The following is a 144,179-nucleotide window of genomic DNA, read 5'->3' as shown; positions in this document are numbered from 1 at the left end:
CTAGAAAGAACAGAAGGACTAAGGAAATAAAGAAATCCATGAGATCAGGTCAAGGGCCACCACTTTCTCTGAAATAAAGGCATTCAAGCATATAATCTCCTACCCAACTACCATGGCAATAGCACTTGTTTATCAAACGCTGGGGACAAGAAATTATCCATCCAAGGATGCCATATTTTTTCAAACCAGGGCATCATGTTTGTTTCAAGGGCAATCATTTTAGCATGGGTCATTGTATTGTTCATTCTATTCATTGCTTCATTAATCACCAAATCCGGAGACCTCCACACTTTCTCTAATGTTTGTTTGGCAGCTGTAAAAAGCTGAACCAGCAAGTTAATTTGCTAGTATGTTAGAAACTCAGTTTCAGATTGAGAAGTGCAGTTGCTGGATCAAGAGGGATTATTATTTTAAATAATTTGGACGCAATATGGAATATTTCCTTCCAACAGGCTTGTGCTTTAGGGCATATCCACCAAATATGAAAATATGTGAAACAAATCTGAACAACCACGATAACATTGTGCAGAAAAATTTAGAGTATATTTAGCTTTCCTGCTTGGTACTAGGTACCACCTAGTTAAAACTTTGTAGTTTGCCTCTATTGCTGAAACATTGGGAGAGGCTGATTTCGTTATCGCCCAGATTTGGTTCCAATCATTATTCTCTATTGCACTTTCTAGGTCCCATTTCTGTACATATGAAGGTTTTTCTGAGTCGGGTTGGACGAGTATCTGTGAATATAACAATGAGATTGTACCCTTTGAATGTGGATCATTCCTACAGACAATTTCAAAGCTGGTTAGATGGTTAAGGTGGGCGTCAGAATTTAGGAAACGCGTAAAAAAGTTTTTTATTTGATGAAACCTAAATAACTCAGATTTAGGCAGTCTGTATGATTCACATAGAGTTGGAAAAGAGAGAAAGGATGAAGAATCCACAAATTTGTGTATATTCAAAAGATCTAGGGAAACCCACTCTCTGAATGATTTAGATGAGACTCATGCAGGATAGAACGCTGAATTTTTATAAAATGAAAGAAGAGGATTATGTAATGATAGTAAATTGTTACTACTTCTAGTTCTATCCCAAATAGAAAGAAAGTGTTTAGTGATAGGATTTTGTACATTTCCACGGTCTCTAGGAGAGATCCAAAGAATGTTAGATATTAATAAAGGGTCACACTCCGCTGCTTCGATAAGCACCCACAAAAGAGTTTCATGACTTGCATGATATTTAGTAATGCTGGCTAAATGTGCTGCTTTATAATAATGTGCAAAATTTGGACAACCCAAACCACCTTTGTCTTTGGGAAGGAATAGCGTGTATTGTTGAATACGTGGTTTAGCTGCACCACAAATAAATGTCATTGCTCTTTTCTGTATAATTCTTAAAAAGTAAGCAGGGATTGGAATTGGCAACACTCTGAATAAATATAATAGTTTGGGGAGTATTGTCATTTTAATTGCCTTCATTCTTCCAAACCATGATAACGGTAGATGGGACCAAGATTTCAGCAGATTTGATATGGATTTCAAAATTGAGGGATAATTGAGTAAGAAAAGGTCTGATATAGATGCAGTAAGGTTAATCCCTAAATATGGAATTGATTTTTCATTCCAGGTAAAGGGGGGTCCCTGTTTTGCAGAGGTTAGTTCTAAGATTGAGAGGGATATGTTCAGAGCTAAGCATTTTTAGGGTTAATAGAAAGGCCAGAAAAAGCTGCAAATTCGTTGAGAATTGGATAAGGTTGGGACCCAATACCTGAGGGGAGGAAAGAAATAATAGGATATCATCCACAAATAAACAAAGTGTGTGTTGGTAACCTCCTATTGCAGTGCCTGTTATGGTAGGATCTGATCTAATTAATTGAGCAAGTTCTATTAAGAGGGCAAATAATAGGGGAGAAAGTGGACATCCTTGTCTTGTACCTCTTTCTATGTTAAAGGAGTCAGATTTATACCCAGCATATTTGACATAAGCACTTGGTTTGTTGTATAGAGCCATAATCCAATTAATATAGTTAGGGCCAAAACCCCATTTTTGCAAGGTATAGCGTAAATAAGGCCAAGCAATAGAATCAAGGCCTCTCTTGATGTCTAGCGATAGGAAGCAAGCTGGTATGTGACATGTTTTTGTGATATGAGCTAGAAGAAAAGCTCTATGTACGCTATCTCCAGCTTGTCGTTTAGGCATAAAGCCAACTTGGTCACGATGTATTAATGAGCCAATGATTTTATCAAGGCGAGACGCTAGGATTTTTGCCAAGATTTTGATATCAATATTTAGCATTGAGATTGGACGGTAGTTGGAGCATGAAGTTTCATCTGAGTTAGGTTTTGGAATCATACAGATGATTGCCATTAGGGATTCTTGTCAAAAAGATTTATTTTCCAGTAAATTATTTAATGCATCTGCCAGAGGGGAGAGAATGTCTGCAAAGGTACGATAATATAGTGCTGAGTACCCAGCAGGGCCTGGTCTTTTATTTATTTTTAAATCCCTAATGGCATCCATTACATCCTCCGTAGTCATAAGTTCATTTAGTTGTGTTTTATGAGATGAAGATAATTTAGGTAAGTTGATATGGGAGAAAAAAGCATCAGCTTCATTGTGGTTAAAATTATTTGTTTCTGAATAAAGGAAAGACAAGACTGAACCAAATTTTTTGACAATTTTTAGAGGGTTACTAGTGTAAGTATTTCTGGCCCATTTAAGTTTAATTGGTTTATAAGTTTTATTAATAAATGTTAGTACTCGTGCCAAATAGGTGCCAGTTTTATTGGATTTTAAGTAGAATGCATGTTTAGTGTGTTGCAATGCTTTATCAGCAGTGTTTGTGAGAAATAAGTCATATTCCAATCTAGCCTTCTCTAACCTAGTTTTTGCTATTGGGGTGGGATTGTTTAGGAAAGCTGTATAAGAGGAGTTAAATTCAGTTTCTAATTTTCGTTCCATATTAATACGTTCCCGTTTGAGTTTCCCCAATTGTTGCTGAAATACTCCTCTTAGAACGGGTTTATGTGTTTCCCATAAGGTCGATGGGGAGATATTTAGACTTATGTTATTTTAAAGGTAATCTTTGAGAGCCTGTTCAATTAATAACCTGTGAGAAGGATGTTTTAATAATATATCTTGGAGATACCATGTATGATCATAAGCTTTAGGTATGACTGAACCAATGGAGGTGAAGACTGCATTATGATCAGACCATGGTATAGGAATTATGGTAGAGGAGAGAATTTCTGGGACCATTCCTATAGAAAAGAAAATATGGTAAATTCTGCTGAAAGTTTGGTGCGGGTGTGAGTAATATGTATATTTCCGTTTAGTTGGATTATTTTCTCTCCATGAGTCTACTAATTTAAATTTAGAGAGGAGTTGTGAGAAAGTTTGTTTAGAATGGTGTCGGGGAGGAACGAAAGGAGTTTTGTCCAGAAATGGGAGAATGAACTGGTTGGAATCTCTACACACAATCAATGATCCAATTCTATGTGAATTAATCACTTGAAAAAGGTGTGATAAGAAGAGTATAGGACTTTTATTGGGTGCATAGTACGAGACTACAGTTATTGCTGTATCCATAACAAACCCTGTGAGTATCAAGTAATGGCCTTCAGGATCTTTAATTTCTGTTTGTGTTGTAAAAGAGTGGACATGTGAAAAGCAATTAGAGTTCCACGTTGTTTGGTATCTGCTGAAGCTGTGAATACCTGCGGGTATGAAGAATTATAAAATTTGGGCATTGAAATTTTTGTAAAGAGTGTTTCTTGTAAGCACACAATGTGCGCTTTTTTGGCCTGGAATGATCTAAAAGCTTTTAATCTTTTTTGTGGAATGTTTAGACCCTGAACGTTCAGGGATAATATGTTTAATGGTGCCATAGTAGTTGAATCAGTAGATAGCTCTTACCATATCCTTCCAAGTGGTGGCTTCCCGACCCAATACTCACGGAAAAAGAGAGAACTAGGGGAGAAAGAATTCCAGGAAAATCTGGAGTGAGTAAAGAACAAAAAACATGTGAGAGCACATAACAAATAAATAATATACAGTTATTAAAAGATTCACGGTAAACCCGTGACAGAGGAGAAAATCCTCCATCAGGGAAAAAAGGACCAACACCGACTCCCCACATTAAATACATGGGAGCTCGGTGCGAGTGAAGTGGGGCACATGGAACTTTCGTGAGCAGAACACCTGCCTTAAAATTTAAAAATAAACAACACAAAAATGTTAGTTAATAAGCCCTAATAATATTTTGAAAACACCATCTATAAATGAGTGTGTTAATTCATTAATGATAAACTCATATGGAATAAATGTATTTATTAAGAGAATTGTCTTATGAGAATTCTTAAAAGGGGTGCGTAAAGAGGAAAAGAAGTAAACTTTAAAGTTTAAGTTACCCAAAAGATTTGGGTTATTTGGTTAATATTAACCATAAATGATTCATAAACCAATAGATATAACTCGTCATTGGAGACTGGATAACAGTAGAATTATATCGTTTCTCCAGCGAACCTCCAATATATCAACAGGATCTCAGTGGAGAGATAATCCTATATGATGAGGATATAACTGTAATTGAATAGGACATCAATTACTAAGGTCTGTATAGTACAAAAATGGTTATTCGACTCAATAAAGGTGTTATATGTTGTGATACATTATGATCAGAGTCTATTAAAGTTCAAAGAAATGCATTGCAATTGTCCATGGGGTCTTGCCCATGTTTTAAAGATAGTGCATCTTTTTTCTGACCTTTCTACTATAGCAGAAGAATTTGCACATGTCATACTTATATTTTCCCTATGCTGGCTGGAAAATTGTGTCTTTTTTATTAATTACTCAATAAGAAACAGCCAATAGATCATAAGGAACCAATTGGAGAGCAACAATTGAAACAATTGATTTATGTTAAAAAGAGGAGAGGAAAAAAAAAAGAAATTTTTAAAGATATATATGAATTTTGAAAAAGTAACAAAAAATGAAGCACTTTTGACCGTAATCAATATCCTAAATTGAAGGATATGATAGAAATTAACATATATAATGACTCCAAGTACTGAAAGTCAATATAAGAGGTCATTAGATTTAAAGAGGGTCTAATATTCTATTAATAGTTTAACCAGTTTCTGTAAACTTAGAGAAATTAAGTCAGTTTCTTTAAGATATTCAGTCCATAACTTTAAGGAGTATAATTCTTCCTTAATTCTTCCTATAAGCAATTCTTTTAATTGAAGTGTATTAATGAGTTCTGTAGGTTTATCTTATTCCATGCAATCTTCATGTTCTTGAGGTGGAGATGTATGTCGACTCCTCTTGTGTTGATGTAGATTTCCATTTAGTCCATCTATGTTAGGGGTGACCTTTTAAGATGAAGTAGATGCTGATCTTCTTCTCGAAGCATGTGCAGTGTGAGGATTCTCTACCAGGTTTAGGTCTTGTAATACCTGCTGGAGCTCTTCTGGTGATCTGCAGGTATGCCTGGTACCATGATAGGGGAATCGTAGGGAAAATGGGAAACCCCATTGATAGGTGATATTGTTACGTTGAAGTTCCAATAAATGAGGCTTCATTGCTTTTCTTTTGGATATAGTTAATTGGAAGAGGTCTGCAAATAATTGGTAATTGTGTCCCTGGAATACTAAGTTGCTCTTTTCTCTTGCTGATATTAAGAGTTGTTCCTTTGTTTTGTAATAATGGAACTTAGCTATAATGTCCCAAGGAGGTCCTTCTTTTTTTTGGGGTAAAAGAGCCCGGTGCACTCTGTCCATTTCTAAGCATTCCAGGGGTATTCCTGGTAATAGTTCTTGACATAACACTGTGATTGAATATTGTAAATCCAGGACAGATTCTGGTATGCCTCTGATATGCAGGTTTGATCTTCTGGCTCTATTCTCAAAGTCCTCCAATTTGTTCTGTAATGTGAAATTTTCTTCTTTTAATGAATCTATTTCAGACATGTATTCCTGCGGTGCGGTGTCCCAGCTCCCTAATCTCCTTTGTGAGATTATTAGTTATTTGTTCTGAAGTATGCTTTAGCACTTTATGTAGCATTTTCTCAAATTGTTTCAAAATGCTTTGAGGAGAAGTATTTTCCTGTGAGGGAGTATGTATTGGAGTAAATTCTGTATCAGAATCACTTGAGGAATTATGCTGTATCAATGTTTGCTTTGGCTTAGCACAGTGCTCTGAGGTGATTACAGCTGTTTCTGAGATAACCTGCGCCATCTTAGGTGTCCGTGCCTGTGAGCCCCCGGGAGGCTTAGTTTTCACTAGACATGTGCACACTGAAATATTTTGTTTCAGAATTTAGTTTTTGTCTGAAAAATACATTTATTTAGTTACTCCCAAAATTCGTTTTTATTTATTTTGTTTTTCGTTAAAAATTGCATTCGTCCGAGAATCCAAATTAATTAAGGTCGAATCTGTCATTGAAGGCTTATGGTGTCTGTCGATGTTCAAAGAAGATTAGACAGAGCAGCTTAACTGTACAATGCCGCAATCATACATTTCCAGTCAAATTTTCCGCCTACAAGCTAGCTGTAGTAGAATTCTAATGTTGTATGACTAGTAATAATTATATTTATTAATTATTTTACTAGTCAACCAACATTAGAATTTTTCTATAGCCTATGGGCGGATGCATTTGACCAGAAATGTATGATTGCAGCAACGTACAGTTTAGCTGCTCCGTCAAATCTTCTTAGTACTTTCGACAGACACCATAAACCAAAGATTCGACATTTGTATGTTTTTCGTTGCTTTGTGGAATCTTCGTTGTTCATGTTGAATGGTCTATTCTACCCCAACAGTCAGACAACTTTCACATTTGTTTCTCAATCTCCAAGTGCAATGGCGGGCGCGGCATCTGAATTTGTGTCAGATATTGATATGGCATTATAATATAGAATCTATAATAATAAATCCCCCCCTCCCACAACACGGGCAGCCTCTGAGGCTATCACAACACTAGCAACACTAGTATCACTATCAAGTTCACAACACTAACACAATAGCAGCAGATTATTATGAAAAAGTTAAGTTGAACTGTAGCTTGCTTCACTATTGTTCTGCTGCTGTGCTTATGCTTAATTGCTAAATAATTCAGGTTCTCTGACAAACAGACCAGCTAAGATTGACTGTCTTCTGAAATGATTCAGTGTGTGTGTCTCTCTCTACTAGCAAATCGTAAGTGAAAGTAAGTTGGCTGTACGTGTGTACTTAGTTCTAGCTATTTTACTGCCCCTCCTCTTTGGTTATAATCGGCCAATAACATTCATCATCATCATCATTTTAATTTTACTTCCCCCACCCAATTACAGCAGCGATCTTTTCTCTCTATGTCAAATCTTTTCTCTTTATGACAAATCTTTTCTCTCTATGTCGAATCTTTTCTCACCATGTAGAATAATCTTGGACTAATAGAGTTAAGGTTAGGCACATTCGACCACAGGTTCGATAGACACAGATTGTTATTGTCAGCGTCATGTCGAATCTCCTATCTATATCGAACTGTTGTTGCAACAAAAACAAAAATAAAGCATTTGTTTATGTCGGATCTTTCGGTTTTTGTATTCTGCGCTTTCGTTATCGTTTGTTAAAATGAAATACCTGAAATTCGGACGAAAATGATTTCGGACGAAAGCGAATGCACATGTCTAGTTTTTACTTTGTTATGGGCTCCCCCCAGAACCATTGTTGTTTTAAAAGATTCTTCTCACCTCACAGATATTTAGGACAATGTTTGTTTTGTTTAAGCGGGTAATTTTCCTCACAAAGCGGAGCTCTAGCCGAACATGTCAGCTGCGCTAGGCTCCGCCTACCTGCACTCCCAAAATTATTTTTTAAACATGTGTGCAAAAAAATGCAAAAACGGCTCTGGCAGCAAAAAGGTTAAACTCTTTATGTTAAAAATGCCCGTATTGGTGGCACTTCATAAATACCTTTTAAGTATTTTTTTTCGCAGCTGTGTGACATCCATGCCTGACTCTTCTTGTACAAATAAAAAGAGCTGTATTAACTCCATACCCTAAGGATTTACTAACCTTGTGCTGGAGAGATCCCCACAGCTAGAAAATAGCAAAGTAGTTTGTAGTACTTCCTCGGGCAATAGCTGTCAGCCAGCAAAGGGAAAACTATAGTTTCCTGGGAAATTATTCACAGAGAATATGATGTTATCTTTGAAATGGAAATGCCAGTAGCCACCCTGCATGAGCACACCTGCATAAAGTTTTTTGGAAGTACACATGTAATGCACTGTACACACGGTCGGACTTTCCGATGAAATATGTGCGATCGGAGCTTGTTGTCGGAAATTCCGACCGTGTGTGGGCTCCATCTGACTTTTTTCATTGGAATTTCCGACACACAAAGTTTGAGAGAAGGCTATAAAATTTTCCAACAATAAAATCCGTTTGGTAAATTCCGACTGTGTGTGGACAATTCTGATGCACAAAGTGCCACGCATGCTTAGAATAAATTAAGAGACGAAAGCTATTGGCTACTGCCCCGTTTATAGTCCTGACGTACGTGTTTTACGTCACCGCGTTCAGAACGATTGGATTTTGTGACAACTTTGTGCGACTGTGTGTATGCAAGACAAGTTTGAGCCAACATCCGTCGGAAAAAATCCATGGATTTTGTTGTCGGAATGTCCGATCAATGTCCGATCGTGTGTACAGGGCATAAGAGTGACAAAGCTGCCACTGTATTGCATTGCAGAAAATCAGCATTGCCACCCTTAAAGCAGAAGTTAAAGAATCTGGCAGGATCTCTCTCTCTCTTTATATGTATATATATATATATATATATATATATATATATATATATATATACTGTATATATATATATAGGAAGGCCAGTATGGTGCCCTGAAATTATGGGAGGAGCCTGGAGGCTATTTAAGCTCCTTGTCAGTTCCAGTGCATGATACTACACGTCACTAGGCTGACTCCTCCCAGCTTACCTCATGTTCCTTACTATCAAACCGAGTGACAAAGGGGGAAACATTGTCCTAATGGACAATGATCACTATAAGAAAATGTGTTTCAAAATTCTTAAAAATCGGGGTTGGTACCGTCCAGTAGGCATCGATATAGTGGAGGCATTCAATAAGAAATTTTATCTATTTGTAGATGAGGCATTCCAAAACAATATTATCTCAAAACAAACTTGGGAATTTATTCAAACTCCCCACCCAGGAGTACCAACATTTTACGCACTACCCAAGTTACACAAAAATATGAATGATCCCCCAGGGAGACCAATTCTCTCTGGGAATGGATCAATTACGGAAAACATGTCTAGACTCATAGATGAACATATTAGACCTTTTGTCTTGGCCATTCCCTCGTACATCCATGACACGATTCATCTCTTAATCCCGAATCATTGTACTCTTGTAACCATTGATGTAGAGGCCCTCTACAGCTCAATTCCCCACTGTAGAGGGCTGGCCTGCATCCAGAAGGTTTTGTCACAAACCAGTCACCATGAGGCTTCATTTAATGAGTTCATACTTCGTTCTTTAGACTATATACTCAATCACAACATTTTTTCCTTTGATGGAAGATTTTTCCTCCAGGTACAGGGCTTAGCCATGGGCACTTGCTGTGCCCCTGGTTACGCCAATCTGTACCTGGGGGAATGGGAAAAGACCATCTTTGGCGATGAGGGTCTCTCTATGTACCTGTGCCACGCCATCATGTGGCACAGGTACATAGATGACATCTTCATCGTCTGGGATGGCACTCAATCTCTTCTTAATGAGTGTCTAGAAGCATTAAATAAAAATTTGTTCAACCTCAAATTCACCATAACATCTGACAAGGCTACCATCACTTTCTTGGACATTGAAATCTCAATCCAATGTACTATCCTCTAAACTATTCAGGAAAACTAACGTTGGTAATACGGTACTACATTCATCCAGTTTTCACCCCAAACCATTAATTAATTCAATTCCCTATGGTGAATATTTGAGGATAAAACGCAATTGCTCAAATTATTCAGATTTTAAACATGAGGCCAACAAATTAAAAAAACGACTACTGCAGCGCGGCTACAGCCACAAATGTCTCAAAAGGGCCTTTAAACGTGCTAATTTGAAAGACAGACAACAACTATTAATTCCCAAACAAAAATCTACCACTGATGTCAGTTCCAGAATAATCACTACCTATACAAACGATCACAACAAAGTTAGACAGATATGCCCAAAATATTGGCACTTACTGACTTCCGATCCAACTATAGGCCCCTTTGTACCCCCGAGACCTCCAATCACATACAGACGTGCTACTTCCGTGGGAGACTTATTAGTTCAAAGTGAATACAGGGGACAGGAAAGAGGTGATCCATGTACCACAGTGGGCACGTTCCAATGTGGTTCTTGTGCCTACTGTAAGTACATGGACACAAGGAGGAATATATATCTACCAAATGGCAAGCATTTCGTGCCTAAACATTTTTCAAACTGCCAAACAACAGGAGTAGTATATTTATTACTATGCAATTGTAACTGCTTTTACGTGGGGAAAACCCTACAAAAATTATGGCAACGAATTTATCGCCATCTTAGGGCCATGCAGTCAGCTGACCCTGACCTCCCCTTGGGCAGACATGTATCCCAGGTACATGGTGGCATCTGTCCCAAGATTTCTGTACTAGTATTGGATCGTTTGCATCCAAGTTCTCATGGGGGAGATTTTAATAAGATCCTCCCACAGCGGGAACTCCGCTGGATATCAAGACTTGACGCGACAATGCCACCAGGCCTTAACGAAGCTTTTAACTTGAAACCATTTCTTCCAGGTTTCTCTACACGAGGTCATGACAAGAAATTATAGAAAAATTGGAAGTTCCTTGCATTGCTTGCCATTTTTTCTTCCCCCCCCTTTCCTCCATTTTTGTCTTTTTCTGTTACTTGCCTCAGTATTTCATTATGTCATCTATTAGTTTGAAATTGGGTCCAAATGAATGTCCATCCTTGATATAGCAATGTGCTCTTAGACAAAGCGGATATCAAACACTATATTACACTGTTGAATATAAATGATTACTCTGTATTGTGTTTTTTTTTTTTTTATTAGACTAATTTGTCTCTCTCTGTTAGATATAAATGTACATTTGTATTGTAAAATCTATAAGAATCACATATGTTTGTTATTGTCTTCCATTTCAGAGACTATCACTTGCACCCCTACTGTAAAGATGAGATTCCCACGTCCGGACAGTCCAAGATACACTGACCAAGTCTCTTTAATTCTTCTCTAAACTTTTTATACTTTATTATTTTTTAATATAATTTTCTTTTATTACCATACTACAATATTTGGGTTTGCGATTGTGCAGCTTTTGCCGTTGTCCCCACTAGGATGGCTCATCGGTGTTCCTCGACACGGAAAGGCCTCCGATTCCACATCTTGGGGACGGAGGCATCCTTTTAGCAGCACTGCTGCGCATGCGCCCGATCTTGTGTCTCGCACCGGCGCAATGGGAGTTTACCCATTTCCATTCTGTCAGGCTGCTCTCCTTCCGTGTCAGCGGCCTCTGTAGATGTCAGACATCACCGCGCTTGGACGCCACTCTGGCCGAGGAGCCACGATGGGCTGGCTTTATAATGTTTACACACACAGCTGATTGTCTTTAGGAACTTTTTACCTATCTCCAAGTCAAGCCTATTACTTTCACCTGAGCCTTTCCCATCCCCAATGTTATTGATTGGCTTGTCAGCCCATCCACCCTCCAACACACAGGGTATATAATTCCAATCTAACACACATACTCCTCTGCTACATAGCTGAGAGGAGCTTGCTTTCCCTGCAGTGTGTTTCAGCCAAACCAACTATCAAAGGTCAGTTATGGAATTCAAATCCCCCTCACTTTTTTCTAATATCTATGCCTCATTGATACTTGCTTTTTTTGTAAGATGATATACGCCTATATACTTTTTTCTGTCACAAGACAAAAAGAAGGGATCTTTTAAAGCTCAGTGTTCCTGACGAGGCATTTTCCTTTATTACTCTTTTAGACATACGCCAAGTCCACCTATCAGTGGTGGCTCTTGTGATCCCTGGCCTGCCGTCTTTGATGGTGGTAACATGAAAGCTAATTCAGCACAGCACCCATGACTTTCTTTCCATCCCTTTAATAACAACTATTGCCTGTGTCAGTGATTTGTGAAAACCAAATTAACCCCTTGGACTCAAGGAGGTGGGAGCCCATCTCTCAACATTTCTTTTTTTTTTTTTTTTTTTTAATAATCAAAAATTTTATTCATTTATGTAATACATAGTACATTAACATTCATATAACATACTATACCCCTACTTTCAACCCAAAACCCAATAACAAGACACCAATTACCCCATGTATCCCATTTAACCAGGGTAAACAAAACAAAAAAAAATTATTAATTTTCTTTTTTATTAAAATCTCCATCCACCCCTATCCTTATATTAGTTACTCCAGCTCCCTCTCCCCAACATACAAACGTGATTAACAATACTATAAGTTATAAGTGACTTCCCCAAACTATAACACGGAAAAACAAACAAAAAAAAAAAAAAAAGGGGGGGAGATAATTCTCCTTCTTTTTTCCCTTTTTTATCTCCCCCTCTCTTTCCCTTCTCTTTCCCTCCCCCTCCCTCTTTCCCCTTCTTTCCCCCCTTCCCCTTCTTTCCCCCCTTCCCCTTCCCTTCCCTCCCCCCTCCCTTCCCTCTCCTCTTCTCTCTCTTTTATACTACTATCTGTGTTACCCCACCTTAATATAATTTACTCCAGCGCTTCCTCCCAAAACGTGTATTCATATTTAATTGAGATTAAAGTGATTTCCCCCTTATTCTAATTTTTATCGTGAACCCCTAAAATTCATAATTGCATAATTTGTGCATATGTGAAAAAAAAAAAATTCTTTTTTCTCTTTTCTTTCTTTTTCTTCTCTCTCCCCTCCTCCCTTCCCCTTCCCCTCCCTTTCCTTTTCCTTCCCTTCCCTAATCTTCTGTGATTCTTCCCCCCTCATCTTTAATATCACTTTACTCAACTCCTCCCCCCGTATCCAAACGTGCTTAACTAAATTTATAAAGTGAGTTTCCCCTTCATTCAATACGTGTCATAGATCACTATAAACCATAATCAATAAATTGTGCCTTCTTCCCTCCCCCCTTTCTTTAGTATTAATTTACCTCTACTCTTCCCCCCTATGTGCAAACCTAATAGACCAAATTATACAGTGAAATCCCCCTTCGTGTTATAAATCATTGTAATCATTATAACTCCTATTTATATAATAAGGGAGAGAAAAAAAAAAGAAGAAAAAAAAGGGAAAAACAAACCCCCTACCCCACATCACCCTCACCACTCAGTGTTAATTAGGGGAATCAGGGTAAATGGAAGACCCAAAAAAAAAAAAAAAAAAAGAAAACCCCCCTCGGAAAAATGAGACCATATATCCATACATTATCTTACCCCCCACCCCCTTTACTTAATTGGCATTGGAGAAGTCATGTTAATGTTTAACTCTTTCTTTCTGGGCTTATCTTATTTCTTAATGACTATACCATTTCTACTTCCATTATCTATTATTTTTTCCCTCTTCCATTATCTCCCTGGCGCACTGTTCCCATTTTGCCCATATAATTTCGAATTTCTCTTTTTGGTTTTTGACCACATGAACCCACCTCTCCGCTTCCTTTATTATGTTAACCTCATTTCTCCACTCCATGACTGACGGGCTCCGATCCCGCCTCCAGTACTTCGGGATCAGTTTTTTTGCTGCGTTTAATAAATGTGGGGTTATGCTTTCCCTATACTTTTTGACAGATCCAGGGTTCCCATGGAACAAATATTGTATGGGCCCGAATTCCAAGGAATCCACTGTTAGTTTCTCAATCCATGGGGCCACTGATTCCCAAAATGATTTAATTATTGGGCATGTCCACCAAAGATGGAGAAATGTTCCCCTCTGTCCACACCCCCTCCAACATCTATCGCTAGATGCTGAGAAGATTTGTGCTAGTTTTACTGGTGTCCTATACCATCTCGCCAGGAACTTATATGCCATCTCTTGCACTTTTGAGCTTATGGATGTTGTGAATGTTAACGATATCATGCTATTAATTTGTTTATCTGTCCAGACTTGGCCCAGCTCCCTCTCCCACTCTTTTACAAAGTATGGGGGTGTCCTTTCTTTTTCCCTTAAAATCATTCTATACATTCGAGATAGCATATGTCCAGATTCTGATGTCTGTACACACTGCCTCTCAAATGCTGTGAGTGAGTTCATGGGTCTTAATGGTTTAGATTTCTTGAGAAAACTCTTCATTTGGTGGTGTTTCCATTCTGCCATTCGTATCTTACCAAATTTCATGACCATTTCTGTCAGTGATAAAAGGGCTCCATTGGGAGCAAACTTGCCACATCTAGTATTCCCATCCTGGCCCCATGCCCCCAGACTTCCCATCTCCTCCCCTGGGGGGAACCAAGGAAATTCCTCCAGAGGAGCCAGAGGGGAGGTCTGGGGGGCATATCTACCCTTACTATTCATTCTATCCCATACTTCCAATGAATTCAGGGTCATCAGTGATGTCCATTGTGACAGCCCCCTCAATGACCCTTGGATCCATGGTGCTCCTGCCAGGTTTCTCCATGCCATTGACATTTCTGCTTGTACCTATGGTTTCCTCTTTAGGTCCTGGCACCAGTCTATTATTCTTACTAGAGTCGTGGCCTTATAGTAGGAAGATATATCCGGGAGTCCTAAGCCTCCCTCACCTCTGCTTCTCCTTAAAATATCGTAGGCCAATCTAGGCCTCCTATCATTCCATACAAAGGACACAAACAGCTTACGCACTTGCCTAAAAAGAGTCACTGGCAACTTGATTGGCACTGTGCGCAGTACATAAACCATTCTGGGCAGTATACTCATTTTTATGGCACTGATTCTTCCGAACCAGGTCAGAAATTTACCCTTCCATTGCTTTAGCTCTTCTGTTATTTCTTTCAGTAGTGACCCATAGTTACGTTCATACAATAGTTCATGGTCTGCGCTAATTTGTACCCCCAAGTATGTCAGTGACTCCTTATTCCATATAAATGGATACATCTCTTTCAATGACCTCTCCATCTCCGCTGATATATTACTAGGAAAGATGACTGATTTCTCAAAATTAATCTTGAAACCAGACACCCCTCCGAATCTCTATACCTCCGCCATCAGTGCGGCTATAGATGTCTGGGGAGCGGAGAGAAAAAATAACAGGTCATCCGCATATGCTGCTACTTTATGTTCCACATGTCCTGTGTACGTCCCCACTATCTCCTCATTCTTTCTAACTCTGCGTAGAAATGGTTCCATCACTATCGCAAATATCAAAGGGGACAGTGGACACCCTTGCCTAGTACCGTTTTGTATGTTGAAGCATTCAGATACTGTCCCATTGACCTTAATTCTTCCTCTTGGTTTCCCATATAGTGACATGATCCATCCTAGCATTTTTCCCCCTAGACCTATCCTACCCAATACTGCTCTCATAAAGCCCCAGTTCACTCTGTCGAAGGCCTTCTCAGCGTCCATCGACAGAGTGATACCTGGGGCTCTATCCGGACCATGTCGCATCCAATGCAATACATGGAGAGCGAGGATGGTATTGTCCTTGGCTTCTCGTCCTTTTATAAACCCCGTTTGATCTGGATGTACCAGATCACCTACATATTCCTGAAGTCTCGAGGCCAGGATTTTTGCCAGTAGTTTTGTATCGGAGTTCAGCAGAGAGATAGGCCTGTAGTTAGCACACACCTGGGGATCTTTTCCCTCTTTTGGTAATACCGTTATATATGCCAGTAATGCTTCTGGAGAGAGTGGATTCGCAGCATTAATGGAGTTAAAACAACTGCAGAGTGGTTTTACCAGAACTGGGAGAAATTTCTTATAATATGAGTTTGTCAGCCCATCTGGCCCTGGACTTTTCCCGGAGGGCAGGTCTGCTATCACTCTGCTCAACTCTTCAACCGTGATTGGACGCTCCATATCCTCAGATATCTCTTTAGGTATTGTAGGCATGACAGCGCTCTCCATGTATTCAGCTATCTCATTCCTCCTTTGATCCTCGCTTTCCCCTCCCTCAGATGGTTCCGTTTTAGCGATGTTATATAGTGCTTCATAAAATTTACCAAATTCTTTAGCTATAGCTTTTGTGTCCAGTATCTTCTTGCCTTGCACTAATAAGCTATGCACGTGTCTAGAGTCCTGTTGTTTTTTAAGTTGTTTTGCTAACAGCCTTCCACATTTGTTTCCTTGTTCGTATGCTCTGTTAGCAAAAAACCTGATCTTGTTCTTTGCTCTATATTCTAGGCATTGCGGAAAGCTCTACTCGTAAGCTTTCCAAACAACTACCATCTGTTTGGTTGAGATTTTCCTTATGCTTTATCTCTAGGGCCTTAATCTTCTCTAGTAGTTCGTCTATCTCTCTTTTACTTTCCTTTTTCTTATGCGCACCGATGGCGATTAGCTCCCCTCTTACAACTGCCTTATGGGCTTCCCACACCACTTGATCTGACATTCCTTCTGTTTTATCTATTTCAATATATTCCTTTATCTTAATGCTTAGATTCTCCACTGTTTCCTCCTTATCTAACAATGACTCGTTTAGACGCCATATTCGTTTCGCACGGGCCATTTGAGTTGGTCTGATGGTCAGAATTATTGGAGCGTGGTCGGATATAGTTATTGGTTCGATTGTACTTGTGTTAACATTTCCCAAGTGGTATTGATCCACCAGAAAAAGGTCCAGCCGTGAGTACATATAAAGTCCCTAGTCCCTGGATGTAGAGCTCGCCAGCTGTCCACAAGATGTTGTGTGCATTAGGTTTGTTTAACTCGCTTTATGGCTCCAAAAGATAAAGCGGATCTACCCGTGGATGTATCTGTACTTGGATCTAGCACCATATTGAAGTCTCCTCCAACCACTACACATCCCTCCTTAAATTCTTCCAGTTTTTTAAACATTTTAACCAAAAAATTAACAGTCCCTTCATTGGGTGCATATATCGAAGCAAAGGTATATCGTCTCCCCTGTATTACTCCTTTTACAAACAAATACCGACCTTCTGGGTCGCATTGTACGTTCTCCAATATCCAGGGGCATGATTTCTTAAATGCAATTGAGACCCCTCTTGCCCTTGCTACTGGGGATACCGCATGATACCATTGCTTCAATATATTCTGGGGCAGGCCTGAAATCGAGCCGCCCCCAAAGTGGGTCTCCTGCAAGAGAATCACGTCAGCTCCCAGGTGTTGCAACTCCACCCACAGTCTCCCTCTCTTATTTGGTGAGCTCAAACCCCTCACATTGTATGAAAGTATTTTCAATATTGCTGTCATTTCCTTTTATCCCAGGAACCCCCTGCTCCCTTGCCCTTAATCTCTGTCTTCCCCTCTGCCACTCCCACCCCCCCTGTTACCTCCCCATTCCCAACATTCAGTACCCCATTAAACACATACTTATACATAACATAACAAAAAAGAAAAAAATACATCACATTTGTGTTATAAACATAACCCTTACATATTCTTCCCCCATACAAAAAACCTCTCTTTAGGGGTATATCTAAAAATCGGGCGGGGAGCCTGCGCCTATTGACACCTCCCATGCGCATGCTACCCCCCTTCCCTGCATTCCGCAGGATTACTCTCCCCTTTAATTGGGGTTGACCTATTGACCTACACAAGGTCCTCATTTTCCCTCAAGTCCCCCCCTCTATTCCCCCCTCCTCCCGGGCTTCACCCTGTAGAACTCTTCCCAAAAAAAAAAAAAAAGGGAAAAAAGAGTCCTCTAAGTCCTTCTTTGGGCTCCACCCCTGTTAGCCCTTGCCGGTACCTCCTGCCACTTTTCTGTTCGTTGCAGGGGGGGCCTTGAAGAGTTTATTCTCCAGTCCATAAAGTCCACCTTTGGGAGGTATAATTTCTCTATAAATGAATTTAAATCATCCTTTGTTCGCAGGGTTGCAGTTTTCCCGTCCCTAGAAGCTGTTAGGCTAAAGGGGAACCCCCACCGGTATTTGATCTCGGCATTTCGTAGGGTTTCTAGCAGTGGGCGGACCGACCCTCGCTTAAAAAGAGTTCTTTTTGAGATATCTGGATACAGTGCTATGTTTGAGCCTTCAAATGTAATTGTGGGAATATTACGAGCTGTCTTCATTATGTTTTCTTTCACTGTGTATTTGTGAACTTTACAAATTACATCTCTAGGTATGTCAGCTTTTGTGTTCTGGAGAGGGACCCGATGTGCCCGATCTATTTCAATAATGCTTGGGGCTTGATCCCCCAGAATCTGTCCAAAGATTTTTTGCACTGCTGGGGCTAATTCTGTCGCTGTAATTGACTCCTTTAATCCTTTTATACGTATATTTTGTCGCCTGTCCCTATTCTCATACTCGTCCAGCTGATCTCTGTATGAATTTAATATCTCTTCATATTTTTTCATGGACTCTTGTGCATCAACCACTGCCTGTGTGATAGTTTCTTGTTCTTTTTCTGCCCCTTCTACTCTGTATCCCAGATCCCTGACGTCCTCTTTTAAACTTGCCACAGCTTGCATACATGATTGTTCAACTGCTTTTATTAATTGTTGGATGTCATTTTTGGTGGGGAGGGCCTTCAACACCCCCCAGATGTCCCTTTCTGGTTCTACATTTGGTCCATTCCGCCCCTGTGGGTTCCCCTCGCCATCCTGAGCGTTCTCCTGGTCACACTCGTGTCCATGTGGTACCCCGCTTACTCCCAATTCCCACCTTGTTATTTCTATATGTTCCTGTCTGGTGCTTTGGTCCATATCGGGGGTTGGGTCTTCTCCTCCTCTTCCCATCATGGTCTCTGTGTCTATGGGCTGTGCCTCTTCTAGTGACCACCTGCTATCTTCCCATTGCGTCCTAGTATCCCGGCTTTCTACTAGTGGGCTTTGTATGCCCCCTGGTTGATGTCCATTATCAAGTATGTGTTGGCCCTTGTTCTTTTCCCCTATTACCTTGGGGCTCCCATCACTTCCGGGGGGGCTTGGCTCTGGGGTCTTCCTCCCTCTCCCTGCTGTAGGTAATCTCTTGCCGTTTACTACGACACTGTCACTTGTCATTTGGGTCATCTGGGTACTTGCCTGCTTTACCCGTGACTCTCATTCTGTTATTTCTACACAGCCCATGATATTACCTCCGCTTCGCTTCTTTGCATCTGACCTTCCTATTTGCTCAGGTATGCGGGGGGATAGGTACGCTTTAATGCCTTCTATTGATTTTCTGCCTCTCCCTGCTGTTGGTTGCAAGGCTGCTTGTCTGCGTGTTGTCATCCTAAGAAAAAAAATGTTCTTTCCTTTTTTCTTTCCCCTTGTCCTTCTTCCCTCTTCACACTCCACTCAAATAGAATAGAGCAGAGAGTTGGGGGGTGGGGGAGGGGATGCTGCCCGTCAGAGCAGCCACTCTTCTCACTACCTCTCTCACTCTCCCACTCCAGCTAGCCACCCATCTGTTTTCTGAGGAATGCCAGTGTATCTTTGCTTTACTGTACGGAGGGGCTGTGAACCGGCAGACAGCCTACCAGGGACCTCTCTCTCTTACACCGCTTTTTTACACTGTGAAGTTTGCCTGGGTGAGGTAAGGTAATAAAGTGCAGCAGTGGCCGTTTCCCTTTCTCTCCCCACCTCAGCTGTCCACCCATCTGCTATTAGGGAGAATGTCAGCGTGTGGCTGTCTTGTTATACGGAGAGGCTGTAGGCAGGTAACCAGGCTAGCAAAACAAGTGAAGCCCTCTCCACCGTACTCTGCTTTTTCAGCTTCCAGCTTTTATCAGGTTTTGCTTTACCTTGCCGCACCGTTCGTCCGTCCGCTATCAGAAAAGCGCCGGGATGTAGTCACTCTCCTGTACCGCAAAGCCGGGTACAATTAGACACTGATGTGGGTAGAGCAGGTGGGACAGCCAGTGGGTAGATCAGGTGGAACAGCCAGTGGGTAGAACAGCCAATAAAATCCGTTGCCTTTCCTTCCCGAGTGCCAGCGTATCCTTACTGCACTGAGATGACTGAAGACACGTGGCAGACGAGATGAGTTCTTTCATGTGTGCAGCCTCTCAACTTTTGGCCGGATGATTGTCCATTAGCCCGGGATCTTGGAGGAGGGGGGAGGAGCACTCACTTACTCACGTTCACACACTCCCATACCAATCTTCCTCCCTCTACAACATTTCTATGTACAGTATTTACAATGAAGAGACAAATGTTTTGTGAGTATACATATACATATATATTTGTTCAGATTGGGATTCTATGATGTCCTTGTACTTTGTTGGAAGATAACAGTCTCTAAAATTCTCAGTTGAATATTTTTTTTCTTTTATGTTATATGTAGGTGCCAAATATATTTACTTACACACATTTATATATACTTTTCCTTTTTTAGAAATACATCAAACTGCTTCTTTGAAACTCCTGAGGAAGGAAACATACACTATAGAAAGAACTGAATCTTTCTATGTCATTCTGAAACATGTAGAGTGCCTTGTGTTGTTTTATTTCCACTCCAGTCAGTTGACCCTTGAGTCTACTGGGGTGGTCTATCACAACATTATAGCAGTTGGAATATAATCGTTTACTGTCTCTTCCACCCTTTTGATCTTATATTTATTCTATGTTGTATGTATTTTGTAAACAATAAAGACCTTTTGATAATTTTTTAAACAATACTACTGTACTCTATTTTTGCACCTTACAGTATATTTCTTTCCTGGTGATATACTGCCCATAATATCCCCCTTGGGGCACACACCTATTTTGGTCATGTTCATGAGTCTGTGCGTTCGATCACAAGTGTGTTGCGGCTTCTCCGTTCGTGGTCTTCGTTGGCGGTTCTCTCTCGTTGTTGCAGGTAGGATTCAAAACGTTTCATATCATATGCAATGTTGTGATTCATTATGCTTCCTTTCCTGCATCCTTTCGTATAAAGCTGCCTCCTGTTAGGAATTTGTTTCATAGTAGAAATTGAAGAATCCTTAGCAGTACAATACTTCAAGACAAGTTGTTTATTTTCACAAAGCAAAGACAAGACTTACATTGACATCTGGTAACATATGGTATGGTGATGGCTTCAGAAGGAGGAAGAGATATCAGATGTTACATTCTCCATAGTGTAGGGTTCCTTCCCTCTCTTTCTCTAACCACTCAAAATCTTGGGTTCTTATACTTCACGAGAGTAACACCCATTCTTGCATATATGCTTATATGGATTTAGTCTATAGTTAAGTTACATAACTCCTCCTTACTTAGTAACATAAAACTCAGAATAGAAGTTCATACACAGCAAATGACTCTTCTGTCCTCTGTCAGTAACCTTCAAAAACTAACAAAAATTTAAAAGAAGTGACCTGTCGCAACCTTAATGTATCAATGGCATGCTTCCATCGCTGATTATTTTGTAAAAAATTAGAGAATGGAAATGGGACTTTAAATGAAACGTGTAATTGGGGATATGGGTAATGAATGTAAATAAATTAAATTAATTTTGATTTAATTTGATGTCAATAACCCCTAGGGGTGGTCCATGATTTTTAAAACATAAACAAATTAAATAAATTAGAATGCAGATATAATCAAAAAGATTAATATATTATTAATGATAATCAAAAAATTACATCCAAACAAATCAATGGACATAAATTGATTCTTACAACGAAATACATGAATCATAAATTTACCAATCAAAATTACATAAATCATATGATATGAATACAGATTAGGGAAAATAGTATTCATTGAATTCATGATTAAAATAGGCTTAGCTCGGCACCCTTAGTTTAAAACCTGACGCAATTTTTGGCTTTCTGCCAGTCATAAAGGGTGGGACACACGTATTTACTGAAAAATCAATAGAATAGGATGAATATTAATATATGTAAAACCTTCTGAATAGAGAGAAAATGTTGGAAACAACCGCTTAATTGAAAATTACTTACAGATTAGCCCATAAATTAGGCAAAACTCCAGCAATGGGATTTTTTGTGGTCCGCAACAAACTGTCTCACCCGGGGTTGAGGCAGGGTAACACCCACCCCTCCGAATGATCGGAGAGAGGGCCAGGGAAAACGACAGCCACGGACCGACCCAGACACCCTCGAAACCTATGAAATGGGTGTTGTGTATGTATGTATTGCCCAAATCTGTTAAAAAAAAATTAAAAATTCTAAACTTAGAAAAACCTGTGAGTGTCAAAAAAGTAATAAATAAATAAATAAATGTGACTGCTGAAAAATGTGTGTGTTACACAAATAGGGTTTATAAGTGTTTGATGAAATGTCTGGGGAGTATGTGAAGACAAGGTGTATGTTTGGCATATAAAAAATTGAAAGAAGGTCTAAAATCACCCAAAAGAGGGTGTGAAAGTGTATAATCAGTGCACTAAAAACTAACTTGACACTCTTGGTGTCCAATGATGCCACTCGCTGGGCCCGTTTGAACATGATGCTGATGTGCTGAGATCAGGCCCTGCCCCATCTGAGGATTATGATGGAAGGCGGGGAGGGAGCTGAGTGCATCGCAACCTCAGAAAAGAGACTCCTATGTATCCGATCCCACAGCTCATGTGCTGGGCTGGGAAGGAGTTCATGGACCAAGAATTGGTTGCTTCAGCATGACTAGTTCTCTCATATGCCTTTGCTCCGTGAAATCCGTGAGAATAATCCTGATGATTTCAGGAACTTTCTCCGGATGACAGACCCCGTATTTCACCGTTTGTTGGCTTCGCTGACCCCCTATATCAGCAGGCAGGATACCTGCATGAGGCAAGCCATCACTCCGGAGCAGAGGCTGGTCTCTACCCTGTGGTAATTAGCGACAGGGAGAAGTCTGCAGGACCTCAAGTTCTTGACAGGCATCTCCCCCCAGGCTCTGGGGATCATTATCCCAGAGACCTGTTCTGCCATCATCCAGGTCCTGCAGAAGGAGTATATGAAGGTGAGATTTTTATCCTTTAACATCACATTTTATTGTATATAATGTTTGATAAAATATTGTATTTCTTTCCTCATTCCCTAATTACCATGATTGGAATATGCTGTGAATGTCCCCTTTGTCCTCATGCATGCTGGATTTTTATGTAATAAATTGTTTATCTCCTTCATACATATTTGCCTTCACTTACCTCCCCAGCATGCTCTCCTGCCCCTATATTCACCTCATGTAGTCACTTAACAATGTATTTTATCAGCTCCATAGTAGTGCTTTACCCCAAACACCCCCTAAAATGTTTTTACTTGTGATTTGTGCTTTAAATTTAGGCAAAGTGCCAGAGGCATTTTTTTGTAGTGTCCCCAAATCATTTTTATTAACCCTCCCTCCCCCCAACTGCTAAGTCAGCTGATCCCAATTATCTATCTATCCTTAATCATCTATCTGTTGACTTGGCCAAACCCATACACACTATACACATCTCTTTAGTGGTGAGATTTATGGATGAATTCCCCAAAGCATGTAGTAGGGCCTGCCTGTATACTTGCAAATGGTACTGTTTAAAGTTTTTGTATCCTAATATTATCTTGATAGGTAAGAGCAGAATGTCCAAATGTGCTCAAATGTGTACAATGTGTATTTATATCTTTGTATTATGACACTTCTTACCTGTCCAGTGGGCTGCCAATAGTGTAACTAAGGAGGGGCTGTTCAAAGTAATACCCATTATTTAGGCATCCATCTCTCAATGAAGTGAATAGGGTTACCTGTCCAAGATCCCCCCCCATATAATGTTAGAAATGGGCCATGAGAGGGGGGAGGGGGAATATGATAGGTGTACCTTATACTTTGGTGTTGTAAAATTCCCCTTAATAAATGTTTTATCTGGATGTTGGCCAAGAATGTTTGTGTCTAATCTGCTTTCCCTGTTTATGTGCAAAAATACTAATTTTTTTTGGTTTTCCTCAACAGTTTCCGACCACGCCACAGGAATGGCAGACTGTGGCCTCCCACTTTGCCCCCAGCGGTGGGACTTTCCTAACTGCGGAGGTGCAATTGATGGCAAACACGTCCACATTATCCCACCACCCAACTCGGGGTTGTACTATTATAGTTACAAGGGGTTCAATAGCATTGTGATGTTGGTGGTGGTGTCAGCTAATTACGACTTCTTGTATGTGGACGTGGGGAAGAATGGCCGGATGTCCAATGGTGGAGTCATCGCCCAGACGGAGTTTTACAGGCGTCTCCAGAATGGCAGCTTGGACTTGCCACCTCCAGAAGAGAATGTGGAAGGACTCCCATTTGTCTTTGTTGCGGATGAAGCCTTTGCACTGGGGGACCATCTTATGCGGCCATTCCCGATGAGGACCCTCACCCCGGACCAGAGGGTTTTTAATTACCGGCTGGCCAGAGCCAGAAGAGTGGTGGAGAACACGTTTGGAATCATGGCCGCCTATTTCTTACACCCATCCATATGGCGGAGTATAAACTTAATCATATCATCCTGGCGTTATGTGTTCTAGATAACTTTTTACGCCAACATTCTGACAACTATGCTGGCTCAGTTGGGCCTGAGGCCGGAATTCTAAATGAAACAACCCTGACGGCGCTTGAAAGTGGCTGTCCTGGCTTGCCCTTCCTGAGTGCCCATGATGTCCGGTTAAGATACCTTGAGTTCTTTGCGGGTAGGGGGGCCATCAATATGCCAGACAATTTGTGAAGCCTTTATCAAATAAAAACAAAAGAAAAAAATAAATCTTTGGTGACATTTACTGCTTGTGTTTGTTTTAGCTGACCCTGACTGAAATGTGGGTATTCCTGAAAATGGCGTGATTGTGTAACCTTATCCAAAGCACTGTTGGCTGTTATTTATTAAAGGCAAAGACACTTTGCACTACAAGTGCACTTGAAACTGCACTGAAACTGCACTTGTAGTGCAAAGAGGATTTGCCCTTAGGAAATAACCTTTATTTTCACAGAAAGCAGCAATTACATCACCACAAAAGTGTTGTAGCGTTGAAACAATAATCCACACATTCTTGATTCACAATCTTTTTAATACCTGCACAATCACATGTGCATTTAGAAAAGGTTTTTAAAACAAACCAACATGTTTGTTGTCTAACCTTTTTTGGGGTGGCATTATCAAAAATATAAATATCCATTTAAGATAAAACAGGCATGTGTAAAACCAACAAGAAAGACATAAATCTTGAACTTAGAAAGTTCACATTTGGTAGAACTTGAAGGCAATATCATACATGAGTATTTAGGAAGTGTGATTGATATTGCGTTCAGATGGGGTGAAGTCACCCCAGGAAAAGCCAAATTTGCCAGATGCACACAATTTTGCCAATGTCAACATGTGCTAGCTGCCATCACGGGGGATCAAGGGACGTGTTTTGGGGGAGAAACCCCTTCCTCTCAGCTACTTTATTATTGAGGAAGGGGTTGCACCCCCAAAACACGTCCATTGATCTCCCGTGATGGCAGATAGCACATGTTGGCACGCTGTGTGCATCCTCCAAATTTGGCTTTTCTAAAAATCACTCAAACATTTTTGAGATTGTAGCACACAAAAAACAAAGGGATTTGGAGTGGTTTTAAACTCGCCCCAAAACATCAATGATGTTTTTAGTTTTTTGAATAACATCATTGATGTTTTTTTCCAATTCTAAATTACACCCCATGATCTCCCCGATCAGGATCTGGGCACTTTCTGATGTGAAAGGATCTGGATCCACAACAGCACGATCACCTAAAAAGAGAGAAACCAAACAAAAACAGGTATCAAAAATATGCCGGCATCCATCTCTTTCCTGAGCCTGTGGTCGCAGACACTCACCTGTTGTGGTGACAATTTCCACCACATCTTCTTCCTCCTCCTGCTCTGCTTGGGTTGGGGGTATTTCCCCTTCTTCCCGAGGTGGGAGGTCTCTGGTCTCCTTGGATGAGGGGTGTCCTCTGAGTCTTTTCTCCCCTATGTAAAATAAAAATGGTATACTTAGCACACAGATATTTGATGGCAGGAAACATTGCTTGGAAGTGGGGTACAATTGTCTATTTTGGCCGAGTTCCAAAATGTAGCATTTTCAGTGTCCTTTGTCAAGCTGCAATACTTTTTACCTGTTTTAAACAAGCTTCACAGATGGAGACCCCCCCTATAGTATACACTGGAGCACCTGTGTGGGCCCCCTAATAAAAAGGGTGTTCTTATGTCCCACGCTAGTGCTCCAGTGTCCAGATGTGAAAACAGCTGCTGAGTGTCCTCTCCTTACACAGAATCTAGTTTGCATTTCATTCTAGTAACAAACACATCTACACAACCAAATTAGTTTCATACAAATAGGGCATCAAAAATGTGGCCAAATGCATATGGCCAAAACAATGGTGTTTTATAGTCCGAAATAAAAATGTTTGATACGAACGAATAATGTGCCCATGAACATGAAAGTTGCCATTTTAAAATGTACACTTTTAAGAAAAGCACATGGAGCAGCACGAACGTAATAAACAGAAAAAAGATTAGGAACACAGGACAACTACTTACTTTTTTGCAGCACTCTCCGGATCTTTCTGTACTGCTCGTGTTCTAGTAATTTCAGGTCCGACCACCGCTTCCTGAGCTGATCTTTCGATCGTCGTACCCTGAAATTCAGGTGCAGACTCCTGACCACTTTCGCCATGATCTTGGCCTTTCTGACATTGGGGTTGGGGTAAGGTCCACACTTCCCGTCATAGTCGGCCCTCTTCAGGATGTCGACCATCTCCAACATCTCCCCAAAGGACATATTTGAGGCCTTAAATCCTTCTGGATCCAGACGTTTCAGGCTCTGGCCTTTCCTCCTCCTCCTCGTTCCTGTAATTAGCACGCACCTGCTGTGTATCCGCCATGTGCTCTCCCCCACTGCGCAGAACGAAAAGGGGCGGGGAATAGACTAGAAAGAACATCAGGGGCGGGCAGAGTTAGACGCATGCACAGTGTGTATAAAGCGTAACACGTGTGCGTATTACGTACGATCAGTAAACGGAGGAAGGAGCATCGGAGGCGCCGATCGAGATAAGGAAGGTAAGATCTAAACTTGGGCCTATACTGCTTCGGAATTGAAGCCTATATTGTAACAAGATTAGGAGAGTTTGTCCTGACCTTAGGGTTTGTCTCGTGTTGTGTCTTGCAGAGAAAATGGATGGCTTCAATGACCACAACTTCCTCCCCCTGTTCATAGACAAGTACAGGGTGCTGCCCTGTCTGTGGCAGGTGAGACACCCCCATTATAATCATAAACAAAAGAGGCAGACAGCGCTGTAGAAACTGCTGGAGTTGGTGAAGCCGGTGGTCCCCACAGCAACCATCCCCTATTTAAAAACCAAAATTGGTGGCCTGAGGAGCACTTATCTTAGGGAGCGCAAGAAGGTCACGGATTCCCAGAGATCCAGAGCTGCAGCAGATGATGTTTATGTCCCCAGACTGTGGTACTATGAGAGACTGCGATTTCTGTCAGACCAGACTGAAGTCAGGGAATCCCTCTCCACTCTTCCTTCCACTCTTCCTTCCACCCCAGCTGAGGCTTCTGATGTCCAACCTGGGCCTTCCAGCCAGGAAGAAGTGGAGGAGCCCAGCTGGAGTCAGGTATAGCATTCTTCTACAGATTTCTGGTCAATAAATAAATGATCTTTACTAGATGTTATTATTGATCACTACTTGTTGATTTAATAAAGTGTTTGACATATCAATAGAGTAGTAGTGGGCACCCAAAATTGGGACAAGAATGAAAAATGCTGGGCTCAGAATGATAGTCTGTTATATTTGTTCACATTCTATTTGCAACAGTCAGGAGGTGAAAATTGTGTGTGATTGATGAAACAAATACTAAAACTTTGTCCCTTTTTCATACACAGGAAGACCTCAGCCAGGAGGATGCTGTGGAATGTGGCAGCTAGGAGGAGGCGGGGGTGGTGGTAGCCAGGAGGAGGCGGGGCTAAGTGTCAGCCAGGAGAAGCCTGGGACAAGTGAAGCCTGACCGAATCGCAGGTTCCTCCCCTCCGCCTTCCATACAAAAGACCCAGGAAGGGGAGTCACGTTCAGGATTCTGCACTCAGGCTCATTCAGGAGGCTTCTGCGTCCCTCAGAGCCTTACCCACTCCTGAAGAGGCCTTTGCCCGCATGGCTGCCACAAAACTGCAGGGCATGCAGGAGGGTCAACGCCTCATGTGTGAGCAACTTTATAAAGTCCTAACTAAGGGGGTGAGTGGCAAAATAACACCCAAGACCGACGTGATTGAGTTGGACCATCCTCCTCCTCCTCCTCCTGCTGCCACAACTCCACCACCACAGCCACAGCATGGAAGGAAGCATGGAAAGAAGACCAGAGAGTAATGGCCCTGGGTTCAGTCTGGTCTGACAAAAGCTGCAGTTTCTTGTATGACCACAGCCTGGGGACACAGATGTCATCTGTTGCTTTCCGGATCTCTGGGACTTCTGGACCAGACTGCACTCCCTTATAATGCTGGAGAAACAGCAGAAATGGGTGAAGCCTTGGACCCCCAGGGCAGACATCAACTATTTTCAATCAAAATTGGTGGACTCCTCAGGCCACCAATTTTGATTGAAAATAGTTGATGTCTGCCCTGGGGGTCCAAGGCTTCACCCATTTCTGCTGTTTCTCCAGCATTGCATCCCTCTTTGTTTAGTTGTGAGCCCTTAATAAATGAAATTTTTTGGAAAATTAGGTTCTCCTATGTGTGTTTTCATCCAAAAAGGACAGTTGGTTGGTGAGGATTCAGGTACATTTCCAAACACAATGTGAAATTAACAAGAGACAACAACACCAAACAATCTCCTACAGATTAAATAGAACACCATATCAATGGTGTTGTGGTAACTTGACACACAAAACACACACAAAAATATTCTGGAGTAAAAATTTAAATAAAATAAAACAAAGATGAAAAAAAGACAAACCAAAAAAAAAAATCTGCCTTAAAACCAAAAAAAAAAAAAAAATAATGTTGTCAGATGTGACAAATCCAAATATATTGAGGGAATCCCGATAAATAGTAAAGAAATAAGTTTGTGAGAAGTCTGTGTGAATATGAGCAGCAAAACTATTTAATTCTTCTCACATTATAAAGAAGAAGAGAGTGCACTGTATTAAACCATTTTTAAAATTGCAGCCTGACGAAAGTGCTGTATCCATTCCGAACGCTAATTTTACCCGACTGAGCTGTTCCGTCTCGGAATTTCTTCTGAGCATGCGTGGCACTTTGTGCGTCGGAACAGGCCACACACGGTCGGAACTGACGCAATCGGATTTTGTTGTCAGAAAATTTTATAGCCTGCTCTCAAATTTTGTGTGTCGGAAAATCCGATGGAAAATGTCCGATGGAGCCCACACGGTCGGAATTTCCGACAACACGCTCCGATCGGACATTGTCCATCGGAAAATCCGACCGTGTGTACGGGGCATTAGAATTGCATCAATTTATGTCCATTGATTTGTTTGCATGTCATTTTTTGATTATCATTAATAATAATATTAATCTTTTTGATTATATCTGCATTCTAATTTATTTCATTTGTTTATGCTTTCAAAATCATGGATCACCCCTAGGGGTTAATGACATTGAATTACATCAAAATTAATTTAATTTATTTACATTCATTATCCATATCCCCAATGACATGTTTCATATAAACCCCTTTCACACCGAGCCGCCTATAGTGTCAGCGGTGAAACGCCGCTATTTTTCGTGAAGTTTTACCGTCGGATTTGCGGCGCATTTTGGCCGCTAGCGGGGCTCTTTTACCCCCCACTAGCGGCCGAGAAAGGGTTAAAACTGCCCGCAATGCGCCGCAATAGCGGCATTTTGCCGGCGGCATCCCAACGCTGCCCCATTGATTTCAATGGGGAGCAGCGGTGGAGGATCGGTAAACACACCGTTCCTTCACCGCTCCATAGAAGCTGCTGGCAGGACTTTTCCTGATGTCCTGACAGCGCCCAGGGCTTTCACTGGAAACAATGGAGCAGCTGTTTGAGGGCGGCTTGCAGGCGCTGTTTTTAACACTATAGCGCCTGCAAAACGCCCTCGGTGTGAAAGGGGTCTTAAAGTGCCATTTCCGTTCTCTAATTTTTTCTTCAAAAACTATCATTATTATTACATTATAACATTCATATGTTTCATATATATTTCAGAAACTTTTATCACTTAAGATACTAATAAACTCAAAATCTTTAACAATTCCCCCTCAATGCACTATAATCAACAAACAATGTGCATTCATCTTAAATAATAACTGTCTCTGATCATTTCTTACAATACAAACAATACAATAAACAATAACATAATTTAGTGTCAGATATTGTACATAAGCATTTTTTCCAAAACTCTGAGATATTCCTGTGAAAAATGTAACTGCTTCATTCCATCAAAAAACTATAAATTATTATATTATTTAAATTTTATTTAATTCTCCACCTAAATGATGTAATATCATCAAACATTTTCTTCCTTCAACTTCATAAATTTATTTAACTTCTTGTAAAACTCTTATAACTTTACCATATCATATAGCTACTTTAATATTAGGAACAAATAAATAAGATCTTTGATATGTCAAATTATATTGCTCTATAATATAAATGATTAATTAATAAATAAAATCTCTTTCATTCCAGGAAATTTCAATAACTAAATAATTTCTACAATATAAGCTTTTATACATTATCTTCGACACTAAACAATTATAAATATAATAAGTAATCTACTCATCTGTAGATACATAAAAACATAACTTTCCCATTATTCAACTGTCATATTATTTTTGTATATTCTATCTATCTATCTATCTATCTATCTATCTATCTATCTATCTATCTATCTATCTATCTATCTATCTATCTATCTATCTATCTATCTATCTATCTATCTATCTATCTATCTATCTATCTATCTATCTATCATTCCTAAATCTATTTATTAGATTAAGATTAGATTGTAATCTAACTAATATTAATACTCCAAATGTACACTTTATTGTACATCCTTGTAATAACAAACTATCCATCCAACTTTCCCAAGTTATATGTTCTATAAAAATTAATAAAAATAAATTCTATGTGTACAAGTCTGTATTAATATGTGTTCCTATAAAAGAATTAAGAAACCAAAATACATCAACTATCATGTAAACTAAGCTGGTATCAAAAAAATTATATATGACTAGAAAACTGGGGGGAGGGTGAAAGAATGAATAGAATAGGGAATTGAAGAGGAAGGAAGGACTGAATGGGGAAGTAGAGAGTGAGAGATAGCGAGAATGAGAATGAGCGGACAATGTTGCTTAGAATAAGGGAGGAAAAGGGGGGGGGGGTGGCCCGGGTCGGAGGTTATGAATAGTGACCAATAATAATTGTTTTTTCCCTCCCTCTTTTTCCTTACATTAGACACTGAAATATAACAAATTTGGAAGGGGAGGGAGGAGGAGAAATTTGATTGAGATTATTAATTTAGATGAGATGAGAGGCCAGGGAGGGAAGGGGGGGAGAGGAGGGGAGAAGAGGGGAAACGGAGGGGAAAAAAGAAAAAGAGATTGCACTCAGAATACGCGAATACATTTCACACAATCCCTAAACTGTTTTTATTTTTTGCCACTTACACATTCCTCCCTTAATTCCATTTTTTTTTTCCATTCAACACTGGAACAAGACTAAAATTTATTGTTTTATTATTACATCTATGGGAGATATGAAGCACAAAAAAGGGAATACACGTAGAATATACAAATAATTTTCACATAATACCCATTAACCACTTCCCTACCCGCCCATAGACATATGACGTCCGCAGATGGGATCTCCTATCCTGTGGCATCATTGAGGAGCCGATGCATGTGCCCAGCGGCCGCGATGATCGCCAGGCACTCACAATCACTCGTTACAGAGCAACACGACTGTGGATCTGTGTGTGTAAACACACAGATCCATGTCCTGTCAGGGGAGAGGAGACTGATCGTGTGTTCCTTGTTGAGTGCTTAAAGTAGAGTAGAGTTGCTTTAGGGACTCTCAGGGGGCCGTTATTGAGTGACCGACTTGATAGTCCATAGGTAAATAGTTTTTTTTTTCCTTTCTCCTCTTTATGTCGTTCTCCCTACCTCCCGCCTGGACGTTTTTTCCTCCTCCGGGAATTTTGTGTCCATCCCCTTGTACACACTCTCGACCCAGGGGCAGGGTATACAAAAGGCAAAGATTTTTTCCTCTTATGGGACTTTAAAAGGCAGGAGTCTTCGAACAATAATTAAAAAATATAAATTTATTACAAAAAGTTAAAACATGACAGTGATAAAAGAGATGGATGCAAATAGGGTCAGATATTATCAAACAAGGTGTATATATAAATCTGATACAACAATACTAAAGAAGCACCACACACAGCTGTCCAAGCAGTGGGCTGGGACAGAAAGGCCCGACGCGTTTCAAGGTTGTAAGTAGTTAAACCTCTGCTTCAGGGTATGATGGTGAGGTGTACATTTATCGTATCACTTTTGAGCCAACATCAAGGTAGCATCCAGCTTCAGGAAAAATGGGGATGAACAGTTTGCCGCCAGGGATCGGGTCCCTGGGCCAGAGCTTCACATCAGGGGACGCACAGAACCAACACCAGGACTGAACACAAAGGGCGTCCTACCACTGAGGAATATCACCATGGGTTCAAGAGGCCCCTTGCCCTTTGGCCATCTGGGGAGTGAACGACCACACGACTAGTCCGATGCCTGAGCCGGCATGGGGCAGGGTATAGGAAGATGGACACCCTCTCTATAATGTCCCTTAGTGTAAAGGGGTTAAATATCCCCGAAAAGCAATGTATGTTGCTACAAGATTTAAAGAGATTACAGATAGATATTGCATTTATCCAAAAAACAAATTTTAAAGAAAATAGCCTGCCTCTGCTTAGAAATAGAAACTATCCATTGGTGTACCATGCGTCTAAGCCCTACACTAAAGCTAGGGGAGTATCTATTATGATTTCAAATAAAGTACCGTGGACTTGTACAGACACCTGGGTAGATATAAAAGGAAGGTATTTATTTCTTAAGGGAACAATTGGAGGGACTAGGGTAACTTTGGCTTCCTATTATGCCACTAATATGCAGCAGGACCTCTTTCTAAAAAGTACACTAGATAAACTCATAGAGTTCACACAAGGACAGCTGATTACGGGAGGGGGGATCTTAACGTTCCTTTGATACCCAAGGTGTATACCTCATTATGTGTGTCGTTAGTTTCACAGAGTATAAGAAAGAGGATCTCCAAAGCAATTTCAGGAGCGAGAATAGTGGATATATGGCATCTTTTTCACCCAGGAGAAAAAGACTATACTTTCTTTTCCAACCCACATAGTAGATTCACGCATTTATTTCTTTTTTATTCCTCAGAAACAATTACACTTAGTAGTGGAGGTCTCTATTGGGTCGATCACTTGGTCGGACCATGTGCCAATCTTTTTAACCACTTAAGGACCGAGCTTCTTTCTGAGATTTGTTGTTTACAAGTTAAAAACATTTTCTTGACTTCCGGTTCCGGCGCCGCATGGAGTAGCTGCACCCTTTATCAGCTCCCGCTCTGAGGACGCCCAAACCAGCCTACAAAACCGGCCCAGAAGCCAGAAACCCCCCTCAACCACCTCGGGCACCTGTACCCACTCTATGGACCGATTCGTGGAGGTCCGCGGCTCCCGCTCCAACACGGCCCTGACGGCGCCGCCGGCCCTGCCGCAAATCGAGGCCCCGGCTTCGGCCTGCACGGAAGTCTACACAGGCGCGCAGCAGCAGCATCAGCACACGGCGGAGATGGAAGTAAGTGGAAGCACAGCTCCACACACATCCCTACAGGCATCCCCTGCCCAGCCACATTCTCAGGCCTCCTCTCCTCAAGTACTCTCTCCACAAGCCTTCTCCATGCCAGCTACATCCCCACAGCTCGCCGGGGACCACAAAACTGAACGCATTGCACAGGCAGTGGCAGCACTTCTGTCCCCCATGATATCTGCCTCGGTAGAAAAGGCTGTTAATGCGGGGATGAAACAGATAAAGGCCCAGCTAGGAGAACACAACACTAGGCTAAACGAACTAGAACATCGCCAATCAAGCATAGAAGAAGAGTTGTATCAAGCTCAAGCCACGGAACAAGCACAAGACAAAACCAACCAATACATTATCCAAAAACTCGACGATTTGGAGAATAGGTCCAGAAGGAGCAACCTGCGATTCGTGGGGATTCCCGAATCTCTCCAAGCATCTGCCCTAATGGACTTTTGCTCCCAACGCATACCTGAGGCGCTAGGCCTAACAGGCCCTTGCACGGTGGAACGCGCTCACAGGATGGGGTCATATAGTGAAGAACGCAAGAACCCCCGGCCCATCATAGCCAAATATCTGAACTACTCTGACAAGGCTCTAATTCTTCAAAAATTCCGACAATCCCGCTCGCTTCAAATCGACGGGGTGAGGGTCCTGATTTTTGCTGACTACTCCATCGAAGTCTCAAAAAAGCGCAAGGCCTTCCAACAGATATGCTCTGAACTCTTTAAACAACAGATCAAATTTACTCTGGCATTCCCGGCTATCCTACGCCTCAAGACACCCAACGGGGACCAGCTATCTTTCCAGGAACCCTCAGAAGCAGAAGCCTACATGCGGTCTTTGCTCCCCAACGCCCAACAACACACCCCGTCGAAAGGCACTTCAATCAACCGCTCCCTGGATCAACGCAGCCCGCGCAAAGACTCCCCCAAGCGATTCAGACCCTCGGTTCCGGACCAGCATCGCCACACCCACCGCTGAACAGAAACCAGAAACCTACCTTCACCTGGTTTCCACCATCTTCTTTTTTGGACAGTAAATTTTCTGTCCCCCCACAGGTTCCACATATCCTCTGTTCCTCACCAACACGTAATGTATAATGTCTCTTATACATATGTTTGTTCTTCCATTTTAAACGTTTTTCTCCTTTTAGGATTCATCCTAGCAAGTTACAATTTTTAAGTGTTTTTCTCTACATCCTCCTGGCTTCACTGTGTGCGGACAACCACTCCCCTCTCCCCCTCCCCCATGTATGCGACCCCTTGGTGTCCACATAAACATCTGTCTCACGGCCAAGGGCTCTCTGGGGCTTTATCATTACCGTCCCGAAATGGGAGTTGACCCTCACAGTGACTCCATGCGGAAAAAAGCGAAGTTTCCATGTTCATTTGTTTTATTGGTGATACTCTCCCCTATGTTGACTCTCCTACAGATTAACCCCTCTCCCCATCTCCCCTCTCTCCCACACAGCCCTAGCCAACTCAAATCCACCTCCTTTTTTCTATCCCTCCCATACAACAACATCAAGCCCCTGGACACAACTGGCACTCTATCATACCTACCTCACAATAGTAAACCATACTTAACAGCACATACCCCCTTTCGACCCCCCTGATATGAAAATAACTTCATGGAATGTAAAGGGTCTAAGATCCCCCCAAAAGAGAATGAAAATCCTAAGGCATCTCAAACGTCTCAAAACTGATATAGCACTAATACAAGAATCCCACCTACCAGCTTCAGATTTTCATCGCATGCAGAAACTATGGGTAGGCACTGTGCTAGGCTCAGAGGCAGCAGGACGCAAAGCTGGCGTTCTCCTGCTCATACACAAGAACCTCCCGTGCACAGTCCTGTCTGTGAAAAACGACGCTCAGGGGCGTCTGATCACGGTCCACATCAAAATAGGCTCCAAAGAACTACTCATAACTAATGTATATGCACCCAATAACCCAGGCAGACAATTTTACACTGAATTATCCAGTTGGATACTAAATAACCCACATCTCCCTCATCTAATCGGAGGAGACTTCAATGACATCATCCATCAGATAGACGACAGATCTTCACAAAAACGTCCAAAACAGGACACTAACCCACCACCCCCTTCCCTCCTGGCCAGCACCATGGAATCCACACATTTCCAAGATCTTTGGCGTCTTTCCCACCCAACAGACAGGGAGTTCACTTTCTACTCCAACCCTCACAAAACATTCACCAGGATAGACTACCTCTTTGGCTCTGACAACATTCTCCCCTACCTCCAGAACTCCACCATCCACGACATAACTATCTCAGACCATGCCCCTATTGAGGTGACACTGGACAATCTAGACCTACCCCCACACCCCAACTTATGGCGGTTCCCATCTTATCTACACAACAACACTGACTTCCAAAACTACATCTCTGACGCATGGGCTGAATATTCCTCCAATAACGCCCCACACATACACAACCCCAACCTATTCTGGGACGCTGGTAAAGCTTTCTTAAGGGGCCGTATCATATCGTATGCAACCTCTTTTAAACGTAACACCCTAACTAAATACAAAGAGGCCAGCTCACGCTTACACCAAGCACAACGAGAAATGTACATTAATGACTCCCCAACAACACGCTCTGAATGGCAGACAGCGAAGAGGGAATTTGACACTTGGGTAAACACCTTAGAAAACACCAAGAAGGCCCTTTTAGATGCCACATTCCATAAATTTGGAAACAAAGCAGGAAAACTCCTATCTAGATTATGCAAAGGTCCATATCGCCCCACTCACATCACGTCCCTACGTGACAAATCAGGCGCCCTACACGCCACTCCACTTTCGATTAACAAAGTCATGCAAAAATTCTACTCCACTCTTTATGCCCCAGACCCCATAGACAAACCTACTGCGCACGCTTTTCTAGATAAAATAACCTTACCCAAACTATCCCCAACACAATTAGAAACCTTAAACGCACCTATCACCATCCCTGAAATATCGACAACCATTCGCAACTTAACCCTGTCCAAAGCCCCAGGCCCAGATGGATTCACCAGCGAATTCTTCAAAACCCTACAACCCCTACTAGAACCTACTCTCCTCCAAGTATATCAACATATATGGGCAGGGGGTGCATACCTACATTCGGGGAACCAAGCCATCATAAAACTACTGGCAAAAAAGGGTAAAGACCCCCTAGAACCGGGTTCATACAGACCCATATCACTTCTTAACCTAGATGTGAAAATCCTCTCAAAAATCGTTGCCACTAGACTAGCAGATATTATGCCCTCCCTTATCCACCCCGCCCAGTCAGGTTTTATTAAAGGACGTACGGCCACCCTTAACATCCGCAAAGTCATGCTGGCCCTAGAACATGCAATGCATTACCCGAACACCGATCATGCCATTATCACGCTAGACGCGGAAAAAGCTTTCGATAACGTCAGTTTCGATTGGTTATCCATGACAATGACGGCAATAGGATTCACTGGCCCCTTCAAACATCTAATTACTGCCATGTACACAGCTCCGACAGCAAGGTTAGTGGCAGCAGGCCTGCTATCAGAAGAAATTCACCTCCATAAGGGCACTCGCCAGGGCTGCCCCCTATCGCCACTCCTCTTCAATATAGCACTAGAACCACTCTCCAGATATCTAACGACAGTAGCCCCACTACATGGCTTAAAGATAGGCCCACATAACCTACACACCTCACTTTTTGCAGATGACGTCCTTATATTTTCAGCCAACCCTACATCAGATATGCTAACCATAAAAAACGTATTCGATGAATTTCGCTTATGCTCGGGCCTCCGTATCAATTACAGCAAAAGCGAAATTCTTCCCATCGGCACTCACTCCACACCAAAATGGACCCAGCAATCAATCTTCCCTGTTGCTAAATCTCACATCACCTACTTAGGAATAAAAATAGGAAAACTCCCTTCTTCACTATACCACCTCAATTACCCTCCTTTATTGTCAAAAATAACTCAGGAACTAAATACCTGGATGGATCTGCCCCTTTCGCTTTTGGGAAGATGTCATTTAGTGAAAATGGTCAGTTTTGCAAGATTACTCTACCCAATGCAAACCATCCCATTACTCCTCCACCATAAAGATGTGACCTCCCTTAACAACGCTATATCTAAATTTCTATGGCAGAACAAAAGACCACGCATTGCTTTTAAAAAATTTTATCTTCCCAGACGCGAAGGGGGCATTAGTCTCCCTCATGTTAGAATGTATAATCTTGCATGTTTGCTAAGAACAAGTCTAGACTGGATAACCCAGTCCTCTCGTTACTCAAACTTCTCTCTGGAATCTGCCATGGCCCATCCCTACTCACTAGTAGCCCTCCTACACTGCAGATGGAAGTCGGTCCCCCATCCCCACCAACATAATCTCCTATTAAGAGATACAGCAATAGCCTGGAGAGAAACACGAAAGATCCTCAAGCTATCCCCTTTTGTGTCAATACACCTCCCGATCCAAGGAAATCCAGCATTCCCGCCGAGTTTAGAACATAAATCTTTCAAAACATGGGAACAAAAAGGTTTAACGAAATTCTCCCTCCTCTGCAACACCCAGACGGGTCAACCATTACCCTTTGCTGATATCGCTGAATCCTTCACTCTACCCTCCACACATATCTTCCACTATGGGCAATGTATCAGCTTCCTAAAGGAGGCGTGCAATCACAACGAAAAAAGGTTCCAACCAAACGTCACGGATCTAATGATAATGAGCAATGCTTACAAAATCTCAGACATATACAAACCACTCCTCAACAAGTCCTCTCCACCTCTCTCTTCATCCTCAATCAAAAACTGGAACAAAGACTTCCCCGATCCAAACCTAGTAGAAAAAATCATCCAAGGGCTCAACGCTGTACAAAAGCTAACACCCAATGAAATATGGAGAGAAACACAACTGAAAATAGCCCACAGAGCATACATGCCTTTCTCAACCTCGAAAACTGACAAAAACAAAGCTCTTTGCCCACATTGCAACCATCAGAAACCATCCCTAGCTCATCGTTTCTGGCACTGCTCCTACATTTCCGCCTTCTGGGACCAAGTTCTTGCCTACATATTTGAAGTGACCCTAATCAAACTACCCAAGGATCCTTTGCTTCTTATCTTCGGCCACTGGGACTCAATTCTACTACCCTGGTCCAAAACCGCCACCACCAGGGACGGCTCCCCAAAAAACCCGAAAGAAATCACATCACATAAAGGGTGGTCCTTGACTTGCCTATTAATCGCAAGGAGAACCATTTTGAAAAACTGGATTACACCAATAAGCCCCAATATCTCTCAAGTCAAACGGGACCTCATGCATCTTCTATACAAGGACCGCCTAAACACGGACTTCAAGCACAAAAAATCTTCAGAACATTTCTACTTCAAATGGCTCGCCTTCATGCGATCATCTCTCTCACAAGCGGAAATAGCAAACATCTCCTCGTCCTCCTTTTCCTACTACGATCCCTCCCATCCGCTGCCATCTCAAGACCACAACCGATGCCACACTCCTATCCCTGGCACCAACCGACCCTTTGCCAATGCAAATGTAAATGGGATTACTGGATAATTCTGCATGGCTTTACAACTTACCATAACAACTCTTTTACTCTTTCCAGGGCTCCCCCCCCCCTACACTCAACCAACCAACCCCCCCCCCCCCCAGTTTTCGTATTTTCTTTATTATTTTTCAAGTTCAATTATAATATGTACTCAGGGTTTTCAAACAGATCCATCCAGGTATCCAGGTACCCACTAACTGTTATCATTTATTGAAATGCTATGTTCAGGTACACACGCTCCAAGCAGCCTCCCTACATGGGTATATATACCGGAAACCCTCCCACGTCTTAAAAATTTAGTTTACAAATAAGTAACCCTTTTATTTTGTTACTTCCGTATATGTCACAATTACATACTGTACACTATACTGTATATTTTTTTTTGTATTCTCTGAAAATTCAAATAAAAACTTTTTGAAAAAAAAAAAACATTTTCTTTTGCTAGAAAATTACTTAGAACCCACAAACATTATAAATTTTTTTTCTAACACCCTAGAAAATAAAATGGCGGTCGTTGCAATACTTTCTGTCAAACCGTATTTGCGCAGCGGTCTTACAAGTGCACTTTTTTTGGAAAAAATAAGACAACAGTAAAGTTAGCCCAATTTTTTTTTATATTGTGAAAGATGAGTAAACTGATACCCAACATGTCATGCTTCAAAACTGAGCCCGCTTGTGGAATGGCAACAAACATTTACCCTTAAAAATCTCCATAGGCGATGTTTAAAAAATTCTACAGGTTGCATGAGTTACAGAGGAGGCCTAGGGCTAGAATTATTGCTCTCGCTCTACTGATAAAATGCTTAAATGGATTGCAAGTATCTATAATGGGTCCACGGCACATGTCAAGGTAAATGGGGCTTTATCCCCCTCTTTTGCGGTCACAAATGGGACTAGACAGGGATGCCCACTGTCTCCTCTACTATTTGCGCTATCTCTTGAGCCTTTTCTGTGTAGGGTCAGGCTGAATTTGGATATTCAGGGAATAATGGTGCAAGGAACACAATACAAAGTGTCAGGACATGCGGACGATATGCTTTTTTAAATGACCAACCCAATGATTTCCCTCCCAAATCTCTTCAGGGAAATAGAGCTCTACAGTGCATTATCCTAGTTTAAGATAAACTTTTCTAAATCCGAGGCCTTGGGGGTAGCGGTTCCCAGTGATACAATGAAGTTAATGAAGGATGGATCAGTCCCTGATTAGGATGCCTCCATTCCCACAGATCTCTCACGTATATATGAGCTAAATTTTCTGCCATTGTTATGTAGGGTGCGAGATCTGCTGGAGGGATGGCATAAGGGACTTCATTCCTGGTTCGGAAGGAGTAATATAATAAAAATGAACATCCTACCAAATTTCTTATACCTTTTCAGGCTATACCCATTGCTATCCCCAGGATATTTTTCAGAAATACCTATACACTCTTTACAAAATGTATTTGGGCATACAGACACCGAAGGATTAGAAGGACCCTCCTGATGCTGCCAAAAAAGCATGGGGGGCTAGTGGTCCTCGAAATGTATAAACATCATCAGGCTGCTCTTGTAAGTCGATTGATCGATTTGTGTTGGCATGGGGATTTTAAAATCTAGCCAAGATTAGAGCAAGCACAGAGTAGGTAGCTATTGCACAGGGTGCCATGGTGTTATAGGGACCTCTCCCCTTGACTAAGACACACCCAACTTTAGGACCAACATTACCCACATGTTATAATCTTTTCTCCAAGGGTAAGCTATCCTCAAGGGATTCACCTCTGGTCCCTATTTTAGGGAATCCTCAATTCATTCTATGTCTATGGAAGGGATCCTTTGACACATTAATAAAGCGAGGATTATATCAGGCCTCGCATTTGGTAAGAGCAGGATGTTGGCCCACGTTTCAGGAATTGACAGACAGAAATGGCTCTTATCAACTGGATTTTTGGCGGATGGTACAATTAAGACATTTTTTACACACTATGTGTCCCCCTGAGTCTTTGGACCGCAGCTCGCTGCCATTTGAGAAATACTGTATGGAAAAAGGACCACTCTTGCACACACTTTCAAAGATGTATGCTTTGTTGGTCAAACCATGGGAGAATTTTCAGTTGCCTTTCTTGCGAAAATGGGAATTGGATTTAAGTAGGACCTTCTCGGAAGGGCAAAGCACCAACATAATACATTCCACATTTAAAACAGCGACTTGTATGAAAATGCAGGAAACTAATTTCAAGATCCTCTCTCAATGGTACAGAACTCCAGCTGTACTTCCTAGATGCTTTACAAACATATCAGATGGTTGCTGGTTCAAGAGGAACAGGGGATACTATTACATATTTTTTGGTCCTGTCCTAGAATTAGGAACTTTTGGAAAGAGGTCCGAAAGACCATGCAAAATGTATTGATTTTGAAATACCGGAAGATCCGGCTTTTTTCTTACTGCACTTATCCGCAATCCCTGTCAAAACATATAGGAAGTCAATTTTGTGCCATTTATTGAATGCAGCCAAAGCTGTCTGGACATCCAGACAAAAATTAGAAATTTACACGAAAACATGGTCACTATGGAATCTTTTTATTTCATCAGAGAAAGGAAGAACATGGATTGATGTGACCCCCATAAGATGAGGGAAGTGGACACGGATCCCTCAGTATAATTTAAATCGGGAGGAAGGGGAGCCTTGGGGGGGGGGAGCTGGGGAAGAGAGAGATAGAATGTTTTTTTTCTGGGGGGGTTAGAAAAGGAAAGGAGGGGAATAGTCTGACATTAGCCGTTTTGCTGGAAATATTGTGGGGGGGTAGATATCAGGGTATGCACTCCCCTATGATCAGGATTGGTTAGCAATTTGGAAAGTGGAATTGAGATACTTCTATGATATATTTTCCCAGATTCAACCTTATTGTTATATGATATTGAACCTGATGATATGCTGTTGGTTGCTTGTATATTAGTGTTGTATGTCAACTATGGAAGAGGCTGTTCATTTTCCTTCGTTAAAATAGAAATAAATAAATTAAAAAAAAAATGATATATGTTTTCTTAAGTAATTTTATTAAGTAGTTTTCATTAATCAATGTAATCCATTCTAGACCATAATCCTTTCTGTGTTTACCCATTTTGTTTTAATTTTTACCAATTTTTTAAAACAAAAAGAACTATAATCCCAATTACCTTAAGAATAACAAAATAATCTTTCCAATTGGCATCCCAGTTGGCATCCCTGTTGGCATCCCTGGTACCTCCAGATCCATAATTCTTAACCATAACTTTAGCTACTGGAAAAAATTACTAAACATACTCATTAGAAGTAGAAATCTCATTCAAAACATTATTTCCATTTAAATTTAGCCATGTTTTGTGAGCAAACTTCTGAAATTGCTGTACCTGCTGTTGCAATGTTTGCAACCACACTTTCAATACAACAGATTGTAAATAACTAAGTATACTAATCTCAAAAGACATAGAAGAATAAACATTCTTCATCCTGTCATTAACTCAAAAAATTAATAAACCCTATGTTTGAAAATACTAAAGCTCTTAAACTAAAAATGTAGCAGGGAAATAAGTCACCCAAGCTTTACCTTTTACTTGAATCATCTTACCCTATTTAGACTTTCTAATACTATTCATACATTGAAAAGAAAAAAGTGGAAAGTTCCCCATCGGGCTTTTTAGCAGCAAATAGGAGTCAAATATTTTGTAAAAAATCTCAGATTTTTTTATTATTATTTTAAAGGATGGTTAGACACAAAACATATAAAAAATTAATTAAAATATGAGCGAGGCGAGACAAATTAGGCTAGGAAAGGTTATACATCAAGAGTGATACATTGTTACACTTGAAATTGCACTATCCGATGTATGGAAATGCCCCAATGCATTTCGACTTCAAAGGTTATGGTCTTCTTCAGGGGTCCTTACATTTCCTTTCCGCCAGGAAGGCTCGCTTAACCAGGGACTTCTTTAAAAACCAAATAATCCTCTCAAGTACGATCCCGGACCCACTGAGAGCCTGTCCATGCCCTCAACCCAATTTTTTTATATATGTTTTGTGTCTAACCATCCTTTGAAATAATAATAACAAATCTGTAATTTTTTACAAAATATTTGACTCCTATTTGCTGCTAAAAAGCCCCATGGGGGAACTTTCCACTTTTTTCTTTTCAAAGATTGTAATTGGGGTGTGCAGCCCTCTCAGACTCTCATATATGTGTCGCTCTACGATATAATACTATTCATACGTTCTACAATACCTGAGTATTAAGGATGATAAGAAACATAAAATCTTTACTACATGCCTAAAATTGCAAACGTGTCCTTCACTACCTGTCCTATAAAATTAAAAATCATTATCTGATTCCATGGTTTGAAACCCAACCCCAATGGAATATGACATAAGTTCACAACAACCCAGCTTTTGTTAAAACAATATTATTTGTAGCTAGAATTAACTCAATTAATTTATAAAAAAATAAATAAATAACTACACCAAAAACATCCTTGTATCCTCCTTTAGCAGGTGAGAAAAAATAATATAATCAATTTATATAGATTGCCAAGTCCGTTAATACTTTGTAGTATCAGATTACCCTTTTCTTTTGGATTGTTCTATAAATAAATAAAACAATATTCAGAAGTTTGATGACAAAGTGCTCTAAAATGTCAGAATTTCTTACATTAGCGTCAGTCAGGAACCTGGATATGCAAAAAGAGAATATTTGCTTAAAAATAAAACTCTATCTGTTATTGTTGGAATCAATTATTTTTACAATAAATTGTATCTCCATTATCAGTCTGTACTGATTCTAACTAGGACAGAATTTCATAGCCCCCCTCTTTGTCCTGTGACTAAATTAAATCTTGTAAAACCAGTAGTCTTACCAAATTATTGTGTTTTTTTACTACACTTTCACTTATAATTGCTGTAATTTTGCAAAAGAACACTAATTTAGATCGGGCTTTCCTAAACATTATATTTCTGAAAGAAACCTGATCATGTTGAAGTAGATTATTTTTTAAACCAACCATGTCTCTCATACAGTATGATTGAATGTACCACACTTGCTTTGTCACTCTGACTGCTAAACAAACACAAGGCAGTCTTTAGTTCAGCTCTAAATGCAGACATATATACAGAAAGTTTATATTGTCATTCCATTGTGCCAATATTTGGCACCATCATATATAAGCGCAGGTAATGTGGCTCTGTCCCTCACACTGCATCATTTGAGTCAAGATGTATCAACTGACAATCCTTTCTTTTTTAACATCCAATTGCCACTAGACAAAGATGTGTGCATTGACACCTCCTGTTTTCCTTGTAATAAAACCTTTAGTGTAACATAAGATGTCAAAAATGGTGCAAAACCCACACATATAACAACATATACTTTGTCTGCAAAAATCTCAATGAACTCTCGAGAAAAGTTAGTAAGGCACAAAAAATCTTCTTCTTAAGGCTGTCTCAGCAACTGGAGCAGCAACCACAAAGGCTGATGGGTCTGCCAAGAAAGCCTTGACCTTATCTGCTAATGGGAAGCTGTAATTGGTTTCCACAGCAAGAGCAAGAACTCGTTTATACCCATTGACGACAGAGTGAGGTACAGAGGCGACAGTGGGATATCCAATTTGAAGGCAGACACTGGCGATGTTGCGAACACCCTCTAAAGGGGAGTACGCAGAGCATCTTCAGTGATATCCAGAACCTCTGGGCTGTAGATGCTGCCGTTGTCATATACTTGTTGGATGATCAAACCAAAGGAGAAGGGGGAAATGTTGAGCATGTTAAGGAGGGTGGCTTCACTGGCACCTACTTTATCTCCAGTCAGCTGTACATCACTCAAGATTTCAATAGTTCCTCTAGAGATTTTCGTGGTGATTCCCAAAGCCTGAAAGAAGGATGTCTTCTCAGGGCCCAAACCAGTATTCTGAGCAGGCACTGTGACATCACAGGGGGCAATGGCACCTGCACGAGCAGAAGCTGGCACCTTGTTTGCCAACAGCATATCTCGTACTTCAGCGAGATCCTCCTTAGTGAAAACAAAGCCCACATTCCCCTTTATGTGAGGCAAAAGCTTCTCCAGAGCAGAGTTGTTTTCCACCTTTTTGCTACCTTTTATTTAATAACCAAATCCAAGTTTGGAATCTTTTGTAAAAAGTGCTCAATCCTTAACTTATTATTTCCTGCAGCCAAATCTGTAGGATTTTTCTTAAACACTAAACACCATGTTCTTTTCCATTATCTCATTTCCATACAGTTCTTTCCACAATCTTAATCAATAGATTTTACTGAAAACATTGTTCTGCCCTCTTGTATGTGTTTAGAATGACCATATGTAATAACACACATTGGGGGTTATTCACAAAAGGTAACTCCACTTTGCACTGCAAGTGCACTTAAAAGTGCACTTGGAAGTGCAGTCGCTCTAAATCTAATGCCGCGTACACACGGGTGGACTTTTCGACCGGACTGTTCCGACAAACTTTCCAGCGGACTTTCGACGGACTTTTGACGGACTTCCGACTGACTTTCTAATGAACGGACTTGCCTACACACGATCACACCAAAGTTCGATGGATTCGTACCTAATGACGTACACCGGACTAAAATAAGGAAGTTGATAGCCAGTAGCCAATAGCTGCCCTAGCGTCGGTTTTTGTCCATCGGACTAGCATACAGACGAGTGGATTTCTGGGTCCGGCGGAGTTACGAAGTAAAGTTTTGAAGCCTGTTCCAAATCTAAAGTCCATCAGATTTGCGACTGGAAAAGTCCGCTGAAGGTCTGGTGAAGCCCACACATGATCGGATTGTCTGCCGGATTTGGTCCGTCTGCGTCCGTCAGACCAGTCCGGTCAAAAAGTCCGCCCGTGTGTACGCCCCATAAGGGGTAGATTTGAAATGAGTGGAAGCTCTGCTGATTTTATCATCTGATTTTATCATGTGCAAGCTAAAATGCTGTTTTTTTATTTTCATTGCATATTCCCCTCGGATCTACAGTGAGTTTACTTCCAAGTGCACTTTCAGTGCACTTTCAAGTACACTTGCAGTGCAGAGTGCATTTGCCTTTAGTAATAAACCCCATTTTCTGTTCTGCGAACCGTCGGCTCCTTCAAGCGGAATAGCAGGCGCTGCACTGGGTGCCGATGCTTGTGACGCGATGACTGGCGGCCACAAGCGATCACGGGCATGAGAGGCAGAACAGGGACGTGTGTGTGTGTGTGAGGAGAGGAGATGCAGATCATGAGTTCCTAATAGCTAGGAACCACAATCTGTCATCTCCTATAGTCAGTACCCTCCCCCTACAATTAGAACACACAGTCAGGGAACACAGTTAACCCCTTGATCACCCCTAGTGTTAACCCCTTCCCTGCCAGTGACATTAATACAGTAATCAGTGAATTTTTAAAGCACTGATCGCTGTATAATTGTCAATCGTCCCAAAAATGTGTCAAAAATGTCCGATGTGTCCGTCATAATGTCGCAGTCATGATAAAAATCGCAGATCACTGCCATTACTTGTAAAAATAAATAATAATAATAAAAATGCCATAAATCTATCGCCTATTTTGTAGACGCTATAACTTTTGTGCAAACCAATCAATATAAGATTATTTTTATTACCAAAAATATGTAGAAGAATACATATCAGCCTAAACTGATAAAAAAAATGTGCTTTTTTTTAAAAAAAATTGGGGATATTTATTATAGCAAAAAGTACAAAATATTGTGTTTTTTTCAAAATTGTCGTTCTTTTTTTGTTTATAGCGCAAAAAATAAAAACCGCAAAGATGATCAAATACCACCAAAAGAAAGCTCTATTTGTGGGAAAAAAGGACGTCAATTTTGTTTGGGTACAACGTTGCATGACCGTGCAATTGTCAGTTAACCTCCCAGGCGGTATGATTATTTCAGATTTTAGGTGCTGAAAGCGGTACAATTATTTTGCATGGAAATTTGGCATTTTATATTGTAGGCCATGTAATTCTTAGGAATAACTCACTTAAATCTGTCCAAACCAGAGTCTAGTAGACATCCGGGGTATGATAAAGTTTGAAAAACAAAATCATAAATTATAATATAATAAATAACTATAAATAATTATACCAAATAATAATATAATAATAATAAAAATTATTCAATAATGTAATCAAATCAAAAACACTGAAATTTGCTCAGTTGCAGAATTGTCACTGTCATTACTTTTCAGTGTTTGACGGATCTCCCCACAAACCACTATCGCTCAATTCTGCGAGTGATTCTAATTTATTATCACTGTTTTCTAGCTGGTCTAAAACCACTTTTGATGTAAAGGGACGGTTTTGGTTGCTATGGACAATCTCCAGTTTCCAGGCAGAAAGAACAGTTTTTATAATATAAAATTGCACGCAGGGCACTGGACAAAACACTAGGGACAAGGGGGATGTGTAATTATTTCATACAGTACTGTGTGTTTTACTTTTAGAATTTGGGATGAATTTGAGATGCGTCGCAACGCTCGCAGGGAACGGAGCTCGGCACTGTGAATTGAGCGAGACATGGCGGCTCACATCGCAGGATCCAGGGGACAAGGTAAGTAACCTCTACATGGATCCTGCGACGTGATCCCAAGTCTGGCTTTGGGTTACCGCTTTTGGTATTGAAAATCCACCTCAAGCCAGACTCAGGAATACCGCCAGGGGGGTTAAAGTGACACATTGCCGTATCGCAAAAAATGGCCTGGTCATTGAGCAGCCAAATCTTTCGGGGCTGAAGTGGTTAAACCTCAAAATCCGACTTTCATATTAGCTCACCCAAAGAGTACATCTGCCTGTTGTACCTGCAATGGGTTTTTTTTTTAAATAACTTGAAGCCTAGTCCCGTTTAAAACCTTATTCTCGGTTGTCTACCCGATTTCCTGTGAGAACGTCTCACCTGGTTTTCTCTACTGGCTAGAACTATCCTTGGCAAATACTTTATCTACGTAACGTTACGTTTTGACACAAACCCTGAAAGTCCTTCCTGGATTCCAAAAATAACTTGAAGTGCACCGTCCAGTTGGCCATGTCAATCAAATTCTTAGGCTGGGTCTTTTTTTTGTGCAAAGCAGCAAACTTTGGCTAGAAGTGAAAAAAACAGACTGAGGAAAAACTCACCTCTGTAGCAGGATCGTTTAATCAGAGTCAAGAGTTATATTCATCTTTTTTCAGGGCTGCATCCCCACCAAAATGTTAGGAATTACTGTGGTTTCATAGTAGAAATTGAAGAATCCTTAGCTCGTACAATACTTCAAGAAAAGTTGTTTATTTTCACATAGCAAAGACAAGACTTATATAGTGACATCTGGTAACATATGGTATGTGATGGCTTCAGAAGGAGGAAGAGATATCAGATATTACATTCTCCATAGTGTAGGGTTCCTTCCCTCTCTTCCTAACTAACCCCTCAAAACCTTGGGTTCTTATACTATTTCCTAAAGTTATGTCAGCACTTCACAAGAATAACACCCATTCTTGCATATATGCGTATATGGATTTAGTCTATAGTTAGGTTACATAACTCCTCCTTACTTATTAACATAGAACTCAGAATAGAAGTTCATACACAGCAAATGACTGTTCTGTTCTCTGTCGGTAACCTTCAGAAACTAACATTATTATTACATTATAACATTCATATGTTTCATATATATTTCAGAAACTTTTATCACTTAAGATACTAATAAACTCAAAATCTCTAACATCTCCAAGTTGTTGTAGGTCCTGTCCCAACATCATTCGACACAGGCACAGTACATTCATAGGTTCCTTCTGCCTTGTTTGTCATCCCATCTACAAACATACGATTCATTGTAGATCCAAGCTTCCGAGCCGCTGTCGGACGTTGTCCGATATCACTCTACATAGGCTTCACTGGTTATAGGAGATAAGCATATATTCTTTGCATGAATTCTGTGGTTGATTGAGGTGGTAATTAGACCCACCTGGTGCCTTGTCTGCACGTTGATTAGCCTGGAGGGGCTGAGTGGTTGGTATGTGTTGAGTTTCAGAGTAAGGGGTGGCATACACTCTGCAACCGATTCGTATAGGATTAATTTCATACATTTTACAACTGATTCGTATCAGATACATTGCATACTTTCTACAGTCCGATTTGAGCCTAGTCGCACTGCTCACTGTTGCAGGTAGCATTCATTACTATGTTTTTCATGTTATGTCAAATCGTTGCCGTTTGTTGTGTCCCCATATCGTATGTTCAATTCTCACAGCAGAACTTACGAATCGTACGGATGCTGTCCTTTTCCCATCTACTTGCCAAAACCAAAGTTGTAAATCTTAAACGGCGTTACACCACACTTTCCCTGATTTACACGTTACATTCCGATACGTACCTAGTTGCACTACGCACTATCATAGGTAGGGTTTGTTACGATGTTTCGTGTCATGTCGTTGCTATTCGTTGTATCCCCCATATCGTATGTTTAATTTCCACAGCGGAACTTACGAATCGGAACTTACGAATCATATAAACATTGTCCTTACCTCATTTACTTGCCAAAAACAATCTTGTATTCAGATGCGTCATGCACGGCGCTACACCACACTTCTCCTGGTTTACACCGGACAAGGTGCTTACCAACTACACTCTAAATCCAAATCCAATCGCATCAGCGGCACAATGATTCATATCGCTTATACCTTACAACAATTCATATCATTTTCACGTCATTCATTTCTCTCACACCATAAGTGCACAGCCTCAGCCACTTAGGGTTACAGTTAGTTTGTCACATTCAAAATTCTCTTATCTATTCTTTGCCTACCAAAGGTCACCTTTACAGACATTTGTGACCTTCTGCAACCATGTCTCCTACAGCACAGACACTTGCAGTCATTGCAACCATGTCTACTATTGCACAGACACTTGGAGCAGTCGCAACCACGTCTTCAGCATCCCTGACACTGTTAACATTGCTACCACCTCCCTGAAGCTCAGACACTCGCAATTTATGTGACCATGTCTCCTACAGCACAGACACTCGTATCCCATTTGCAACCATGTCTCCTGCAGCACGGAAACTTGCAGTCTCTGTAACACCTCTCCTGCAGCATAGACATTTGCAAACCATTGAGACACTTGAAACCACGCAACCACGTCTCCAGCATCCCAGAAAATTGTAATCAATTGCAACCACGTCTCCAGCATCCCAGACAATTGTAATCAATTGCAACCACGTCTCCTGCAGTTCGGACATGTGCAGTCATAGCAAACACGTCTTCTGCAGCATAGACACTTGCAATCTTTGAGACACTTGCAAACCACTGCAACCATGTCTCTAGTAGCACAACCACCTGCTGCACATACTAGCAGCACTCTGTTGACCATTCATCTCCAGTGGCATGCAAGCCACTCATTGTTTTTCTCTGTAATTTCTCCCTTAGATCACTCGAGTTCAGGTTCACTCCTGCACCAGGTTGGACATTTTTCCTCCAGGAAAAAAAAAAATAGAGGGAAAGATACATAGGGATCGCATCTTCACCAGGGTCAGTCGCATGACAGGGGTGGGGCAGTTTGTCAAAAAAATAAATAAATAGATACGTTACACTTATGTCACCCCCACTACAGGTTTCTGGTCAACCAAGTCTTGATCCATACCAAGACCTTGTTACTAGAGAGCCACTCAGGTGTGTAGTTCATGGGTTCTTCCGTCGCATTATTCTGTAGCACCCTTTCACTATACGTTCACTTCACATACACAATTTGACTTGTTCATCAGGTGTTACGTACTGTCACATGTGTCTCCGTATTACACTCATTTTCGAAGGACGACCCTTCACCTGCGCAGACAAGGTCACTAAAATGTTAAGTTTGCTGACAGTACAAACGTTAGCAGGCTGAGCACACATCATCACCTACAGACTGCAACATTCATACGTAGGCCGTACCAGACTTGAGCTGTTCGCCCCAGTACGCCCTGGGGCTCTGGTCTCCAAGTTTGTGTTCAGCACAGATAGGCACCCGAGCATCTGTTACCTAGCCAGTCAACTCCTGGCTCATCTCGGTTGCCATGCACTCTTTCAAGTTTTCTAAATCTTCACTCTACTGGGTTCTACACAATAGAACCCAGCCTCTCCTCCCTGCGCCTGTTATACTTGCCCTGTACTTCTCCTTTTCCTTCTTATATGAGTTTCTGTATCCCACTACGCTCACTATCCTACTGCTATGCCTCTTCTTAACCTATGCACCCCCCTGGTTTGTCTTATAGCCAGAGCCATGTCGCAGGCCAGCAGTGATGACTTTACACCCGTCCCTCTGTCAGCCTCTGTGGGCTCAGAGAGTGGCAGTGTGCAGTACCTCAGGGGATGGACCATTCCTAAGCTCTCAGCAGAAACCAAGACGCAAGGGTATTCCCTACCCCACTACAGCCAGGAAGGCAGAGCTCTTTGGGCTCCTCTTCCTGCCACCAGCTACTGCGGGGCCCAGTGCCCAACAGGCATCCCTGCAGCCCATCTCTGGGGCCATTTCCCAGGTACACTCCTTGGTCTCCTCCTTATCCGCAGCAGGTTTCTGATGTCCAGACCAAAGGGACAGCTCTGGACGTGCGCCCACCCAAGACCCTCCCCAACCTGGTCGTGATCCAGATGCTAGCATCTCCTCCTGCAGGTACACTAGGGACTACACCTATTATCCTCCCTGCTCACTTTTTCCCAGCACACCAAAGGGCACACCCAAAGGTCATATGTCACTTGAAGCAGTTAAAACTTGACTAAGCCAATAGGTGTCCATTTTTTGAAGTTCTACCTCTCCATATGCCCCGCCCCTGCACTGGCTATATTCCTGGTTCACAGCAGGGTTCCACACTGGCCTCATCACTCTACCCCACTCCACTCACGAATGCAAGAACCTCCAGCCAGCGGCTGTCAGTGAACAGGCCATAGACTTGCTGCCACAGGCTGTACTAGACAGAGGCTTCATCATCATCCCTTTACCACAGTCACCGTTTCAGACCTAGAGAGTCAGCCTTGTTGGGCTTGTCAAAGGCAAGTTATCCAATAAACTCCACTTAGTGTATGATTTGTCTGCACCTTATTCCTCTTACACCCCGAGCCCGAACTCCCCGACTCCTTCCGAGGAATTTTCCCTCAAATATGCTTCAGTTGACTTGGCCATCCAGGCCGTCATTGAGGTATGTTCCGGCACCTGGCTGTCCAAAGCAGACATCTCAGACATGTTCAAACTCCTGCCTATCGAGCCATCCCTCTGATGGTGGCACGGTATCAAATGGAGGGATTATTACTTCGCCACCAAGTTGACCTTTAGGTCAAAGAGCAGCCCATGGCTGTTCCATGTTTTTGCTCAGTCCCTTACATGAATTTTGTCACACCAGGCCCACTGTCAGACGGTCATCCACTACCTTTATGACTTCCGATTGAGCAACCAGGCACACCCCTGATAGACCTAGACAGGTTAAAAATAATGTTTAACCACCTCAAAGTGCCCATAGCCAAGTATAATGTGGAAGGCCCGACACACTATATCACCTTCCTGCACAGTCTCCAAGACTCAACAAATCGGGCACGGGGTTGACATCAGCCTTTTTCAGACTACCAACACCTGGTGTCGACCGACTACTGTCCCATCTACTCAGCCAAGCAGATGTAGACCGTTGCTACTCTTTGCAACCACCCCCTTGAGCGTCAACCAATTTATCAGGCATGTCAGGATCCTTTGAGTCAATTTAGGCCTTGACCCTGGCCAGTTCTCTGGACATTCCTTCCGGATTGGAGCAGCCTCTGCTGCATCCCAGCATGGAGTACCAGACCATGTGATCAAGAAATTAGGCAGATGGAAGGCCGCTTGCTTTGCCACATATATCACAAATCCTCAGGTGGAAATGGCACAGGCCTTCATCAAGCTGGCTCAATAACAATAGGACCAATAAAGAGTTACTCCCCTATCTGGGTGTTTTTGCCCCCTTTTCTTGGCATACCGACCAGACGACCAGGGCACACTTCAGGTCTATTTATGTTGTAAGTCTTGTTGTGTGTTTATGTAATCCATAGCTGACTCGGTCATAGGGCCACGACAATAAATAGGAAGGCCAGTATGGTGGCCCGAATTTATGGGAGGAGCCTGGAGGGTATTTAAGCAGCCCACTCGCCCATGCTCCTTTATCAGTTACAGTGCGCGATACCCTCCCTCCCTTCCCTTTTTCAGGGCACTTCTCAGGACATCCTTCTCCTTAATATCCTATTACTTATCTCGGGTATGCCCCCTTTTCTTGGCATACCAACCAGGTGACCAGGGCACACTTCAGATCTATTCTATTCTGTTGTAAGTCTTGTTGCGTGTTTATGTGATCCATATCTGACTTGGCCGTAGGGCCGTGACCATAAATATATATATATATATATATATATATATATATATATATATATAATATATATATACTCTGTATATACAGTATCTCAAAAAAGTGAGTGTCACATTTTTGTAAATATTTTATTATACCTTTTCATGTGACAACACGGAAGAAATGACACTTTGCTACTGTAAAGTAGTGAGTGTACAGCTTGTGAAACAGTGTAAATTTGCTGTCCCCTCAAAATAACTCAACACACAGCCATTAATGTCTAAACAGCTGGCAAAAAAGTGAGTACACCTCTCAGTGAAAATGTCCAAATTGGGCCCAATTAGCCATTTTACCTCCCTAATGTCATGTGACTCGTTAGTGTTAAAAGGTATCAGGTGTGAATGGGGAGCAGGTGTGTTATATTTAGTGTTATCACTCTCACGTTCTCATACTGGTCACTGGAAGTTCGACATGGCACCTCATGGCAGAGAACTCTCTGAGTATCTGAAAAAAATAATTATTGCTCTATATAAAGATGGCCTAGGCTATAAGAAGATTGCCAGGACCCTGAAACTGAGCTGCAGCCAAGAACATACAGTGGTTTAACAGGACAGGTTCCACTCAGAACAGGCCTCCTCATGATCAACCAAAGATGTTGAGTGCAAATGCTCAACATCATATCCAGAGGTTGTCTTTGGCAAATAGACATATGAGTGCTGCCAGAATTGCTGCAGAGGTTGAAGGGGTGGGGAGTCAGCCTGTGAGTGCTCAGACCATACACCGCACTCTGCATCAAATTGGTCTGCATGGCTGTCATCCCAGAAGGAAGCCTCTTCTAAAGATGATGCACAAGAAAGCCTGCAAACAGTTTGCAGAGAACAAGCAGACTAAGGACAGAGATTACTGGAAGCATGTATTGTGGTCTGATGAGACCAAGATAAACTTATTTGGTTCAGATGGTGTCAAGCATGTGTGGCAGCAACCAGGTGAGGAATACAAAGACAAGTGTGTCTTGCCTACAGTCAAACATGGTGGTGCGAGTGTCATGGTTGGGGCTGCATGAGTGTTGCCGGCACTGGGGTGCTACAGTTCATTGAGAGAACTATGAATGGCAACAAGTACTGTGAAGTACTGAAGAAGAGCATGATCCCCTTCTCTTTGGAGACTGGGCCGAAGGGCAGTATTCCAACATGATAACGATCCCAAACACACCTCCAAGATGACCACTGCATTGCTAAAGAAGCCGAGGGTAAAGGTGATGGACTGGCCAAGCATGTCTCCAGACCTAAACCCTATTGAGCATCTGTGGGGCATCCTCAAACAGAAGGTGGAAAAGCGCAAGGTGTCTAACATCCACCAACTCTGTGATGTCATCATGGAGGAGTGGAAGAGGACTCCAGTGGCAACCTGTGAAGCTCTGGTGAACTCCATACCCAAGAGGGTTAAGGCAGTGCTGGAAAATAATGGTGGCCACACAAAATATTAACACTTTGGGCCCAATTTGGACATTTTCACTTAGGGGTGTACTCACTTTTGTTGCCAGCTGTTTAGACAATAATGGCTGTGTGTTGAAGTTATTTTGAGGGGACAGCAAATTTACAGTGTTATACACGGTGTAAACTCACTACTTTACATTGTAGCAAAGTGTAATTTCTTCAGTGTTGTCACATGAAAAGATATAATAAAATATTTACAAAAATGTGAGCGGTGTACTTAATTTTGTGAGATACTGTATATACACCGTTCAAAACAATTAAAGAAATACTTTGAAAACACATCAGATTTCAATGGGGAAAAATATCATGTTGGATATCTATACTGATATAGACTGGGTAATGTGTTAGGAACAAAAGGATGCCACATCGTTTGATGGAAATGAAAATTATCAACCTACAGAGGGCTGAATTCAAAGACACTTTGGGCCCAACATCCAAAAATCAAAGTGAAAAAATGATGCAGCAGGATAGTCCATTTTGCTGAAATTTGCACTGCAGCAACTCAAAATGGTACTCAGTAGTTTGTATGGCCCCAACATGCTCATATGCATGCCTGACAATGTCGAAGCATGCTCTTAATAAGACGATGGATGTCCTGTGGTATTTCCTCCTAGATCTGGACCAGGGCATCACTGAGCTCCTGAACAGACTGAGGTGCAACCTGGTGGCGTTGGATGGACAGAAAAATAATGTTTCAGAGGTGTTCTATTGGATTTACGCCAGGTGTGGGGTCCATTCAATGGTATCAATTTCTTCATCCTCTAGGAACTGGATGCATACTCTGGCCACACGAGGCCGGGCTTTGTCATGCACTAGGAGGTACCCAGGACTCACTTCACCAGCATAAGGTGTGACACTGGGTCCAAGGACTTCATCCCGATACCCAATGGCAGTAAGGATGCCATTGTCTAGCCTGTAGAGGTCTGTGCATCCCTTCAAGGATATGCCTCCTCAGACCATCACTGACCCATCACCAAACTGGTCATGCTGAATGATGTGTTACAGGCAGCATAACGTTCTCCATGGCTTCTGCAGACCCTTTCACATCTGTTATGTGCTCAGGGTGAACCTGCTCTCATCTGTGAAAAGCACAGAGCTCCAGTGATGGACCTGCCAATTCTGGTGACCAATGGCACATGCCAATCAAGCTCTACGGTGCCGGGCAGTGAGAACAGGGACTACTAGAGGATGTCAGGCCCTCAGGCCACCCTCATGAAGTCTCATTCTGATTGTTTGGTCAGAGACATTCACACCAGTGGCCTGCTGGTGGTCATTTTGTAGGGCTCTGGCAGTGCTCATCCTGTTCCTCCTTGCACAAAGGAGCAGATACTGGTCCTGCTGATGGGTTAAGGAGCTTCTACGGCCCTATCAAGCTCTCCTAAAATAACTGCCTGTCCCCTGAAATCTCCTCCATGCTCTTGAGACTGTGCTGGGAGACACAGCAAACCGTCCCGCAATGGCAAATATTGATGTGCCATCGTGGAGGACTGCCTGTGCAACCTCTATAGGGTCCAAGTATCACCTCATGCTAGCATTAGTGACACTGACCCTAGCCAAATGCAAAACTAGGGAAAAACAGCCAGAAAAGATGAGTAAGGCCATTCTTGTTTTGCAAGTCTTCTCATAGTCTTCTCTAGTGCACCTGTTGCTAATTTCATTGACACCAAAGCAGCTGAAACTGATTAACAACCCCCTCTGCTACTAAACTGACCAGATCAATATTCCAGGAGTTTAATTGACTTGATGCTATACTCTGATTAAAAAGCATTCCTTTAATTTTTTTGAGCAGTGTATGTGTGTGTGTGTGTATATATATATATATATATATATATATATATATATATATATATATATATATATATATATATATAATATATACAGTATATATAGTATATAGATGTAATCTCAGCAGTTTATGATTCTGCCCAAAGGTATACACTGTACTGTGCAATTGAAGGCAGTGTAGATTTCAAAAAGTACTAATAGGAAAGAAAAACATTTTTTGGGCAGAAAACACATGCAAAGTCTGTTCTTCCAAAAATCTTTACCTCCTAGCATATTCTTGTGGGGCTCAGGGGGGGATTGGTTGAAGTGGGGAAAAGCACCTTACCCATACCATACTTGACATCAAAGATTTTGAACTCATATTATAGAGATGAGAAAAAAGAAATTCCTCTCCGCTGAGAAGAGCACTTATGAGGACACCGGGGAATATGGAATAAAGTGTTGGGCCCCCAACAAGAAACCTTTTCCTTTGAAGGAAGGGAATGGATTTCCCATGCTGTGTGACGTTGCTATTCACATGAAGAAGTATTATTTATTCTTATTGAGATAACAGGTAATAAAGAGCACATCACTTCTTGATTAGGTAGTTGATACTACAGTTGTGGAAAAGAAAGAAGGCAAAGAAAAGATGATCATGGTCCAAGAGAAAGGAGAGTTACACACACTGAGACTACCAGATCATCCGTTTTTTTTTTTGCATGCTAGTCTCATATCGAAAATGAAGCATTTACTAAAGTGACGAAAATTCTCATACGACAGAATAAAAATTCAGAGGTGATGTAAAGTGTTGTAGTGTATTTGTATTTTATTTTCTAACAACTTTTCCAAATCAAACGAAAATCGTACAATGTGGTATTGTACGAGAAAAATGTTTGTGCTTTTCCCATCGGATAATATTAGATAAACTGTCGTGATCGGCTCTTGAAAGCTGTGTACTAATGATCAGATTTTTGTAGGATCACTTCGAAAGCTGTATTTTTTGTACGATTTTCTGATCTTGTGGACGGGCCATAATATCTGATAATAGACAGGGTTTAGAGGTGGCTAAGTGTGATATGATCATGGACAATTAAAATGGTAGTAAACCGCAACTGGTTACAAAAATATAAAAAATCCCTGCAAGGCAATGCCATATTGTGCTAGTATGCATCGCATACTAGCACATTATGATAGACTTACCTTAGAACGAAGCCTTCCAGCACCACGATGTCACAACTGAGACTGCTGACATCTTCCCCCGGTCTTCCTTACGGGTTTATGGCCTCTGGCTACATGAGTGATCGGGGGGCACGATAATGTCACTTCATTTCCTGCATGGGCTCTGAAGGTCCGGCACTGTAAGCCAGACCTTCAGAGCACATGCGCCGGTGATATCCACTGCATCCAGTTTAGCTATATCTGACTGCAGGCCATTCCTGGTGTACTTTTTCTAATATACTTTAGGCGGTGTACACAGTACACCGTACCCTGCACCCATAGTGCAGTTGCTACTACTTTTATGGTGGAGTACACAATACAGTACACCCATAGTTGTTATTACACTTCTGTTGGTGTACACAGTACCGTGCACCCATAGTGCAGTTGCTACTACTTTTATGGTGGTGTACACAGAACACAATACATACAGTGCACTCATAGTTGCTATTAGACTTCTGGTGGTGTACACAATACCGTGTACCCCTAGTGCAGTTGCTACTACTTCTCTGGCGGTGTACACAATACATACAGTGTACCCATAGTTGTTATTACACTTCTGTTGGTGTACACAGTACCGTGCACCCATAGTGCAGTTGCTACTACTTTTCTGGTGGTCTACACAGTACACAATACATACAGTGCACCCATAGTTGTTATTACACTTCTGTTGGTGTACACAGTACCGTGCACCCATAGCGTAGTTGCTACTACTTTTCTGTTGGATTACACGGTACACAATACATACAGTACACCCATAGTTGTTATTACACTTCTGTTGGTGTACACAATACAGTGCACCCCTAGTGCAGTTGCTACTACTTTTCTGGTGGTGTACACAATACATACAGTGCACCCATAGTTGTTATTACACCTCTGTTGGTGTACACAGTACCGTGCACCCATAGTGCAGTTGCTACTACTTTTCTGGTGGTCTACACAGTACATAATACATACAGTGCACCCATAGTTGTTATTACACTTCTGTTGGTGTACACAGTTCCGTGCACCCATAGAGTAGTTGCTACTACTTTTCTGGTGGATTACACGGTACACAATACATACAGTACACCCATAGTTGTTATTACACTTCTGTTGGTGTACACAGTACAGTGCACCCCTAGTGCAGTTGCTACTACTTTTCTGGTAGTGTACAAAGTAGACAATACAGTGTAGTGTGGTTTTGCGTAACAAAATTTACAGCATGTCCGGAAGGCCACCAAGGAGAGGCAGATGCTCACAGGCCACTAAAAGAGGGCAAGCAGGCTCTGTGCCTGCAGCACGTGGCCGTGGGGCACGCTTGTCTTTTTTTCTGCAGCTGGCCTTGTTATTGAGCCACAACATGCAGAAGAGTTGGTGGAATGGATAGCAAAGCTGCCTCATCCTCCTCATCCTCTGTCACCCAGGCTAAGAGTAGTTTGCCTGCCAATGCATCTGCCAAAGCAGCCTATTCCATCGGCTCCATGTCAACAGTCATTCCTTCCCTAGCCCCACCATCATGCATGGAGGAGTCCCCCGAACTATTCGACCACAGTGTCGGGTACATGCTGCAGGAGGATGCGCAGTGATTTGAAGGCTCCGATGATGGTACCCAGGTTGAGGAAGGGACAGGGGGTGCCCAAGAAAGTCAGGAAACTGGCAATCATGTTCCCCCAGCTGCAGTATACTGCCAAGTTTGCTCCAGGGACGAGGAGGGAGGGGATGATGAGGTCACTGACTCTACTTAGGTGCCTGATAGAAGAGAGGAGGAGGAGGAGGAACATCTCCAAAGAGGCAGGATGCCCTATAATATTTACAGTATATATAGTATATAGATGTAATCTCAGCAGTTTATGATTCTGCCCAAAGGTATACACTGTACTGTGCAATTGAAGGCAGTGTAGATTTCAAAAAGTACTAATAGGAAAGAAAAACATTTTTTGGGCAGAAAACACATGCAAAGTCTGTTCTTCCAAAAATCTTTACCTCCTAGCATATTCTTGTGGGGCTCAGGGGGGGATTGGTTGAAGTGGGGAAAAGCACCTTACCCATACCATACTTGACATCAAAGATTTTGAACTCATATTATAGAGATGAGAAAAAAGAAATTCCTCTCCGCTGAGAAGAGCACTTATGAGGACACCGGGGAATATGGAATAAAGTGTTGGGCCCCCAACAAGAAACCTTTTCCTTTGAAGGAAGGGAATGGATTTCCCATGCTGTGTGACGTTGCTATTCACATGAAGAAGTATTATTTATTCTTATTGAGATAACAGGTAATAAAGAGCACATCACTTCTTCATTAGGTAGTTGATACCACAGTTGTGGAAAAGAAAGAAGGCAAAGAAAAGATGATCATGGTCCAAGAGAAAGGAGAGTTACACACACTGAGACTACCAGATCGTCCGTTTTTTTTTTTGCATGCTAGTCTCATATCGAAAATGAAGCATTTACTAAAGTGACGAAAATTCTCATACGACAGAATAAAAATTCAGAGGTGATGTAAAGTGTTGTAGTGTATTTGTATTTTATTTTCTAACAACTTTTCCAAATCAAACGAAAATCATACAATGTGGTATTGTACGAGAAAAATGTTTGTGCTTTTCCCATCGGATAATATTAGATAAACTGTCGTGATCGGCTCTTAAAAGCTGTATACTAACGATCAGATTTTTGTAGGATCACTTCGAAAGCTGTATTTTTTGTACGATTTTCTGATCTTGTGGACGGGCCATAATATCTGATAATAGACAGGGTTTAGAGGTGGCTAAGTGTGATATGATCATGGACAATTAAAATGGTAGTAAACCGCAACTGGTTACAAAAATATAAAAAATCCCTGCAAGGCAATGCCATATTGTGCTAGTATGCATCGCATACTAGCACATTATGATAGACTTACCTTAGAACGAAGCCTTCCAGCACCACGATGTCACAACTGAGACTGCTGACATCTTCCCCCGGTCTTCCTTACGGGTTTATGGCCTCTGGCTACATGAGTGATCGGTGGGGCACGATAATGTCACTTCATTTCCTGCATGGGCTCTGAAGGTCCGGCACTGTAAGCCAGACCTTCAGAGCACATGCGCCGGTGATATCCACTGCATCCAGTTTAGCTATATCTGACTGCAGGCCATTCCTGGTGTACTTTTTCTAATATACTTTAGGCGGTGTACACAGTACACCGTACCCTGCACCCATAGTGCAGTTGCTACTACTTTTATGGTGGAGTACACAATACAGTACACCCATAGTTGTTATTACACTTCTGTTGGTGTACACAGTACCGTGCACCCATAGTGCAGTTGCTACTACTTTTATGGTGGTGTACACAGTACACAATACATACAGTGCACTCATAGTTGCTATTAGACTTCTGGTGGTGTACACAATACCGTGTACCCCTAGTGCAGTTGCTACTACTTCTCTGGCGGTGTACACAATACATACAGTGTACCCATAGTTGTTATTACACTTCTGTTGGTGTACACAGTACTGTGCACCCATAGTGCAGTTGCTACTACTTTTCTGGTGGTCTACACAGTACACAATACATACAGTGCACCCATAGTTGTTATTACACTTCTGTTGGTGTACACAGCACCGTGCACCCATAGCGTAGTTGCTACTACTTTTCTGTTGGATTACACGGTACACAATACATACAGTACACCCATAGTTGTTATTACACTTCTGTTGGTGTACACAATACAGTGCACCCCTAATGCAGTTGCTACTACTTTTCTGGTGGTGTACACAATACATACAGTGCACCCATAGTTGTTATTACACCTCTGTTGGTGTACACAGTACCGTGCACCCATAGTGCAGTTGCTACTACTTTTCTGGTGGTCTACACAGTACACAATACATACAGTGCACCCATAGTTGTTATTACACTTCTGTTGGTGTACACAGTTCCGTGCACCCATAGCGTAGTTGCTACTACTTTTCTGGTGGATTACACGGTACACAATACATACAGTACACCCATAGTTGTTATTACACTTCTGTTGGTGTACACAGTACAGTGCACCCCTAGTGCAGTTGCTACTACTTTTCTGGTAGTGTACAAAGTAGACAATACAGTGTAGTGTGGTTTTGCGTAACAAAATTTACAGCATGTCCGGAAGGCCACCAAGGAGAGGCAGATGCTCACAGGCCACTAAAAGAGGGCAAGCAGGCTCTGTGCCTGCAGCACGTGGCCGTGGGGCACGCTTGTCTTTTTTTCTGCAGCTGGCCTTGTTATTGAGCCACAACATGCAGAAGAGTTGGTGGAATGGATAACAAAGCTGCCTCATCCTCCTCATCCTCTGTCACCCAGGCTAAGAGTAGTTTGCCTGCCAATGCATCTGCCAAAGCAGCCTATTCCATCGGCTCCATGTCAACAGTCATTCCTTCCCTAGCCCCACCATCATGCATGGAGGAGTGCCCCGAACTATTCGACCACAGTGTCAGGTACATGCTGCAGGAGGATGCGCAGTGATTTGAAGGCTCCGATGATGGTACCCAGGTTGAGGAAGGGACAGGGGGTGCCCAAGAAAGTCAGGAAACTGGCAATCATGTTCCCCCAGCTGCAGTATACTGCCAAGTTTGCTCCAGGGACGAGGAGGGAGGGGATGATGAGGTCAATGACTCTACTTAGGTGCCTGATAGAAGAGAGGAGGAGGAGGAGGCACATCTCCAAAGAGGCAGGATGCCCTCCAGGGCAGCCACCCTATTGCATCACACCGCAGAGCTAAGCAGGTGCAGGGTGCTGCTGACTCCTTGCATATTTTGAAACGTTCTTTGGTGTGGGCCTTTTTTGACACATGTGCAGCAGATCGCACCGTCGCTGTTTGCAACATATGTCTGAAGTGTATCAAGCGTGGCCAAAAGAGCAGCCGCTTGGGCACCACATGCTTGACCAGATATATGACGACCTCCCATGCAATCTGTTGGCAACAGTACTTAAAGCGGGGTTCCATCCAAATTTTGAACAATATCTGTATGTATTCTCTTCCTTGCCTAGATGCTGACATGCCGTTTAAAAAAAATTTAAATCGCCGTAATTACTTTTTCTATTCTTCTTTGCACTTCCTGGTTCTCCTCCCATGGGAGTAGGCGTGTTTCTAGCCTCTCCCAGACTCCTGGGAGCTAGTCGCAGGCTTCCCAGGATGCCACTGAGCATGTGCGGGAACGAGCGGTGAATGCTGGGAGCACAGCATTCACCGGAAATAAATGCTTGTGGGCTTCAAATGCCCACAATGAAGATGGAAACTGCCTGCAGTGAATAATATAAGTTATTCTTTCCGACGAAATCTGACACAGGTGGACATATTACACACAATATGTGAGTATGTAATGCTGAGAAGAAAAATTTGTGAATGAATTAAAAAAAAAAAAAAAAACTATAGATAGGTGGACCCCCGCTTTAAAAGACCCACATCAAAAAACAAGGCGGACCTCTCCTTGCTCCTCATCAGCTGGGATCTCTAACCCCACTATACCTCCAGTCCTCTCAGAAACCTGCACTGAGAGGAATGAAGGTATAGAAATAGGTGTCCCAAGTACTTGCAGCCAATCTGCTAGCGCATCCGATTTTAGTAGGCAAATTTCCCTACCCCAGTTGCTTAACCGTCAAAAGAAATTCGGTCCCAGCCATCCACATGCTCACCGTCTGCATGCTAGCTTGACCAAATTGCTAGCACTGCAACTGCTGCCTTTTCAGCTGGTAGACTCTGCCCCCTTTCGTGAATTTGTGGAATGTGCGGTACCTCAGTGGCAGGTTCCCAAATGCCATTTCTTTTCACGGAAGGCCATTCCGGCTCAATACCAGCATGCGGAAGGCAATGTCTTGGCCTCGATGGACAGGGCAGTCAGCAGTAAGGTGCATATTACCTCTGACTCATGGTCCAGCAGGCATGGACAGGGACGTTACCTTTCTTTCACGGCTCACTGGGTAACTGCTGGCAGCTGGGAAGGATGCAGGACAGGGTTCAGTATTGTTGGAGCTTGTTCCGCCACCACACCTCCAAAATGCTAGTAGTGGTGATTCTGCCACCGCTCTCTCCTCCACCCCCTCCTCTTCTTCTTCCTCTATGGCCTCTTCCTCTGCAGATTTGTCCTCTGAACCAGCGGTGCTCCGTAGGCATTCAAGGGGTTACGCAAGCACTCAGGCAAAAAGATGCTTAGGGGACAGGAGCCACACTGGGGCAGAGACTCTGGCAGCTCTGCAGGGGCAGGCTTAGAGGTTGTTGACGCCATGCCAGCTTCAGCCAGGAATAATTGTATGCAACAATGGCACCAACCTCCTTTCCGCCCTCTGACAGTGACACTTGACCCATGTTCCCTGTTTGGCTCATGTCTTGAATTTGGTGGTGCAGCGGTTCTTGAGCAGGTACCCGGACTTACAGGATCTCCTGAGGCAGGCCAGGAAAGTCTGTGGTCATTTCCACCGATCATATAATGCCAGTGCTTGGCTGGCTGACATTTAAAGATAATGCAATCTGCCCAAGAACCGCCTCATTGGTGACATGCCCACCAGGTGGAACTCAACATTGGCAATGCTGCAGTGGCTGCACACAATAGGCAGAGGGCCATCAATGAGTACCTGTGTGAGTATGGCCCAGGACAGGGTCAGGGGAGCTTGTTTTTTTTTCGCCACGCCAGTGGCTACTGATCAAGGATGCATACACTCTCCTGTCACCATTTGAGGAGGCCACGAGGATGGTGAGCAGTGACAGTGCATGCATCAGTGATATTGTCCCTCTTGTCTTCCTGTTGGAGCACACACTTCCTGGAATAATGGACAGGGCACTTGAGGCAGAACAGCGGGAGGAAGAGGAGGACTTCCTTACCTCTCAAGGCCCCCTTTATCCAGATAGTATTCCTGCAGGCCCGTTGATCACACAGGAAGAAGAAGAGGAGAAGGAGGAGGATTGTATCACTATGGAGGTGGAGGACAACACTCAGCATCAGCAGCAGTCTTCAAGGGATCATTTTCAGTCCCCAGAAACCCATGGAGTTGTACGTGGTTGGGAGGAGGTGATTGAGGATCATGTGATCCTTAGTGACCCATTCTACAACCACGGTGGTCCTGGATGGAATTTTTCTGCAGCGTCTTCCAGCATAGTATTCCTGGGATTGTTTAATCCCTAAATCTCGCATGACACTCCACCGTACGGTGTCTGTGTCCACTCTCTCCGGAGGAAGTATTGGTTCGTTCCAGGCTGTAGACGGAAGATACACCGGAGGACTCGGAGCCATCCACAGTCCCTGCAGAGGGCTAAGTCTGCCTGCCAGTACGACCTTGCCCGAAGGGAGGTCCATCAGTTCGGGTAAGAGTCCATCTGATACTTCCTTGGAGTACGGGGAAACTCTCATATAGACATCTTCTTCCTCTTCATGCACCTTGTGGGCTGTGTGATCTGACTGACCGTGGAATTTTCGGTTGTCCCCTGGAAGTGGTGCATTGTTTATGGAACTTTCCTCTCTCTTCCTTCTGATACTCTATTATGGACTAATTTTTTTTCCTCTCACTGCTGAGGTGGTTTATTCTTCACAGGACTGTTCAGGGGCTACCCTGCAATGAATGTGGGACCATTTAAACTGCTTGTTTGTTAATGTTTGGTCACTCTCTAGTATACCTTGCACTTTATACAAACTGCTCTATATATTTATGTATGCTAACACTATAGCACATTTTGCACTTTATTATTATTCTCAGCTGTTTTGGTCAATGGTTATTTCAATATATGATTGACATTAATGAGGATTGCTTTAAATGCGATTTGTTTTTTGCACATATACTATTCTTAGCGCACGTTTTTGTTTATTTGATCCTTAGTGACCCAGAGGACTCAGGATCGAATGCCTCTGCAAATTTACGCTGCATGGTCTCCCTAATCCTGCAAAGCCCCCGAAAGGACCCTAGGACGCATGGTATCAAGGAGAGGGATCATTACTGGCTGGCAACCCTTCTTGATCCACGTTACAAGGGTAAGGTTGCAGTACTTATCCAGCCTTCACAGAGAGAGCAGAGGATGAAACATCTTTGGGAGGCTTTGCAGAAAGGTTTGTGCAATGCACTTCCAGAGCCTGGGAGGTTACAATTTCCTGGTGCTGGACAACGTGTTGCTGAGGCTTTGTTCGGTCACAGAAAGAGCAGTGGAGAAGGTGGCCGGCTGACCGATGCCTTCAGACAATTCTTCAGTCCTCAGTGCCAAGGTCTGATCGGTTCCAGCAACCATCACCAGCATCTGAATTACATGGTGCAGGAATATCTAGAGGCAAGATCAGACTTGGAGACCTTTCCAACAGAACATCCAATGGGTTACTGGGTCTTGAGGATGGACCACTGGCCAGAGCTTGCTCAATATGCAATTGAGCTACTGGCCTGTCCTGCATCCAGCGTTCTTTCTGAATGCACATTCAGTGCTGCTGGAGGCTTTGTAACCGATCACAGAGTGCGCCTGCCCACAGACTCTGTTGATCGGCTCACATTCATAAAAAATGAATCAGTCTTGGATCACCAGCTACCAAGCAACTGATACTGATGTAACCGATTGATTTTTCTATGGATGTGGGATCCCTTGAAGACTGCATATGCTGAGTGACTATCCTATTATGCTGAGTGACTATCCTGTTCCTCCTCAATCTTCATGATGATAGGTCTAATAATATTTTTGATTCAGGGTACCACCACCACTGCCTAAGGCTCAAATTTTCTGCCCCTGTTTAACAGGGGCACGTAATTAAAATTTTATATCAAATAATTAACAGCAGGGTTCGTTCCTGCGCTCAACAAGAGTATCTGTGAGGATTTACAATGTTGTGCCACCACCACTACCGCCTAAGGCTCAATTTTTCTACCCCTGTTAAACAGGGGTATGTAATTAAAATTTTTGCTTTAATATTTCACAGCAGGGCCTGTTCCTGCACTCAACAAGAGAATCTGTGAGGGGTTACAGTGTTGTGCCATCACCACCACCGCCTAAGGCCCAATTTTTCTGCCCCTGTTTATCAGGAGCGCGTAATTACAATTTTGGATCTAATATTTCACAGCAGGGCCTGTTCCTTCGCTCAACAAGAGTATCTGTGAGGCTTTACAGTGTTGTGCCACCACCACCAACACCGCCTAAAGCCCAATTTTTCTGCCCCTGTTTAACAGGGGCATGTAATTACAATTTTTGATCTAATATTTCACAGCAGGGCCCATTCCTGTGCTCAACAAGAGTATCTGTGAGGCTTTACAGTGTTGTGCCACCACCACCTCCACCATCGCCTAAGGCCCAATTTTTCTGCCCCTGTTTAACAGGGGCACGTAATTACAATTCTTGATATAATATTTCACAGTAGGGCACATTCCAGCACCCACCAAGAGTAACTGTGAGGGCTTACAGTGTTCTGGTACCACCAATACCTAAGGCCCAATTTTCCGCAGAGTGTATAGGGCAGGCCGTATAGTATATACAGGCGGTCCCCTATTTTCAAACATCCGACTTACAAACGACTCCTACTTACAAACAGAGGCAGACAACAGGAAGTGAGAGGAAATCTACCCCTAGGAAGGGAAAATTTTCTCCTGTAAGAGTTAATATGGGAAAAAGGTGTCTCCACTGATGCTTTATCACCAATCCTTGTTTCCTTAATAACCCAAAATTTTCACAAGTCAATTGTCATTGGGACAGAAAGTTAGGTGAAATCTTCTGAACAGGGGCACAGACAGCAAAACAAATGTTACAGGGGTGATAACCCTTCCCTATGTTATCCAAAAAGCTTAAAAACAGATTTTTGGCTGGAGCTACACTTTAAAAATGTACCTGTTCCAAATTACAAACAGATTCAACTTAAGAACAAACCCACAGTCCCTATCTTGTTTGTAACTCGGGGACTGCCTGTATTCTGCTGTTCAGAGTATATAGGGCTTGGGGGCCCCATGCCTTTTTTTTTGTAATTTGGATGCGGGGTTCCCCTTAATATCCATACCAGACCCAAAGAGCCTGGTAATGGGCTGGGGGGGGACCCATGCCATTTTTCTTAATGATTTTCATCTATATTGCCGGGACCGGACATTACATTACAGCCGCAAGCAGTTTTGAATGACTTTTATTCCTTTAGAAATGTCATTTTGTGCAGGGACTGTTCTAAACACGGGAAAAATGCACCACTGTACAGGCATACTATAGTCACCCCCCCATGCACGATATTTAAAGGAATATTTAACTTTTATAGTTTCACTTTAAGCATTATTAACTTACTGCTCCCGAAAAAACGTCAATTTTTAAAACTTTTTTTTGCATTGATACATGCCTCCTGGGGCAGAACCCGGGTCCCTAAACACTTTTTGTGACAATAAGTTGCATATTAGCCTTAAAATTAGCACTTTTGATTTTTCACGTTCGAGTCCCATAGACTTTAACGGTGTTCTCGTGTTCACACAAATTTTTTTGCCTGTTCGCATGTTGTGCCGCGAACCGAACTGGGGGGTGTTCGGCTCATCCCTACTAGGGATGGAGAAGAAGTGGAGTGGAAGCTGATTGTGTTTCACAGGGAAGAGATGCATAGGGAAAACTGCTCATGGATGGGTGGGTTAAAAGAGGAGGAGGAAGAGTAAAAGCTGATTGTGTAGGCAAGGGTCATGTATGAACTGTAATCTCTCCTTCCTTGGGGAAGAAAGACAGTTAACACACTTTTTCCTGATCTCTGAAGTGCAATTGCGTTAAAAAGCCATGACACATTTTCATCAAGAGGGTAGACAAGGGATTGGAGTTTTATGGAAAGAAGCAAGTCTAAGCACATGCAGAGCTCCTGCATATTTATGAAAGGTCAGGTGGTGTTAATATCTGCTTGGAAGCTTATCCACAATGATAAGCAGAAAATATAGTAGAGACTGTGTTAGGAAACAATATGCCACAGAAAGGTTAGCATGGAGGAGCACAGAATGCCAAAGACATGGGATTTTAACAACTTATTGGCCGGGCCTTTTCTGGAATTTTTTGTTTACCGGTTTAAATGAGCATTTTTTTGCTAGAAAATTACTTAGAACCCCCAAACATTATATATATAATTTTTTAAATTTTTTTAAGCAGAGACTCTAGAGAATAAAATGGCGATTATTGCAATATTTTATGTCACAATGTATTTGCTCAGTGGGCTTTCAAACACAATTTTTCTTGGAAAAATAACACTTTAACCACTTAAGGACCGCCTAACGCCGATTTACGTCGGCAAGGCGGCACGGGCAGGCAAAATCACGTACATGTACGTGATTTGCCTCTCGCGGGTGGGGGGTCCGATCGGACCCCCCCCCGGTGCCCGAAGCGGTCCCGTTCTGTTCCCCGGCGATCCGAGATGAGGGGGAGGCCATCCGTTCGTGGCCCCCCCCTCGCGATCGCCGCCGGCCAATGGGAACACTCCTTTGCTGCTGTATGCTAAACAGCAGCAAAGGAAATGATGTCATCTCCCCTCGGCTCGGTATTTTCCGTTCCAGCGCCGAGGGGAGAAGACATCAATGTGAGTGCACAACACACTACACACACAGTAGAACATGCCAGGCATACAAAACACCCCGATCCCCCCCCCGATCGCCCCCCGATCCCCCCCCAATCACCCCCCCCCCCCTGTCACAAACTGACACCAGCAGGTTTTTTTTTTTTTTTTTTTTTTTTTTTTCTGATTACTGCATAGTGTCAGTTTGTGACAGTTACAGTGTTGGGACAGTTAGTATTACCCCCCTTTAGGTCTAGGGTACCCCCCTAACCCCCCCTAATAAAGTTTTAACCCCTTGATCACCCCCTGTCACCAGTGTTGCTAAGCGATCATTTTTCTGATCGCTGTATTAGTGTCGCTGGTGACGATAGTTAGGGAGGTAAATATTTAGGTTCGCCGTCAGCGTTTTATAGCGACAGGGACCCCCATATACTACCTAATAAATGTTTTAACCCCTTGATTGCCCCCTAGTTAACCCTTTCACCACTGATCACCGTATAACCGTTACGGGTGACGCAGGTTAGTTCGTTTATTTTTTATAGTGTCAGGGCACCCGCCGTTTATTACCTAATAAAGGTTTAGCCCCCTGATCGCCCGGCGGTGATATGCGTCGCCCCAGGCAGCGTCAGATTAGCGCCAGTACCGCTAACACCCACGCACGCAGCATGCGCCTCCCTTAGTGGTATAGTATCTGATCGGATCAATATCTGATCTGATCAGATCTATACTAGCGTCCCCAGCAGTTTAGGGTTCCCAAAAACACAGTGTTAGCGGGATCAGCCCAGATACCTGCTAGCACCTGCGTTTTGCCCCTCCGCCCAGCCCACCCAAGTGCAGTATCGATCGATCACTGTCACTTACAAAACACTAAACGCATAACTGCAGCGTTCGCAGAGTCAGGCCTGATCCCTGCGATCGCTAACAGTTTTTTTGGTAGCATTTTGGTGAACTGGCAAGCAAGCACCAGGCAGCGTCAGGTTAGCGCCAGTACCGCTAACACCCACGCACGCACCGTACACCTCCCTTAGTGGTATAGTATCTGATCGGATCAATATCTGATCCGATCAGATCTATACTAGCGTCCCCAGCAGTTTAGGGTTCCCAAAAACGCAGTGTTAGCGGGATCAGCCCAGATACCTGCTAGCACCTGCGTTGTGCCCCTCCGCCCGGCCCAGCCCAGCCCACCCAAGTGCAGTATCGATCGATCACTGACACTTACAAGGCACTAAACGCATAACTGCAGCGTTCGCAGAGTCAGGCCTGATCCCTGCGATCGCTAACAGTTTTTTTGGTAGCATTTTGGTGAACTAGCAAGCACCGGCCCCAGGCAGCGTCAGGTTAGCGCCAGTACCGCTAACACCCACGCACGCAGCATACGCCTCCTTTAGTGGTATAGTATCTGAACGGATCAATATCTGATCCGATCAGATCAGATCTATACTAGCGTCCCCAGCAGTTTAGGGTTCCCAAAAACGCAGTGTTAGCGGGATCAACCCAGATACCTGCTAGCACCTGCGTTTTGCCCCTCCGCCCGGCCCAGTCCAGCCCGGCCCAGTCCAGCCCACCCAAGTGCAGTATCGATCGATCACTGTCACTTACAAAACACTAAACGCATAACTGCAGCGTTCGCAGAGTCAGGCCTGATCCCTGCGATCGCTAACAGTTTTTTTGGAAGCTTTTTATTGAACTGGCAAGCACCAGCGGCCTAGTACACCCCGGTCGTAGTCAAACCAGCACTGCAGTAACACTTGGTGACGTGGCGAGTCCCATAAGTGCAGTTCAAGCTGGTGAGGTGACAAGCACAAGTAGTGTCCCGCTGCCACCAAGAAGACAAACACAGGCCCGTCGTGCCCATAGTGCCCTTCCTGCTGCATTCGCCAATCCTAATTGGGAACCCACCACTTCTGCAGCGCCCGTACTTCCCCCATTCACATCCCCCAACGAAATGCAGTCGGCTGCATGAGAGGCATTTTTATGTGCTCCCGAGTACCCCTACCCAACGAACCCCCCCCAAAAAGATGTTGTGTCTGCAGCAAACGCGGATATAGGCGTGACACCCGCTATTATTGTCCCTTCTGTCCTGACAATCCTGGTCTTTGCATTGGTGAATGTTTTGAACGCTACCATACACTAGTTGAGTATTAGCGTAGGGTACAGCATTGCACAGACTAGGCACACTTTCACAGGGTCTCCCAAGATGCCATCGCATTTTGAGAGACCCGAACCTGGAACCGGTTACAGTTATAAAAGTTAGTTACAAAAAAAGTGTAAAAAAAAAAAAAATATATATAAAATAAAAAAAAATAGTTGTCGTTTTATTGTTCTCTCTCTCTATTCTCTCTCTCTATTGTTCTGCTCTTTTTTTACTGTATTCTATTCTGCAGTGTTTTATTGTTATTGTTATTGTTATTGTTATTGTTATTATGTTTTATCATGTTTGTTTTTCAGGTATGTAATTATTTATACTTTATTGTTTACTGTGCTTTATTGTTAACCATTTTTTTGTCTTCAGGTACGCCATTCACAACTTTGAGTGGTTATACCAGAATGATGCCTGCAGGTTTAGGTATCATCTTGGTATCATTCTTTTCAGCCAGCGGTCGGCTTTCATGTAAAAGCAATCCTAGCGGCTAATTAGCCTCTAGACTGCCTTTACAAGCCGTGGGAGGGAATGCCCCCCCCCCCCCACCGTCTTCCGTGTTTTTCTCTGGCTCTCCTGTCTCAACAGGGAACCTGAGAATGCAGCCGGTGATTCAGCCAGCTGACCATAGAGCTGATCAGAGACAAGAGTGGCTCCAAACATCTCTATGGCCTAAGAAACCGGAAGCTACGAGCATTTTATGACTTAGATTTCGCCGGATGTAAATAGCGCCATTGGGAAATTGGGGAAGCATTTTATCACACCGATCTTGGTGTGGTCAGATGCTTTGAGGGCAGAGGAGAGATCTAGGGTCTAATAGACCCCAATTTTTTCAAAAAAGAGTACCTGTCACTACCTATTGCTATCATAGGGGATATTTACATTCCCCGAGATAACAATAAAAATGATTTAAAAAAAAAAAAAATGAAAGGAACAGTTTAAAAATAAGATAAAAAAGCAAAAAAATAATAAAGAAAAAAAAAAAAAAAAAAAAAAGCACCCCTGTCGCCCCCTGCTCTTGCGCTAAGGCGAACGCAAGCGGCGGTCTGTCGTCAAACGTAAACAGCAATTGCACCATGCATGTGAGGTATCGCCGCGAAGGTCAGATCGAGGGCAGTAATTTTTGCAGTAGACCTCCTCTGTAGATCTAAAGTGGTAACCTGTAAAGGCTTTTAAAGGCTTTTAAAAATGTATTTATTTTGTTGCCACTGCACGTTTGTGCGCAATTGTAAAGCATGTCATGTTTGGTATCCATGTACTCGGTCTAAGATCATCTTTTTTATTTCATCAAACATTTGGGCAATATAGTGTGTTTTAGTGCATTAAAATTTAAAAAAGTGTGTTTTTTCCCCAAAAAATGCGTTTGAAAAATCGCTGCGCAAATACTGTGTGAAAAAAAAAAATGAAACACCCACCATTTTAATCTGTAGGGCATTTGCTTTAAAAAAATATATAATGTTTGGGGGTTCAAAGTAATTTTCTTGCAAAAAAAAAAAAACTTTTTCATGTAAAAAATAAGTGTCAGAAAGGGCTTTGTCTTCAAGTGGTTAGAAGAGTGGGTGATGTGTGACATAAGCTTCTAAATGTTGTGCATAAAATGCCAGGACAGTTCAAAACCCCCCCAAATGACCCCATTTTGGAAAGTAGACACCCCAAGCTATTTGCTGAGAGGCATGTCGAGTCCATGGAATATTTTATATTGCGACACAAGTTGCGGGAAAGAGACAAATTTTTTTTTTTTTTTTTTTTTTTTTGCACAAAGTTGTCACTAAATGATATATTGCTCAAACATGCCATGGGAATATGTGAAATTACACCCCAAAATACATTCTGCTGCTTCTCCTGAGTACGGGGATACCACATGTGTGAGACTTTTTGGGAGCCTAGCCGCGTACGGGACCCCGAAAACCAAGCACCGCCTTCAGGCTTTCTAAGGGGCGTGAATTTTTGATTTCACTCTTCACTGCCTATCACAGTTTCGGAGGCCATGGAATGCCCAGGTGGCACAAAACCCCCCCAAATGACCCCATTTTGGAAAGTAGACACCCCAAGCTATTTGCTGAGAGGTATAGTGAGTATTTTGCAGACCTCACTTTTTGTCACAAAGTTTTGAAATTTGAAAAAAGAAAAAAAAAAAAAGTTTTTTCTTGTCTTTCTTCATTTTCAAAAACAAATGAGAGCTGCAAAATACTCACCATGCCTCTCAGCAAATAGCTTGGGGTGTCTACTTTCCAAAATGGGGTCATTTGGGGGGGGTTTGTGCCACCTGGGCATTCCATGGCCTCCGAAACGGTGTTAGGCAGTGAAGAGTAAAATCAAAAATTCACGCCCTTAAAAACGCTGAAGGCGGTGATTGGTTTTCGGGGCCCCGTACGCGGCTAGGCTCCCAAAAAGTCCCACACATGTGGTATCCCCATACTCAGGAGAAGCAGCTAAATGTATTTTGGGGTGCAATTCCACATAGGCCCATGGCCTGTGTGAGCAATATATCATTTAGTGACAACTTTGTGCAAAAAAAAAAAAAAAAAAAAAAAAAGTGTCACTTTTCCGCAACTTGTGTCAAAATATAAAATATTCCATGGACTCAATATGCCTCTCAGCAAATAGCTTGGGGTGTCTACTTTCCAAAATGGGGTCATTTGGGGGGGGGTTGTGCCACCTGGGCATTCCATGGCCTCCGAAACTGTGATAGGCAGTGAAGAGTGAAATCAAAAAGTTACACCCTTAGAAATCCTGAAGGCGGTGATTGGTTTTCGGGGTCCCATACGCGGCTAGGCTCCCAAAAAGTCCCACACATGTGGTATCCCCGTACTCAGGAGAAGTAGCTGAATATATTTTGGGGTGCAATTCCACATAGGCCCATGGCCTGTGTGAGCAATATATCATTTAGTGACAACTTTTTGTAAATATTTTTTTTTTTTTTTTTTTTTGTCATTATTCAATCACTTGGGACAAAAAAAATAAATATTCAATGGGTTCAACATGCCTATCAGCAATTTCCTTGGGGTGTCTACTTTCCAAAATGGGGTCATTTGGGGGGGTTTTGTACTGCCCTGCCATTTTAGCACCTCAAGAAATGACATAGGCAGTCATAAACTAAAAGCTGTGTAAATTCCAGAAAATGTACCCTAGTTTGTAGACGCTATAACTTTTGCGCAAACCAATAAATATACGCTTATTGACATTTTTTTTACCAAAGACATGTGGCCGAATACATTTTGGCCTAAATGTATGACTAAAATTGAGTTTATTGGATTTTTTTTATAACAAAAAGTAGAAAATATCATTTTTTTTCAAAATTTTCGGTCTTTTTCCGTTTATAGCGCAAAAAATAAAAACTGCAGAAGTGATCAAATACCATCAAAAGAAAGCTCTATTTGTGGGAAGAAAAGGACGCAAATTTCGTTTGGGTACAGCATTGCATAACCGCGCAATTAGCAGTTAAAGCGACGCAGTGCCAAATTGGAAAAAGACCTCTGGTCCTTAGGCAGCATAATGGTCCGGGGCTCAAGTGGTTAATAAATAAAATTAAAATAAAAAAACACAATAGTTACCCCGATTTTTGTATAATGTGAAAGATGATGTTATTCCAAGTAAATAGATATCTAACATGTCATGCTTTAAAATTGTGCATACTCGTAGAATGGTGACAAACTATGGTACTTAAAAATCTCCATAGGCGACACTTTAAATATTATTAACAGGTTACCTGTTTAGAGTCACAGAGGAAGTCTTGCATTAAAGTTATTGCTCTTGCTCTAATGATCGCTGCAATACCTCACATGTGTGGTTTGAACACCGTTTACATAGGCAGGCGCGATAATACATATGCATTCGCTTCTGTGCGCAAACACGGAGGGATGGGGCACTTTAAATTTTTTTTTTTCTTATTTATTTTACTTTTTATTTTTACACTGTTCCTTTATTTATTTATTTTTTGATCACTTTTATTCCTCTTCCAAGGAATGTAAATATCCCTGGTAATAGAAATAAGCATGACAGGTCCTCTTCATTGAGAGCTCTGGGGTAAAAAAAAGACCTCTCATTCACCTTTAAAAGCAAAAGAACATTTTTGACATTTTGACTATAAAAAATAAATAAATAATAATTTGTTTATATCCGAGAACCGGACGTGACATCAGAAGTCACTCCGGTCATCCAAGGACATAGAACCAAGTGGGGGCCATCTTGCCCTCACTTGATTTCCTGTCCAGCAAATGGCTGGACCAGATCACTTCTGGCTTTACCGATGGCTCTTGGAAATGACTGGGAAGTGGAGGGAGAGGATGACAACTTTCTCCCCACCTATTAAAGGGATCCTGTGGCAAAGTTCCATAGTTACTATACAGTTGATTTGGATGTTTCTGATTGTTTCTATTTCCATTCTTCCAAAATTGCTTTCTTGGTGATTTATTCTTATTTTTATTCCTCCATCAAGGTTTAGGTGTTCTTGGGTCATTATTTTCATCCCTATAGACTCTACCCTGTTCATTAGGGGTCTCTCTATAATATCTTTGTTCTTCAGGTGACCTAAATCTTCTTTCAGGTGATTTATATGCTTGGTTCCTTCTTGGGCTTACAATTCTAACCTCCCTTTCAGGTGATGAAGAAATAGAGCCTCCCTTGCCTTCTTTCAAATTAAGCTGCCATTTGAAAGTTTGTTCCAATTTATAGTAGTTTGTGTCTCTTAAATACTTTCTTTTTTCCTTTGCTTTAATTCACTATCCTTCTGTTCCAAAACTTTATTTAACTGTTTTGTTAGTACTCCAAAAGATGCTGACTCCTTTTGCGCTTCTAATGCTACTTTGCAATCTGCGATTTTTTGATTAATTATTGCTAATTTCCTTTCTTTCCTTTTTAATACAAAATACAACACCATGGGGGAGAGCCTGAAGTCTGTGTTCAATAGATCTTTTTAGTGAATAATGTTTCTTTTAGTGAATAATGTTTCTTAATTCCAAATTTGATTTTTACTTGTGTCTTTTAAAAGTTGTATTATTAAAAGCTATATTGTGTAATCTATTACTAAAAATAAGTATTCCTGTAATGCAGACTCAATGGAATGATGACTTGCTTATTTACCGATATAATTATGGCAACTAACATGCTGTTCATAGCTTAAATAGGAAGCTTGGCTGTTCACATGACTACCCTTGAGAAAGTCACATGACATGTGATGATACGCGTGGGGAGAAGGAGTCAGTGACGTCTTCGCATAGTGTTTGGCAAACACAGCAATAGCTGTATGAGCGGTGAAGCTGTCTGACCATTATAACAAAAGCGATTCAGCTACTGCAAATATGTGAGTGGATTACAATGTTTGCCCAGTCTTGTAGCATTTCAAAATACTGCACAATGATGGTTTTTCTTTTATTTTTATGTGAATTATCACCTTTCAAATGTAATTCATCATGCAACTGTGATCTGTGAGAATTAAAATACAAGCAAGTTCATCAAAGGCAAGTGATTGGACATTCAGACCTCAGCTGGATTAACACAAACAGACACTATTTATTGTTCTTTTTGTTTTTTTCCCATCTACATATATCTAGGAATGTGTGTTCCCTTATCTGTTTTTTGATGCATCTATTTGCATTTATTCATTTTATTGATTGCTATGTTTATTTGCACCTATTCACTTTACTGATTGTGATATCAGGGTATATGTTTTTTTATGCATTTTTTTGCATTTATTCACTTTATTGATTGAATATTTCTTTGCACTTATTCACTTTACTGATTATATCAGGGTGTTTTTATTGTTTAGGATTTTATATATAAGCCCCACTCCAACAGATGAGGATAGTTTGATAAGCGCACCAACATATTTTATATTAACTACGCAGTTAGTAATGCAGAATTTTCCTTTCATGACTGTGGGTGACGTTTTGGTAATGAAGTCTATTGATATTGAGGATATCAGTCGTATTATCAAACATTGCCCCAAACCCTCCACAGCTTTGAGGGCGATAGATTATTTAAATAAAGCTTGTAAGGGTAGAAATTATACACAAGAAGATATAAGGATCATTATAGACAGTTTGGTGGGAACTACCTCTCCTTGGGATTGGACTAAAGTGCCCACCATAAATGTCCTAGAGGCACTCACCACCAAGGCAAAGGCTTATTCACTAAACACTGTTGAAGGAAGGAACCTTATGTGGGAAGAGCTAGAGAAGGAAATGAAAAGAGGTTTCATTAATAAGTCATCACTCCCTACTGCAGTAGCTTGCAAATAAAAATCATCAGTGTTGGAATTTTGGAAAAGATTTCAGGAAATCTGGACACAAGATGCCGGACTTAACACTCAAGATGAAATGCACAGTCTTTTAATACAGACCTATCTCAGTAACCTTGTCCCTAAATATGCACTCACCGTGAGACAGCAGATTTCATACTGGGCTACAAAGCGTATGACTGACTTTCAAAAAACATTGACTGAAAAAGACGCAGCGGGATGTTTTGACATCCCCAAACAAACACCAGTACTGACACATTACCAGGATAATTTCTCAGGAAATCAAAGGGGAAACTTTTACAAGAAAAGGGGACAGAACAGAGGGTATTATAGAGGTGGATATAGGGGAAGAGGACGGCCACAAAGGCAATCTAAAACAGGTTGTTTTAACTACGGAGACCCTAGACACTGGAAAGCCCAATGCCCCTGGTATGACCACTCCCCCTCAGGCACCAACCCCAGTACAGCAGCAACATGGTGTTAAGTACCCCATTTCTTGGAAACAACAACAGTCATAATGAAGCTGCCCGGAAGGTAGTATCCCGGCATTTCCACTTGTCTCTCATTCTTATCATGAACAGCCTATAATTTCATTGCTTGTAGATGGGCATGAGGTACCATTTTTGCCCGATTCTGGAGCAACGTGTAGTACCATTAGCAAGGATTTTTATAGGGGAGAAGTTGTGGATGCTGAGCCTTCAATGGGAATAAATGGGATAATCACCAAAACTTTTAAAACACCCCCCGCTTTCACTAAGCACCCGTACTGGTGCTGATTGTGATCTCCAACATTGCTTCAGAATTATTCCTGATTGTCCCTGAGTCTTTTGGGAGGGGATTTGCTGGAAAAATTAGGCATTACAATGAAAATTACTGCAAAAGGAGGGTTATATGTAAAATCTGGCAAGGTTCACCTTTTACATTGCTCTCACATCCAGAAGAGGAAGATGTCAAATTGTCAAATTGAGTGAAGAGGGAGTATGGGCAGTTAATCCTCTTGATGTAGGGTTCATTTCCTGTAAGCCCTATAAAGCCACTTTGAAACCAGGAGCTTTACCTGTGTATCATAAACAGTACCCCATATCCAGAGAAAAAGAAGAGGGTATAGAGCCCATTGTGGAGGATTTCTTGAAGAAAGGTATTTTAAAAGAAATCATCTCTCTTTACAACACTCCTATCAACCCTGTTAAAAAGCCGGATGGCAGTTACAGGTTTGTACAGGACCTTAGGGCCATAAACAACTTAGTGGTACCAATTGCCCCAATAGTGCCTGATGTGCCATCATTGCTCACCTCCATACCATCCGATGCTGAGTATTTTTCTGTAATTGACCTCTCAAGCGCATTTTTTTCTTTCCCTGTGGATGAGGAGACACAGCCGCTCTTTGCATTCCGATTTAAAAATCGGACGCTGACCTGATGTAGATTGCCCCAGGGTTATATAGACTCACTTGTTGTCTATTCTATTGTCCTCCAAACCACTCATAGAGCTTGGACACCTGAACATGGTTCAGTCTTGCTGCAGATGATCTGCAACTCAGCCCTGGAGGACGGGGGGAATCTTTTGAAATGTCTTTTTGAAAGTGGTCATAAAGTGTCAAAGAAAAAGTTGCAATGGTGTCAGAAAACAGTTGAATATCTAGGGTTTGTTCTCACAAAAGGAGAAAAAAGAGTCAGTCACAAAAGAGCTGCGGCTCTGATGGGTCTGCCCTGCCCATTTAACAGGAAGGACATGCTCATCTTCCTAGGTATGATTGGTTACTGCCGCCAATGGATACCTGACTGCTGTTACTATGACAATCTCCTGAAACAGGCCACAGGTTTTGCAACGAGCCCCTGCTTGCTCAGTTCCACTCTCCTGACACTCCTCTACGGTTATAGAATCAGATTGCAGATCGCAACTTCTGATGGTTCGGTCATCTGATGCTACGGGATTCGAACTACAGCTATGTGCCATTCTAATCCAGTTGTGATAGCTCAGAACAAACACCAGGCAGGCTGTATGTAAGTTCAAACAGAAATCTCTTTTATTGAAAGGCATATAGGCTCTTTTATACAGTAAAAGAGGAGGTGCATACCTCCTGCTCATATTACTCTGAACATACACCTGTGACCAGAAACCTAATTAACATGGGCTAATTAACTAATCCCTTTAGACAGCCTAGATGACTCAGTCATGACCTTTAGGCCAGACTGGCCGTCTTGTAGCTCAGAAAACACAATCAACATTATCACAAATCAACACAGAACTCTTCTTCACACAATAGCAGAGTTAATTAACACAAACATCAATGGGGATCTAATGACTCTTAGATCCCTTACTAGACTTATTTACAATAAACACATTCTAGCAGGCAACAGACAGACAGGTGGCTGGAATTGACATCAGCATCTCCTAACAGTATTTGTCCCAGCATTATGAATCAGCCACTATTTCTAATATGGCAAATCCAGGGTCCCCAGCGTCTGTGTCTCTTGGGGGGATATGGACCTGAATCCAAAGTAACACCACCTCAAGGGTCCTCAGGCATACAGCTCACAAAGAGCACTGTTCCCCCAAATGCCAGGGCCCACGATCGATCGGCAAGAGGCTAGCATTGAGTCCCCTCCAAAAGTCTCTCTCCCAGCTAGGTCTGTCACAGGTTCAGATATGCCAGACTGTGTTAAATGGACAGATGAAATGTGTAATGCTTTTGTGTATTTGAAAAATGCTATGGTAACAGCCCCAGGATGCGGCCTTCCCAATTATAATGTGATGTTTTATTTGTATGCCAGGGAAAATTGTACAACGATGACAGGTGTCCTGGCCCAGGAGCATGGAGGCAAGCTCCGCCCTGTTGCTTTTTTCTCAAAGGTGGTACCGATACCAGTTCAGGGCATGCCCGCGTGTCTCAGAGCTTTAGCATCTTGTGCTATGGTGGTAGAGATGGCTGCAACTTTCACTTTGGGCCATGATACTACCTTGTATACTACTCATAATGTGTCCACATTGCTGAGGAATACACATACGCAACATATGTCCGCCCAAAGCTTGAGCGGCTATAAGGTAATACTGTTGTCAAATCCAAAATTGCATATTAAATATGCTTCCCCTAATGCAGGCCCAGCTCCAATTTTAAACGCCCTGCTAGGATTAAAAGGAGAGCAGGATGAGGTAGTGCCACAGCATGACTGCACCAACCTCATCCACCAAGACAGATCTCCCAGACCTGACTTGTCCCCCACTGCTTTGCCAAATGTGCAAAATGTGTATGTGGATGGATCTTGTTCTAGGCCAAATGATCACACATATCATGCAGGATATGCGGTTGTGCAACTTCCAGATGTCATACTTGAGGCCAAACCTATCCCATATCAATTGGCACAAGCTGCAGAATTGATTGCACTCACCAGGGCATGCCAAATATTTGAAGGTCAAGATGTGAATATTTACACTGACTCCAAATATGGGTATGGAGTGGTATATGACTTCGGTGTCATATGGAGTAGCCGGGGGTTTCATTGCAGCTGATGGAAAAAGCATCTCCCATTCCCCTCTAGTAGTGTCATTGTTAAAAGCCATTCAATTGCCTAGAATCCAAATGCCAATGTTAGAGCCTGAACTACCTTGTTTTGACCATATACTGTCTGACCTACAAGATTATGCCTCAGAAGCCGACATGAGAGATTGGGAAAAAGTAGGTGCACAAATAGATCCAAAAACAGGACATTTCAGATCTCCCCTGGTTGACAAGGGATTATGTGTCTTGCATTACTTGCATTAGGAACAACCCAAACATCCCAAACAAAGTGAAATGTTAACATTTGATATATCCCAGTACACCTTTCACCCACCTCCAAATTGATTTCACACACATGCCCAAGCTAGGCAAAAGACGGGAATATCTTTTGGTAATTGTGGACATGTTCTCAAGATGGGTTGAACTTTTTGTAACCACAAAGGAAGACGCACAAACAGTAGTGAAAATTCTCACACAGGAAATTATTCCTCGATGGGGATGTCCACTTCAGATAAACTCAGACAGAGGTCCTGCATTCACTTCAAAAGTATCTCAGGACTTGGTACACTTGCTCCAAATAGAATGGAAGTTTCACATTCCATATCATCCCCAAAGTTCAGGGATAGTGGAGAGGGTACATAGGACCATGAGAGATAAAATAAGGAAAGCCACAGGAGGAACTTTTGTCCATTGGAAGAAGGTTCTCCCAGCGGTCTTGGCCAAGATAAGAAGTACTCCTTCCAAAACTACAGGCTACTCTCCTTTTGAAGTGCTGATGGGTCGTCCCTTTCCCACTCCCTGGGCCAGAGCACCTCTTATGATAGAGCAGGGGGATTTGGATTTGGTACAGTCAGAGTATGTAAGGAAACTAATCAAAACTTTGGATACAGTTGAGAGAAATGTTGCTCGCACCTCTCCTTTTTCTTCACAGGAACCTACCCATCCTTTTAACGTAGGAGACACGGTGGTGGTCCAGCAGTTGAATAGAAGCAAGAAGCGGGAATATCCTTTTGGGCTTCCTACTACGGTGATTGCAGTGACCAGAACGGCTATCCTGGTGTTAAATTGCCAATCCTGGATCCATGCCAGCCGAGTGAAAAAGGTTGCCCAAAGCCCCAAGAGGCATGAATAGATTCTGGACAGCCGCACTCAAATAATAGCCAAGTTTATTAAAGGATACACATCAAAATTCAAAGGATCACAGCAGACAAAAATGAGCTGACGTTTCGCACTGGCGTCAGTGCTTACTGGCGCCAGTGCAAAACGTCAGAAGAAGATGAAGAGAAGAGCGGGAGCCTCCCCCCATGCCATGGGTGCAGAGCGGCCCAAGGAGAAGAAGATAGAAGACGCCACGGAGGAGATGCTGGACGAGAACACCGGAGGAAGAACCAGAAGAGCCAGAAGAACCAGAAGAAGAAGAAGAAGAAGAAGATGAAGGAAGATAGAAGAAAGAAGAAAGAAGAAGCATTTATATAAAGGAATTGTCAAAAACTGTCTCTTGTCATTTTTAACATTTTTGACAGTTTTTTAGTGAAATGGTAGGGGTACTTTTGTACCCCCTTACCATTTCACACAGGGGGGCCGGGATCTGGGGGTCCCCTTGTTAAAGGGGGCTTCCAGATTCCGATAAGCCCCCCGCCCGCAGACCCCCACAACCACCGGCCAGGGTTGTGGGGATGAGGCGCTTGTCCTCATCAATATGGGGACAAGGTGTTTTGGGGGGCTACCCCAAAGCACCCTCCCAATGTTGAGGGCATGTGGCCTGGTATGGTTCGGGGGGGCGCTCTCTCGTCCCCCCCTCTTTTCCTGCGGCCTGCCAGGTTGCGTGCTCGGATAAGGGTCTGGTATGGATTTTTGGGGGGACCCCACATCATTTTTTTTTTTTTTAATTTTGGTTCGGGGTTCCCCTGTGGGGAATTCCCATGCCGTTTTTATCAATGAACTTTTATGTGTATTGTTGGACCGGCAATGCAATAGCAGCGAGTAGTTTTAAATGACTTTTTTCCTTTGAAATGTCATTTTGCTGTCAGACTGTTCTAAACACGGGAAACATGCGCCCCTTTACAGGCATACTATAGACACCCCCCAGCTATGAAATTTAAAGGGATATTACACTTTTATTGTTTGACTTTAAGCATTATTAAAATCACTGCTCCTGAAAAAATGGCCATTTTTAAAACTTTTTTTTGCATTGATCCACGTCCCCTGGGGCAGGATCCAGGTCCCCAAACACTTTTTATGACAATAACTTGCATATAAGCCTTTAAAATTAGCACTTTTGATTTCTCCCATAGACTTTTAAAGGGTGTCCCGCGGCATTCGATTTTGCCGCGAACACCCCAAATTGTTCGCCGAACTTGCGAACAGCCGATGTTCGAGTCGAACATGAGTTCGACTCGAACTCGAAGCTCATCCCTACTGAGGATTATGAATGTTGTACTTGGGTACACAATACTAGTATAGAGGTACCAGATTATTATGATGTGATAGCTCAGCATAGGAAAGAGGTGGCCAAGCTGCAACAAGAGGCTCGCAACATAGCCCAGACCTGGAGTCCTTTTGGAAATGTTGATTTTGGATTTGGAGGGATATTCTCTTGGATAAGGGATATTGTCATAATTTTAATCATGATTGTGCTCTTTTTTCCTTTTCCATTATCTTGTGTATAAGCTTATTATGTGCCTTATTAATAGAGCCACTCGTATTTCAGATCCCTCATCTCCCAATAAAACTTATCTCAGTATGTATCATCAGAAACAGGCTGAGAATACCACCATGATAAGGATATTGTAGCTTGCTGTCCATCATTTTAGCTATACACTCCTGTAAAAATGTGTATCCATTTTAGAATAATATGTATACATGACGTTTATAAGAAGTTAAGTTTCAATTTCTTGTAAATGGTCTGATCTCCCTGAAATGATGTACGAAGTCTTTTACTGTTAGCCTTTTCCTGTTGTTTGTTTCTATAGGAGTTATTAATATTCTATTTTTGCTTGTTTTAAAACATCCTGTATGTCTGTATCTTTACTATATATTAATGTAAGGGTTGGACTTTTGTTGTGATGTCATTTTGCTTATATAAGTTGAAACACGCAAATAAAATCCTCAGACCATTCTGAGAATTGCATGTATTGACTGCGTGTCATAACTTCTTATCAGAGTGGTCTCCAGGCCTGATTGGGTTCGAAGGAACACTCTAGGCGGGATATCATACGAGGGTTCATTTGCTCCTAAAACATGCCTACACCCTTTCAAGCACCATGGTAGTTTATTCTCTCTTCCTGTCCGATTGTATCTGCTTGCCCATACACAATGTACGGGTACACAGATACACTGACAGATTTGCTGGAGACCTTCATGGCACCCGTGATCTGCAGATCGCTAGAGCAATGTTTTACAGCAAAAAAATTGACATTTATGATTTTTTTCCAAAAAGTGAACTTATCCCTTAAGTAATTTGTCTATCTGGATATACATGCCTGAACTCCTCCTCGGTCAGAGGTTATCCAGATAACCACATGACTGAACTCTTGATCAAAAGATCAGCAGCTGAATATAGTATTAATGATAGTTCAACTATTTGTACCCTTTTTCATCTTAATTTCAATGTCAACATTAAATCTGACTGGCATCTGTATTTACTGTATTAACCTCTTTCTATCCATGTAACACATATGTGCCGTGGCAAAGAGGGCGGGCTTTAACTCCCACATGCCGCACATATGCTTCTATGGGTGGCAAAGGTTTCTGTGCTGAAAGTGCACTCATTGTGCACTCTCAGCACAGAGATTTAGCTGTCAATACAGCTCTCAGTCTGTACTAATGTTCAGTAAACTGGTGGGAACAGTTCCCAATCATGTGGTCAATCTGACAGCCAATCACAGTGGTCACATGATTAGGAAGACTTTTCTACACTCCTAGCATAATATCCCAGTTAAGGAGATGCTGGGAAGGGCAAGGGGAAAGAATAAAACAGTGCTATGACACTACTGACACTATGCAGCATAATGCCACTGCATAGTGTTAGTAAAAAATGATCGTCACACAAATCAGTGGAGATCAGTGGCAGTACAAATACCCCAAAATCATTTATTGTCAATGGCAAGTTACATACTCTCCCTCTTCTCCCCCAATAATTGATAATAAATAATCCCTCCACCATTCCCACTCATTGTTAGTAAGTAGGAGTAACTTCTTACATTCCAAATATCTATGTCCCACACTGCTGCATTACTTCTGCTGGGTCAGTGCTGGAACAATGCCGATACTGTTGGGCTCTCTTCTAGCGGTTCAGTTATATGTGCTCTGATACAACGAGAATGGCGGCAAATTCAAAAAAATTTACAAACCATAACACATACAGTACTGTAATCTTACAGATTACAGTACTGTATGAAATTATTTCACATCCCTTTTGTCCCCAGTGCTTTGGCCCATGCCCTGCATGCAGTTTTATGTTATATATACTGTTCTTTCTGCCTGGAAACTGGAGATTGTCCATAGCAACCAAAAACTGTCCCTTTATGTCAAAAGTGGCCTTAGACCAGCTAGAAAACAGCGATAGTAAATTAGAACACTTGCAGAATTGAGCGATAGTGAATCGTGGGAAAATGTATTTTATTAGTATTATATTATTTTTTTTTTAATTATTTATATTTATTATATTATAATTTATGTTTTTGTGTTTCAAATATCATCATACCCGGGATATCTACTAGACTCTTGTTTGGACAGATTTAAGTGTGTTATTGTTAAGAATTACAGGCCTACGATATAAAACGCCAAATTTCCATGCAAAATAATTGTACCGCTTTCAGCACCTAAAATCCAAAATAATCATACCACCAGGGAGGTTAAAGCTTGTAGGAGAAGTTTTCATTTTCCCCTGATCCTCTGTCAGGACAGTGCTGATTGGCCCTGTGCTGATCACATGCACTCTCCCAAGAAAAAAAAAAACTCTCTAGCAATACACACCAAACTGAGCATGTGCAGTCTGACTCCTAATGCTCTGTTCTATCAGTAGATGGGTTGGAGTCAGTTAAAGAAGAGGAGGATCAGAGAGACAGGGTCACACAGCCTTTCTTTATCATACATCATGGGACACAGAGCAGGCTATATACATTAATATCTGGTTATGTGCTACCTATAGGTAAATGGACACTGGCAGACAAAAAATAGACAGGAAGTCCCCCTCTATATAACCCCTCCCATACAGGAAGTTTTTTTGCCAGTGTCTTAAAGGTGGATGGGCATGTTTATTTTAGCTCTCTATGAGTTTCATATTATGGTCCTGAGTCAGTTCTAGTGAATCAAGGGACAGTTTTTTTTATCGGATCCATTTAAACACTGCTATGTGCTAAGATAAATGGTACCCAAGTCTCGCAAAGAAGACAGAAAGCTCAATGAGGTTTTGCCTGTAATGTGACCCTTAGTGGCGCTGGACCCTGCGTAGTGGAATCCTGGGCACTACAGAACTAAGGTAATTCCTGCAGGGTGCTGTACAGGTCCAAGAGAGTGGACCCACAAAACCCAAGTACCCAGTCCTTGAAGGTCCTTGGCTGACAAAGCCCATCATGATGGGTGAAGGTTGGACCTCTGGTTATGTCCAGGTCCTGCGGCGGGAGTGGTAAGTAGCCCCTCTGCAACATGTGGATTGTGCTTCTCTTTTTTCCCTCTAGAGAGCATGGTAGTTGATCCTGCTCTGTGGCTGCTGCTTCTTGGGTCCCTGCATGGCTTTGGACAGGCTGCTGGCGCTGAAAGGAAAGATATGTTCCTGGCTTAGTCAGCAGTCTCTGGGCAGGCTCAGGAGCATAGGCGTGGCGCTCACACTGTAATCACAGTCTGGCAGGCGCACATGCGCTGTAGGGCTCGCATGCATGGTAATATCAGGACATCTGCGGCAGCCATGCTGGTTAGGTGTCTGATACCTGGGAGCCTAGAGGGACCACACTGAGGACACAGAGCAGGTTATTCCTGTGAGGGCACATGAGTCCTTGGTGTGGCAAGTGGCAGTCTATTATGTTTCAGGTTTTGTGGGGGCTGTTATTCACAGTCCTCTAGAGGGAATGTGGTGCTGAGGGACTTGTGTCATTCTTTTCACACAAGCCAGTTACTACCTGCTTAAGCAAGCTATGTCTTCCAGAAAGCGCAGTGGCGGAGCACAGCAGCAAGGGGCACAAGTGGTCCACCAGCAACACCTAAAGAGGCTAGTCGGAGCTCTGTTTTAATAGCTTCCCCTGAAGGACCATAGGCAACCAGGCAGTCTGAGCCACTGCGCCTGTCTGGCATGGCTACTGCCGATGCGTCTACGTCAGTTTACTAAGAATGATCTGTCCTCAGCTCTGGCTTGTTTAGAAAGCAAAATTTCTGGGATGATTGCTTCAGTCACGCAGAGTGGCAAGAAGCATGACAGATGCCCCTCCCCTAATCCTCCTGTGTTGGAGCAAGAATGGGTTGATGAGGTGGAGGAGGTAATAGTTAATGACTTAGCTGATAATCAAACAGAGGTCCCTGCCTCTGGAGAATCAGGGCCTGAAGATGTCTAGGATTTGTCAGCTTCTCAGTCGCATAGGCTTCTGATCCACTCTCTTATGCAGATGGTACGCGCGGCATTTAGGTTACCGCCAGTGGAGGTCCCTGAAACCCTGTGTTCCTCCCTGGGATCTTTAAAGCATTGACAGTGTGCACAGGTGTTTCCATTTCACCCACTATAAGACCCCTTTACACTGGAGGCGTTTTTCAGGCGCTACAGCACTAAAAATATCGCCTGCATAGTGCCTGGAAAAAGCCTCAGCTGCAAACCCAGTGTGAAAGCCTGAGTGTTATCACACTGAGGCTGTGCGCTGGCAGGGCATCACAAAAAGTCCTGCCAGCAGCTTCTTTGCAGCAGTGGAGGAGTGGTGAATGCACTGCTTCTCCACCGCTCCTCCGCCATACCGCCGGCAAAGCGCCGCTGCAACTTTATTATTATTATTATTATACAGGATTTATATAGCGCCAACAGTTTACGTAGCGCTTTACAACTTGAGGGTAGACAGTACAAATACAATACACTTTGATACAGTAGGAATCAGAGGGCCCTGCTCCTTAGAGCTTACAATCTAAGAGGGAAGGTCAAAAGATACAAGAGGTAATAACTGTGGGTGATGTGCTGATTGAGAAGATAAATGTGAAGTTGTTAGGTGGGGGCCAGATAGGCTTCTCTGAAGAGATGAGTTTTCAGGGATCGTCTGAAAGTGGATAAAGTAGGAGAAAATCGGACGGATTGGGGTAGAGCATTCCAGAGGATGGGGGAGGCTCTGGAGAAGTCCTGAAGGCGAGCATGGGATGAGGTGACAAGGGAGTTTGAGAGCAGGAGGTCTTGGGAGGAGCGAAGAGAACGATTAGGTTGGTATTTTGTGACTAGGTTAGAGATGTAGCTGGGGGCCAGGTTGTGTATGGCTTTGTAAGTTATAGTTAGTATCTTGAATTTAATTCGGTGACTGAGTGGCAGCCAATGGAGGGATTGGCAGAGGGGTGTAGCAGACGCTGAGCGGTTTGTGTGGTGGATGAGCCTGGCAGCAGCGTTCATGATGGACTGAAGTGGGGATAGCCTATTTAGAGGTAAACCAATAAGGAGGGAGTTGCAGTAGTCGAGGCGGGAGATGACCAGGGAGTGGATTAGAAGCTTTCTGGTGACATTGGTTAGGAAGGGGCGTATCTTGGAGATGTTGCGGGGATTGAGGCGGCAAGCTTTGGATAGTGATAGAATGTGGGGTCGAAAGGTTAGTTCAGAGTCCAGGATTACACCTAGGACCCTGGCGTGGGGAGATGGGTTGATAGTTGAGCCGTTGATATTGACAGGGAAAGCAGGGGAAGTGGCACCTGAGGGAGGAAATATCATGAGCTCAGTTTTGGATAGGTTGAGTTTGAGGAAGTGATGTGACATCCAGGCTGATATGTCTGCTAGTAAGTTGGTAATGCGTGAGGAGACAGATAGAGAGAGCTGGGGGGTGGAGAGATAGATTTGGATGTCATCAGCGTAGAGATGATATTGAAAGCCATGGGAGGCAATCAACTGATCCAAGGAGGTGGTGTAGATTGAGAAAAGGAGAGGTCCAAGAACAGAACCTTGGGGGACCCCAACGGAAAAAGGAAGAGGAGAGGAGGAAGTAGAGTGGTAAGTGACACTGAAGGAGCGGTGTGATAGGTAGGATGAGAACCAGCGAAGAGTACAGTCACGGAGACCAAAGGAGTGGAGTTTTTTAAGGAGGAGGGGGTGGTCCACTGTGTCAAAGGCAGCAGAGAGATCCAGGAGAAGTAGTACAGAATAGTGTCCATTGGCTTTAGCCATTAGTAGGTCATTTGAGAGTTTAAGGAGAGCAGTTTCCGTGGAGTGTTGAGGGTGAAAACCGGACTGGAGGGGATCTAGAAGTTTGTTCATGGTCAGATGGTCGCTTAGTCGGTTGTAGACCAGTCTTTCAAGAAGTTTGAAGGAGAAGGAGAGTAAGGAGATTGGACGTAAGTTGTTGAGATTGGTGGGATCCAGTGAGGGCTCTTTTAGAATGGGGATGACTAGCGCATGTTTGGGAAGTTGCCACAGAAGAGGGAGAGATTGAAAATGTGAGTTAGAGAGTGTAGAATCGAGTCAGAGGGTGAGCGTAGCATTTGCGAGGGAACAGGATCCAGGGGGCAAGTGGTTAGATGGGTGCTAGATAAAAGTTTAGCAACCTCAGTAATAGTAACAGGGTTGAATGAGGGAAGTAATGATTGTATCTGTGGACATGGGGTGTTGCATGGGGGAGGTTTTTGCGCATTGGTGATCTCCTCATGAATTGTATCAATCTTAGTTTTGAAGTGATTGGCAATCTCCTGGGCAGTGAGTGAGTTGGTGGGTGGAGGCAGTGGAGGACAGAGTAGAGTATTGAAGGTAGAGAAGAGTTGACGTGGACTGGATGAGAAAGCGTTAATGAGTGTGATAAAGTAGGTCTGTTTGGCAGTGTGAAGGCAGGAGTAGTATTTTAGGAGGGCAGATTTATATTGTGTGAAGTCTTCCTGGGTCTGAGTCTTATGCCACAGGCGCTCAAGAGCGCGGCTACGTTTTCTGAGACTTCTGGTGTCATCTGTTTGCCAGGGTTGTAGCAGTCAGGGCCTAATTCTGCGTGTAGTGAGGGGGGCAAGCTTGTCTAGGGAGGAAGACAGTGAGCTGTTGTAGATGAAAGTAGCTTGGTTGGGGCAGGACAGGGGTGAGATTTTGTCATAGAGGTGATCAGTAGCAGAGTAGAGAAGAGAAGGGTTGAGGTGGCGAAGGTTTCTACGGGTAACCGTTAGGCGGTTGGAGGGAGAAGAGGTGGAAGACAAAGGAGAGAGCAAAACTAATAAGGTGGTGATCAGAGAGTGGGAGTGGATTGTTGGAAAGGTTGCACGGAGTGCACAGATAGGAGAAGGCAAGGTCAAGGGTGTTGCCGTTGGAGTGGGTAGGAGCCTGTATCCATTGCTTCAGGTCAAGCGATGAGGTGAGACTGAGAAGTTTAGAAGTAATAGTAGTGTTAGTGTTAACAGGGATGTTGAAGTCCCCAAGAATGATTGTGGGGATTTCAGCAGAGAGAAAGTAGGGTAGCCAGGCAGAGAAGTCATCAAGAAAGGCTGATACTGGTCCAGGGGGGCGGTAGATGACAGCGATTCTTAGAGAAATGGGAGAGAATAGACAAATGCAATGTGCCTCAAAAGAGGAGAGTGTCAGAGAGGGAGGTGGGTGAAGTACCTGATAGGTGCTGCATGGGGCTAGAAGGATTCCCACTCCACCTCCCTTCCATCCACTTGGTCTGGGGGAGTGAGTCCAGAGAAGGCCCCCATGGTAGAGGGAAGCAGGAGAAATAGTGTCCGATTCATGAAGCCAGGTTTCAGTAATGGCAAGTAGGTTAAAGGAATTTGTGATAAAGAGGTCGAGAAGGGCGGTGAGTTTGTTGCAGACAGAACCTGCATTCCACAGGGCACAAGAAAAGGGGGGGGGCTGGTTTTGGAAAGAGGAATAGAGACCAAGTTCTGTGGGTTACGGCTCCTGCCAGAGGGTGTAGGGGGATGGGAGCGATGGGCAAAGACAGATGATGGTGGCCCAGGGTTTGGGGATATGTCACCAGAGATTAGGAGAAGCAGGAGGGTGAGGGAGGTAATGTGGGAATGTGATTTATGTGAAGGGGCATGTTTCAGAGTACTGGAGGTTTTATCAGTGTATGGATGTAGAATGAGCAAGAGTTGGTAGGACCAGTAGTAGGGAGAAGACAGAAGGCAGGGTGATATGTATAAGCAGGCGGGTGGAGAGGGGGGGTGAAGGTAAGAGAGTTTGAGGAGAGAGGACAGGAGTGTCAGAAGCAGTGGTAGAGAGTGCATGTTACAGAGTGGAAGGAGAGCTTATTAGAGAGACGGGTCACCTGCTGTTAGGTGCTTTCCAGTGCAGATTGCTGTATTTGTTTGCTTCGTGCAATCGCTGAAGTGCAGAGATTGAAGTGCATATCACTTGTAGAAAGAATCACTTAGAGAAAGAAGCCATTGCAATGTGCACCCTGAGCAATGTGCTCACCCCTTAAGGATGCTCAAATATATACTGTTATAAGGGTGGGGTTGAAGTTCGTTAATTAATCATGAGTGACTATAAGAATGCCTAACAATCAAAAGTGGACTTTTTGCTTCTAAAGTCAGGAAAGCAAAAGGCCAGAGGCCAAGATAAGATCAACACATAAAACTTAGGTAAGACAGTCCAGAGCTACAAATAATGTCATGGTTGTGCACACAGGGCAATAGATAGAGAAGGCCACATACCAACACATACACACAGAGACAGCAAGCAGATCCCAATTTCAGTTAACGGTGGAAGATGTGGTTTAGCTGACACATACCAACACATACACACAGAGACAGCAAGCAGATCCCAATTTCAGTTAACGGTGGAAGATGTGGTTTAGCTGACACATACCAACACATACACACAGAGACAGCAAGCAGATCCCAATTTCAGTTAACGGTGGAAGATGTGGTTTAGCTGACACATACCAACACATACACACAGAGACAGCAAGCAGATCCCAATTTCAGTTAATGGTGGAAGATGTGGTTTAGCTGACACATACCTGTAAAGAGACAGAGAAGGAATGATCAGGTGAGGCAGAACTTAATGCAGAGATTGAAGTGCATATCACTTGTAGAAAGAATCACTTAGAGAAAGAAGCCATTGCAATGTGCACCCCGAGCAACGGTGTTTTGTGGGTGGATTTAACCCCTTTTTGGCCACTAGAGGGGGGGTTAAAATTGCCCGCTAGTGACAAATAGCGCCGCTAAAACAGTGGTAAAGCAGCACTAAAAATAGCGTCGCTTTACCGCTGACGCTTGGGGTGGCTCAGTTTGAAAGGGGTCTTAGGCTCCATGTACACTGGATGTTAAAATAACGTTCTGAAAACACCAGTTGCAGTGAGTCTTTCAGTGTTTTTTAACGTTTTTCGTTTATTAGCGTTTTTCAGTGTTTTTCCGCGTCAGAGTTTTTTCTTTTTTTTCTTTCTTTTTTGATTTTTTTTTTTCAATGGATCAAAAACGTTAAAAAACACTGGTGAGCCACGTTTCTGAGCGTTTATCGATGTTTATCAGCGTTTATGAGCGTTGAGCATTTTTATGGCGTTCAGAAAACAGCCCATAAACTCCACTACTGATAAAAGTTCAAAAACATCCATGTGTGCATGGAGACATAGAAAAACATCACAGGGAAAGCCATAGGGAAGTCCCTGTGAAGTCCCTGTGCGTCAGAGGGGGGCAGGGTCACTGGGTGGCCAGGCCCTCAGTTATATATGAACTGTCAGAAGAACAGAAGCGTCACACAGCGGAAACCTCCCATTGATGCGGATTGTCCGGAGAACGAAGCGGGGAAGAAGACGCCCGAGGAAGATGCAGATGAGAAGACAGAAGGATCGGAGGAAGAAGAGGAAGATGCGGGGGAAGAACAAGACGGAGGAAGACAACCGTATGAAAACACAAAGAGAGAGGCGCCTCTGAGTGTAGATGTAAGAAACAATTTATTCACAGATCACATGTATAGGCAACTGACATTTCAGAAGTCATCAATAGACATGTAGTGAAAATGAAAGTACATCCATCGTGGGGGTAATCATCAGATCAGTCAGGGAGCTCTTCTATAGGCTTGCCCGGCGTTTGGCTGTGTGTGATGGACCGCAAGATAGTAAAGCCAGCCATGGTGGAGATGAAACTCAAAGTGAGGCCTGGGACGCAGATGGAAGGCAGGCAAGGAGAGATGGCGTCACTGGCAAGCGACGCGTTTCACGAGCATACGGCTGCAATGATGTGACAGCCGCGCTCCTTCATCAAGCTGCAGATGGATGGTGATACTGACACTAAGAGTCTAACGGAGGGGGAGTGGCCAGGGGAAGAACACAGTGATAGGTCGAACCTCATGTACAAGCCTATAGGATGCACTATGTAGGACGATCATGGAATTAATAATAAAAAACTATAAAAAACGGTAATGGAACATTCAAAGATAAATGATGACGTATAGCTCAGCGATATACAACAATAAACAATATTCGATAATCAATAGAGAGGCAATGATTAAATAAATGTAAATGTATGTGAAAAACTAATATCTAAGAAATATGAAAAACTAAGGGCAGCATATTATGGATATATGTATAAGGGATATATATGTGAAAATATGCACGCATGCTAATAAAATAGGGTATGATAGAAATATCAGTAGTCATACGTAAATGTATGGTATACCTATACCATATACAAAAAATAATAATACAATATTTATGAAGTATGAAAAAAATATATCTGAATACTGAATAAAAAAAGCAAGGGATAATATATTTACAAATGGTGGCAATCTCAATACTCTCATTGATACCTCCTGGCGAGAGTACGTCCAGGGTGTAGATCCATGTTGTACAAATTTGCAGGTTTTGCATAAGGCCTTTCAGCACTGGTACATGCCTACCAAGGGTATCAATATAGGTACAGATGGTGGAATGGGTTTAAATTTGCTAGGGGCAACTTTGTTTTTCAAATTGGGGGCCCTGCGATACGTAACTTTAGGATGTTGTTTTCAGATAAGGGTCTTGCTGTAAGATGCCCCAATGTTTGCGCAAAATCTATTTTTGTTTGTTGTGAAAAGTAGTTGCGAATCTACTGGAACAATCCTGCGGAGGTAGACTAGTTTTTGTGGGTTTCCCATGAAGATAGTATTCATAGGCTTCTTCAATTAAAATTTCTGGGTACTAAGTTTGACATAATCAGAGTCTTTAGTACAATTCTGTCGAAGACGACAGAACTGTCTTTTAGGGATATTGGTAATCCACTTGGGGAAGTGACAACTCTCAAAATGCAGGTAAGAATTATCCGCTGTGTGCTTAGTGTAATTTTTGGAAGTGATAGTTTGGTCATCATGTCCCCGCTCCAGATCCAAAAAGGCCATAGTAGCAGGGTCAGTAACTGATGTGAATTATAACCCGTAAGGGTTATCAATACAATGTTGGACAAAAGGAGTGATGAGATCAATGGCACCATCCCAAATGATAATCCAGTCATCAATGTACCTCCCGAAAAAAATTATGTTGGCCGCAAGGGGGTTATTGTTGTAGATATCATTTTTTTCCATTAGGTCCATGGCCAAGTTAGCATATGAGGGGGCAAAATAAGCCCCCATTGCTGCGCCTTGTATTTGTTGACAGTATTCGCCATCAAAGGTGAAATAATTGTGCGTCAGGCAAATCTTGTAGCTTCCACAATAAACTTTGCCTGACGCATGTTAATCAGAGGGTCTGTAGAGAGGAATTGTTCCAATGCCATGAGTCCAAAAGTGTGCGGAATGGAGGTGTACAGGGAGCAGACGTCAAGTGAGAGCCAAACATAGGTGGGCTCCCATCTATAAGATGACAGAAGTTCTAATAGATGTGTACCATCGCGAATATATGACTGCAATTGTGAAACTATTGGTTGTAGGAACTGATCTATATACAAGCTAAAACCAGTAGTGACACTGTCCATAGCCGCTACAATTGGTCTGCCCAGGGGATGCTGTAAACTTTTGTGTATCTTCGGCAGATGGTAAAAATAGGGTATTTGGTAGAAGGTCTTTCGCAAAAAGGAACTCTCTAATTCGGTGATGATACCTTCTTGAAGGGCAGTCGAAATCAGTGCATCAGCCTCTTTATCATAATCTGCTGTGGGGTCCCTGGAGAGTTTTGCATATATCGCTTTATCTGAGAGGAGTCTATGAGACTCCCTCAGATAGTCAGACCTATTTTGGAGTACTATACCACCTCCTTTGTCAGCTGACTTTATCACCAAATCTTCTGCATGTATGAGGTGGTCAAGTACCTTAATTTCAGAAGGTGAAAGATTATTATATTTAGAAGCAGAGGTGGAATCACACAATTTTAATAGGTCTGCATAAACGACTCTTAGTGGGTCTTAGTGAAGAATGGACAATAGGAGGAGGTGGAGCTAGATGCTGGAGCTACTTTTCATAACAAACACAAAAATATGGAGAAAACTTTGCGCAAAAATTGGGGCATCTTACAGCAAGACCCTTATCTGAAAACAAAACTTCCTGCCCATCCTAAAGTTACGTATCGCAGGGCCCCCAATTTGAAAAACAAAATTGCCCCTAGCAAACTTAAACCCATTTTAGTTCCACCATCTGTACCTATATTGGTACCCTTGGTAGGCATGTACCAGTGCCGAAAGGCCTTATGCAAGACCTGCAAATTTGTCCAACATGGACAAAAGTTCTTTACCACCAAGGGGAAAACTTACATGTTGAAGGAATTTTTCAACTGCTCATCTGACTTTGTAGTCTATGACCTAAGTTGTCTGTGCGGCCTGATTTATGTAAGCCGAACTATTAGGGCTTTAAGACAGAGGTTTGGCAAGCAGAGAAGGTACATTGAGGGAGGCACTGACCCTCATAGTGTCCCAAGACACTTTGCTATGGCCCACCAAAGTTCCACTGTGGGTCTTAAGGTCTGGGTTATTGAGCAGATCCCTAAGTCTCTACCTGCGGCTGAGAGATTTAAGAAGCTTTGCGCCCGAGAGACTTATTGGATCTACACCCTGGACGTACTCTCGCCAGGAGTAACAATGAGAGTATTGAGATTGCCACCATTTGTAAATATATTATCCCTTGCTTTTTTTACATAGGTCCTTTCCCTTGTGCTTCCATTTTAAAGTAATTATATCTATATCCGCAGGTTGGTTTCTTCTTAATTTCCTTTTTCTCATGGGGGTGGCAGGCTGTTGTAAGTATGGTCATGATATTGCCCTGTATACTCCCTGTGTCTATCCTTTAATTTCAGGAACCGATATTTATTCAGTATTCAGATATATTTTTTTTCATACTTCATAAACTTTGACTACTGATATTTCTAACTATGGAAAAGCTCTCTGACTGATCTGATGATTACCCCCATGATGGTTGTACTTTCATTTTCATTACATGCCTATTGATGACTTCCGAATTGTGAGTTGCCTATACATGTGATCTGTGAATAAATTGTTTCTTACATCTACACCCAGTGGCGCCTCTCTCTTTCAGTTCCCCCCTGAAGGCATCCCTGTATGTGGATCCTCCATCATCATCCTTCCTTCCCTTGTTTTTAATCATGGACTTTTATGAACTATGGACTCCCCCCCCACCCTTTTTAAAGATGCTTTCAATTCACATATATAATAAAATATATAATTTTATATATATTGTTTGTATGCTATGGTGTTTTTCTAAATTTTCCAGATCTTGCGCCTTTACTTGTATAATAAGAAAACTAAATGAAGACCAGAAGAAGATGGAAGAAGAAGCGGGGAAATAAGAAGACATTAATAAAGGAATTGTCAAAAACCGGCTATTGTCTTTTTAACACTTTTTTTGTGAAATGGTAGGGGTACATTTGTACCCCATTACCATTTCACACAGGGGGGCCGGGATCTGGGGGTCCCCTTGTTAAAGGGGCTTCCAGATTCCGATAAGCCCCCCACCTGCAGACCCCCACAACCACCGGGCAAGGGTTGTAGGCATGAGGCCCTTGTCCCTATCAACATGGGGACATCTTCTTCATGTTGAGGGCATGTGGTCTGGTATGATTCAGGAGGGGGGGCGCTCTCTCGTCCCCCCCTCTTTTCCTGTGGCCTGCCAGGTTGCGTGCTCGGATAAGGGTCTGGTATGGATTTTTAGGGGGACCCCCACATCATTTTTAAAAAACATTTTGGCGCAGGGTTCCCCTTAAAATCCATACCAGACCTGAAGGGTCTGGTATGGATTTTGAGGGGAACCCCCACACCATTTTTTTTTAAATTTTGGCACGGGGTTCCCCTTAATATTCATACCAGACCCAAAGGGCCTGGTAATGCACTATGGGAAAATTCCAGGCCTTTTTTTTTCAATGACTTTTATGAGTATTGCAGAGATCCGACAATTCATTATAGCTTCCGGCACTACTGCTAGTACTTTTAAATGACTTTCTTTTCCTTTAGAAATGTCATTTTGCTCTCGGACTGTTGTAAACACAGGAAACATGCGCCACTTTACAGGCATACTATAGACACCCCCCAGGTACGAAATTTAAAGGAATATTTCACTTTTGTTTCACTTTAAGCATTATTAAAATCAATGCTCCCGAAAAAACGGCCGTTTTTAAAACTTTTTTTGTATTGATACATGTCCCCTGGGGCAGGACCCAGGTCCCCAAACACTTTTTATGACAATAACTTGCATATTAACCCTTAAAATTAGCACTTTTGATTTTTCACGTTCATGTCCCATAGACTGACGGTGTTCGCGTGTTCGAACAAATTTTTTGCGTGTTCGCATGTTCTGCTGCGAACCGAACAGGGGGGTGTTCAGCCCATCCCTAGTAAGTATTTAGAAAAAAATCAAATTTTCTACACAATGGAGGATTAACCCCTTAGGTTCCACAGTGAGTGTAACAAGCATGATTTACTGCATATACAGACTCATTTTACTGTTGTGGGTTTAGTAACACTCTAGAGGGGTTGTAAACCCTCACGGTTTTTTACCTAAAAGCATTCTATGCATTTAGGTGAAAAACCTTCTGTGGTGCAGCTGCCCCCCAGAGCCCCTCTTGTTCAGATTGTTCCAGCGTCGAGGATGAGCAGAGCAGCTCCAGCCGCTGTCTCAGGTCTTCAATAGACAGATTGATAGCAGCAAGAGCCATTGGCTCCCACTGCTGTCATTCAAATCCAATAACACTGGAGCGGGGGGCGAGGGAGGGGGCCGATTCCTGCTGTCTGTGTCAATGGACCCCATGGAACAAGTGCCCCCATGGAATGTGGCTATCCGTGGGGGCACTCGAGAAAAGGAGGAGCCACGAGCGCCACGGGGGACCCCAGAAAAGGAGGGTCGTGGCCGCGGGGGCGCTCACCATGGTGATCGGTGGTATGGTGTGTCAATCTGACACACCACATCTCCAATCTAGGTAAAGAGCCTATGACAAAGGCTCTTTACCATGTGATCAGCTATGTCCAATCACAGATGATCACATTGTAAACAGGAAGAGAGGTTTATCAGCTTTTCCTCCACCCCCACTGACAGGCACGAGTAGAGGAGAGCCAATCGCCTGCTCTCATGATGGGGGGTCTGCGCTGATAATCAGTGCGCTGATTATCAGTGCAGACTCATTGAGGATGCCCACTTCAGACCACCAGGGATGCCCACTTCAGACCAACAGGTGAGCCAACCAGGGGTGCCAATCAGTGCCCATTAGGGTGACACTCTGTGCCCATCAATGATGCCTGCCAGTGCCTCCGGATCTGTGCTGCCTATCAGCGCCTCCCATCAGTGCCACCCATTAGTGCCGCTCACCAGTGCCACCCCTCAGTGCCGCCACTAAGTGCCCACCAGTGCCACCTATGAGTGACACCTATGATTGCCCATCAGTGTCACCTATAAGTGCCCATCAGTGCCATGTATCAGTGTCCATAAGTGCTGCCTATGAGTGCCCATTAGTGCCATTTATCAGTGCCCATCAGTGCTGCATATCAGTGCCACCTATCAGTGCCCATCAGTGCTGGATATACGTGCCTCATCATCAGTGCCCATTAGTGCCACCTCATCAGTGCCACTCAATACTGCCTCATCAGTGCCCATCAGTGCAGCCTCGTCAGCACTCATCAATAATGGAGTAAACTTACTTATTTACAAAGTTTTGTAACAAACAAGGAAAAACTTTTTTTTTCAAAATTGTCTGTCTTTTTTTATTTGTATCGCAAAAAATAAAAACCCCAGTGGTGATCAAATACAACCAAAAGGAAGCTCTAATTAGCGAACAAACAAACAAAACTAAAACACAGAAGAGATAATACAATAGAGAATAAAGTAGCTGCTTTTTACCTTGAACAGCTCTGACAAGATAGAAGTACAATATTTTGAACTTTTGGTGGTCTAGAGTTGATTCATCTGTGATATATTACATTGGGCATGACCATAAAAGTCGTAAAAGTCATCTGTGTTATTTGCTAAGAAACAATGGATTGATAGGTGGCAATTTGACAGATACTTGAAGCTATAAGGTGAAATTGGAAAATATTCTTATCCATCACTGGATGACATGATCGAACACCAATTAAAACATCATATGATCCTTGAGGAATGAAGGTGAAAGTATTCTTTAGTAGGAGTGAGGCTGACAACTAAAGTGCAATGTTCTGTTCTCCATGTATAGCTACTGTACAACCCTATGGACCTCTAAAAGCACTATAGTTGAAATAGCTTTATTTTCCTAGTTAAATAATAAATGTTAAAATTCTATTTATTAAATAATAAATGTTAAAATGCAGTTTCATAAAAAATTAACCCCTCTCCCCCCAAACCATGTCGTTCTTAAAGTGGAGTTCCACCCACTTTTGAGAGGTGGTCTTAAATGAATGACCACCTTTCCACCCCTCGTTTTTCGCTAGTTAAAATAATTTTTTTTCTTCTAACTTAGCTTTTTATGAAGTACAGCCTGTACTTCCGATCTATCCGGTCCGTGGCACAGGACGTCACATCCTCTTCTTCAGCGAGCCCCGCCGACGTCTTCTCGGACATGTATGTGTCCCAGAAGACAGCCGACCATTCACAAAGCACAGTGCGACTTGCGCATGCGCAGTAGGAAATGGGCAGTGAAGTTTCCCTTAATTAGAATGGTGGAGCCTGCATCTGATCCGATGGACGGATCGGCCTCGGGGGAGGGGGGGCGACATGGATTGTTTGAGGACTTGCATCATTTAATTTACAGAACATGCCCACAAGTTAGAAGATTTTTTTTTTTTTCATTGTGAAGCAAACAACAAATAGGACAAAATAACAGAAAAAGTCAATGTGCACAACTATTCACCTCCCTAAAGTCAATACTTTGTAGAGCCACCTTTTGCAGTTATCACAGCTCCAAGTCACTTTTGATAAATCTCTATGAGCTTGCCACATCTTACCACTGAGATTTTTGCCCATTCCTCCTTGCAAAACTGCTCCAGCTCCTTCAAGTTGGATGGTTTGCGCTTGTGAACAGCAATCTTAAGTCTGACCACAGATTTTCTATTGGATTGAGGTCTGGGCTTTGACTAGGCCATTCCAACACATTTACATGTTTCCCCTTAAACCATTCAAGTGTTGCTTTAGCAGTATGTTTGGGGTCATTGTCCTGCTGGAAAGTGAACCACCGTCCCAGCCTCACATCACACACGGAGTGGTACAGGTTTTGCTCAAGAATATCCCTGTATTTAACACCATCCATCTTTCCCTCAACTCTGACCAGTTTCCCAGTCCCGACTGCTAAAAAATATCCTCACAGCATGATGCTGCCACCACCATGTTCCACTGTGGGGATGGTGTTCTTTGGGTGATGTGATGTGTTGGGTTTGCGCCACACATAGCATTTTCTTTGATGGCAAATAATTTACATTTTAGTCTCATCAGACCAGAGCACCTTCCACCATACATTTTGGGTGTCTCCCACATGCCTTTTCGCAAACTCAAAAAATGCCATTTTGTTTTTTGCTGAAAGTAATGGCTTTCTTCTGGCCACTCTGCCATAAAGCCCAACTCTATGGAGCATATGGCTTATTATCGTCCTATTACAGATATAGTACCTGTCCACGAGAATGTGTTTCCAGCACGATCCTATCCCGCTGGTTCTCAGCGGCAGGGTACTGTACATCTTGCGCTGGCTGCAATAGGAAAAACAAATTTTCCTATCGCAGCGAGCGCGAGAAGGAATTCCCCTACAGGGGCATACCAGGCCCTTAGGTCTGGTTTGGAATTTAACCACTTGACCACTGGGCACTTAAACCCCCTTCCTAACCAGACCAATTTTCAGCTTTTGGTGCTCTCACATTTTGAATGACAATTACTCAGTCATGCAACACTGTACCCATATGAAATTTTTGTCCTTTTTTTCACACAAATAGAGCTTTATTTTGGTGGTATTTAATCACCACTGGGTTCTTTATTTTTTGCGCTATAAAAGAAAAAAAGACCGAAAATTCTGTAAAAAAATAAATTTTTCTTCATTTCTGTTATAAAATTTTGCAAATTAGTAATTTTTCTTCATATATTTTGGCCAAAATTTATACCGCTACATATCTTTGGTAAAAATAACCCAAATCGGTGGATATTATTTGGTCTTTGTGAAAGTTATAGCGTCCACAAGCTATGGTGCGAATATCTGAAAATTGATCACACCTGAAGTACTGACGGCCTATCTAATTTCTTGAGACCCTAACATGCCAGAAAAGTACAAATACCCCCCAAATGACCCCTTTTTGGAAAGAAGACATTCCAAGGTATTTAGAAAGATGCATGGTGAGTTTTTTGAAGTTGTCATTTTTTCCCACAATTCTTTGCAAAGCAAGTTTTTTTTTTTTTACTTTTTTTTTTTTTCACAAAATTGTCATATTAGCAGGTTATTTCTTACACTCCACATATGCATACCACAAATTGCACCCCAAAACACATTCTGCTATTACTCCCGAGTATGGCGATACCACATGTGTGAGACTTTTACACAGCGTGGCCACATACAGAGGCCCAACATGCAGGGGAGCACCTTCAGGCATTCTGGAGTGCCCAGGCCAATTCTGACATTTCTCTCCTACATGTAAAAATCATCATTTATTAGCTAGAAAATTACATAGAACCCCAAAACATTATATATGTTTTTTTTAGCAAAGACCCTAGAGAATACAATGGCGGTCGTTGCAACTTTTTATCTCACACGGTATTTGCGCAGCAATTTTTTTAACGCTTTTTTTTGGAAAAAAAAACTGTTTTGTGCTTTACAAAAACCAAAACAGTAAATTTAGCCCAATGTTTTTGCATAATGTGAAAGATGAAGTTACGCTGAGTAAATAGATACCCAACATGTCACCTTTCAAAATTGCACGCGCTTGTGGGATGGCGCCAAACTTTGCTACTCAAAAATCCCCATAGGCGACGCTTTAAAATTTTTACTGGTTACATGTTTTGAGTTACAGAGGAGGTCTAGGGCCAAAATTTTTGCGCTCGCTCTACCGATCGCAGTGATACCTCACATGTGTGGTTTGAACACCGTTTTCATATGTGGGCGGGACTTACATATGCGTTCGCTTCTGCATGAAAGCAGACAGGGGTGCTTTAAAATTTTTTTTTTTTTTTTTTATTGTTCATTTTACTTTATTTATTTTTGTTTGATGCTTTTTTACAAAAAAAAAATTTTGACCACTTTTATTCCTATTACAAGGAATGTAAACATCCCTTGTAATTGGAATATGGCATGACAGGTCCTCTTTACAATGAGATATGGGGTCAATAAGACCCCACATCTCACCTCTAGGCTGGGAAGCCTGAAATAAAAAAAAAAAAAAAAAAAAACGATCCTGGCTTCGATCGTAGCGGTGAGTCGGTAGAAGCAGCGGAGTGCGGCGGGAGGGGGGACATCCCCTCTCGCCTCCCGTAAGAACGATCAAGCAGTGGAACAGCCGCTATGATCGTTCTTATGGTGTAGGGAATCGCCGGCTGAAAAAGCTGATATCTGAATGATGCCTGTAGCTGCAGGCTTTATTCAGATATCCCCGCACAAAGTCAAGGACGTTGTATGACAGTCGGCGGGCGGGAAGTGGTTAAAACGTATTTTTTTTTTTAACACAAAGTTGTCCATTTATACAATATTTCTAACACATAGCATGTACATACCAAAAATGACACCCCAAAATAGATTCTCCTGCTCCTCCTGAGTACGGCGATACCACATGTGTGAGACTTCCACAGCCTGGCCACATACAGAGGCCGAGTACAGCCGAGCGTGGCTCAGCATGGCAGGGTATGGCTGGGTATGGCGGGGTATTGCAGAGTATGGCGGGGTATTGCAGAGTATGGGGGGTATTGCAGAGTATGGGGGTATTGCAGAGTATGGGGGGTATTGCAGAGTACTGCAGGGTATTGCAGAGTATTGCGGGGTATTGCAGAGTATTGCGGGGTATTGCAGAGTATTGCGGGGTATTGCAGAGTATTGCGGGGTATTGCGGAGTATTGCGGGGTATTGCAGTGTACTGCGGGGTATTGCAGAGTATTGCAGGGTATTGCAGAGTATTGCGGGGTATTGCAGAGTACTGCGGGGTATTGCAGAGTACTGCGGGGTATTGCAGAGTATTGCAGAGTATTGCGGGGTATTGCAGAGTATTGCGGGGTATTGCAGAGTACTGCGGGGTATTGCAGAGTATTGCGGGGTATTGCAGAGTATTGCGGGGTATTGCAGAGTATTGTGGGGTATTGCAGAGTAATGTGGGGGTATTGCAGAGCAATGTGGGGGTATTGCAGAGCAATGTGGGGGTATTGCAGAGTAATATTGGGGTATTGCAGAGTAAGGTGGGGCATAGCAGAGTATTGCAGAGTAGTGGGGATGGCTGAGCATGGATGGATGGATGGTTGGATGTCTCTGTGCAGCGCTGTGGGCACTACACAACCAGCCCACAGCGCTGCAGCCATCCATCCATCCCCCTCTCCTCCACAGTGTACCGATCGGTACACAGAAGGGGAGGAGAGTAACCGGCGTCATCAGACGCCGCCGGTCTGTTTACATGTGATCGCGCCGTCATTTGACGGCGCGATCACATGGTAAATGGCCGCGATCAGCGGCCATTTACCGGGATCCGTGATGCGCCGGGTCCTGAGGACCCGGCGGTCACGGATGTGTTCGGGTGCGCGCCCCAGGGGGCGCGCGAGAGGGGAATTCTGAGAGGACGTAATATGACGTCCTCCCAGAGTTAAGCAACCGCCCTGCAGCCGTCATTCGGCTATGGGCCGGTTGTTAAGTGGTTAAGGAGAACCCCCTACGCCGAAAAAAGGGTGTGGGGGTCCCCCCAAAATCCATACCAGACCCTTATCCGAGCACACAGCCCAGCCGGTCAGGAAGGGGTGTGGGGACGAGCGAGCGCCCCTCCTCCTGAACCATACCAGGCTGCATACCCTCAACATGGGGAGTGTGTGCTTTGGGGAAGGGGGTGCCCTGCGGCCTCCACACCCCAAAGCACCTTGTCCCCATGTTGATGAGGACAAGGGCCAGGGTTTTCGGGGTCTGCGGGCGGAGGGCTTATCAGAATCCGGGAGCTCCCTTTAATAAGGGGGCCCCTGGATCCCGACCCCCCACCCTATGTGAATCAGTATGGGGTACATCGTTCCCCTACCCATTCACCTGGGGGAAAAAAGTGTCAATAAAAAAACACACTAGACAGGTTTTTAAAGTAAGACTTCGGGGGTCTCTTCTGACTTCTCCGCTCTCTCCGGCCTCTTCTCCCGGTGTCCGGTTCTTCTCCTGCTCTCTGGCCTCTTCTCCAGGTCTTCGGCCTTTTTTCCAGGTCTCCGGTTCTTCTGCCAGGCTCCTCCGCTATCTTCTGCTCTTTTGCCGCTCTTTTGCTAGCGGTGACCCGGTCTTCTCCGTTGTCTTGTTCCCTCTTCTCTTCTTCCGATGTTGACACGACGCTCTCTCCCGCTGTAATGCCATGTGCAAAGACTTATATAGGCATGGGGCAGGGTCACCGGGTGATGTCACCAGGTAACCCCGCCCCTTATTATGTCACAGTCCCAGGGCACGATGGGACTGTGCGGGTGGAACACCGCTTTAAAATATATCTAAAACCATTTTGGATAGAGTAGACAATAGTGAGACATCTGCATTTTTTTGTCTGTGTGTCATTATGGATATTTCATTGTGCCAGCTGTTGATATATCCAGTATCAGTTTGGAACTAAAACAACCTTGTCTGCCTTATAATGTACAGTAAGTGGTAAGAAAAATTGTTCCAATGTCACTGAATGAATAATAATTAGCATGGCATCTTTAAAGGATAAGTTCACCTTTTTTTCTAAATTCCAGAATCCCTATGTACCAATATACCATTAATGTACCCCTGTTGCAGAAAAGAAAAAAATTCTCTATGTTCTAGGGCAGGCCTCACCTCAGCCTCCAGTTTGTTCCAGGTTACTTCCTGCTACCCATCCCCTAGGTTGGGAAAACTATTAAGACTTCGGAAGCAATTTACCAGCTGACCTCATTAGCACACACCCTGTACCTGCCCCCATCCTCCAGGAGATTGCGCCCACCCACATCTGTACTCACATACAGTCAATGTCAATGAACATCATTCTCACTAAATACACAGCCAGGGTTTCCTTGTACCTTACTTTCTTCTTTCATTGATCGCTCATTTGGAAGAATGTACAGGAGCTGAGCTATCACATACCAGCTTATGCAGAGCAGAGTTGTAGTATTGAAAACAGGAGACGTGTGTCCCTGGAAGTCGGTAAAGCTCATCATACACTATACAATCTGATTGTACAATCACCTTTAGATCTACCATTAACTATGTAGTACAAGGGCCTGCCTCACTGGATACAGAGTGATTAGATAGATAGGTTTATCCTCTTATTATATAGTTTTGGTAAATGTAAAGGAGATTTCACAGAAATTGTACAACCAGATTGTATAGTGTATGGTCACTTTTATACACCTAAAAATGGACTAGTCGCACTTTTTGCGCCATTAATTTTTAAAGGCACCCCAAACAAAGAAGCAAAAACACATATTGCCCCATGCAGAAAATGAAAGCTAAATCTAAAACAAAAATGCCAGGTATCATGGTTTTGTCATGAATTAAATACATCTTATTATCCTTTAGCTTACCCTATTCAGCCCTAATGAACTCCTTCTTCCCCTCTCCCCTTAACTACTTTTTATTTTGTTTGTTTAATACTATTTTTCTAAGGATTTACTAGTTCCCTTCTAGATCAATTTTTTTATTTATTTTTTGCATTTTGAACATAATATATTTTCTTCCATTTTTGTCTCTACATAATCCATCCATTCACCGAAATCATCCACTTCAGCCCTAACTCTCCGTAGGGAAGAGGTTATGTCAGCTCGTAAACTGCAAGGACTGCAGTGACACCAACATTTCTTTCATTGTGAAGTCAAGGATAGGCGTGTTGGTGGTGGGAAAGTCGGCTATGGAGTCTGTGTGGGGAACAGAGTCCTCCATAGAGTCACTGTGGTCACTCACCTCCACTTGAGCTGCTCCAGCATATCTGGAGCCACTGCTGCCATTCACGGCTTGGACTTTACTGGGTTCCTTGTAGGGGGGGGTAGAGGACCCCGAGGTGGCTGGTGATTGTGCCAAGGGAGATCTGTGGCTCTTATTAATTGTGGCTACAGCTGCTGCTTGGGCCACCATTTTGTTGTGGCCTCTGGGCGCTGCAGCTGGCACCATTATGCTGTGGTCCATGGCCTGCGCCATTTTGCAGTGGACCGCGGCAGGCAGTCTTAAAGAAAGTAGTGACTTTCTGCAGCTGTGCCCTGTCTTTGCACTTGCGGGACATTGTGTTGGGGTGAGGGATGTCTAGCGGTGGGGTAGCTTACTGCTGGCAGTGTCGAGGAGGCCCTTAGTGGTGGGAGATCCCAGCAGCGGGGCAGGGTGAAGCAGAGCTCTTTCAAGGAGCGCCCATCTTGGGTCGCAGTCGCCACACCCCCCTAACATAATATATTTTCAGACGGCCATGGCTTTGTAGAATAAAAAGATTGTTGTTACAATTTTTTATATCACACAATATTTGTACAACTATTTATCAAATGCATATTTTCAGAAAACAATATGCTAAAATTAAATTAAATTAATTTTTAATGCAAGCAAACAGAAAATAATACCCACTGTTTTTACCAACCTGAGTAAATAGCTAACAAACATGTCAAGTCCTGAAATTGTATTCACCTGTGATATTGTGAAAAACTAAGGTGCCCCAGATTTTCCATAGGTGAGGCTTTAAAAGCCTTTAAAGATCATCAGTTTAGAGTTAACCATAAATGATGACCCTAGAATTATTCCTAACACTCCAATGTTTGTTGCAATACCTCACACGTGTGGTGCAATCGTACTGTACATACACGTGTGCATCCTATATGTGTATTAAGTATGGGTAGGGTGATGGGGTTGGTTTATTTTTATTTATAAATAAATTTTGATTATAATTTTACTTTTTAAACTTTTTTTTTTTTTTTTTTTTTAATTTCGATTTATTTCTATCACAAGGGAACTAACAAGCCCTGTATGTGTTAGCATTTCATACATGACAAGTGTTCTTTATGGAGACATCAGGGTTCTAATAGATCCTAATGTTTCTCCTGGCCTCCACTCAGCTAATCAAGCATAGATGCTGCTTGATTAGCTGCTTCAGAATCACAGAATCACAGAATCTGGGGAATTGTTGCCTTATGAGTTTATGTGAAATCTCCATTACAGCTGTATAATATTGTAATTATGAATATATTTAATTTAGAATGGTATCAATGTTTTTTGTGTAATACAGCCACGCCATGCCAACCAATGAGGCACCGACCTATACTGATATAGACTTGATGGGAGGGAAGAGAACACTCGCTCTGGAAGGGCAGTCACCAGAATGGAGTCCTCATGTGTGCAGTAGCATGGTAACTATGGAATATCTCCCTGGAACTTGTATCTAAATGTTTGTCTAATGTCTTATCCCTCTCATTGTTTCTATGTAGGTTTTGAGTATTATGCTCTGTATTCCTTCAGTTAACCTACGATTGTTCCTTTTCCTGTGCAATAGATAGATTGCTGTGTATGTATTAGCTTAGGCCTCCTTACTATTTACCAATAAATCTTTGTTATTGTGTTAAAGCTTTCACTTATGGTCCAAGAAGTCTCATTAACCCAAATAATATCTGAGACATATTTATAAATATAACTTTTGGGTGACAGGAATGATAGCTCTGATGTTGGAAATGCTATGAGTTGAGCACTATATATATATATATATATATATATATATACATATATATATATATATATATATATATATATATATATATATCTTTTAGTGAAAAGGGTGAAGACAGTTGTGACTTTTTTCAGGTGCTAATTAGAGTCACAGAACTAGAGATTGCATCTTGAGACTTGCCAATAGTTTTTTTTATGGTACATTCTGTTGCATGTTGCAGCAGACACATGTACTATAAAAGGTGAGAATAATATACATATATACATGTATATATACATATATCCTGTCTTAAATATAGATATAGATGGACGCGGTCTTATTTACACAATCTATTAACAACAACCTTCGATGCAGAGCTGCATCAGATTTTGCATTCGCCAATTTTAGTAAATCAACCCCTAAGAGACAATACTATATACAAGTGGGGTATGCCTGTATATCAAGTTCCTTCTTTATCCTTCAGATCCATAATTATTCCCATTGGGTTCTTCAGTCTTTGGTCTCTCTCTAGTACCCTATCCGGGGACTGGGAGTGATGATTTGTATCATTTGCTGTAACTATCGGGTTGCACTATTTGGAGCTTAGACACACTATCTGGGCATATTCCATCTATATACACATGTAAGTACTGTGTAACTTAGAAAACCAGGTCAGAGATATTATTTGTGCATACATGTAAGAGTAACTCCACTTTCGTGGGGAAAAAAATAACAAATAAAGAAAAAATAATATAGCGTATACAATTGTGACTCAAGTCATATTGTTATTGAATGTTATTAAAAATTACCTTCGCTTTTCAATCTGCAGCCACTGTAATTTTCTGAGAATGCATTTCAATATGGCTACTTGGAGTTGTTCTATACACAGAGTGTGTACTGACTACTCCGCAGAAACATAATTTCCTGTTTGTGTGATTGGCTCACCAATTTTCCCAGAAGTCTGCCTAAGATACAAGTCAGATTTCAGGCATCCCCTGCAACAAAAATATCATTTTTGGTGAGATACTCCCTGTAGAAACACATCTAAAGGGATGCAGGCCCAGCAGATTTCCTAATTAGTGCCCTGCAGGTGCACGCTTGATAGATAATTATGAAACCCCTCCCATTAGACCCACTCACCACAGAGCCACAGAGGAACATATAGGGATTACTTCAGAATAACAAAAGGTAGGAATCTGCAACAAAGTTTGTTAAAATCCTTGCAATGCACATAGATCACCCAGATGGGATTTTGTTTTTCTCAACAAAAGTGGAGTTATGTTTGTTAAGTTGAACCTTGAAATAAAGGACATCAACGCCAATAGAGCTGCATTTGTCTCATGTATGTTTACTTCAGAATATGCTCCATACATACAGAGGACCCCTCTCCTTAAGTCAGGAGAGCGATCCAGTTTACAAGGCAGTACAGCTTTTAAAGAAAATGGTTATACAGTAATCTTATGGCGGGCACAAGCCCAAAGTTACACATCACAAGTACGCATTTTACTAAGTATTTCAACACAGGTTTTGGCTAACTTTCTGAGTTACTTTAACCCAAAATATTTTAATATGACAAGTCGTTTTGACAGAAGGGAAAAATAATTATTTGGAAAAGGTCATTTTGACTTTTAGACAGGGACTTTCTATGTCAACATCTTTCCATATCACATCTTCCGAGAATTGTTTCAGGTTATTGACAGAACATTTTATTGTCAACTGGTCAGCCACTTGTGTTGCAATACCAAAAGAATTCAGAAACATTTTACAGAAAAACAAGTATAATAAGAATTATCAGAAATACAAATTCATGTTGAAGAGGAACTCTGGATACATTAAAAGATATGGTTCATATATTTCATATCTTCACAGCCCCTCCTGTGTTTAGAATTCTTTCGGTATCCCTTTTAAGCTTCTTCTGTGTCTTTAGGTTGATCTCCAGGTATACGAACCACCATCTCATGAGCAGTTCTGACTCGAGACCTTAAGGGCTCAGAAGAACCAATATTAGTACCAGCACGTGTGATTATTTTCAAACAACATTTGCATAACATAGGTGCTCATTTAACTATTAGGATTATGAGGACTATAATTCCTACAATATATAGAATACCATGTAAAATTCCAGAAAACCATCATGCAATACCAGAAAACCAGTTGAGAGGATTGAGCCAGGAAAGCCAGCTTTCCCAGCTACCTTCCACCCAAGCAGTTTCGGTATGTTCTTTGCGAAATTTAACCTTCATTTGTTGTACCTTTTCTACATGTGAAATGATGGCATCTTCAGTCTTAGTATCATTTCCAATGTAGTTACAACAAGTAGTTCCCTCTATGGTGCATATTCCTCCTTGACTGGCCGTGAGATAATCCAGCACCAGCCGGTGCTGCAAAACCTCTTTTTTGATCATCTTCAATTTTATAGCATGGGCTATAAAGTTTCTATCATACAAGGCAGTAATGTTATCCATCAGGTCTGCCAAATCAATGATGAAACTGAAAGCCTTTTTAATACAACATCTATTTACTCAAGGAATAGAAAACAATGGTTTAATCTCTCTGTCAAGTGATTCAACATTTATGAAGTTATCATCTGACTTAGGATAAAATGTAGGCCTATCAGGAGAATTGTAATTTTTCACATTAATTTCAGAGTCTTCTTCTTCTTCTTATCCTCCTGGGGTTTCATCTTCTCCTGAAGCTGACTGATCAGTGAGATCCCTTTTAACAAGGTGCACAAAGTCTTTTTTAAGAAAGTGTACAGGTATTTTGTGGAGTTGTGTTTCCTGAAAGTCATTATCCTCCATATACAACGTAGCAGGTATGACTCTACCAAAGTAACAAACCCCATTAGAATTCAAATATATGCTTTCTTTCCACATATGAAGTAATAACCTGGTGGGGCAGCACAAGCTTTATTGAAATTATATCCTTGTAGGCACATCAATAACTTCATATTATTTTGCCGGGAATGTTGACGATGTGTGTAATCATGTAATTCCTGATATCTGTCAGTACTCCACACAACATCCTTACCATCAAACCAGTACTTAATATTGGCATTATCCATGCAGTTGGAGTTCCCAATCAGTCGGGTAGTATCCTGGTAACCCTGGGAAAGCAATTTAGGTGTATAGGTTTGAGTAAAGTTAATGCAGACAGCTGGTTTTCTCAATGGAGCATTTGTGAATAGTAGGAGTGAAATGACTCTGTCAATCATTGTTCTACTAACATCACCAAAATGTGCATTGTCCTCTATTTCAGCTAAAGTGCTAGGTATTCCTAACAAAGGTATAGTCTTATGAGAAATAGGTGTGCATATCCAGCAATTAGTGATATTCAGTTTCTTGGCAGCTTGCAGGTGCATAGCTACAAAAGAGTTATGGAAAGGCTCTGCCAGCTTGGCATGATATTCATGTGCAGCTTCTCTCCGTGCTCTCAGATCAGCATCTGAAACCAGTTCACGTTGTGACATTTCTTCCATTACAGTAGCATTAAAAAGAAAAGTGTCTTGTATCTTACCCTTTTCTTTCTTGTATTCATATGCCATGACTGTAATCCATACCACCACTCCACCGCAGAGGATAACACTCCAGAGCTTCACATTCATCTTAGGCCCTAGGAGATTCATTCTGCAGTTTTCTTGCTCGCGCACGAGTCAGTGGAGGAGACCTGGAAGGTAAAGGTACAGAACAATTCTTGCCAGTAGCAGACCAGCTTATATTCTCTTTTGGAACCACAGATTTCTTACAGTGTGAACCATGCACCCAATACTTATAGTCTTTCAGCTTCACTGCAGTAGGAGACACAAGAATAACCTGAAATGGTCCTTTCCACTTAGGGGACAAAGTAGTCTGGTCTTGATATACACCCAATCTCCTAATTGGGTGTATCTCCTAATTTTAGTCCATGAGTTCCTTCACTCGTGTCCACAGGTTGTCCTGCTTTGGCTCTGGAAAAAGTATCAGAAAACACATTTGCCAATTTGCAAACATATTCTATCGTGGAATCTTGACCATTTATTAAAGTCACTGTCTCTGGCTGCACAAGAGATGAATGTAGTCTTTTAGGCGGTCGCCCAAATAATATGTCAAAAGATGACAGTCCATGTTTCTCCTTAGGGGTAGTCCTAATGGTCGCCAAGGCTATAGGTAACGCTTCTACCCATGTGCTTTGTCCATTAGCAGTTATTTTGGCTAAAATACCTCTTCAGGGTTTGATTGCTGCATTCCACCATCCCACTAGCCTGAGGTCTGTAAGGAGTATGCAATTGTTGTTTTATACCCAAAATGTTCACTACTTCTGCCATGAGTTTATTATCAAAATGTGTACCTCTATCTGAGGAAATTATTGACCCCATACCAAACCTTGGGATCAATTCCCCCGTCAGACATTTTACCACAGTTCTGGCAACATTTTTCGACGTGGGCCACGCCTCTGGCCAGGCCGAAAATTGATCAATGCAAACCAAAAGATACTTAAATTGACCACAAGGGGGCATATCCGAGAAGTCAATTTGCACAATTTGAAATGGCTCCTCAGTATGTGGAATATGCTTCATGGGAGTGGGCACTGACTTTCCAATGTTATACATTTGACATATAGAACAGTCAGTAACCTGTTTAGCAACATATGCAGAAAAACCTGGAACCCACCAATCTCTGGCTACCACCTGACACATCCCTCCTTTCGAGACATGGCAAGGCCCGTGGCTCAAAACAAACAAAGAAGGAAACAATGTCGGAGGAGCAACCAGTCTGTTTTTTAATCTCCATAGACCATCTGTCCCACAAACAGCTCCCTTTGTGGTCCAAGAGGATGTATGAGGCGAGCTTGCCTGCAGGGCCGATAGGATGTTCAGATCCACCTGAAGATCTGTGAGCAGGAATGTTGGAAGCGCTGTAGTTGGCTCATAAGAATGTATAGCATCTTTAGCATACCTATCAGCCAACGCATTCCCAAGCGATATACTGTTATCTGCTCTGGTATGTGCTTTACATTTAATTACTGCAACTTTAAGAGGCAGCTGGATCACTGCCAATAATCTAACAATTAACTCTTTATGTTGTATAGGGGTTCCTGCTGCTGTCAAATAACCCTTCTCTTGCCAGAGTTGTGCAAAACTATACACTATGCCTACAGCATAGGCTGAGTCACTATAAATATTTACAATAGCCCCTTCTGCTTGGGGTTAATAAATTGCTGGCATAAGGAACAAATCTAAAGTCTCCCTTTACTTCAAGTATGTTTTACTCCCATTCCTTCAGTAGTTAAAACTACAGTTACGCCTATATTTATTACTATACCTCTGTCTAGCAGACTGCCAGGGGAGTATGGCGATAAAACAAAAGAACATTTATGACACTGACCTCTCATTCTTACTTATAGAGGTTCAGTAACTTTGGCAGTAATTACATCATTACTTACCCCGACCAAAATTACCTGCTGATTTGAAGTGGCAACATTGGCATCACATATATTTAACAAACTCTTTGAATCGCCTTTATCTATTAAACACAGGATAGATAAACCATTAACTGACACATCAATCACTGGTTCTGTATTTTGTCCCAAATTCAAGACAGTAAGTTCTGCTGAACCCGAGCCCCCACTCTTGGGGCATTTCTAACATACATCTTCGTTCTGCTAGACTTAGCTCATCTTTCCCTTCTACTTTGAACAGCTAAGACTTATACCTTAATACTTTCTATATGCAGTGCTGCATTTCCCGGTACGGGAACTTGTTATACATTCATTATTATTTATATTTTATTATAATAATATTAATCTCTCAGATTCTGTAAAATTCAATATTCATTAGTTTTAGCGATAGCTTCTTTCTCCTGCTTTTATAGGTTTGGGAACCGGATAGATAGGAGTGTTAAAAAAACCCTACAAGGAGTAAGAACACCCTCCTGTAGTAACTCCTCTACTACTGGCTTAATACCTTCAACTGATTCAGGGGATAATGGGTATTGGGGTAGCCTAGGTACTGGTAGTGTAGGGTCTCTATTTAACCGCACAGGGGCAACTTTCATAAGGCCAGGAGTGTTTGCTCCTGTTACCCATATGGAGGGGTTAATTTTTTGTTTGGCTTCTTCTGGGATTCCTCCCTTCATATCAGTTACTAATAAAGGCATGAACAACAGATCAGTTGCTTTTTCTCTTAACCTATGCAATATGTCAATGACAGTTTTATCTGGAGATAAAGCAATGGTTACCCCCATTTTAGAAAGCAAATCTCGTTCTAATAAATTACAGGGGGAATGTGGAGACGATACAAATGAGTGTTCTGTTGAATGCTCTCCTAATGTCACCGGTACCGATTGTGTAACCCTTGCCGAGATCATATTATTACTTACTCCAACCAAAGAAACCCTTTCATTGGAGAGTGGTAAGTTGGGGTCAAAGACATTTAAAAGGGACCGTGAAGCCCCTGTGTCTATGAGACCACACAAATCAATACCGTTTTCATTTATTTCAACCATTGGCTCATCAACAGAATCAACTTCAATTACAGCTAAAGCTTGATAAAATGGGTCATCTATATTGTCACCACATCCCACCTTGTCCTAGCGCCCCTTACAGTCCCTGGCCATATGCCCACTCAATCCGCAATTGAAGCAAGTGGGGAAGGCACGAGGCTGCTGGGTCAGGAGCCTTACTCTATTTGGGATGATTTGTTGATATCGGGACTGAATTCTAAGGTTTATGCGTTGTCCCTCATTTTGTCTCCAATTGCCACGCTTTTGCCGTGGAGCCCCATAATTAGAGATATATACTACTCCCGAAGGTGGGTAAGGGGGTCCGCTACCGGTACACCCTGAGGTGTTACCTGCACTGTAGATACTGGTACCCCCTTGGGTTCAGGGACTTTTTCTTTAACCTCTGGCAGTTGTATATTCATCATTTTTGTTTTCTCCTTCTTTTCTACCTTGTCTTTTCTTTTTTGTAACACTTCGTAAGCTATTTGAGCAATCTCAACTAACTCAGGGGCAGGTTTCTTTCTCCATCCCACTGTACGAAGTTCTATTTCTTTCTGTAACTCAGGCAACATTCCACCCACCAATACATTCACATACTTTGGTCGCTTCATATCACTTTCATCATCTGGAATCCAATCAGTATGCTTCTGAATAGCATCCTTGAATCTATTCCAGTAATCTAACACATCCTCACCTTCCTATTGAACAACATCCATCAATGCTCGCATATCTTGCAAATACATTCCATATATCCACATACTTCTCTAGCACAGCACAATCAATCAAGATCCACATATCCATATATATATAGCCTGTTGCGTTTTCTCTATCCACATCAACTTTTTATACCATTTCTTTGGACATTTCTCTAAGTTGGGCAAATCAGCAATAATTGCCCTAGTTTCATTAGGTTTCCAGGGGACATAAACTTTTCCTATTCTTGCGGTATAATTACCCTGGCCATCTTCTTCCCCCAGTAAAGCTACCTCTCTCAAGGGCATTTGTCCAAATGGTTCTAATTTGGATTTAAAATACTCTTTTGTCCTTTGTCTATCTTCTGGGGTACGCTGGGGTAGTAATCCCAACCGTTTTACCTGTTGCCTAGTTAATACAGGTGAAGCATGATCTCTAGATCCCCTTGCTGGAGGAGTACTAGTATCAGATTTACTTAATTTATTAAATCTTGCTAATCTGCTCTAGCTAGAGTGTACTGCCACAGTTCCCCATCTTTTTCAAATGTCATTGTACCATCTACATCATAGAATGGTTCCTCCCTACGGTAATGTGGGGAATGCTGTTTATTAACAAGTTTACCTATGTGTCTACGCTGTGGGGTTTCTGTCATAAAACTTGGAGTGGCCTGCTGATAACCAGATGCCTCTCCTATATCATCACTAGCTGACTCCCCTCCTGTAGTTTCCACTTGCTGTACCATAGGTGCAGACGCTCCTGACAACTCCCTTCTTATTGAGTCATAAGGGGAAGCCCATGCATTGGGCATTTCATCCTCATCTTCTACATATAAAGCAGCTTTCTCTGAGCACATTTTATAGGGGGGTGGTTTTATATCCTTCCTGGATAGTTCTTCCCAGGCTGCTAAACATTCAATCCCCCCACAATCAGACCTTTTAAAAAGCAGATTAAACAATGCATCAATTGTAGGTGTATTAAGGGACCCTCTGGCGGCCACCATTTAGATGGGTCCTTCTTATACTCCTTTTTTGTTAGTTTACACCATTTCACATGATGTTTCAGGGCATCTGGGTCTCCACTCACCATCATTCTGATGATAGGAGCATTTGGTTGTAATTTAGCAATACTTAGCCCTGTTGCTTTTGCTATTTTCAATAACTTTTTTGCCTTATCTTTTGTTAACCCAAATGTATTCATGACAGGCAAAACATTTTTTTCAAGCAAATTTCCCATATTTATCACAATTTCTCATTAATCTCTTCAGAAATGACAATAATTGGGAACTCCGGGACCGAGAGCTCCACCGTTTATCTTTATGGCTGTGTACCAGCAGCCCAGTACATAAGTTGAGATATCTCGCTCGTTCTACTCTCAGAAGGACGTCTCCTTCTGAGTGGCAATAGGCTAGTCCCTATCTAGACTCCCTATTCCAGAGAACATACAGCAGGTCATTCACCTCATTTGTGGCTATCCGCTGAAGGCAATATCTATCCGCCTTAGGACCACAAACGCTCAAAAAAAATATACAAAAAAAAAACATACACAAAAAAAAAATTCAACACCACCACCAACTTCTATTCACTCTTTAGAAATTGTGGTACCTGCACTTTATACATCCCTTCACAAAATATATATATATTGTCATTTCTGGAGACAAGGAGAAAAGGCAAGCGCTTAAAATAATCATTTTTTTAGCATGCTTTAAATTATAATAGGTACCTTTAATATTCTCAGTAATCATGCAGAGACAAAATGCAGACAAAATCAAATAGGAAACGTGTTACCTTCTGTGGCTGCACTCCCCCAACCGGCCCCTCAACACCGCACAGAAAAGACAGTATTTATCATGAGAAAATAAAAGTTTTCTCACCTGAGGCCTCTTTGCTGCTGTCTGTCCTGGAGAGGGTGGAGAGCCTTTGGTGGAGATGCGGACAAGAAGACACGAATCGGGGGTCACCAAATGTTAAGTTGAACCTTGAAATAAAGGACATCAACACCAATAGAGCTGCATTCGTCTCATGTATGTTTACTTCAGAATATGCTCCGTACATACAGAGGACCCCTCTCCTAAAGTCAGGAGAGCGATCCAGTTTACAAGGCAGTACAGCTTTTATAGAGAATGGTTATACAGTAATCTTATGGCGGGCACAAGCCCAAAGTTACACATCACAAGTACGCATTTTACTAAGTATTTCAACACAGGTTTTGGCTAACTTTCTGAGTTACTTTGACCCAAAATATTTTAATATGACAATTTGTTTTGACAGAAGGGAAGAATAATTATTTGGGAAAGGTCATTTTGACTTTTAGACAGGGACTTTCTATGTCAACATCTTTCCATATCACATCTTCCGAGAATTGTTTCAGGTTATTGGCAGAACATTTTATTGTCAACTGGTCAGCCACTTGTGTTGCAATACCAAAAGAATTCAGAAACATTTTACAGAAAAACAAGTATAATAAGAATTATCAGAAATACAAATTCATGTTGAAGAGGAACTCTGGATACATTAAAAGATATGGTTCATATCTTTCATATTTTCACACGTTTTAAATGTTAATATTTGAACTTTCTAGAATTGTACTTCACCTCTTCTTGATGAAGTGGCCTATAACACATTGAAAAACATTAATTACACTCCAACAAGTTGACTACCTTCCAAAATAGGGTCATTTAGAACCCATTGAATAAATACAAGGGTTGATTTGCTAACACTGAAGAGTGCAAAATCGGGTTTAGCTCTGCATAGAAACCAATCAGCTTAGAGGCTGAGTGGCTATCGTGCATAGCTGCACCAGATTTTGCACACTCCAGTTTTGGTAACTCAACCAAACAGTGTTGTAACATTTGGGGTTTGTAATGGTACTGTGTGGGTGTGAAGCTATTTTGCTTTGCTACAATACATGTGTAAGATTATATAAATTGATTATACATGTGCATTAAAAAAAACTCTGGTTTTATGACAATTTTTAGCAAAATACTAAGGAAATATATTACTACAGAAAATATTTATTTTAAACAAAGGTAGGTTTGTGACTCTAAGTAGCACCTAAAAAGCCACATTTGTCTTCATACTACAAATAACATGAAGGTAATGTGGTGCAATTTTAACAGTCTAAGCCACTTCACATGTATTGTATGTATTACTTTATTATCTTAACTAATGACAAAGTTATTGCTGAATAAACATGCCCATAGCAGATATATATAAATTTGCTCTGGTCCATAGGGGTCGTATAGGTATAAAAGCTGAACTGGTTAATATTGTGTATATATTTAGGTACCTTTTACCTCTCTGCTGGTGATAAACCAATTGAGGACTCTGCCTTGAAAAAGTAAGGATGGCAGAAACTCTACTCGGTTATACCAATGATTGGATTGTTGTCTCCTTTAATTCTGTGTATGTTCACAATGTTTGCCTGTTACCATGACACAAATATATGCTCCTAGAGAACTATAGTGATATATCAAGGGCTTATTCAACAACCTTACCCTCCTAAAGTACATAATTGTAAATAATAATTATCCTAGATGATACTGTAAGCAGGACAATTGGATGAGGTAATGGCTGTGAGGTGTATTTAGTGTTCTGTTTTAAAGCAATAGATGATTAATATTTTATAATAAAAACAATGTTTTTATATATATATTTTGTTTTTATATATATAATATATATCATTTGTCCGTGGTATATGCTTACAGAGTACCAGTAAAGTCCCTAGTAAATGTCTTCTTTTGTTCTGTATGTTAGGATATGGGGTCTGGGTACTGATTTGAAGCTTAATACTCAAATTCTCATATGTCCTTCTAATATTAATTGTAAAAGCATGCTTAGATATCTTTTAAATCATGTTTGTGTTTGACAGTGTATAACATCTACGTTTGCTTTATCAAAAATATAATGTGTAAGAGAGAAAACTTTCCACCTAATTGTTTTACTGTTTATAAAAGTAGTTCTCTTTGGCAAAAGTTTAGAATTTTACCTAAAAAAAATCATTATTTTAAGGAATTTTTATGTTAGAAAATAAAAAAGACGCTTATTGTTTTACACAAGGTGCCACAGGCAGATAATTATTCCCCTGGGATTTCAATTAAAATTTACCATGTTTATTTAGCAGAAAACAATTACATCCATTCTGTTACTCCAATGATTTCTGTTTGGCTTGCTTGGGAAACCCAAGGCTAGTGATATTGTATCAGTTTGACAACAGCTCACATCTGTGAATTAAAACTTCAAAAGACAAAAAAAAATGCCTATTGTGCTTAGCACAAAATAGACCCTTTTGTTGCAATAGACAGTAGCACTGTGGCCATGTCATTCTGCATGAATGCAGCAAAAATAATAACAGAGTATTTAAGTCATTCTTTCATTCTCTGACAATGCATTTCATATGACATTTTTTATTGCTAATGAAGGTGTCAGGACAAAAAAGGAAGGCTTAATAGAGTAGTTTCTTTTGAGAGCAAAAGAGTAAAGAAAAACATGGTGTTGTTAATTAACTTTTTAGATTGTCTTGCAGGGAACAAACATTTAGCAAGGACGATCATCAAAGAAACAACTCTGTGACATTGTTTGACATTCAGTTTGACCTTTCGCTTATGAGACAGTTAAAAACTTTCTCCTTTAAAAAACTTTCGCAAACATTTTAACAATTTAGCTGGATTCATAAACAGAGCACCATAAAAAGAAAAGGGAATCTTTGTATTTTTCAGCTCAGTAGATCTTTCCAAATTTTAGATCAGAACTAAGAGTAAAAAGTGTTGGCATAGTGAAAGGAGTATTATTCTGTGTTTTGTCTATTCAGCCATTATGCTGTATGCATTATATGAGAGTCAAACACTTGGGCAAGCAAATCAGAAATGTGTTTATCATCAAAATTACGCTATGATATTGGCTTAGGACTTTTATTGGTTCATATTTGTTTAAAAAGACAGTATATACTCTTATTGCACAACAAAGTTTTTTTTGTATATCATGATAAAATACAGAGCTATAAAAAAAGCCAACATTGACAATGTAGTTTGTTTAATTGCATATAATAATCTTTATGGCTCAATGTGTTTCTTGGACATTGTCCTCTTCATCAGGAGCCCCCTATACAGACTTTATATATTATGCAATCTAAATGAGATAACAATTATTAGCAATCACATTTTAAACAATTAATTGATGCTTATACCACCAACCATTGCATTACCATTCTCACCACCACATGTTCAAAGATACATGAGGAAGGGGAGGAGGGGAAGGGGGGAGCAGAAGAGGCCAGACCATCCAACAAGGCCACAGGGAACCCCCTCACACAGGCGCCCCCTTGTCTCAAACCATCCCTCCTCCCTCTCCTTTCTCCAAAGGCTTGGGTATAATAGACAAGAATTGACATAACTTTATCAGGTAGTTCAAAGACCTACTTTAACCATAGTAAAGAACTTCATTTACCTCATTTATATGGTGAAGAATGTATGCTGCTGCTTCTATCATAGTAGAATGGTATTCATTTGGTCCAGAATAATGACACAATAATACACCTATATAAAATATTTTTTCTCTCAGATGGTTTTAAATTGTTTAAAATTGTTTAAAAGAGAAAAAGGAAAGAGGGGGACTTTATATTGTGGTTACCTTGTAGGAGTTGTGTCACAGAATACCAAATGGTATAACTGCAATCTACTATCCAATGTTGTGATATAAAATATAACAAGGAGTTTTAGAGCCCAAAGTATGTAGTCCCATATAAGGGGTCTGCAACAATAGGATATAACATTGTCTATCTTACATTATGATGTGACACTTTGAAACCAGCTATGTGTTAGTCATGGAAGACAACAATTTTCTGTTTTTAGCAATTGAGTGATCCATAGATACGTGCACTTTCTGTTTCACCCCAGTGTCCACTGTGGGGGAAATACCATCAGGTGTCCTTACCTTTGCTGCTGTCACTGATTGCTGGTTCCTCTGGGGTAAGCAACAAAATGATCTTCCCCTTTTCCCCTTATTACCATTGTTCAAAATCATATTCCTACCTGTTTGGTTATCATGATCTATTGTCTTTATTACAGATGGTAGTATATAATTATGCGAAACATGTAGAGGACTTACTGTACATCAAGAACCATTTACATCTTGTGTCCCTAGGATTACCTGAGGATACTATATTATCAGTTTGAGAAACACATATGTTATGGCAAGCATTGTTTTTATTCATGTATATATGTCCTTTTTTTAACTAATTTTGTATAAATAAAATGTAAACTATTTTTATTACTCTCTTGTAATTTTCTGGATACCGAGATAGTCCATTCTCTCACTTGCCGGGGGCATAGGAGTAGCCCCTAGCTTTCCAAATATCTCTATTACATGGAGGATGGGGAGATTAGTAGTTTACAAATGTTGCTAAAGGTGAATTGTTCTCCCTTTAACCATATTTTATTTTCATGTGCTGCATAACAGTCTATTGCCTGCTGTAACTATGTAACTACAATGTAAAATGCTTGATGGCATTGCCAGATATAATGTTTAAATCCAGCTAAAGCATGTTTCAGAACCAGACAAAATTAATTTTAAAAGTATCCAAAAATAGTCAATTCAGTCTGAAGCTGCAAATTAGTAGCGTGCATCAGTGACAGAGGACCCTTTAATATTATTACATTATAAAAAGTGATGCTTTGCCATCCTAGCCTTGCAAATATAATGTGTTCAGCAAATATTCATAACATGTTACATTTACACTATTATAACTTGAGTTAATGTCACAGTAACACCACTGACTATGACATTTTGGTGAATGTTTCCTTTATTTTTTTTTTTACTTTTTATTAGCAAATGTGTTGTCAAATGTCCTTTATAAATAGGGCAAATATTACCCCTATGGAAATGACAGCAACTGTTTGGAAAATATGCAGTCAATGTCCCTAGAAAACCTTTGTAAATATACCCCAAAGTTTACTATTAACTCTGAGAGCTCTTAAATAATTAAGGTAGCCATCTGCAAATATCACAAAAAAAACATGATTACTGGCATACGTTTTTCACACTCACACTTCAACTACTGATCTACGTATTATATTCTGCTGAATGCATTCAAGTCCACTAGTCAAACGTTCCTACTGTAATTTGAGTTTTAATGACTACCCTACACTACAGCATTACCTTTTTGATGTTTTAATTGTTTACATGATAAAGTGATTCCCCTATACTGGATGGCTTTTTGAGCTGTAACTTAAATATTTGATGTGAGAACTCTTTCTGACCCTGCAATACAATCAACTAAAATGTGTAAAAGTTACTTGTGAAAATTTTGCTAACTATATTTGTCCTAAAAAGGAAGCTGAGAGACAGACACTGGAAGAGTGTTATGTTTATTTTCTCTATTTATTGTACATATAGCAGGCATTGGTGCATTTCTGTTTCAGTACATAATCATAACAGAATTGTTATATGTCAGGAGTGCCCTGTAATTTTTGTTATACAGCAACATTTAAAAAACGGCTACTACTGCTGATTGTTTTAAAGGCACAAGCTCCTTTGAGTGTCACCCTCATCCTTGCTTCACTACCTAGTGAGACATTGATCTGGAACAAATACTGTATACAGTAAAAGCATTTCGATCTGAAGTCTGAAATCCTACTCTGCATGTGTATTCCAGTACAGTGGAGTATTTATTCTGTCTCTGCTAACATGTTTCTGATTGGTGCAGTACAATGCTATTTCCTTCTGTATGAACATGTTTCTGATTGCTACAGTACAATGCTATTTCCTTCTTTATGAACATGTTTAGGATTGCTACAGTACAATGCTATTTCCTTCTTTATGAACATGTTTAGGATTGCTGCAGTACAATGCTATTTCCTTCTCTATGAACATGTTTCTGGTTGTGTCAGTATGCTACTGATTTTGTATCTACTAATATGTTTCTGGTTGTATCAGTAGGGTACTGATTCTACCACCACTGACATGTTTCTGGTTTTGTTGGTATGGTAAGAACTCCATCCATGCAAACATTTGACTATAAAAAAACAGTTTTAGTTCTTCTAGTGCAGTGGTCTCCAAACTGCAGCCCGGGGGCTGGATGTGGCCCTTTAGTTGCCTTTATCTGGCCCTTGGGGCATTAATCTTCCCACTGATAAGTGGCATTATTCCTGCCAAGGACCCCAAAGAGGAACCTTTCCTTCCTCTGACACCATTGATGGGGCATAATTGTTCCCAATGATAAAAAGGATGGGGCACTATTCCTTCCACTGACACCAACTATGAAACACTTTTCCTCCCACTGACACCAGCAATGGGGCACTATTCCTCCCACTGACACCAACGAGAGAACACTATTCCTTCCGCTGACCCCAATGATGGAACACTATTCCTTCCACTGATACCAATGATGGGGCACTATTCCTCCCACTGAAAGGAGATACTTTTCCTCTCACTGACACCAACAATGGGGCACTATTCCTCCCCCTGATATCAAAGATGGAGCACTGTTTACTCACACGATGCCAGGACAATTTCTACCTCCCACTGGCCCAGGTCCAACCCCCCTAATCATCTTAACATAACTCATGTATAAATATATGTATAAATATTGGCTATTGCAGATGTCCATCATGTTTTGAGAAATAAACAGGAAGCTCCGAAACACATGGCCAAGCCCCCCACCATCCAGACCATCCCCAGATAACATCACTTCCATGCTCAATCTGAGTTCCAGGGTGGTTCTGAGCACTTCATGGATAAAAATTAAGTAAACAAATGTCTAACTATTTTAACATATTGTAGCTCAGTTATAAATATTGGCTATTCCGGATGCCCATCATGGTTTGTTAAAGTAGCAGGAAACTGCGTAGCCATGTCCTCACTATCCAGACTGTCCTCAGCTGATATAACTTCAGCTTCTGCTCTCCATCTGCGTTTCAGGGTGGTTCTGGGTGCTTCCTGGTTTGCAGTTCAGCACTACCACACCGAGCCAGTGTCTGCAGATACCCTTGTAGTTGGAAATTTAGTACTAGAGACCTGTGTGGATTCTTCTTTGCTATATGCCTGTTTTTTTTTCTAGTGAGTTGCCTATTGTTTTCGTAATAGATCTACTTTTTTAATGCTGCACTTAGTTGGGGTCTCCTCTCTACCCTCTTAGCCATGTCAGAAATAGCTTATATCTCCTTGGGAACAGCCTCAAGTACTGCTGATATTACCCACATGAACTTTTTTAGGAAACACATATAACCAAACATTTAAGTGTGTAATGTACAGAATGCAGGGGACAGGAGAATGTAATGTACAGAATGCAGGGGACAGGAGTATGTAATGTACAGAATGCAGGGGACAGGAGTGTGTAATGCACAGAATGCAGGGGACATGAGTGTGTAATATACAGAATGCAGGGGACCGGAGTATGTAATGTACAGAATGCAGGGGACAGGAGTATGTAATGTACAGAATGCAGGAGACAGGAGTGTGTACTGCACAGAATGCAGGGGACAGAAGTGTACGGGTAAGGAAAAGGCAAAATTCCACCCACAAGAAATACTCTCCCCCACTTCCCTTTCAGCATAAAAATCATACTCCCTCCCCTGCAAAAAAATAAACAGCACTAATTTGCACACTAACACCCTCAGCACAATCCCCTCTCCCCTCCCAGAACAAATCCTCCCATGCAAATCTTCTTCCCTCTTCCCCAGCACAAGTCCTCCTCCACGCTCCCCAATTCCCCAGTCCCAGCACAATTTCCCCTTCTTCCCTATCCTAGCACTTATCCCCACATCACTCAGTTCCCCCTCCTAACACAAACCCCCCATCCCCTTCTCAGCACAAAAAAAAAAACATATTTCTTCTCCCAGCAAAAATTCTATCCCCCCTCAAGCACACACCCCCATCCTTCCTTCTCCTCCCAACCTAAATCCCCATGCACACAGGCTGAATTTCAGGGGACAACGCCCAGTTAAAAAAAAAAATGGCCGACATTTGGCCCCGTGTATGTTGGTCGTCTGTTCGGCTGGCTTCTGTTGGATGAGCATGTTGTAAAACCATCAGCCAACCGACTCCTGATCAGCACTCTCAGCCAAATGCAGAGAGCGCTGATCAGAGTGTTCTGACAGGGGGGCATCCCCCTATCAGAACACAGTAGCTCAGTGGGGGGAGATCGCTGGACCAACCTTGCATGGTTAGTACAGTGGATCAGACCGGAGCTGTCAGTTTTTTTTCAATAGTGTGTACCAGGCTTAAATCGCACTGCACCCAGGTCACATGTGAATCGCACAGAACACACAGTGTGTTCCTTGGAGGGGAGAAGACTTGTGCTGGGGGGGTGGATTTCATATCCAACCCCCCTTGTAGCACAAGTCCTCTATAATCCTAAAGTGTCCCCTAGCATATATCCCCCCCTTTCTAAACCAGCCCAAGTAAACTGTAGGCTTGCCCCCTTCCTCCTCACCCTCTCCCCCCTGCCCCCCCTCTGCAAGTCTCACTTTTAGATAGTTAATTACAGACCCTGTTTGGCATATTACAAGCGGGATACTTTGTGGCATTTGCATAGTAATGGCTTTCTTCTGGTTGACTCGACCATGCAGCCCATCTTTCTTCAAGTGCCTCCTTATTCTGCATCTTGAAACATCCACACCACATGTTTTCAGAGAGTCCTGTATTTCACCTGAAGTTATTTGTGAGGTTTTTTTTTTGCATCCTGAACAATTTTCCTGGCAGTTGTGGCTGAAATTTTAGTTGAGCTACCTGACTGTGGTTTGTTTTCAACAGAACCCCTCATTTTCCACTTCTTTTTTTCGATTAAGTAATTTTTTTATTCGTATAAAAAGATAAAGAACAAATACACATTTTTATACATCCTTCACTTACTCTTTTAACCCACCACCCCAACATTTAGCATACATACCTTTATTTATATAATGCACTACCATTCATTTTTCCCCTATCAAAAATAATATACCATTTTTTTTTAATTTATTCACTATACATAATTCCAAAAGGCAGAAAAGAAGAGGAAAAAAATAGAAATTCATGGAATCCACAAGAGAGGGGGCCCCATTATCCTTCATTCTGCAACTCACCCTTCCCTTATCTGCTAATCCAGCATTCCCATATTTTTTTAAACATTTTGGCATTTCTCCTTTTGTTATACACAAATCTTTCCTTTCTTATTGTTTTATTAACCTCATCCTCCCATTCTATGTGGGTTGGTGGATTTAACGCCACCTCTTTGCTAGCTATTTACATGCAAGGCATCTAACTATTGCTGTTTGTCTCCCCCACATGTTATTATCTTTTCCATACAACCGGGTAGGCATATCTTAGGGTCTAGGTTAGAGTTATTCCTTTTACCTTATTTATTTTTTCAATAACTTCACTCCAGTACCTATTTAGCTTAGGGCACCTCCACATCATATGAACCTGGTCTCCTTTTGGGTCCCTACATCTTGGGCACTTGGCGTCCATCCTCCACCCATTTAAAAATTGTTTCTGAGGTGTCATATGCTCTATGCAGCAACATTAAGTATGACGCTGTTTGTGATGGTGACAGGGTTCTTAAGGGACCTATTTCCAGGATATGCTTCCACTGTGCGTTTGATATATCCCCCAGGTCTTCCTCCCATCCCCTCCTGCAGGGAAGCTCCTCATTTCCCCTCATTACCCTGTCACATATACTATCATATATGAATTAAATCAACCCATTGGACGTATCAGCATTATTATTTTTCGGAAAATATTTACCTCACTCCACTCCACTAGTCTCTCTTTAGGTTTTAGCTTTAATTTTGTCTTCAGGGCGTGTTTGGCTTGCAGATATTTGAAGAAGGATTGATTTGGTATACCATATTCCTCATTAAGTTCCAGGAATGATTTAAGTACACCCGCCCTATATAACTGAGAAAGATAAGCAATACCACATCTCTCCCAGTCCCTACTCTTCTCTAAATTAGTTCTTGCAAATATTTGTTATTCCACAATGGGGAAAATTTAGTAAAATCAATAAAAACGTAGAGAATTTAAGTGAAAAGGAATCAGCCTCCAGAGCCTCCGTCAGTGTATCATGGCACGTGCCCAATAGCAACATTCCCTTACCTGGATTCTGTTCAGACAGATCATTACATCCCTTTAGATGTTGCAGTTGTGCTGCCAAAAAATAACACCATGGGTGCGGGACTGCCAAGCCCCCCCTATCTTTTTTTTTTAATCAAAAGGAAAGTTTATTGAGCATAAAAGTCGATACAGGTTATTAACATCAAAATACAAGGTGCAAAATGCACCAATACTATCCCCTATCTTTTGGTAATTGTAAAGTACATAACCGTATCCTTGACTGTTTTTTTTTCCAAATCAAATCTCTAAATATGATGCCATTCCTCTGAAACCATTGCCTATTTATCCAGATTGGGGAATTATGCAGTGCATACAGCAATTGAGGCATCCAAGTCATATTAATTAAATTGCACCTTCCTGCCACTGATAAGGGTAGCTGTCTCCATACCTTCCCCTTACACCTAAGTGTATCCAAAAGTGGAACAATATTGTTTATTATATACTCTTTGGGATGTAGGGTTATGTATATTCCCAGATATTTAAACGTATTAACTATTTCCAATCTCTAGTGGCAGGTCCATCTTCAGTGGGTCAACCGGAAGCAACATTGATTTATCCCAATTTATATTTATCAATTATTGGGTTAAAATAATAATAATGCTGTATCAGAAACATCAACTTATTCTCTGCTTTTGTAAGAAGCATATCCTTATATTCTTGTTGTATTTAACCCAATCTTGAAACGCACAAGGGGTTGGTCTTTCTACATACTGCTGTTCTGCTTCTAAAACCTTACTCCCAATAAATTTTTCCCGCTCACTAGTCTGGATTTTTTACTCTTGCTACCTGTTGTATTAATATCCCCCTAAGAAATGCCTTGAGGGTATCCCAGACCACCCCAGAGGATGCTGTCCCAGCATTAATCCTCATTAATTCCTCCAGGGATGATGTCACTCTCTTTTCCCCCTATTATCTCTAGCCAATATGGGCTGATTTTCCATTCCCCTTTAGAGAACTCCTCCCCTGGACTCAGTGATACAACCGATGGAGAGTGGTCTGAGAGACCCCTAGGCATATAATTTATATTTCTAACAAAATGCAACATATCCTCACTGCCCAAGGCTAAATCAATCCTAGAGAGCGTTGAGTGAGTTTTCAAAAAACAAGAACATTGCTGTTTAGTTGGATTCCTCATCCTCCACATATTCCTCAATCCTAACTCTCCTATGATTCGTAAGAGCGTGATAACCCCTTTTCCAACCTGATTTCCTTGTGAACATTTATCTACCCTCCCATCCAGCACCATGTTGAAATCTCCTACTGCCATTATTGGAACATCAGGTTTGTCAGATATAAATGTTATCAATTGATATAGAACCTACACTTCAAATGGGGGAGGAATATGTATATTGGCCAAGATACAAGTCATACTCCCAATAGTACAGTACAAAAAAAATATACCGGCCTCTCTCATCTATACTAATCTGCCTGCAGAAGAACTCCACTCCCCTCCCAATCAAAACACTCACTCCTCTGGAGTATGAGGTATATATCGAGTGATATTGGGTCTGGAAGTTTCTTTTTTTTAAATTTGATATTGACTCTTTTGTTAGGTGCGTCTCCTGCAGGCAGACATCAGAGGCCCGGAGGGCTATCGCTGCAGCAAAAACTGCAGCACTCTTTATAGGGTCTCCCAATTCTCGAACATTCCAAGAACATACATTTACCACTTTAGACTGCATACAAAGATTCAGTTATCAAAAGCTTAGTATCCCCAATCCTAACTATATTTTTTTATCCTCATTATTCTACTCTTTCCGCATTCTGAACTATTTAATACTTGTTTTTTCCTATATATACCATAGTAAGTGGATACTGTGTTTTTTGACATGTTTCCACATGATTCTCAAATCCCTTTATAATATTTTTAGTGCAATTTTTTTTTAGACATGTTTCCGTACAATTCTCAATTCCCTTAGTAGTGTTTTTAATGCAAAAAATAAGAATGGAACCAGTTTTATCTAACCTCTTACAGCACTCTTTCACCACCCACACATGAACCTCACTAAACCTGTACAATCACTATTTAAATTGAATTTTTCCCATACAATATCTTTTCCCCATCCACACTAAAAAAAGAAAAAAGACAGACTTACAAACAACATACAATACTATAACAAACAACAAAGGAACAACACCAAACAAAACCCCACATAAGACAACAACAAAAAAAACCCTTTCACACCCCACACCTGGCCCTCACTAGGCCTATACCAAGGGCATTTGAAGCGATCCATTTCTGTACCAAAAGCATTTCCCATCTCCTCTCTCCTCCCTCCCAGCAAGGGGAGGGAAGACAGAGGGAAAGGGAAAAAACAAAACCAACCCAACCAAGGAGAACGCACAACTGTCATTCTCCTCCCCATGGTGCAACCCCCCCCCCCCCCCCCAGTCAACCAAAAAAAATAAATCGCTCATTCAGAACTAAATTATTATGCATCATAGTCAGTCTCTAGGACTCCGCTCTTGATCCTTCTGTTTACTTTGTATCTTCTTTTCATTTTTTTTCATCCACACAAGTGCCTCATTTGGAGCATAGAAAAAGTGTGTGTCACCTAATGCCACTACCCGTAGCCAAGAGGGATATAACATAGCGTATATAATTTTCAATTGCTGTAATTTTTTCTTCATCTCCACAAACTTGGCTTTTTTTTGTAGTTCTGTGGAGAAATCTGGAAATAATAAAATCTTGACTCCATTGTAGTATATATCTCTCCTTTCCCTAACCTTCTGGAGTATAGTCTCTTTATCTTAAAAAAAAATAATTTCACCAAAAATGATCTAGGTTGACCCCCTGGAAGTGGCACTCTATATGGCACTCTGTGTGCTCTTTCTATTGCAAAAAAAGGAGAAAAAAATTTCTTCCCAAAGATTTCCACAAGCCATTTCTTCATAAAGTCTATAGGGTTGGAGCTCTCACAGAGCTCAGGTAGCCCCAAAATTCTCACATTGTTCCTGCGCAGTCTGTTCTCCATGTGTTCCATTTTAAGGACATATCTATTAATTTTTTCACAAATTTTCTTCACTTCCTGCTTTAATGGGTTCAGATAGTCCTCCACCAAACTCATTCTCCCTTCCAAAGCAGTCGTCCGTTCTCAAAATTTCTGTGCGTCATGTCTTGGAAGATTCATCTCTTCACTTATCCCTTTAAGTTGTTCAGTCATTTCACAAGATTTACAAAAGTTCACTGCCAGCAGTACTTCTTTTAATGAAGGTTCTTCCCCACCCCCAGCACCTGCTTCCAAGGATAGCATTGGATTTTCCCTTGTTGTTACTGTTTCTGCTCTTATATCAATCGTTTGGTGTCCCTGGCTTTTCCTTGTCCCTGCCCCCCCCCCCCCCCCCCCGCACCCTGATTTTTAACTTGTGAGGAAGTTTGGTTACTTTTAAAAGGTGTATGCGCAAACTTTTTCTAATTTAGCTGCTGCCTGACTTCCTTTGTCCTTTGCCGAGCGTTGCATTTGTGAGTTTGTACCCTCGTGCTGCAAAGATACCTCACCCTTCTTCCTTGTCATCTTCTCCCTCCTCCTGCAGGCCCCCAAGCGTCTGTGTCACTCCCCCCCCCCCCCCCCCGCAGTGCCCACAGCTTATAAATCTTCTTTTTACATTAAAATACTGCCACTATATACCCTTTTGGCTGATCTGTATACCACAGTCATGTGATAAACTCCAGGATTTGCCCGAGTGCTGGGTGTTAGGAGGAGATTTCCACTATAACCTGTGTCCTCATGCTGTTATAGGAGGCGGAACATCCATCAATAAAGATGTGACATCCCACCCACTGTGTTCTTTTTTAGTTACTAGAGGAGTTTAGTTACATGGAGGAGGAAGGAGGGACTGGGCTGTCATTTAGGATCTGCATACACATCCAAATGTGTGATGCCATATCACGTGACCTGAAAAATCTCAGCTCACCAAGGAAATGTTTTCTCCAGCAATAGAGACAAAACTGAGTATGTGCAGCTTTACTACCCTCACTGTGTCTTATCTGGCCTTGCCAAGAGACCCTGCAGGGGGAGGGGATCTGTGCATACAGGATCAAACGGCCTTTTTACACAATGCAGAGGATTAACCCCTTAAGTTCCACAGTGAGTATAACAAGCATGCTTTACTGCATATACAGACTGATTTTACCACTGTGGGTTTAGTAACACTTTAAAAGGGAAATGAATGACACTTTGGACAGATATGTAAGATGTTAATGTCCATACAGTCAGGTCCATAAATATTGGGACATTGACACAATTTTAATCTTTTTGGCTCTATACACCACCACAATGGATTTGAAATGAAACAAACAAGGTGTGCTTTAATTGCAGACTTTAAGCTTTAATGTGAGGGTATTTACATCCAAATCAGGTGAACAGTGTAGGAATTACAACAGTTTGTATATGTGCCTCCCACTTTTTAGGGAACCAAAAGTAATGGGACAATTGGCTTCTCTGCTGTTCCATGGCAAGGTGTGTGTTATTCCCTCATTATCCCATTTACAAGGAGCAGATAAAAGGTCCAGAGTTAATTTCAAATGTGCTATTTGCATTTGGAATCTGTTGCTGTCAACTCTCAATATGAGATCCAAAGAGCTGTCACTATCAGTGAAGCAAGCAATCATTAGGCTGAAAAAACAAAACAAACCCATCAGAGAGATAGCAAAAACATTAGGTGTGGCCAAATCAACTGTTTGGAACATCCTTAAAAAGAAAGAATGTACCGGTGAGCTCAGCAACACAAAAAGACCAGGAAGACCACGGAAAACAACTGTGGTGGATGACCGAAGAATTCTTTCCCTGGTGAAAAAAACACCCTTCACAACAGTTGGCCAGATCAAGAACACTCTCCAGGAGGTAGGTGTATGTGTGTCAAAGTCAACAATCAAGAGAAGACTTCACCAGAGTGAAAACAGAGGGTTCACCACAAGATGTAAACCATTGGTGAGCCTCAAAAACAGGAAGGCCAGATTAGAGTTTGCCAAACATCTAAAAAAGCCTTCACAGTTCTGGAACAACATCCTATGGACAGATGAGACCAAGATCAACTTGTACCAGAGTGATGGGAAGAGAAGAGTATGGAGAAGGAAAGGAACTGCTCCAAAGCATACCACTTCATCAGTGAAGCATGGTGGTGGTAGTGTCATGGCGTGGGCATGTATGGCTGCCAATGGAACTGGTTCTCTTGTATTTATTGATGATGTGACTGCTGACAAAAGCAACAGGATGAATTCTGAAGTATTTCGGGCAATATTATCTGCTCATTTTCAGCAAAATGCTTCAGAACTCATTGGACGGCGCTTCACAGTGCAGATGGACAATGACCCGAAGCATACTGCGAAAGCAACTAAAGAGTTTTTTTAAAGGGAAGGAAGTGGAATGTTATGCAATGGCCATGTCAATCACCTGACCTGAATCCGATTGAGCATGCATTTCACTTGCTGAAGAGAAAACTGAAGGGAAAATTCCCCAAGAACAAGCAGGAACTGAAGACAGTTGCAGTAGAGGCCTGGCAGAGCATCACCAGGGATAAAACCTAGTGTCTGCTGTTGTCTAGGCGTTCCAGACTTCAGGCTGTAATTGACTGCAAAGGTATTAAAAAGTGAAAGGTTTGATGGATGATTGTTAATCTGTCCCATTACTTTTGGTCCCTTAAAAAGTGGGAGGCACATATACAAACTGTTGTTATTACTACACTGTTCACCTGATTTGGATGTAAATACCCTCAAATTAAAGCTGAAAGTCTACAGTTAAAGCACATCTTGTTTGTTTCATTTCAAATCCATTGTGGTGGTGTATAGAGCCAAAAAGATTAGAATTGTGTCAATGTCCCAATATTTATGGACCTGACTGTATCTAAGGACTGTCTAGTTATAATATACACATTTTTGTTTTTGGGTTTTGATACACTTTAATGTGAACATGTGATCTGTGCTTGCAGGCCAAAACAAAAGATCCACTTAACTTAATTGCAATAAAAAACAAACTCTTCCTAAAAGCATGAGGGATGCATAGAATGGCATTGCTGACCCTCTAAAATGCTAGTTATCTGGCTATCTTGTTGACTTTCTTGCTTCAGTACTCACTAACTTGTAGCCATTATAGTGATCAAGAATCAGCAAACTTGTTTTTGTTCGGTAGAATGGTATTTAAGTCAGTAAATAGGCAAACAGAAATGTTAGAAGGCCAGCTATGGCAGCTCTTGTAGTTCTCTCATGATCTTATACAACAGAGGTGTCCAACCCGAAGCCCGGAAGAGTTCAGCATGCAGCCTGGGGCATGTCTGGAAGAACCACGTGCAGAAAGAGAAGCCATGGTGGCTATCACATTTGGGGGGATGCAAGGGTTGCCATGTATATATATTTGCATAGAAGCCATGGCAGCACAGAGAAGACAGGAATGAGCACAGATAAATGGAAGCCAGAGGTGCAGTTTTTGTAAAAGCACCAGCTAAAGCAGGGATTTTACACAGAGCCAGGCAAGTATATGCCAATGGGCTTCATGGGGGGGGGGGGGTTGAAGGCCCCCCCTAGATCTCAGTTTCCAATTTGGCCCAGAAAGGTCAAAAGGTTGGACACCCCTGTTTTAAAACATCTCCAAAAACAAAGGGTATTAATTAATAGAAGCATTGTAGAGCTGCTGTATTCCAGTAATTTACCTTTTTATTTCTGTTTTACATTATTCCTTCTAGTCAGATTTATTACATTATTACAATCCTAGTGCCTAGGCTGCATCCTCGTATTACATGATTTTGTGCTATGCAACATTGCTTTTCTGATGAGATATCCATGAATGAAGCTCAAAGCATACATGCACTATATTGTCAAAAGTATTGGGATGCCTGCCTTTACACGCACATGAACTGTAATGGCATCCAAGTCTTAGTCAGTAGAGTTCAGTATTGAGTCGGCCCACCCTTTGCAGCTATAACAGCTTCAACTCTTTTGGGAAGGCTGTCCACAAGGTTTAGGAGTGTGTCTATGGGAATGTTTGACCATACTTCCAGAAGTGCATTTGTGACATCAGGCACTGATGTTGGGCAATTAGGTCTGGCTTGCATCCTCTGCTCTAATTCATCCCAAAGATGTTCTAGCAAGTTGAGGACAGGACTCTGTGCAGGCCAGTCAAGTTCTTCCACCCCAAACTTGCTCATCCATGTCTTTATGGATCTTGCTTTGTGCACTGGTGCGCAGTCATGTTGGAACAGGAAGGGGCTATCTCCAAACTGTTACCACAAAGTTGGGAGCATTAAATTGTCCAAAATGTCTTGGTATGCTGGCTCCTTAAGAGTTCGCTTCACTGGGACTAAGGGGCCAAGTCAAACCCCTAAAAAACAACCCCACACCATAATCCCCCTTCCACCAAATTATTTTGACCAGTGCACAAGCAAGGTCCATAAAGACATGGATGAGCGAGTTTGGGGTGGAGGAACTTAACTGGCCTGCACAGAGTCCTGACCTCAACCCAACAGAACACCTTTGGGATGAATTAGAGTGAAGACTGTGAGCCAGGCCTTCTCATCCAATATTAGTGCCTGACCTCACAAATGCGCTTCTGGAAGAATGGTCAAACATTCCCATAGACACACTCCTAAACCTTGTGGTCAGCCTTCCCAGAAGAGTTGAAGATGTTATAACTGCAAAGGGTGGGCTAACTCAATATTGAACCCTATGGACTAAGACTGGGATGCCATTAACCACTTAAGGACCAGAAAATTTACCCCCTTAACGACCAGGCCATTTTTTGCGATACGGCACTGCATCACTTTAACTGACAATCGCGCGGTCATTCAACGCTGTACCCAAACATAATTGGTGTCCTTTTTTGCCTATAAATAGAGCTTTCTTTTGGTTGTATTTGATTACTTTATTTTTTGCGCTGTAAACAAAAAAGACCAACAATTTTGAAAAAAAACAATATTTTTTACTTTTTGCTATAATAAATATCCCCCAATTTAAAAAAAACAAAAAACAAAACACATTTCTTCATCAGTTGAGACCAATATGTATTCTTCTACATGTTTTTGGTAAAAAAATTGCAATAAGCGTAAATTGATTGGCAAGTTATAGAATCTACAAAATAGAGAATAGATTTATGGCATTTCTATTTTATTTTTCATTTTACTAGTAATGGCGGTGATCAGTGATTTTTAATGGGACTGCAACATTGCGGCAGACAGATCGGACACTTTTGACAATTTTGACACTTTTTTGGGACCACTGACATTTATACAGCGATCAGCGCTATAAAAATGCACTGATTACTGTATAAATGTCACTGACAGGGAAGGAGTTAACACTAGGGGGCAATCAAGGGGTTAAATGTGTTCCCTGGGAGGTGTTTCTAACTGTGGGGGCAGTGTACTGACTGGAGGAGGAGAGATATTGCTGTTCCTAATCAGAACAGACGATCACTCTCTACTACCCTGACAGAACGGGGATCTGTTTGTTTACATGGACAAATCCCCATTCTGCCTCTCTGTGGAGCGATCGCAGGTGGCCGGTGGACATCGAGGCCACCGGCCACGCACATCAGCTTCCCCGCCGTGCATCGGGCGCGTGCCTGCTATAGCTGTTTAAAGGGTCGACGTACAGCTACAGCGATTTGCGGGAACGAGCCGATCCGTCACAGTATAATGATGGCAGTTAGTCGGCAAGTGGTTAAAGTTCATGTGCGTGTAAATGCAGGTGTCCCAATAATTTTGAGAATATAGTGTAAGTGAAGCAAAAAAAAAAAAGGCAATATAGCACTCTAATCAAGGTTTTTTATCCCTTTAAAGACCCTGCAAGTACAGAAAAATACCTGTTTGTGGACTGAGTGGTGTCATTCCTGCCAAATTACCCAACCCCTCTATAGTCCTATCCACAACATAGGCACTACTTGATTTGGAGTCCATGATAAGAAAAGATAGAGCTAAACAGTCTCTTTGACATTACACAGGCAGAGAACATAGGACACAGGACAGCTTGGAATGTGGTATTTTTGCACTTTTAAAGCAAATATAGCAACATGTTTTCGATGACATATTTAGCAGATCAAAATGCAGCATGTAAGAGAAGTTGTAATGGTTTAAATATACTTTAAGTGGCTCAGACACAAAACACTTCAACCTGCCATTTTCACAGACACAGGTTCAACAACATTCAGAAGACAAGGATACCAGCAAACAATAGGTGCAGTCAGATACAGAAAATGAATGAAATAACTTAAATTTGAGTCACTAAGATGGTAGGCAATGCCTTTTCTGTTTGCCTGGACTGAAGCATCTATTTAGCAGTCCTCAAAATATTTTTTTTTTAGTGCAACCAGTCTGATAAAGCCATTACTACAGTAATACAATCAAAACACAATACTTATTCTAGATATGTTTTAAAATATCTCAGCCTCAGTAGAACTTCTGGCAGTTACGCACTTCTAAACTGACATACCATAAGGTTCATCTGATGGGTGAATTTTAACAACATGCTATTTCAGTCTAATAACAAGTCAACATTTTGCAAATATCTGATCATAAGACATTCCAAAGTGATAAAACGAATAGGCAATATGTGAATGGGAAGGCAATATGAGTAGGAAGATGTTGATGTCTGCAAATGTAATGACATGCAATTATGCACTTGGAAACTTATTATTGCTCACAGTTGGGGGTCTAGTTAGTAAAAGACAATTCCTTTGAAAACAAACAAACGTTATCACAATACACACATAAGAAAATGTCTGAGGTTACAAGGTCAAATAAAAAGATGCTGAAAACACTGAAATTACATTGCAAACAACGAACGATGCAAAGCAAATAGCGATCACCTAAAAAAAGGGAGAAGAGGGTGGGGGGAGGATAAACAATGACAGTGGTCATTTTACATTCTACATAATATTCTACAGTACTGAAAACACCCCCTGCTTCTGCAATTAGTCATCCTCTAATCTGAAGTATGTACAGGGAGGTATTACGTGAGGAGGTATGGGGAGGGCAAGGAGGGAGTTGTTAGGTTTAGACTGTTTAAATGTATAGCATCTTTTAAGATTTAGGCTTATTCGAATGCAAATTCTGGAGTATAACTTCAAATGTTACTAAACTCAACATTTTTTTTTTAATTAAAATAACAAACATATGTAAAAAGATATGAAAGTTGTCTGCCTAACTACACATCACTCCGCGCCAGGACTAAGTCAACAACGGTATGTTTTGTAGTATATACTTACATAAATAAATAAATAAAGCAGCTACTCAAATGATTGAAATATATATAAGGCAATAGAAACCATAAACAACAATGCAGAGTCTTTGAATCAATGGTGTCTTATTGCAGCAGCGCTGCATGCCAAAACCTCCCGGACACATTCTTTATATGAGGAAAGCAATAGAAGTGGAGATCTATAATAGCTTCAGCAGCTGTGTTCTGTAAGAGAGGGGAGCTTCTTCCACCCAAAAAATCACCACGTCAGGGGGAGTAGACCCCAATGGGAATGCACTCACCAGAAATTCAGCGTACAAGAGCCTTTGATAACACTAGTAGTTCTCCACCTCTTCTAAACGACCACCAGATGTCAGTAATACTCTTGGTTATTGCAGCATAACATATAGGAGGAATAGAATGTCCACATAGTGTGATATTGGTAAAACTATTTTATTCAGCTAAACATCCAAACAAACCCCCCATATGATATGCGTACCAGAGAATACAATATATAGAGCAAATGTATAAAGTGCACTGTGCCTGTTAGGTTTCACGGTACCCGGGAAGTCCTAAAGAGCGTTCGCTGTGTGCAGCTGAAATGACACACTTCCTGGTTCCTCTCTGGTCCGTGGAACGCACAGGTTACTTCCAGTAGATTACGTCCCTGATGCGTTTCGTCACTTCCGGATGCCCTCAGACAAAAAAAAACAAGAGCCTGTTTTTGACAAGTCCTTTATTAAAAAAATAGCTCCGAGCTGTCTTCTCTCCGAGCTGTCTTCTTCTGCCGCCATCTCTCCCGCTGTCTTCTTCTCCCGCCGCCTTCTTCTCCCGCCGCCATCTCTCCCGATGCTGTCTTCTCCCCGAGCCATCTTCTCCCGCCGTTGTCTCTCCCACCAGCGTTTTTTCTCAAAGCTGTCTTCTCCCACGCTGCTGCCTTCTTCCTCGCCGCCGGTTACCCACTAATAACAAAAAAGGCTGCTCTCGTCCTAAGGCGGTCTTCCTCCATTGTGACGTCCCCCCCGTTGTCTGACATCTCTTATATAGCCATGGGGCATGGCCACCCGAAGAGCCCGCCCAATTAAGCCTAACATACAAATTCAACTTAAGAACAAACTTACAGACTTATCTTATTTGTAACCTGGGGTCTGCCTGTATGGAAGTAAGAACATCATTTGGGTTGGTTTACTCAAAGTATAACTGAAGGAAATTTTTTTTTAGTTTTGAATAGAATGGAGTTGGATTAGAACACCTGTCAGGTTTTTATTGTGGTCTGTGCCCCCATTAGAGAGATTTGCTTCCTATCTATTTCTCCTGTTTACCATTATCATTGAAAGTGAAAGTAAAAGAAAGTCCCAGAATTTGGGTTGTCCCCAGAAAAGCAATAGAGGTAAAACCTTCAAATCGGGACACAGATGTAAAAAAAAAAAAGAAATACAGGGATTATAACCCTCCTTTTCAAAATGAAAAAAATTGTATCGTTCTGCTTTAACCTCTTGTCGACAGCACTGTAACTGAAACCTATTGATGACCTCCCAGAACCCCGCCCCTCTGCACGCCCCGGTGCATGCATTGAGCATGCTCGGTGATCGCTGTGTCCTTTGGACACAGTTGATCACTGATCCAGGTAAAGGGCCAATCACAGCAGCCCTTTACCATGTGATCAGCTGTGTCCAATCACAGCTGATCCCATGTAAACAGATGCAGATTATCAGCATTTCCTTTCCTTAGCATTGCCACTGTATGAGGAAAGGAAAGCCGATAACCAGGAAAACAGTGACAGCAAACATTTACACTGATCATCAGTCCCATCAATGCCCTTCAGTGCAGTTTATTAGTGTCCATCAGTGCAGCATATCAGTGCTGCCCATCAGCGCCCATCAGTGCTGCCTTATCAGTGCAGCCTCATTAGTACCCATCAGTGCAGCTTATCAGTGCCGCCTCATCAATGCTCATCAGTGCCACCTCATCAGTGCAGCCTAATCAGTGCCCATCAGTGCAGCCTCATCAGTGCCCATCAGTGAAACCTATCAGTGCCCATCAGTGAAGCCTATCAGTACCCATCAGTGTAGCCTCATCAGCACACATCAGTGAAGAAGAAAATTACTTATTTGCAAAATTTTATAACAGAAAGTAAAAAGAAGTTTTTTTCAATTTTTTTTTGTTATTTAGCAAAAAATAAAAAACTCAGTGCAGTCTCATCAGTGCCCATCAGTGCAGCCTCATCAATGTCCATCAGTGCAGCCTCACCAGTGCCCATCAGTGCAGCCTCACCAGTGCCCATCAGTGCAGCCTCACCAGTGCCCATCAGTGCAGCCTCATGAGTGCCCATCAGTGCAACCTATCAGTGCCCATCAGTGCAGCCCTTTATCAGCGCACATCAGTGAAGAAGAAAAAATATTTATTTGCTAAATTTTATAACAGATATGAAGAAAAAGGTTTTCTTGTTTTTGAAAATCTTTTGTCTTTTTTCGTCTGTTTAGCAAAAAAACAAAAAAACCCAGTGTTGATTAAATACCACCAAAAAAAACTCTATCTGTCTCCAAAAAATGAAACAAATTCCATATGGCTACAGTGCTGCTCGACAACACAATTGTCATTCAAAGTGTGACAGCACTGTAAGCTGAACATTAGCTTGGTTAGGAAGGTGCTGAACGTGTCCAGTAGGCAAGTGGTTAAAAACTGTTAGCTGAAGATAGGCTTTATACAGTTAGTCACTAAAAGTGCCCAGTAGGCAAATGGTTAAGGCAAATAGACTGTTCAATATGCAAGTTACTCCAGAACTTAGTACATGAGGTAAAGCATCAAGTGATTTTGAAGTCTTGTTTAAAAAAAAATAAAAATAAAAAACAGGTATGCTATACTTACCTGCTCTATCCAGTGGTTTTGCATAGAGCAGCCTGGATTCACCTCTTCTCGGGTTCCTCTTTGCTGCTCCAGGCCCCTCCCTCCTGTCAAGTGCCCACACAGCAAGGAGCTTGCTATGGGGGCACTCGAGCCAAGTCACAGCTCTGTGTATCCATTCAGACACAGAGCCCCAGCCCTGTCCCCTCTCTCCCTGATTAGCTAATTAGCTAATTAGCCAATCAGGAGGAGAGTCCCGAATGGCTAAGACAATTGTGGACATCACTGGAGAGAGATGGGGCTCAGGTAAGTAATTAGGGGGTGCTGGGGAAGCTACTACACACAGTTTTTTTTTTCTATCTTAATGCATAGAATGCATTATGATAACAAAAAACCTTCTGCCTTTACAACACCTTTCACTTTACAAAAAATACCCAATCACATGCAATAAAAAAAACAGCATTTTTGCCTGTACATGATTGGATGATGGAAGTCAGCATAGCCCCCCCCCCCCCGATTTACTAAGCTCTGGAGCAACTTACCGTGCAAAGTGCTCAATCTATGTGCCTTCAGTAAATCCACCCCATTACATGTAGAAAAATACACTTATTGTCTCCTGTCATTTCGCCAGATATTTAGAGACTATTCTTTGTGAATATACAAGCATATACATCATTTGCTGCAAAACCTCCCAATCACTCCAAACTTAATGCAATGTACATGCATATCACAACAGTCTCATCCCTTGTTAGAACACATGTCATATGTAGTGGGGATACTTTACTTTTTCACAATTATTTTTAAAGATATCTTCCCACTGACAAGTTCCCACTTACATCATTGATCTTTTTAGCTATCTAAAAAGATCATTCCCAGTGACCACAATTGTGGGAAGCATTCTTCCCACTGATCATCACACTAATGTATCATGAGTTGTAGACATAGCCATTTTAAGCAGGGGTTTCCTGAGACTGGAAACAATATTTCAAGGGTTCCTTTGTGTTGAAAGGTTGAGAAAGGCTGCTTGAAAGTGTAACTAAAGGCAAAACATTCCTTTTTTATGTTGTAATGGAGGATTCGAACCCCAGTCAGTTTTTTTTTGCCATCTATATCCCATTGGGGAGATTTACCTTTACTACTTGTCCCATTGCCAAAACAGGAAGTGAGAGGAAATCCCTGCAAATTAAGGGAATCCCTTGGGGCCACCCAGGTCACCAGAACTAGTGTCCCCATTTATCAAACCATCTGGTTTGATAAAGTGATGGTTCTGTCTGCCTTGAAACATTTAGCCACACCCCCTCCACTTCCTGTGGAGGAGCCCTCTTGTGTTTGTTTTGACGACCAGTCGTCGTCATTATACTACAGTAGGTTGTCACTATCCCATGAACCATCGTAGCTGTATGTCGGTCCCTTTAAGTGGGATAGCAGGCACGCGCACTGCATCGCGGGCGTTCCGATGCTTGTGACTGCGAGCAATCACGGAACTAGAGGCAGAAAAGGGACATGTGTGTGTAAACACACAAATCCCTGTTCTGTTCTGCGAGGAGAGACAGATCATGTGTTCCTAATAGCTAGGAATCACGATCTGTCATTTCCTCTAGGTCAGTCCCCTCCCCCCACAGTTAGAAACACACATAGGGAACACAATTAACCCCTTGATCACTCCCTAGTGTTAACCCCTTCCCTGCCAGTGACATTTTTACAGTAAGCTGTGCATTTTTATAGCACTAATCGCTGTATGAATGCCAATGGTCCCAAAAATGTGTCAAAAGTGTCCGATGTGTCTACTATAATGTCGCAGTCACGATAAAAATTGCAGATCACCGCCATTACTAGTAAAAAAATAATAATAATAAAATGCTATCAATCTATCCCCTATTTTATAGACACTATAACTTTTGGGCAAACCAATCAATATACGCTTATTGCAATTTTTATTACCAAAAATATATAGAAGAATACATATCAGTCTAAACTGAAAAAAAAATAGCTTTTTTTAAAAAAAAAAAAAATGAGGATATTTATTATAGCAAAAAGTGCAAAATATTGTGTTTTTTTCAAAATTGTCACTCTTTTTTTGTCTATAGCACAAAAAATAAAAACCACAGAGATGATCAAATACCACCAATAGAAAGCTCTATTTGTGGGAAAAAAGGACGTAAATTTTGCTTGGGTGCAGCGCTGCACGACCGCGCAATTACCAGTTAAAGCGACGCAGTGCCGAATCTCAAAAAATGGCCTGGTCATTCAGCAGCCAAATGTTCCAGGCCTGAAGTGGTTAATAATGTTGTATTTTTTATTGGTGAAAGAAACGTATTTATTTTTGATTTTTTTATACTATTTTCAACATCTGACATTTATAAAGTTATTTATGTATTTACCTAATTGAACTTAATTTGTGTAGTTTGTGAAAGCAGCTTCCCTTTGACTGGTATTCCAGTCGCCTTTTTTCTTTTGTATTAATACATATGCTGCAGGGACCGCACTGACTTAGTGAGTCATCACATTTCTACGGCTTAACCACTTCAGCCCCAGAAGGATTTGCCCCCTTAATGATCAGGCCATTTTTTGCGATACGCACTGCGTTACTTTAGCTGACAATTGCGCGATCGTGCAATGCTGTACCCAAATAAAATTGATGTCCTTTTTCCCTACAAATAGAGCTTTCTTTTGGTGGTATTTGATCACCTTTTGCGGTTTTTATTTTATGCGCTATAAACAAAAAAATGACAATTTTGAAAAGAAAAAATATTTTTTATTTTCTGCTATAAAACACACCCAATTAATTTTTTTAAAACACCTAATTTCTTCATCTATTTAGGCAAATTTGTATTCTGCTACATATTTTTGATAAAAAAAAATCCCAAAAAGCATTTGATGATTGGTTTGTGCAAAAGTTATAGCGTCTATATGGCATTTTTATTATCCGCCGGACCCACTGATTGGCTCCCCCGCTGGTCAATCGGCCCACAGATAACCGTGTATGAGCTGACATACAGCTACGGCCATTTACGCAGCCAAGCCAACCTGCCGCAGTATAACTGTGGCGGCTGGTCGGCAAGTGGTAAACCATTTTATCTCTTCATTAGCA

At 41.8% G+C, this 144,179-nt stretch overlaps 1 pseudogene; it reads right to left on the bottom strand.

The window, feature by feature from the left end:
• Positions 1 to 44,836: 44,836 nt before the first annotated feature.
• LOC141127768 (large ribosomal subunit protein uL10-like) lies at positions 44,837 to 115,045 on the bottom strand (annotated as a pseudogene).
• Between the last annotated feature and the right edge of the window lie 29,134 nt (positions 115,046 to 144,179).

Source organism: Aquarana catesbeiana, linkage group LG01 (assembly GCF_042186555.1).
Source record: "Aquarana catesbeiana isolate 2022-GZ linkage group LG01, ASM4218655v1, whole genome shotgun sequence".
Classification (NCBI taxonomy): domain Eukaryota; kingdom Metazoa; phylum Chordata; class Amphibia; order Anura; family Ranidae; genus Aquarana; species Aquarana catesbeiana.
The sequence above is the reverse complement of the archived record's forward strand: the minus strand, read 5'-3'. Positions and strand labels throughout refer to the sequence as shown.